The sequence below is a fragment of the Oryza glaberrima genome, chromosome 5 (assembly GCF_000147395.1).
Source record: "Oryza glaberrima chromosome 5, OglaRS2, whole genome shotgun sequence".
Taxonomy (NCBI): domain Eukaryota; kingdom Viridiplantae; phylum Streptophyta; class Magnoliopsida; order Poales; family Poaceae; genus Oryza; species Oryza glaberrima.
Genome location: NC_068330.1, coordinates 20,339,766 through 20,480,725, shown reverse-complemented (window position 1 = coordinate 20,480,725; position 140,960 = coordinate 20,339,766). Strand labels below are relative to the sequence as shown.

General features: G+C 43.9%; 14 protein-coding genes and 1 long non-coding RNA gene across 25 annotated transcripts; 6 read left to right on the top strand and 9 right to left on the bottom strand.

The window, feature by feature from the left end:
* Positions 1–8,950: 8,950 nt before the first annotated feature.
* On the bottom strand, positions 8,951–11,422 carry LOC127772922 (protein NUCLEAR FUSION DEFECTIVE 4-like). The gene is made up of 2 exons (XM_052298912.1): positions 10,088–11,422; positions 8,951–9,942 (listed from the first exon to the last, which is right to left on the bottom strand). The coding sequence occupies exons 1-2, from the start codon at positions 11,245–11,247 to the stop codon at positions 9,417–9,419; spliced, it is 1,686 nt and encodes a 561-aa protein (XP_052154872.1). The 5' UTR covers positions 11,248–11,422; the 3' UTR covers positions 8,951–9,416.
* Positions 11,423–22,413: 10,991 nt separating this feature from the next.
* LOC127774928 (uncharacterized) lies at positions 22,414–26,206 on the bottom strand. Of its 2 annotated transcripts, none has more exons than XR_008017847.1 (2): positions 25,735–26,206; positions 22,414–22,676 (listed from the first exon to the last, which is right to left on the bottom strand). It is a non-coding gene; the product is annotated as an uncharacterized LOC127774928 (long non-coding RNA). The 2 variants fall into 2 exon arrangements; XR_008017848.1 differs by having other exon boundaries at positions 22,414–22,673.
* Positions 26,207–34,493: 8,287 nt separating this feature from the next.
* On the top strand, positions 34,494–38,365 carry LOC127773271 (alanine--glyoxylate aminotransferase 2 homolog 2, mitochondrial-like). The gene is made up of 9 exons (XM_052299311.1): positions 34,494–34,783; positions 36,062–36,292; positions 36,406–36,576; positions 36,732–36,875; positions 36,985–37,164; positions 37,275–37,500; positions 37,607–37,720; positions 37,807–37,893; positions 38,001–38,365. Exons 1-9 carry the CDS (start codon positions 34,538–34,540, stop codon positions 38,042–38,044), a joined length of 1,443 nt encoding a protein of 480 aa, XP_052155271.1. The 5' UTR covers positions 34,494–34,537; the 3' UTR covers positions 38,045–38,365.
* Positions 38,366–38,402: 37 nt separating this feature from the next.
* On the bottom strand, positions 38,403–42,722 carry LOC127773270 (TOM1-like protein 6). Its single transcript, XM_052299310.1, has 9 exons — positions 42,400–42,722; positions 41,456–41,534; positions 41,173–41,271; positions 40,718–40,831; positions 40,482–40,630; positions 40,301–40,382; positions 40,137–40,222; positions 39,642–39,872; positions 38,403–39,562 (listed from the first exon to the last, which is right to left on the bottom strand). Exons 1-9 carry the CDS (start codon positions 42,537–42,539, stop codon positions 38,659–38,661), a joined length of 1,884 nt encoding a protein of 627 aa, XP_052155270.1. The 5' UTR covers positions 42,540–42,722; the 3' UTR covers positions 38,403–38,658.
* Positions 42,723–59,956: 17,234 nt separating this feature from the next.
* LOC127774874 (uncharacterized) lies at positions 59,957–62,774 on the top strand. The gene is made up of 2 exons (XM_052301167.1): positions 59,957–60,189; positions 60,740–62,774. The coding sequence occupies exon 2, from the start codon at positions 60,882–60,884 to the stop codon at positions 62,544–62,546; it is 1,665 nt and encodes a 554-aa protein (XP_052157127.1). The 5' UTR covers positions 59,957–60,189; positions 60,740–60,881; the 3' UTR covers positions 62,547–62,774.
* A 3,818-nt stretch (positions 62,775–66,592) lies between these two features.
* Positions 66,593–69,448, top strand: LOC127773005 (WRKY transcription factor WRKY24-like). Its single transcript, XM_052299015.1, has 4 exons — positions 66,593–66,912; positions 67,016–67,252; positions 67,756–68,537; positions 68,634–69,448. Exons 1-4 carry the CDS (start codon positions 66,688–66,690, stop codon positions 69,115–69,117), a joined length of 1,728 nt encoding a protein of 575 aa, XP_052154975.1. The 5' UTR covers positions 66,593–66,687; the 3' UTR covers positions 69,118–69,448.
* A 2,191-nt stretch (positions 69,449–71,639) lies between these two features.
* LOC127775049 (uncharacterized) lies at positions 71,640–72,488 on the bottom strand. Its single transcript, XM_052301362.1, has one exon. The coding sequence runs from the start codon at positions 72,446–72,448 to the stop codon at positions 71,933–71,935; it is 516 nt and encodes a 171-aa protein (XP_052157322.1). The 5' UTR covers positions 72,449–72,488; the 3' UTR covers positions 71,640–71,932.
* Positions 72,489–79,939: 7,451 nt separating this feature from the next.
* LOC127774251 (aldose reductase) lies at positions 79,940–82,615 on the bottom strand. Its single transcript, XM_052300500.1, has 9 exons — positions 82,478–82,615; positions 81,912–81,962; positions 81,764–81,837; positions 81,561–81,648; positions 81,266–81,463; positions 81,109–81,180; positions 80,911–80,970; positions 80,634–80,810; positions 79,940–80,029 (listed from the first exon to the last, which is right to left on the bottom strand). The coding sequence occupies exons 1-9, from the start codon at positions 82,613–82,615 to the stop codon at positions 79,940–79,942; spliced, it is 948 nt and encodes a 315-aa protein (XP_052156460.1).
* Positions 82,616–82,620: 5 nt separating this feature from the next.
* On the bottom strand, positions 82,621–92,389 carry LOC127772544 (protein RETICULATA-RELATED 5, chloroplastic-like). The gene is made up of 13 exons (XM_052298479.1): positions 91,342–92,389; positions 90,189–90,398; positions 89,813–90,079; positions 88,676–88,762; positions 88,499–88,557; positions 87,269–87,478; positions 86,845–86,974; positions 85,937–86,467; positions 85,294–85,401; positions 84,581–85,126; positions 83,927–84,049; positions 82,946–83,512; positions 82,621–82,857 (listed from the first exon to the last, which is right to left on the bottom strand). The coding sequence occupies exons 1-12, from the start codon at positions 92,227–92,229 to the stop codon at positions 83,297–83,299; spliced, it is 3,375 nt and encodes a 1,124-aa protein (XP_052154439.1). The 5' UTR covers positions 92,230–92,389; the 3' UTR covers positions 82,621–82,857; positions 82,946–83,296.
* A 2,075-nt stretch (positions 92,390–94,464) lies between these two features.
* On the bottom strand, positions 94,465–95,588 carry LOC127772543 (PRA1 family protein B2-like). The gene has a single exon (XM_052298478.1). The coding sequence runs from the start codon at positions 95,468–95,470 to the stop codon at positions 94,808–94,810; it is 663 nt and encodes a 220-aa protein (XP_052154438.1). The 5' UTR covers positions 95,471–95,588; the 3' UTR covers positions 94,465–94,807.
* A 3,727-nt stretch (positions 95,589–99,315) lies between these two features.
* On the top strand, positions 99,316–106,786 carry LOC127773730 (phytanoyl-CoA dioxygenase 2). 9 transcript variants are annotated; one of them, XM_052299892.1, is made up of 13 exons: positions 99,318–99,635; positions 100,146–100,194; positions 101,024–101,082; positions 101,858–101,947; positions 103,625–103,787; positions 103,943–104,061; positions 104,235–104,295; positions 104,553–104,621; positions 105,226–105,344; positions 105,426–105,573; positions 105,667–105,811; positions 105,894–105,980; positions 106,608–106,786. In XM_052299892.1, exons 5-13 carry the CDS (start codon positions 103,733–103,735, stop codon positions 106,648–106,650), a joined length of 846 nt encoding a protein of 281 aa, XP_052155852.1. In that variant the 5' UTR covers positions 99,318–99,635; positions 100,146–100,194; positions 101,024–101,082; positions 101,858–101,947; positions 103,625–103,732; the 3' UTR covers positions 106,651–106,786. The 9 variants fall into 9 exon arrangements, with proteins under 9 accessions (XP_052155855.1, XP_052155852.1, XP_052155850.1 ...); XM_052299890.1 differs by having other exon boundaries at positions 101,847–101,947; XM_052299897.1 differs by having other exon boundaries at positions 100,141–100,194; positions 103,750–103,787.
* Positions 106,787–114,725: 7,939 nt separating this feature from the next.
* Positions 114,726–117,303, top strand: LOC127773903 (exocyst complex component EXO70B1-like). 2 transcript variants are annotated; one of them, XM_052300135.1, is made up of 2 exons: positions 114,727–114,934; positions 115,023–117,303. In XM_052300135.1, the coding sequence occupies exon 2, from the start codon at positions 115,074–115,076 to the stop codon at positions 116,982–116,984; it is 1,911 nt and encodes a 636-aa protein (XP_052156095.1). In that variant the 5' UTR covers positions 114,727–114,934; positions 115,023–115,073; the 3' UTR covers positions 116,985–117,303. The 2 variants fall into 2 exon arrangements, with proteins under 2 accessions (XP_052156094.1, XP_052156095.1); XM_052300134.1 differs by having other exon boundaries at positions 114,726–117,303.
* A 188-nt stretch (positions 117,304–117,491) lies between these two features.
* Positions 117,492–121,154, bottom strand: LOC127773902 (cation/H(+) antiporter 15-like). Its single transcript, XM_052300133.1, has 3 exons — positions 120,780–121,154; positions 119,538–120,530; positions 117,492–119,442 (listed from the first exon to the last, which is right to left on the bottom strand). The coding sequence occupies exons 1-3, from the start codon at positions 120,969–120,971 to the stop codon at positions 118,123–118,125; spliced, it is 2,505 nt and encodes an 834-aa protein (XP_052156093.1). The 5' UTR covers positions 120,972–121,154; the 3' UTR covers positions 117,492–118,122.
* A 1,085-nt stretch (positions 121,155–122,239) lies between these two features.
* Positions 122,240–124,413, bottom strand: LOC127774961 (dehydration-responsive element-binding protein 2D). The gene is made up of 2 exons (XM_052301255.1): positions 124,258–124,413; positions 122,240–123,185 (listed from the first exon to the last, which is right to left on the bottom strand). The coding sequence occupies exons 1-2, from the start codon at positions 124,338–124,340 to the stop codon at positions 122,483–122,485; spliced, it is 786 nt and encodes a 261-aa protein (XP_052157215.1). The 5' UTR covers positions 124,341–124,413; the 3' UTR covers positions 122,240–122,482.
* Positions 124,414–131,242: 6,829 nt separating this feature from the next.
* On the top strand, positions 131,243–132,602 carry LOC127774033 (abscisic acid receptor PYL4-like). The gene has a single exon (XM_052300303.1). It carries the CDS (start codon positions 131,671–131,673, stop codon positions 132,322–132,324), a length of 654 nt encoding a protein of 217 aa, XP_052156263.1. The 5' UTR covers positions 131,243–131,670; the 3' UTR covers positions 132,325–132,602.
* The last annotated feature ends 8,358 nt before the right edge of the window (positions 132,603–140,960 follow it).

The window sequence follows — 140,960 nt, the reverse complement described above, 5'->3', positions numbered from 1 at the left end:
GCAGCCGCATCCTCCCCCGTCCACGGTCCTCTCTCGTCCACGGTCCACATCGAAGCTCGTCGCCGGCGACCACGTCCTCCGTCAGGAGCTCGTCACCGGCGGCTGCGTCCGTCGTCCACACCTCAGCCGGTGGCCGCGTCCTCCACGCCGGAGCTCATCACCAGCGCCGTCACCATCACCACGCAGGATCCTCCGTTATCCACGCCCTACACCGGAGCTTGTCGTCGGCGCCGTCTCTATCACCACGCAGGATCCTCCGCCGTCCATGCGACCATGTCCCACGCCAGAGCTCGCCGGCGGCCGCGTCCTCCACGCCGGAGCTCATCGTCGGCACTGCTTCCATCACTACGTTGCGATATCTTGCTACATCGAACGAGCAAGTTGTGGGAAAGAGGAGCATCCCGTTGGAGGGACGGTATACCGTTCCCTAGCATTCCTGTAAAATTTAGGTGGGGATCTCTCCCCTCCGGTGAATAAAAACTTTTTCTCATGTCTTACACTCTTAGGGCAAGTTCTAAGACCGCCTAAGCTGCATCACCAAATCTTTTTCCTGATGTGCTTCTGGGAATTTTGGAACCATCGTCACGATATTGTCTTCAGAAACGCGCCAACATCGATACCGAGTGTCCTTAGAAGATGTATCGAGGATGCCAACCTTTGGGCCGAAAGGTTGTTAGAAAGGACACAGTAGTACTCCCAGTGTGGAACCAAATATTTTCTTCCCCTCTCCAATCCCTAAACCCAGTGTAAAACTTTGTATTACTTCCCTAAGTTTGGTAACGAAATTTAGGTGGGAAACTCTCCCCTCCGGTGAATAAAAAAAAATTCACATGTCTTACGGCATGTTCTAAAAAGCTAATTGAAGTTAGCTACTCTTTGCTTTCGTAAACATGCTTTTCAAATCACTAAAATGTTTGTTCCGTACTAAAGTTTTCTACATAGAACATGCTTTTAAAGAATTAAATAAATTTATTTTAAAAGGTTTTAATAATTAACCAATTAATTACTCTCTTCATTTCTTCATTTTATAATATAAGAGAATTCATCCCTTCTAGTTGTCTCACAGTAAAAGAGATTTTGGTGTACTATTTGTCGCACATGTTAACTCCAAATCAAATTTCTACCTATTTTAACCCCTAACTACCCACTTGACCACTATGCTTAACCTTAAAAAAAGAAACAATCCCTTATATTATAGTTATAAGATAGAGGAAGTATATGCTAATCACGTTTCTTGTTTAGTGTATAATCACCCGAAATCTATAGGCTGAAAAGAATGCGCCCTTAGGCTTCATTCAGTGGTTCAGATCCTTATATCGTGGACTTAGGCTAAATTTTGAAAATAAAAATCAGATTTATGGCCGAGAAAAATGGCAGGAGATGGGCTGATAATCTGCAAGTGCTCGATCGAGCTAGCTGGCAACTTCGTCACCAGATCTATCTCACCATCGGCGTGTTTAGTTCCAAAATAATTCTTCAAACTTCCAACTTTTTCATCACATCAAAACTTTCCTACACGCACAACTTACAATTTTTCTGTCACGTCGTTCTAATTCCAACCAAACTTTCAATTTTGGTGTGAACTAAGGTGGTGTTTGGGCCCTCCCACCCAAACACCACCTAAACACAGTCCATATCTATTAGTAGTAGACCATTACTAGAAGTAACTAGGGCTATTACCTGATAAGGGGTCTGGACCAGTATAATCCTCGTCTTTTGTCTGTTTTGATGTCGTATTATGTAGATCCCTGTTCCAACGTACCCCAATACCATATTCTTCCGGTCCGCGAGTACCACTCGTCGACAGTGGGCCTAAGGGCATTTTTGACATTTCACGTGATTTCTCTCTCCTCCTCAACCGGAAATCATTATTTTAATCGGTGCGGTGTCCATTGGCAAATTAGCACGTTTATGAAGTGTTTTCCCCTAAAAGTGAGTTTGGTAGTGTCCCACAGCTAAAACCACACAATAGCAGTGTCCTGTAGCAAAATTTACCTAAACAAAAGGATCAGAGGCGCATATACGTGCTTTCAATGTCATATGTACGTGCGCATCCCACACGAAGGTGGGACGGAGGGATTTTTTTAATGGAGCTCTTTCTATTTTAGATAATGGGTCCACCTATTTAAATTTAAATAAAATAATATTGATATGTTTAAGTGAGCAATATTGATCTTAAATTTTTGGTTTATTATAAATTAAATAATATAATTTCCATTTAATTTTTAGGCAATATTTACATCTAGCTTTTTAAATAGGAAGATGTGAGAAGGGGAGAGATAGAGGGAAGATGTGCGTATAGTGACTGTACGTACATGACTTTGGAGTATGTATGTACGGACGTAGGGGAGGGAGGTGGAGGTAGGATGGCATTTGTTTTTCCTTTTAAGGATTATTAATCTAATGGTTAAAAATAAAAGATAATGATGGATCCACCAAATTAAATGAAAATTAACTGTTAGATGTTTTGTTTGTCATGTGGCATCACATGAGTGTTTATAGGATGCCATATGACGGCTTAGGAACGTTTGTAGAAAGTTTAATGGACTTTTAGTATATAATAGATACATAGATAGAAGATTTGATCTCTCATTAATACACAATAGCAGCGGTAGGTGTCAGGTTTAGTGGATGTACTAGCCTACTGTAGCTAGTAATGTCATCTCTACCTCCGACACTCAAAGACGTACAGAAAGGCTATACGCAGATGTAAATTAATAATGGAGATTGGTTCGAGTTGGGCAGTAGGTGACCATATTTGTACCTCTGTTGCTACTAAATTTTCTTTGCAGATCATTTGCCTGCCTTTCAGAATCTAGGCTGTGTTTAAATCTAAAGTTTGGATCCAAACTTAAGTCTTTTTCATCATATCAACCTGTCATACACACACAACTTTTCAGTCACATCATCTCCAATTTCAATCAAAATCCAAACTTTACGCTGAAGTAAACACAACCATAGCTCAAAGCTGCAGGTCCAAGTATATGTGGAGTATAGCAAAGTTCGACTATTAATATTGTAGCCTATTTACCGGGCAGCAAAATCTGCGATTTATCAGAAACTATTCAAAACTCTCAAGAGAACATCCTCCCGTTGTTCGCATGTTACGTAAATGATTATGAAAAAATTAACAAGATAGATAAAATATGTGATATAGACTACTCTACAAACATGCAATATTGAAATTTAGCTTTGACCAGTTGCAAAAAAAAACAAATTTAACTATAGATATACGTTAGCTAGCTATAGTTTATTTATTTATTTTTTCAACTTGTACAAATTGAATTTTAATTTACATGTTTATGAGTGATATATCACATGTTAATATATCTTTATTTTTTAAAAATTTTATAGCTAATTGAATAATATAAAAACAACCAGGGAATGTTCGTTCGAGAGATATCAGCAAAACTCAGAAAAGAGGCAACATGTCCTGGCTGAGCTGTGTTCGTGAGTTGGGCCTCAGCTTCTGTCTGACGAAGCTTCCCAAGTTGTATATTTATACTGGGCCAGCCTCATGCAACAAAGTTGAAGGCAGCAAGGAATCCAGGGCCTATTCCAGTGGGCCGGGCTAACATGTTCAGCCGAACGACGTGTCGACGCAACTGCACCGCACGCCCTACGCTCCATTTCCGAATCCGAATTCGCGCAACGAGCCAGCTCACGCTCACCGGCACGAAGCACAAGTTAGCGGCCACACTCCTCTCCTCTACCTCTGTCGCGTGCAAAAGCAGAAAAAGGAAATTACGTGTGATCTGCCGCCGATCGAGCCCCCGGTCGCACCACGTACGCAGGGGGTGCATGTGCTGCGCATCAGACCATGTCCGGCTCTTTCCGAGACCGTCTCCGACACGTCGCGCGACTGTACCGGATGCGCCGCCGAAAAATCTCAGGTCGGCTCACGCTCGCTTTCGATCACATCATCTCATCAGAAAGCGTATATCGCATACTACACATCATTGATCGCATATATATGCATATCCTCTTGCTCCCCTTCACTACTGCAAATACCTACCTTTTCTTTTATTTGAAAAGTTCATGGTATGGCCAAACCAGACCTACGATACCCAGCTCTTTTCTTAATTAACTGTTGCCTGACAATGCGTTTTTCTAGAATCGAAAGGCCTAATTAGGTTAGTATACCACTGAGCAGGGCAAGCAAGGCCACTTTTACAATAGCCGAATAAAGCAGCTCCTCTTACACACACGGTGACAATGTAAAGTAACAAGCACACATGCATCGATCGAAGCAGCATGGCATCACTGCCTGCATCAGCGTGATGCGCAATACGACATCCAGTCATCCGCCCTTTCATTCCAAAAATATCATCAAATATCCAATGCCGCAAAAACGCTACAAGCTACTAGGAGAGCGAGATGATCCGAGCTCTCCGCGGCGCCGCGCGTAGCTCCGATATAATCCAGAAGTGTTCCGATCGGGGGCTGCATCGTGTGCATATGCGTGCGTGCATGACGCTCATGTCTCGATCGGATTTGTATCGCGTACCTGCAATTTGCCCCCGTATGGCCGTATCGCTCGTGGACAAGAGGACCACAGCGAAGGCACACAGCCAGAATTAAGACGTGGAATAATAATGCTGAAAACTGATCGGCGATGTGATTATAAATTCCCCCGTGTGGTTTATGGCATCAGGGCAGCGTCACCGTGACGCTCCCACACTAGAATACCACGAGCACTTGGGGGTGGGCAGTGTGCTAAGCGTGTATATGCAAAATCCTGCAGTGGTGGCGATCAGTTGGCGGTTTAATGGACTGTCAGCGTCAGCTTTTCTCCTCGTAACCGGAAAATGATTATGCACCCTGCTAGTGCACGTAGTAGTTTTGTGCAATTGTGCCCTGATCTGCTCGTTAGAATCTTCGCTTTCCGATCGCTTTGGCGAAAATTCATGTCAAAAAAGTAAAGATAATAAAGTTTAATTTTCTACTGCGCCCCAGTTCCCTACGAACGGTAGAATCCACCCATTGGCACGGCACGGCCGGCGGACGCACGCAAGCACAAGCGCGTGGGGGGGGCGGCGTCCACCGCGGGATCTGATCGCTCGGCGTTTTCAAGCCTCCCCACCACGGCGAGGCCCCCGCGCGCGCGTTCCGTCTCGGCGGCCGTAGCGATCAGCGCGCGCGCTCGTCTCTTCCGGGGTCGGTAGTGGCCGCGGGCGCGCGCGGGGTGCCCTCACGCGCACGTCGCATATCGCTTTCACAGGATTCAGCTCCCCCGGCCGACCGGGCGGTACACTGCCCCCCTGTCCGTGGTGCAGCTGCTGAATTGAGCCGAAGGAGGTGTGAATCGTGTTCGTGTTTTGTGTGTGAACGAGCGAGCGATGATGCTATTATAGCTTTTTCTTTTGCTTTGTGCAATTGTGCTAGCGCTAGTGATCATGATCACCATCTCTTTCATCCTGCGCCCCCCTATCACGCGTGCGCGCGGTGCGGGTGCTAATAGGAGGTTTGCTTAATTAGCTTAGCCCCTTTCGATCCGTTTCCTCCAATAATACTCCTAAAAGGAGTATTGTTTGGACGTCCTAAGAAAGAATCGCTCGCTGTGCACACTGCACTGCATAGTGCCCTGCTTCTGAACGAACCTGATCTCGCACTTGTAGTAAAGCACAGGCATGTACTAGCACAGTAGTAGCAGTAGTAGCGTAAAGAAAGCGGCACTTTGGTTATTAGTTACTTTCTCCTTTCCTTGACCCTTTCTACTCGCATGCAAAAACATTTCGCGGACGTATGTGCGACGTGTGGTCGTCAAGTAACCCCGGCCCCGAAACTAATAACAAAAGTTACCATCCGTTTCGATCGATCGATCGGGGCTCGCAGCAGCAGCAACAACGAGCCAAAGGATTCGCCCGTCGTCACGCTCCAACTCGTGGCGTGCCGTCACTTTCCCAGCATGCATGCCGACGGTTGCCATCTTTTTGGACCTGACGCGACAGATATCGTCGATTTGTCGTCATCGTTGCCCCTCTCCTCCTCTTCATTCTTGGTTCCGTCGTCACTCTTGTGGAGGAGAGGAAATCATGCCAGGATTGGAAGGCCATGGTGCCTGCTCGCTTGGCTCACGTGTACTTGGCCCCATTCGGACCGGCCATCGTCCATGCATGCACGCAACGAGAGTTTTATGGTTTTATCATGCCAAGCTTTCGCTGATAGAAAGTAAGCAGGGCATGCGTGCATGTTCGCGTTGAAGGATTAGACGAGACATGGGGGATGGATATATGGATTGATCATGTAGATGCTGCGCTTATTATATTCACGGTAGACCGATCTGGCTAAGCAACCACATAAGTACTAAACCAGCTCACCGGAAAGAGACCGAAGTTGCTGAATCGATCGAGAGCATTGCTGATGGAAACGCTTGTAATCCTCCCTGTCGATCAGCAGAGGATTTGACCGGCCGTCCGGGCCATATCATCTCAGCCGAACTGCCTCGTGTTTATCACATCTACCCCAGGTAGAGCACACAATTTCCACCTGCCTCTCATTTGCCTTTTGATTATCAGTTTCATAGCCAAAAGTAAATATCAAAGACTTAATTTTAAATTGATTTTGATGTTTTTATAGTAGTTTATTTTTTAGCATCTATCTATTATATATATTAAAAAAATCCGTAAAGCATATTATAAACGCTCCTAAGCCGCCACACAACACTCATACAAATGCTTGTAAGCCGCAACATGGCACTTTAATAATTAGTAAAATCTCGTATAATTTTTAAACAATTATATAAAATATATCATATATTTTATTATTCCAATAATTATTAGTTTTTCTAGTTGACTTTAAAATGTCTAAGAAACACATATATAAAAATTTTATCCATAAATTATTTTCGGTTTCTTCATTATTTTCACAAGTTATCAGCCGTCGAGGAGAAACAATTCTACAGAGTTATGATTTTTCTTAATAAAAAACAATAAGATAGATTAATATGTGATAGATTATTTCACAAACATGCAAATTCAAATTTAACTTTTATCAGTTAAAATAGGAAAACAAATTTAAATGTGAATTTAACTAGCTATAACTTTTTTTGCAACTTGTAGAAGGTGGTTTTTTTTTTGCATGTTTATGAAGTGATGTATATGTATTAATCTATTATTTTAGAAAAAAATATAACTATATGAATAACATGCATACACATCTTCGAGAGTTTAAAATTCATTCTTGCCATGGAGAAATTGATGAAGTATATGCCAAAATGTTAGGCCAAAGTACGACTAGCGATAAACTTGTATGCACGTTTTACCGACCATAAATTCGAAAGCATGCAGCATTGTTTTTCTTCGGAGTATTGTCACGGTTGGAAAGGCATCTAATTAAGCAGGTCAATATGACTCTGAAACATCAAACACTTGGCTCCCAGAATTAATGACCGAGTAAAAATAGCAGTTCCTCTGTTCCAAGACGGCAAGACCCTCAGAAACAGAGACGGCTAGCCGGACAGGAGATGCATCTCGACGTGTCCACTGCCGCAGCTGAGAGAATCTGGCGCAAGAACGTCTTCTTTCTTCCGCTGGATCTATCAAGCATGGGCCATGGTGTAACTGTCAACGGTTGATGTCTCGTCAATATTAACTGCATCATCGCCGATCGACTGAGGAATGTGAGACGAGCGTTTTGATCACCATAGATCACGGCAACTCTTCTCAGTAAGTGGCTCTGTCAAGAGCCACGACAGAAGCTTGGCCTTTTGGTTTTAATTTTTTGACAGTGGTCTCGGCGAATAGACCAGAGTAATTCTCTTTTGAAGACACATTTTCCCTGACCGTGATGCACACGGTTAATTTGGACCGTGTCTTCTCCGATCATTCCTTGGCTAGTCTTCGTTGTCTCAGGATTGCTTTGGACCGTACATTGAATCTTACTTAACCTGCGCAACACTGCAGTGACATATACAGACAGGTAAGTTGATCGCTTATGAGGAAATCCAGAAAAGCGACATGTGTGTTCAGCAATCAGCACACAATAATATAAAGTTATAAACATATGTTGATATATGTCATTTGACCACATACTAACCCTGTTGTGATGATATCTCTCTGTCTAGACAGTGTATATATTGTCTTCAGCCTCCAGCCAGACATATTCAGTCTCACAGACGAAGTGATGGAGATAGAGGACCTAGAGGAGAGAGAACTCATTGGCGATGATGGGTCATGATGAATCATGACAACTTTAGGTGATTAGGGAGAGGACTGATTAAGTGATTTGACTAGTGCACGCATCGTGAAGAATTTTGGCCGTTCGAAAATAACGGGATTTATGACAGGCAAATGGGGGTAATATATATGCCCATATCTGTTGTCTAAAGTATTATTGCCTCTTATGATATTAGATTTTTTTTTTCTTGGTTACATAGAACGATTGAAGACATGTACACACTACGGTCATGTTTGGATAATGAGTTATGATGGATTGAATTAGAAAATGGAAATGAACGAATGGGTAAGATGAAATGACGTGAGATGAATGGATGGTTAGGAGTTAAAAATATCCTAACCATCAGTAAGTGATGGATGTCGGCGATAGTTCCGTAGCATCAGTAATACCATGACATTCTTATTTTCTTTTTAGAGCTCCTTCAAGGTTCCCCATAGAAAATAATACTTCTTCCTTCAAAATTATAACGCCTATATTTTTACATGATTTTTAATAGCATAATTTGTTCAATAAGTTATTCGTTATTATATTCCTAACGAATATAAAATTAGTATCATATGAAGTATTTAAAAATACAAATATAATAATATAATATATATAATACTTAGCATAGATATAGCTAGTATGATCATTAGTCAAAAGCTACCAAATTTATTTTTTTTTAAAAAATGAAAGCATCCTGTAATTTGAGACGGATAGAGTATGTTGGATTTTTTTTCTTCTATAAAACAATCCCACAAACTGTCTCAAAATCCATTGGCCACAAGAAAACAATTCATAGATACATTCTATACATTTGATCTTAAATACACCCGAAAAGGGACAATATTATCCTATACTGAGTAGAAAAGTTTTTCCTGCCAACTTTCCCTAAAATGGTCAGCCTGTAAGTTGCCTTTCTTGGTGGTACATCCACTAAAAGTTTGCTGGATATATTAAAACCGTCCATGTAAAAAAAAAAAAAAGCTTTGTCCAGTCACAGTGATTTGCAGCGCATCTAGTACTAAAGTGAGCTGTGTATTATCCTTTCCTTTTTGGCCATATACGTATATACGTACACACAAGTTGAGCTTCTCAATCCACCATGGGATTACTCAAAAAGATTAGAAAAAGAAACTAATGAAACAAAATATTTTTCCCAGAGGAAAAAAAAAGGCAAATCATCAAATCCTACTCCACATCACTAGCTGTAGATTTTTTTCTCCACTTAATTAATTACGTGGCACCTAATTAATTTGTTAAACTGCTGTACTAGAAACTTCTGGTTCTGGTCCCTTGTTATCATCTCCTAAGTTAGTCGCTGGCCGCTGGCCGGCGCATGGCATCGTCGTCGACCTCGCCGGCGGCGGTAGCCTCCCGGCGAAGCCGCGCGACCTCGCGTACAGCACGGTGCAGAGCGCCGTCCCGACGGCGCACGTGGCGCCCCAGACGAGGAAGGTGCCCCGGTAGCAGGCGGCGCCGGCGCAGCGGCTGGCGCCGCGGGCCTCCCGCTGGTAGAGGAACGCGGCGAGGTAGCCGAAGCAGAGCGAGCCGACGGGGATGTTGGCGACGAGCACGTTGTGGTTCACCCCGAAGTTCTTCCTCCCGAACAGCTCCCCCGTCGCCGACACCGCCACCGACGTGATGGCGCCGGTGCAGGTCCCGACCACCGCCGTGCTGGTGTACAGGAACATGTCCCTCGGGTCCAGCAGCAGGAAGAACGCCCCCGCCATCGGCGCCATCAGCGCCGCCATGGACGCCGTCCTTGACAGCGAGTAGCCACTCCTGCGCATAGTCAAAACCCAAACCAAAAATTCATCCCCTCGTCAGGACATGCATAAACAAAGACTCCAACATTTAAACAAGTAAAAAACACGAGTGATTTGATTTGATCGGCACATGCATGCATGCATGCAGCTTGGTTGCTTACTTTGCGGTGTAGTAATCCAAGAAGGCGGGAAGGAGGCGGCCGAAGAATCCGAAGGAGGACGACAGGGAGACGAGAGTGGACGGGTCGCTGAGCCCGCGGGACTCGGCGATCTGCCCCAGGTTGTTGAGGAAGACCAACCCCAGCGTGCCACTGAACATGTAGCTCAGGAAGTAGAGCCAGAAGTCGAGCCGCCGCAGCAGCCGGATGCCGCCGACCTCGTCTTGGCCGCCGCTCTCGCCGGCGGCGGCGTCGTCCTCCTCCTTGTTCTCCGCCGCCTCGGCCACCTCGAGCACCGACACGGCCGTCTCCGGCACGTCGGTGGCGGCGGCGACGTCGTGCACTCTGTTCTCCCGCTTCGCCTCCCGTAGCTTGTCCATGCTCTCCCGCACCTTGAGCGCCGCCGGGATGAGCACCGGGAGGGCGAGCAGGATGTAGAGGCTGATCATGTGCTCGCTGGTCGAGAGCCCGATGGACTTGGAGCCGATGCTGCCGACGACGGCGCAGGCTCCGGTGGCGAGGGTGATCGCGAACATGGCGAGGAACGCCGGGTCGGTCCGGCGGTGGCTGGTGAGCTCCACCACCCGGAGCGACGGCGCCGCCACGAGGGTGACGAGCATCGGCACGACGGCATTGAGGAGGAGGTACACCTTCTCCTTGGAGTACCTCGCCGTGGCGCCCCGGGGCATCTTCTCGGCCATGGTGGTGTAGAGCTTGGCGCTCAGGCCGAGGTAGCTCGTCGCGAGGCTCACCGCGACGCGGCTGTCCGACGGGAAGTTCTTGATGCAGAGGAGGTAGCACACCGTGTTGATCCAGCAGATGCCGTTGCCGGCGAGGGAGGTGAGCAGGAACAGGTGCCAGTACGCGAGCCCGGGCCTCTCCAAGAAGAGGAACTGGACGCCATACCCGACAAGCCCGAACGACGCGCCGACGACGGCGACGAGCCACAGGGGCAGGTACAGGGCGGCGACGCCGGCGAACCAGCCGAAGAGCTTCCCGGCGTCGGAGGCGAAGGCGAGGAAGTTGAGCTGCACCTGGGAGATGCCCTTCACCTCCTTGAGCTGCGACGAGTACACCGGGAAGTCGGCGTTCGGGCCGTTGATGGTCTGGAGCCAGACGCTTCCGACCAAGCTCAGCCAATGAGCTGAGGAAGGAGAAGGCATAGCTAGCGTGGATTTTTCCTCTCTAGCTACCTACAGCCTCTGCCTCCCTCTCACCGGCGCCGCTGTACTTATGCGAGATCTCGGTGACCCGGCGATAAATGCAGGGGACGACGGCGACGGCGACGGCGATGGCTGTGGCTGCCTCCGAGCAATACGCTCTATTATGTGTGGTTTCTTGTTGGCCATTATGGCTCATGGCGAGCAGCTTATATAGTGCGAGCTCCGCTATGATGTTCTGACCAAAGGAGTGTACGTGACAGGCACCTGACCTAACAGCAGTGGTCGGTCAGGGTTGGCAGCGAAGAGGAGATGCAAACTTTCTTGAACATCTCTGCAATTAATCTCAGGAGGGGCTCGAGACTGCAATTCAGCCGTTGTCAATCGGAAGCAGCTGCTGGGTGCTGTATCTTTCGTCAGAAACTGGATCGAAGAGAGATGTCAGGTTTCTGGTACAGTAACGTGCAGCGTGTGCTGCTAACCTGTAGACGCTCGTGCAGTTCATGGCCGAGAAATTCAGATGCGTCAGAGAGAAGCGGCTCTGCAAGCCACGAGGTTCAGACGCCGGCCTAGCTGAGATCGTAAAACTACGATTTTACTACGTGTTGGCCGTCGGAAATCTGATCAAGGAACGTGTTAGGCTGCAAGATCGCAACGTAGCTTGTCATGTCACATTGTCAAAACAGGCCTCATGTGTTGAAGAGACCAGCAAGAGGCGGCGGCAAAATCTTCAGTAAATGCAGGGCACATCATACCAAGGATATTTTTTTTCAGTAAATACCAGGTTAATCCTCGTGCGTGGCAGATTTTTCATGGTCTCTGAAGTACTGCGTCTGAAGATTTTTCAGTTTGTACCGGACGGCTTACCATTTGATGCTTCTGATGCGAAAGGTTGGACACAATGCGAGCATATATACAGGTTCAGATTTTTGGTGCAGATTTTTATCAGCCTGCGTGTTTACATACGTAGGCCGATCGAACTTATCTAATTCTCCAATCTTCGTATGCAACTTCTACAGATAAAACTCAGTTGCTGATGATCTGGATAAAGGATACGTATTGGGAGTTCCGTGTTTAAATCCATTTGATCACCTATTGTTTCAGTAATCACAACACAGAATCAGTCACTCGATCAAAAACATTTCTTACTTGGGTTCTGTACTTCTGTTGTTGCTCCAGTTGGCAATTAGGCAGCAATTCTGTGTTAGCTGGTTAGGCTGGCATGTGTACAATCATATTCAGATAAGGAAAAAAATATATCAGAGCGGGTTAGGTAAGCGTCTGTACAATATTATGTGCACGCGTTCAGGGTGCTCTGTTTATAATCCCTGATCCAGAGTGGTTACATTTCCTTCATTGACATGGTAACTTCTTCATGGTGATACACTGATACGACAAAATAAACATGTGAAACCCGTTTGCTTGTTCATGGCCACATTTGCGGGTTACCTTAGTTTTGGTGTTCAAATTGGAAACCCATCATACTCGGAAGAGTCAAAATACGTCAATCATAAAAGGGTAAATCTATCTATCTATCTATCTATCTATCTGTCTATCTATCTATTATCTATTATTATTATATTATTAAAAAAGCTTTGAAAGGAGGCACCACGTTCGCTGTGGGGGCTAGAAATTCCCATATTAATCGGAGAAAAAGAAAAAAAAAAGAAAAGGAGAGTCCGAGTAGAAGTACAATCTAAAAATAACTGAAATTCGGAATTAAAAATAAGTAATATTGAAAGAAGTTTCCATATAAAAACCCAATACGAGATTAATCAAAATTCGAAATAAAAATAAAATAAAATCTAAAATCTAAAATTAGAAAAGGAAAGGAGAGTCCAAGTATAAATACAATATAAAAATAGCTGAAATTCGGAATTAAAATAAGCAATATTGAAAGAAGTTTCCATATAAGAACCCGATACGAGATTAATCAAAATTCGAAATAAAAATAAAATAAAATCTAAAATCTAAAATTAGAAAAGGAAAGGAGAGTCCAAGTAGAAATACAATATAAAATAGCTGAAATTCGGAATTAAAATAAGCAATATTGAAAGAAGTTTCCATATAAGAACCTGATACGAGATTAATCAAAATTCAAAATAAAAATAAAATAAAATCCAAAATTAGGAAAGGAAATGAGAGTCCAAGTAGAAATACAATATAAAAATAGTTGAAATTCGGAATTAAAAATAAGCAATATTGAAAGAAGTTTCCATATAAGAACCCAATACGAGATTAATTAAAATTCAAAATAAAAATAAAATGAAATCCAAAATTAGGAAAGGAAATGAGAGTCCAAGTAGAAATACAATATAAAAATAGCTGAAATTCGGAATTAAAAATAAGCAATATTGAAAGAAGAGTCCACGTAAGAACCCAATACGAGATTAATTAAAATTCAGAATAAAAATAAATAAATCCGAAATTAGCAAAAGAAAATAAAAGAAGAGTTCAAATAGGAATATAATTTAAAATTAGCTAAAATTCGGAATTAAAAATAAGCAATATTGAAAGAAGAATCCATATAAGAACCCAATACGAGATTAATTAAAATTTAGAATAAAAAAAATAATATCCAAAATTAGAAAAATTAAAAGAGAGTTCAAGTAGGAATACAATTTTGAAACAACTGAAATTGAAAATAAAAAAATAAAAACATTAAAAGAACACAATACGGTATTAACTAATTTTTTTTTAAAAAAACTGAAATTAGAAAAAAAAGATTTCAATTTGGAATACAATTTATAAATAACTAAAATTTGTGATAAAAATAAAGATTATTGAAAGAAAAGAATATCTAAAATATATGACAAGATAAATTAAGTAACGTACCTATAAAGGAGTATAGTGGTGGCGGTTGATACGACATATAAAAATTATTAATAGAACATCAAATAGAATCCTAATGACGATTAAAAGGAGGGACGTCAGGCAGGCCATAAAGCAAACGAGTAAGGCGGTTGCCGGGACTTCTAGAAAGTAAAAAAAAACATTGATAATCATATTTGATTTTTAAAATCTCAGTGACAATAAAAAGGAGAAGCAGCAAGCGGGGTGTATAAGAGTATAGTTGCAAAGCCGCCGACGGTTCGCGGGTCTTCTAGAAAATAAAAAAATGAATTCTAACGATAGTTATGTTCGATTTTTAGAATCACAATGACAATAAATAGTAGGCGGCGGACGGGCTGTAGAGGGGCATAGTGGCATCGTTTGATGGGACTTCTTAAAAAATATAAAAAAATAAAACTACAAGTCCAATTTTTAAAGGTTCGGATCTTCTAAAAAGTAATAAAAAAACAATGAGAATCATGTTCGATTTTAAAATCTCAATGACAATAAAGAAGGGAGGCAGCGGGCGAGCCGTAGAGGAATACAATGGCAAAGCCGCTGACGGTTTGGCGGGACTTCTAGAAAGTAAAAAATGAATCCAAACGATAATTATGTTCGATTTTTAAAATCTCAATGACAATAAAGAAAAGATACAGTGGACGGGCCGTAGAGGAGTATAATGGCAATGCTTGACGGGACATCTAGAAATTATAAAAATAAAACCCAACATGACAATAAACTCTAAAAACTATAAAATCTAATTTTTAAAGGTTCTAAGAAGAATGAATAGAAATAGTAGTAGATCGAGCAAGCAAATAAAGAAGGAGATGACATAAGGGGTAGCAACTGGCATGACTTTTAAAAACTATATAATTAGAAACACGAGGATGATAAGGTTTGGTCTTTCAAAGTCTTAAGACAAAGAGATAGCTATTTAATAACTTTTAAGTAAAATTATACTAGAAAAATATATGATTTTGTATGGGTGCTAGCCGCGCAATTACGCGGGCCACCCAGCTAGTTATATTATTAAAACAACCTTGAAAGGAGGCACCACGTTCGCTGTGGGGACTAGAAATTCCCACATTAATCGGAGAAAAAGAAAAGAAGAGTCCAAATAGAAATACAATCTAAAAAAAAGCTGAAATTCGGAATTAAAAATAAGCAATATTGAAAGAGGAGTTCGTATAGGAACCCAATACAAGATTAATCAAATTCGGAATAAAAATAAAATAAAATCCGAAATTAGCAAAAAAAAAGGAGAAGAGTTCGAGTAGGAATACAATTTAAAAATAACTGAAATTCGGAATTAAAAATAAGGAATATTGAGAGAAGAGTCCATATAAGAACCCTATATGAGATTAGTTAATATACGGTATAAAAATATAAATAAAATCCGAAATTAGCAAAAAGAAAAGAAGAGTTCAAGTAGGAATACATTTTAAAAACAACTGAAATTCAGAATTAAAAATAAGCAATATTGAAAGAAGAATCCATATAAGAACCCAATACGAGATTAATTAAAATTCAGAATAAAATAATAAAATAATATCCAAAATTAAAAAAATTAAAAGAGTTAAGTAGTAATACAATTTTGAAACAACTGAAATTCAAAAAATAAAAAATAAAAATATTAAAAGAACACTATATGGTATTTATTACAATGAAAAAAATAAATTCAGAAAGTATAAAAATAAAAAAATTCAATTAGGAATACAATTTATAAATAACAAAAATTGATGATAAAAATAAATACTATTAAAAAAAGACCATCTAAAACACATGACGATATAAATTAAGTAAAAGGACTATAAAAAAGTAGAGTATTGGCGGTTGATACGACATATAAAAGCTGTTAGTAAAACATCAAATAGAATCCTAATGATGATTAAAAGGAGGGACGACAAGCAGGTAGTGAAGCAAACGAGTAAGGCGGTTGCCAGGACTTCTAGAAAGTAAGAAAAACAAACCCCATTGATAATCATATTCGATTTTTAAAATCTCAATGACAATAAAAAGGAGAAGCAGCGTGCGGGGTGTATAGGAGTACAGTTGCAGAGCCGCCGACGGTTGGCAGGACTTCTAGAAAATAAGAAATGAATTCCAACGATAGTTATGTTCGATTTTTAGAATCCCAATGATAATAAAGAATAGGCGGTGGATGGGCCGTAGAGGAGTATAGTAGCATCGTTTGACGGGACTTCTAAAAAATATAAAAAAAAGAAACCCAACAAGACAATAAACTCTAAAAACTACAAGATCCAATTTTTAAAGGTTCAGAACTTCTAAAAAGTAAAAAAAAATAATGATAATCATGTTCGATTTTAAAATCTCAATGACAATAAAGAAGGGAGGCAGCGGTCAAGCCATAAAGAAGTATAATGGCAAAGCCGCTGACGGTTTGGCGGGACTTCATTTGTAAAAAATAATTATGTTCGATTTGTAAAATCCCAATGACAATAAAGAGAAAAAACAGTGGATGGGTCGTAGAGGAATATAATGGCAGCATTTGAGGGGACTTCTAGAAATTATAAAAATAAAACCCAACGAGATAATAAACTTAAAAAGCTATAAGATCCAATTTTTAAAGATTTCAAGGAGAATGAATAGAAATAGTGGTAGACCGAGCAAACAAATAAAGAAGAATATGACAGAAGTAAGGGGTAGCAGCTGGTGTGACTTTTAAAACTATATAACTAGAAATACGGGGATAGCTATTTAATAAATCTTAAGTAAAATCATACTAAAAAATATATGATTTTGTTTAGATGCTAGCCACGCAATTGCGCGGGCCACCCAGCTAGTTGTTTTGATCTTAGCTGCAAAAAGAGATGAAGTTCAGGTTGCTCTGTACTGCATGGACATGACTCATTATAATGTAGGGGAATTGTGGATATAGCGAGATTTATTAGGTTTGTATCACAGTATGAAAAGCAGAAAACTACTTACACGTGCTTGAGTAGTATTCGAAGATACTCATAGGGGTAGAGTTTGCGTGTGTGTGCATTCATAGGGGTGAGTGTGCGTGCGTTGTGAGTGTCTGTGTTGTATTGTGTAATTCTCAAAAAAAAAAGTTTTACTCAAGCTCTTTTATACCTTTGAATTTTGTTTCATAGGTTTTCACATTTATCCCTATATACCCACATGGCCACGTTTCATTAGATATCCGTTATGTTTCTCTAAAATAATTATATTACCCCTCTCTCATATATACTAATGTGCTACTTAACAAATATCAATGTTATTTTTTTAAAAAAATATAATAAATCAATAGGGCATAATTATTTTACACCAAATTTGAAAAAAAAAATTTAAATTTTGAAACAAATATTTCAAAAGATGGTTACAGCCATAAACGAGTTTCACTGTGAATGAAAACCCCTTTTTTTTGTTTTGGGTTTAAATTTTGGTGAAAATGTTGTATGAGTTTCATCAAATTTTTCTAAAATTTATTTAAAATGTATTTTTGGTTAATTTGTGGTCATATAATAATGGAAAATTTTGCTTCCGACACTCAAATTATGTAATTTGTTGGTGAACATCACAAAAAACTTACTACAGGTGAAGGACACCACAACCGTTACCATATTATTTCATACATAATGGGAGACAGTGCGTTGAAATGACAAATTTGTCCTTGAAGCAGCACATATTACTCGGCTTGATTTGGACCAAACCAGGCCATATCTCCCTTAGAACATCCCCAACAGCTCATCCAAATTTAATCCTTCATATGCCTATATAGATGGCCATCCAAAAAGATTCCTCCTCTATATGTTAGATTTAATTGGGTAATTGATCCATTTAAATCAATTAAATCAAATAAATTCCAAGGCTCGTTATGCTAGGAATTCATGTGTATTCATTCTTTTATGGGATATCAATGGGATGAAGAGTTTTGAGAATTAATCCATTTGATTAGGGAATTGGTAACTTATATCAATTAGTCCTAATTGATGGATGGTTGATGGTTGTGTAGTGGAGGATGGTTCATGGCTAGTTGATGACAATTAGTTGCTCTATTCCTCTTCCTATTCTATTGGTAACTTACATCAATTACTCCTAATTGATTGTTGGTTGATGGTTGTATAGTTGAGGATGGTTCATGGCTAGTTGATGACAATTAGTTGCTCTATTCCTCTTCCTATTCCATGACTCTTACTCTTCATCTTCCATTCCTCTTATAAAATGAGAATGGATTTGATCTCCCGCGAGAATAGTGAGACACATTTTCATCCATTTTCCAACGCTGTTGCTGCTACGGTAATCCCATCCCGACGAGTGTGTGCACACGCGTTGGGAGAGTAGGCCTCCGAAACCACGCGTTGCTGCGACGTTTGCACAGACGGGCGGGCGATCAGGTTTTTGGTGAGCGCAAGGCGCGACTACTCACTGTTTGTCAACATCTACTTCACCTTCACCAATATGTCGAACACTGGAGACAACGGCAACACTGGATACAAGGAGAAGGAGGCTCCCGTTAACACCAACGGAGGCAATACTGCCTCAAACTCCAGCGGAGGACCATTCTTGGGGTATAACCTTCTTACATTATTTCAATTAGAAGTTTTACTGTTAATGTCCATCGCAATGTCAACATTGTGTTATTATGTGATTGTTGATGCTTATTCTACATTAAGCATGCTCATGTTGATTACATTCACCACTATCACTGGATCAAATCCCATTGTAAATATCATGTTTATTTTCTTGTTATTTTGGACTAAAATATGCCGAATTATGACCAAATTTCCAACACTATATCCCTACTCACTCCAACAGATCATCCATATTACATCCTCCATATTACACCCTCCCTATATTTTAATAATATTTTCCAACTACCCTACATTTATATTATATTTTAAAGCCTATATTTCGTCTTTATCTCTCTTTTTCTCGATTCTTCTCTATACTTCTCTGCTTCTCTGTCCTCTCCTGCTCTTTTCTATCCCCGAGCCATGCAAGCGACGGGCGGCGGAGGGAGAGGCAGCTTGGCGGCGTGGGCGGTGAGGGCAGCAGGGCGACGAGGGAAGGGGCGCCGCGAGCGGCGGGCTGCTCAGAGACGGCGCTGGGCGAGCTGGTGAGGGGCGCCGCCGGCTAGCAGGCGCAGGGTGACGACGGCTGGCGGGCGCAGGGCGACGGTGGCAAGCGAGGGGCGGCGGCCACGCGTGGGGAGACGGCGGCGGACAAAAGGCCCCGCGCACGCCCCCAGATCTGGTAAGGCTTGCTCCACAAATCGCTGAAAAAAAAGCAAAAAAACGGGCACGGGGAACTCATCTACGCCGGTTGGGGACGACGGCGAGGGGAAGGCGCACCGGAGGGGTGGTGGTTGCGGAAGTCTGGATGGGGGCGGGTGCGAAAAGGGGTGAGGAGAGAGATACGCTATTTTTGCCTCTTCTCTCTCCTACTATGGCGCATCCGCCAATTTTGGAGTGTGGGGGTAGCGCATCTGCTGGAGGGCATTTTTTCACCCATATACGCCAATACCGGGATGGAGGATTGGTTAGAGTATCTGCTGGGCATGCTCTTAACCCCATCCAAAACCCTAGAGCAGCAGCAACTGGTACATTTTGCAACTTTTCCAAAATAAAAAATAAAAAATCTGAATTTTTTAAAAATAATTTCAAGATTTTCAGAAAAATCTAAATTTTCATATACATTTTTTGGTAGATTTTCAAACTACACATCATGCAACTCTCAATCTATCGTCCCCCAAAGTACACTGCTACCATACATCATATTCTTTTTCTTTCTCCAGCGTAGCTTATAATTTTGTGGCCTGAGGGGAATTCTTGTCTTTTTGAAAAAAAATCCTTTCGATTGGATCTAAAATATTAAAACAATGAGTGTGGTGTCGTTCAGTAAATTACCATTCTATAGGTGTCCTCTAGTCATCACACGTTTTTGGATGTCCACAAGTAAATTAAATAAACATTGACTATCATGTAGCAACATTTGCCTATAATTATATCCCATCAATTGTTGGAAATGAACTTTTTATGTTGAGCATTCTGTTTTTCTTACCATGATGTCTCACTCTCTTGTGTACCTCTATTTTGGTTTGATCCCTTCTAAATTTGTGGAGTATATTGTTGGATGTGTTGCAGTTTGTTGTATGAGACAGTTATATTTACGAGTGTCATTATGTGAGGTATTATCACGACAAAATTTATTTTAGACGATAGAAAAATATATTTCTATTTATTAAAAAGCATATGTATCATATTTTTGTGACAGTAGCACAAAAGATTTGACACATTTTGTATATATTATCTAAAAATGCTACTATGCAAGACGAATTGTCATGTTTATCCTTTCAAAAAATGCTAAATATATTTCTTTAAATATATGTTAGATTTTCTGCATTTAATACTTCCTCACACAATAAACTTATGAATATTATAGTTATGCAATAAATTACTTACTTCCAACGGTAGATTTCATAAATAACTTAGGCTATTCCCAACCCAAGACACTAGACATAGTTTCTATAAACTCCACATTATCAAGAAACTAGTACTAGACACTACTCTTCCAATGCAAACACCACTATTTCATACTTAAATTTAATGCTACTTATCTGATATGATGTCTTGGATGTTGTGTAGAAACCATGTCTCATACAAGACATGGTTTCCTTCTCTTTCCTCATGTATTCACTTGCCACATCATTTTTCATTCTAGTTGGCATATTATTTAATGTTGTAGACACCATCCTAATCATTGGGTTGGGAATGGCCTTACATGCCCAATGGTAAAACTAACTTTTCTTACACATTAAATGGTCAACTGATGAAATGAGCATGGAAGGAATTAAATTAAGATTTAAGGGGCATGGTACTAAGGGAGTAAATAAAACTCAAGGACATAGAAGGGATTGGCTAAATTGTTAGGGGCATACAAGAAATTATCTACAAAAAATGATCAAAATAAAGGGGATAAAAAAAGTAAAATTTAAGTACATAGAAGGGTTTACCGCGTAAGGAATTTTTTCGATAAATATGATGGGTCGACTGATTGGTTAACTTACCTGTCCTTGGATGAGTGGTCTGCTGATACAGTGCGGTTCAATAACATAATAAATAAGTTATAGGTTTATGAAATACAACCCACGTATCAAAATAAAAAGTTATTAGCATTGGCACCCATATAGGCCTCAACATCTAAATATATAAGTACTATTTTTGTATTTAAATATATAAAATTGTTGACTTTACTCTATCTTTTATTGTTTGAAGGGGAGACTTTACTTTGTCTTTGATGCGCAAGTTTAAGCACTATTTTTTATTAGAATATAGTGATAGTATCCAACAAAATTATAATATTGCAAACGTACTTAAAACGAAAAATCTATAAAACCTACTCATATTATTTTTATGTTTTCAAACTAAAGAGGGCTATTGATGAGGGGAATTTCAGAAGTTTAACCAAATAAGTTAACATAATCATATATTTAATATGGAGGGAGTATGCCACTATATGTATACAACATCATATATTATGTCTTCAGTAACCTATACCAACAGATTAATGACATGTCAACAGCTGCATGCTCTAGCTATAATTAATCGATGTAATGACCACGCATGCAAAATATTGCTCCTGTAAATTAAAAGGGTGTAAACGAGTTATAAAATTAGCCGGTAGAGAAGGAGCCATCACATCAATGACCCCAAACAATGATCACCAGGCTGGATCTCCTGGTTATTAGAAACGCACCAGCACACCGCCATCAACAACTTTACCTCCGAACGTAATACTCCCTCCGTATTTTAATATATGACGCTGTTTACTTTTTAACAAAGAATCTTTCGTTTTATTTAAAAAATTTATGTAATTATCATTTATTTATTTGTAACTTGATTTATCATCAAATATTCTTTAAGCATGACATAAGTATTTTTATATTTGCATAAAAAATTTAAATAAGACGAACGATCAAACATTGATTAAAAAGTCAACGACGTCATAAATTAAAATAGGGAGGGAGTACGTTTTTATTCACCGGGTAGGTAAACATTATTGCATTTCTGCCATGCATGGAAGTTCAGGACGGTGTGTTTCGTGAGCCGGGTGTTTCCTCTGCCCAAAGTAGAGGGCCCTGCAATGCAAAGCAAGAGTCAACGCGGCGCACTGCTCGCTGGGGATGCGGCTTCCCTGTCCCGATACATGTTCCCTTCCCTGTTCCTGGCGACGTGTCATCTTCTTATTCGCTGGGTTTTTTTCTGGTGGGTCAGTACGCATGCGCTCCTCTTTCACTTAAACGGCGTCATCGTCCCATGTTGTAATATCACAATTAAATTGGAAACAACGCAATTTAAACGCTAACAAAAATATGGCGCCAAGCAAATAAAATTAGTGGCGGGAAAAAGGATTAGAGCGGTACATAAGTACAAATACACAGTTGTTTTATTTTCATCTACACAGATTGCGTCTCCACACTAACCAGAACTCTCCCAAATCTTGGCACCATGATGAACTCCCGATTCCTGAACCAATGCCATCACAATTGCAGAATGCAGGAACATGCGGTACGTTCGCATTCTTGGATGATACTTCTGCCCCATCATCATCATCATCATCATCATCAAATCCTGCTGAGTTCACAGATCCCTCAGATGGCTTGGGAAGAAATCAATTAGAAGCTGTAAGATCCCTATCTATTCTCCTTTACATTTTGTTAAATTAGTTGCATCTAAACTGTAAGATCCGGACATGTGCACGTGCATATGAACAACTATATTCATCGTTCCTTTTTTTTTTTGCAATTTTTTGATGGAAACTATTACCACGGATAAAATTAGGATGAAGGAACAAATGAAGCTACTCATACAACAAAATATCTGGAAGACTTGGTGCCAAAGATTGGCATGAAATTTAGCTCTGAACAAGAAGCTTATGATTTCTACAATGCTTATGCTCTTAAGAAAGGTTTCAGCATTAGAAGAAGCAGCTATCATTACATGGGAAATACTAAAATTATAAAAAACAGGACATTTTGTTGTTCTCGTCAAGGTAAATTCTTTGTTTCTTTTTATAGTTACATTAACTTTCAATTAGAGACATTTTGTTTCAATTAGTGCACTGTATTAACAGGAAGTAGAGGTATTGACAAAAGAGCAGAAGCTTCAGGCTATGGCGATAGTTTTAGTAAGCCAGAAACTCGATACAAATGCCAAGCATATATGAAGATAAGTCTCATAGATGGATTCTATTCTATCTATCACTTTGTGCCTGAACATAACCATAATCTTGCCACTAGAAGTCAGGCTCATCAGTTAAGATCACAAAGGAAGATAAATGAAGCTCAAGTTGCAAGCATTGAAGTCGCAAAATCCATAGGGATTTCTACTAAAGTAGCTATTGATTTGATGGCAAAACAAGCTTGTGGATTTGAGAATCTCGGGTTTACTCGTGTTGACATGAAGAATAAATTATACTCCAAGAGGTCACTACAAACCAAACAAGGTGATACTGGAGGAGTGTTAGAATATATGGAGAAGAAAGCATTAGAAGATGTCTAAGTTTTTTTATTCTATTCAGGTTGATGAGGATGACTTAATTACAAACATTTTCTGGGCTGACTCTAAAATGGTTGCCGACTATGAAGATTTTGGTGATGTTGTATGCTTTGACACAACATATAGAAAGTTGGATGATGGACGCCCTTTTGGTTTGCTTGTAGGAGTGAATAATCATAAGAAGACTACTGTTTTTGGTGCTGCTCTTCTATATGATGAGACCGCTAATAGTTTTGTCTGGTTATTTAAAACTTTTCTAAATGTCATGTCAGGAAAGAAGCCAAAAACAATTTTGACAGATGAAGATGCAGCTATGGCTAAAGCAATTAAAATAGTTCTTCCAGAAACTCATCATCGGATATGTGTATGGCACATGAATCAGAATGCCTGCAAGCACCTTGCTGGGTGTGTTAAGGACTATAAGAAATTTAATGCTGACTTTCAGAACTGCATATATGATCAGGAAGAGGAAGAAGAATTTTTACGTGCATGGGGCCAATTGCTTGAAAAATATGAGCTCCAGCAAAATACATGGTTGCAACGGATTTTTAAGAAAAGGGAGCAATGGGCATTAGTATATGGCCGGAACACGTTTTCTGCGGATATGAGTACCACCCAAAGAAATGAAAGCCTGAATAATGAATTAAAGGGTTATATTAGTGTGAAGTATGACATGCTTACTTTTTTTGAGCACTTTGACAGATTGGTGGGAAATAAAAGATATGAAGAGGTAAAGTGTGACTTTAGAGCAACACAAAGTACACCGAAGCTAAAGGCGGAGTTGAGAATTTTGAGATATGTAGCAGAAGTTTATACTCCAGCAGTTTATAAGATATTTGAGGAAGAGGTAATGCAGACTTTGAATTGTGACATATTCTACTATGGTGAGGTTGATGCAGAAAAGGTGTACAAAATAAAGGCCAACGGTAAGCATCTTGAACATGTTGTTAGATACTCTCCGTTGGAATCCAATGTTAAATGCAGTTGCAAGAAGTTTGAATTTGCTGGCATCTTGTGCTCTCATGCACTGAAGATACTTGACGTCAACAATATTAAATCAGTTCCTCAACAATATATATTAAAAAGATGGACAATTGATGCAAAAGCACTGCATATAAGTGGCAACAACAATATGCATGATGACCCTAGAATAAAGATATCAGATTGATACTCCTCATTGTGTAGAATGTTTGTTCGAATAGCTTCTACAGCTGCAAAATCTGAAGAAACATACTCCATGTCTACTAATTGTGCTGAAAAATTGGCAGAAGATATAGAGAAGTTCTTGAGAATCAGAAGTGATCCAGATTTAGACAAGTCGCCTTCCCCACAAGGTTCGTATCAAAGTTCTATATGTTAATTATAAGTCATATTATAGTCTGACCGATACAATTCTAAACATATTATTTCCAGTTGGGAAACAAAATCAGATGCCCAAAAAGCCAAGAGGCATTAAGCTCAAGGAAAAGGGCATCCGTGGTTTAGCTAGACCTATTGGTGGCTTAGAGAAAGCATCATCGCAGAGGAAGAGAAAGAAGAAGGATGACGATGTTCCGGACCATGTGCTAGAACCACAACCTGAGATGCAGTCACAGCCACCTGCTACAGTAATGGTATATTTCTCACATAATTAATCTCCAAAATCGCATGCTCTTGTTATCATCCCTGACCTTTCCTCTGTTTTTTTTTGTTATGTTAGGGCCATCTGGAGGTTCCCAGCAACCAAACTTTTTTACATGTATCACGGTACTATGCTGCTCTGGAAGCATCAACACACCCTTTATTTCATACTCCTATCTCAGTGACTCCAGAAAGTCAGGGGCTGCACCAAGGGAGGCCAATTCAACAATTTGACACTGATTTCCACAATATGTTCCCCTGACCTACTTGCAATATTAATTTCTTTTAGTGCAACAACATTTCGTATTTTTAATTTACTGAACACTGCAATGAAGTTTACTTATTAGTAGTAATATGTGTTTTTGGTCAGATTTTGAATAAACGATGTGCAAACTATACAGCAATCCTCTTCAGGCCACAAAATACTATCTAAATCATGCATAGCATTCAGAAGTTGTCAAAAATTGAACAGATCTGAAAAACAAAGGCAACAACATTGGGATTGGGATCTTACTGAACAAAATCAAGTCACAGGGGCTGGATTGGATCCACAGGTTGGCGTAATACTTGACGATGTTAGCATCGATCACATCATGGATCTTCTAGATCCAAGCTCATGCACTTTGATGCAGCTGGACATTGATTAATTTGCACGAGCTGAACCATGCATCAGCTCCAACTCAGCGGCAAAGGCGCTTGATCAGTGGTGGCGAGCTCGAGACAATCGACTGCTCGGGCAAGCGGTGCTCGAGCTCACCCGTAAAGCGGCGGAATCTGGCGGAGTTCATCTAGGTCAAGGTGGGGAATTTTTATTTTGTTGTAGTAATAGTAGATCAGCAGCATGGAGAGAGACGATGCCTTCTGTTGGGGGAGGGAAGGGATCAAGGGATTACGCCGTTGTGTGAAAAAGAACGGAGACGTTGACGGCCATTTAAGTGAAAGAGAAGCGCATGCGTACTGGCCCACCAGAAAAAACTCGGCAAATAAGAAGATGACACGTCGCCAGGAACAGGAAAGGAACAGCGTATCGGGACAGGGAAGCCGCATCCGCTCGCTGGAGGCATGTTAACTGATATCCTACAAGTGGAATGTTGATTGAGATTTGAGCATATCTGAATGAATATGTCCCAGGAGAATTGTACCAACTAACACTGCAGCACCATGTTGGATTTACTCCCACATTTCTATTTCCAATGTGCAAAAACCTTGCAAGTCAATATATTAGCAAAAGAAAAGATGTTTATAACTGCAATGTGCTGACGTAGTTAGGGAGGATTAAAGGGAAGGGGAAAAAACACTGGATTAAGTAGAAGAAAATCGAGCCCTAACCAGCAAGTGGAAAAGTGAAAAAGACAAGCTAGGGTCTATAATAGTGGGGAGCACAACTTATGGGGATAGCACTCACCCAAAAGATTAGTGTGTGTGCAAACTAGGACTTAAAAGTTGTAGCTATAGTTAGGCCTGTGTGGTAAAAGACCCAATGTGATCTAGATGACCCACGGTTAGTGGGTCGAACTACGCACTCTAATAAGTGGTATTAGAACCCATGTTTAGTAATCCAAAACAATTTCTATGGATCACATAGGAGGAGCTATGATAACAAGTTTATAGGGTCACATGGGCATAGCACACATTGTTAGGCTTGGCTCGAAACAAGTGTCTATAGTTATATGGGTTGATGTGATAGGGGAGGTTGTTAATAGTTTTATATTGAAAATTATTTTTGGGGGGAAGGCGATATTCTGTATTTTAAAAACTAATATTTTAGGTTGTGTAGTCTTATGACTTCAAATTATGATTTATGTTGGACCTATAGCAGGTCCAACGTAATCTGGGGCCACAGTTGGAGCCACTCTTCCTGGAGGTTTGGATGGGCTGATTACCCGCACGTAAAATGAGAAATGTGATTAGCACATGATTAATCCAGTATTAGTTTATAACATTTTGATGAATAAATTTGTTGGATTTTTTAAGCAACTTCTTTATATAAAGTTTTTTTTGCATGAAACACACCGTCTAGCAGTTTGATCGAAAAGCGTACTAACGGAAAACAAGTAATAGCTAATCCAAACTACTCCTTCCGTTCCAAAATAAATCAACTCCTAGAGTTTGAAATTTGTCTAAAAATAAACCAATTTCTACCTTCTTACCTACCACTAATCCACAAATCGAGAAATTTTATTACTTCAGTACCCATCACCTACCTACCAATCAATACAAGTTTTACATTAATTAAGGGTACTATGGTGTTTTGTTTCTTTCATTAATAGTTTCTTGGGATACTAGGTTTGTTTTTTTTTTACAGAGAGAGTAGCTAAAAGAACGCAGCCTTAACACAGTATATGGGCCTCAAGTGTCCTCTGTCTTTGCCATATCCAGTGCTCTGCAGTTGTAAACAACAGTATAACACCGTTGAAATCATGTCACCGGGACCGGGACGTCGGCTAGCTGCAAGGGTTGGGAAACCGAGCCAACCGAAGTGGGTCGCCTTTGCCCGTTTCGCCATGGCGTCGCGTGTGTTCCCAACCGCCGGTGCATGCATGGGGCATATGCCCTTTTCCAGTTAGCTCGCGTTACTAGACACACCCATGAGTGAACGCACGCACGCACCCACGAGGTGCGCGTGCTGATTGCGCCGTGGACTGCACGCCTGCACGGAGGAATCTACTCCGTCCAAGTCCAATCCAATCCGCCGGGAGGAATCAGGAATGGAGTACGTGATCAATAGTGGTCTGTGCTGTGCCGTGCGTGCACCGGTGGTGGTGGCGCAACGGACGTCAGGAGGAGGGACGCGACGACCGTGGTTGCGGCAAAGGTGAATTCACCGTCACCCTAGTCCCCATCACCGTGGTGAAAAAATTTCACCGTCCCCGTCCCCGTCAACCATGACGGGGCTACAATTTCTCCAGCCCCGATCACCACATGGTGAATTTTTCCCCGTGGTGAACCCGGTTAAACAACAAATTCATCAACAAATCATATAAATGCAATGGAACACAAATCAGCAGTACATCACATTGATATTTTTCCAAAATAATATACTCAACAAACTGCTGGTCATATCGACGGCGACGAACGGCGGAGGAATCCATGGCGGCGGATGGCGTGCTGGCCGGAGGCGGTGGGTGCCGCGACCATGGTCTGAGGCGGCGAGCGCGCGGCGACGACGGCCGGAGGCGCCGGTCAGCGCGATGACGACCGGACGTGGCGAGCGCGCATCGACGACGGCCGGAGGTGACGAGTATGTGTCGACGACGACCGGAGGCGCCGGTCGGTGCGACGATGGCAGGAGGCAATGGGCGGCGCAACGACGGCCGGCGGCGGCACACGTGCGTCGACGGCTGGGGGGAGGATCGCGCTCGCGCGAGGGGAGACGGCGGCCGGCGGCGCTATGCGCGGTGCCGTGGTGGCTGGGGAGAAATTTGGAGATGGGGAGGGTTGATTAGGGTTAGAAGATATATACATGGTTACTAGGCTTCATTTTTATGGGCCAAAACAACTGTAAAGTCTAGAGCTGGTCCCTAGCTACATTACATGCGGGTCACCACGGGGGACAGGGATGGTGAATGGTGCACCGTCCCCGCCCCCACCATCCCCGATGGTGATGAGTTTTGGACCATTAGATTCACCATGGGTGGTAGATATCAACCATCTCCATCCTCTAATATATGAATTCATCGTGAGGAATCGGTGATCGGGTCCCCATTGTCGTGATTCTTTGGGGGAGGTGCGAGACATGCCGGCCCAGTCGAAACGATGAGAGGCTCTCGGGCTCTCGGCACGGCGACGGCCCAGCTAATAGTCGTCTGGTCGGTCCGGCGCGGGGGACACGAGCACGGGGCCGGGAGCCTGCTCTTCTGCTCAACCGCGCGCGTGCCGAGTCGCGCGTGGCCTGCCTTGGTGAGCGGCCCACGCGGACAATGGGAGGCGTCAGCGCGGCCCGTGCACCTGCCGTGTGCGTGTGTGAGTGTCGCGGATCGCCAAGGAGACGTGAGAGGCGGCTTTGATTTGAGGCCCACGAGAGGGCAAATGTCTTGGCCGGACTAATGAGATATACACCGCTACACGCGACTACGCCGTTGGTTCGTAGCCGCACAGCTGGTTCGGGTAGTTCGCTGCTCCCAGCCTCCAGCCAGCCAGCGTGTCATCGGCCGCATCGGGTCCAGACAAACGAGCGAGCCATCAATCTCCATCGAGAGATTCCTCGCACAAGTCATGCATGACATCAGCTAATCTGTCTCCCTTTCCACCCCCCTCTGCTCGTGTGTCAGTGCCAGATCGCCGGCTGGCAGTACATTCAGTAGGACGCGACTTGATCGCACGATTGGCCCTTTCCTTCCAAACAAGAGAGTGTACGAAGCGGTTTTCCAACACAAGAAGAGATTTCACGCATCATCCGGTGAAGCTCCGGTTACTCCCCAGTTCACGACTTCAAGATTTCCAAAAGTTTGGTACTATATCTAATTTTGAGGAAACATGATGCATGTCTCGTAAAGAATTCATATGGATCGGTGCCTCTTCATATTTTGGCGCACATTTATCACTTTCAAAACTTGAATAATTAAAGATTAACTGATGATCAAAACTTAACCCTATTGATTGCATGTATTCTAAAACATCGCTTATTTATGGTAGGCGAAGTATAAAAACGTAACCCATCTAAGATGGCCGACAGATCGACTGACCTGCTGAGCAAACTTAAGCTGAGTTCATAAGCAAGGATTGGGAATCCTCCTTCCCAACATGTAAAATGGAGCAGTAGATTAACGTATGATTAATGAAGTATTAGCTAAAAAACTTCAAAATGGATTAATATGATTTTTTTTTAAAAAACAACTTTTCTATAGACTTTTTTTTCAAAATACGCACCGCTTAACAGCTTAAAAATCATGTACACATAAAACGAGGGATAGAAGTTGGGAAAGTGTAAAAAAACACAACCTTAGGCTGAGTTCGTTCCTTATGCTCCCAACTCCACTCTGTTGATTCCCGTGCGCATGCTTTCCTAACTAATACTGAATTAATTATGGGCTAATATGCCATTTTGTTTTTCTTGCGTGGGGGATTAGTTCTTAGCCCACAATAAAGAAACCTTAACCTATCTATGGGAGGTCGACCATCTTTTCTTGTGGTCCACCACCTACCCCAAGCAGCCGGCTTGCCATCGTTGTTGATGCACCAGATCTGCCACCTCTCTTTTTCCCCGAGCTTGCTCCATCTCCCCTTGTGTCATCTAGTAGCACGTCTGTCACTGTCTCCTCCTCTGTGCACCTCCTCCTTAACTTGCTTCGCCATTCGCTGTTGAGCTCCCTCAAATGCCTCCTTTCGGTGGCGTTAAGCAACATGGCCACCAATGTAAACTCCCGATGTAGTCATGCTCACTCTAACACTTGCTAGTGAGCTCTCTCAGCCACCTCCACCTTGTGCCGAGGCTTTCTCATACTTGGCCAAGCTTCGTCAACCACCCACACCACACACCACCTCACATGACATAGCCAGTGGTATGGGCAATGGATGGGGTAGATGGATAGGGGAGATCATAAGAGTGGGTAAAGAAGAAGGGAAAGAGAGGATGGCATGTGGGACCCATTGGAGAAGCAGTAGGAGTCAGAAGGAAATATGGATATCGACTTTTTCTAGCCATATGAATATTTGGAGTGCCAAAAATAGTCAGAATGCTCTTAGACAAGAAATGATGAAATATATGCATTGGGGGTACTATGACGATGTTCAAAACAAGAAAGTACTACATCAGTTTCGAAATGTAGCTTTTTCTAGCACAACAGTATGTCGAAAATGAAGTTATTTCTCCACTCACATTTCATATAAACCATTCACAACCATTCTTCATTTAATTTATCTATTTACTTTTTCTTCTCAATCAATCCCAAATTTCCCCAATCATTTCTACCTATTTTTTTTAACATATATGTCCGATTTAAGAAAATTCTTATATTTTGAGACGGATTTATTAAAAAAGAACGGGGTAGTATTTTGAAAGGTTTATGACCTAAAAACTCTGCCAAACAAACATATTGTTTTCACTGCATAGAATTTTACAACTAAGAATTTAGTATTCCCATGCATCGGAATGCTGATCAGTACTGAAGAAGAAGTTGAGAAGTTCCAACGCCCAACTGTCTTGTGAAGTTGAGTAATTTCTGCTGACATTGAAATGGATACGCTGGACGGCTGGAGGTGTTCAGGTTCACCAACCTCACTCTAAGAACAGGTACAATAGCAAGCTATAAGCCAGTTATAAATATATTTTAAAGAAATAAAGGAAGAGATAAAAGAGCAGTGGGCTACAGATCTATAGCCAGCTGCAGCACGGACTCCAAGACGTAATATGTGTATGACATGTGGGACCAGATATTAATAGTATAGTAAGCAACTATTGTATGAATTAGCTATTACATCGGCTATAAATTATTTGGAGCTAGTGGGCTATACTATTAAACTTGCTCTAAACCAACGGTAGAAGAGCCAGTGGCAAAGCACGGGACAACCGGACAATTAAGTTGTTGGTTATCGATGCCTCGCATAAAAAATCACAATACACATCATCACTTACGTTTCACGCACGACCAACATGGCTGTAGCAAGCTACTCCTTGCTAGGACAAGCGGACACATCAGCTCGATTGGATCGGGAGGGTGACTCAGCACCAGTTTTGCCTCTGGACAAGCCAAGCACGCCGTCTCTGATCGCTATCTGCTAATTTAGTCACTACAGCAAGCAAGCTAGTGACTGACGAAACGCAGAAAACCTTATCAAAATTATCTCCCAAAGCTAATGTACATGCAGAGGTGAACTGAGCTATCTTGAGCAAGAGATCCCCGCCGTGCAGTCGTGATCTATCAACATGTAAATATTTGGAACTGAATAAAATAAGATTCGGAGAGGAGAAATGGAGGGAGAAATGCAGGAGAGGTAGATAGAAGTTCAGTTTAATTTGGTAACGATCATCGCGTCGCCATCTCGACATCGTACAAGCTCAATCAGTGATTTAAGATCGTCGAAATACTCGAATGCATCAACCAACCAACCAACAACAATACCAGCTGGTTAGTAGTACTTCACTAGTACTAGCATTGATAAATATATAATTAAGGTTCATATCAGATGATTAAGCAGCGTAGTGTTTCCCTTAAAAATGATTACTGAAGTGAGTTCTTTAACATCTTCTTCAGAAGGTGCTTACAGAGAACCAACAACCTTGACTGCAGGAGACAACACCATCGCCGGCCGTCGTAGTCAGGATTGCCCCACGACGAGGTGTCCGGGGACCTCAATCAGTCGATCCATCAATCTCCATGATAAGGCAATAGGATAAGCAGCCAATAGACGTTTCCAGAAAGGAGCAAATGGCACACTCAGCCAATGTTTAAGTACTGAAACTCTCAAAGCTTACATAAATGAAAAGGCAGTTTTTTTTTTTGGTGAAAAGAGGATAAATGAAAAGGCAGTACTATCTGACGATGAATCGATGATAACTCCCTGAACTGAAAAGTTAACTCAGTGATTAATTTAGTTGTGTTTTCCTATCAGACATGAAAAGATGGCGACCTACTATGCTATAAAGAACATCGTTACTACATGATACCTACATGATACAGCACATCTCACTTGCAAAGGTAAACAAGTTGTCTTTTCGTCATGAACAGCAATGGGTTGTTCATTCGACTGATCGGACTTCGTTGGGAGCAGTTTCTTGACCTGCGACACAGTTAGCCAGTTTTGTAGCTAGCTGGAGCAGAAGTTCAGAACAGTTCATTTTGTTTCCTTTTTTCCCCCCTTCTTCTTCATTTGCGATTAAGCAGAGCCGTTCATTCACGAGGGCCCGTGAACAACTTTGCTAGTGCGTTAGTTTTGTCCATACTGTGTGCTGTGCTAGGGACGCTAATTGGCAGCTATTGAAGCTGAAATTTACTACTCCTACCAAACCAGTAAGAAACCTTGGATCAACTGATTATTACTAGGTTGTACTGATCTTCTTTTGAAAGAAAATGGCAGGAGGTTACTAACCAGTAAGAAAACGGTAGGATTACCAGGCTTTAGTGATCGTGTTTGTTGATAGGATTACCAGGTTGTAGTGATCTTTTTTTTTTTTGTAGAAAGAAAATGGCAGGAGGTTACTAACCAGTAAGAAAATGGTATATAATTACCAGGTTGTAGTGATCTTTTTTGTTGATAGGATTACCAGGTTGTAATGATCTTTTTTGTTGAAAGAAAATGGTAGGAGATTACTAACCAGTAAGAAAATGGAAGGTTTACCTGGTTTAGTTTTTTTTTTTTTGAAAGAAACTGGCAGGATTACCAGGTGGTAGTGATCTATCAATATACAAGGATTTGAGGGGGTGTGAATGCGTGACATGCAACATGGTACAAATTGGATATAATCAGACATGCTTTTGTAAAAGCTCAGCGAGAGCGATTTTACCGATTTATCACTGGACTTCATCTCTTTGAACGTACCTCCAGTAATATGTACCCATAAATATGTAAATGGGCGTTATCAAATGAAAAAGAAAAACACTCCCTCCGTCTCATAATATAAGAGATTTTGGTGGGCGCCCCATAATATAAGTGATTTTACTCACCAAAATCTCTTATATTATGGGACATAGTGTATAGCCGAGAGAACTTGTAGGTGAGCCTCTCGACACTGAGACCCTACCACGTCTCACACTAGCCTGGTTGAGTAGGTGATGAGAATATGGCCCTGTTTGGTGCAGCTTGCTGCAGTAGTAGCTGTAACTACACCAACAATACCAGTGTGTAGAAACAATATAGTCACCGTAGCAGCTGCAGCTGCGCAGCTGCACAAAAGTTACAACGAACAAACCCTACGAAAAAACTAAGTTTTCTAATTTCTGACTTATACGCATTCGTTTTAAAATATAGAAATCTAGTACCGGATTAAATATATCTTTATCCTAATATTAGATTTGAGACAGAGATAGTAGTTTATTTTCTAAATTTTATAGCTACAAATTTTGAGAATATGAACTATTTTGAAGCAGATTCTTCAACTGCTGTCTCATTCTCACGAGGCATTTAGATTTACCACTCTGAGTCTATCATATGTGGGCCTCGTGTGAGTCCAGGATAACAAATCCTTAATTTCATTAATTATTCCCATTCTGACACGCGCCCAAAGGAGGGAAGGGCAAGCTCGTCATTTCACCCTTTCTTCCTCCCTGCCACCCTGCCACCCCCCGTCTATTTATAGGCGCAGCCATGGCCTCCGGTGGCATCAACCACTTCACACGCGCGCGCCGCCCACCGGGAAGGAAGCCAACGCCGACGCCGACATGCAGCGCCTCGCCTCCTCCCGGAGGCTCCTCCAGGCGGCGCTCGCCCCTGTCCGTGCCCAGTCCAGCCTCTCCGCCGCGGCGGCCGCCGCCGCGCCCGCGCCGGAGAATGCCTTCGCCGCCGCCCCGAAGATGCCGCCGTTCGACTACACGCCGCCGCCGTACGACGGGCCGCGGGCGGAGGAGATCTCCCGGAAGCGGGCCGAGTTCCTCAGCCCCTCCCTCTTCCACTTCTACGACCGCCCTGTACGTTACGCCACGATCTTTTCACCGCTCCCATTTCTTTGGAACGATTTGGGGGGAAAACACTGTAGTATTACAGATCGGATTCTTGATTGTTTATACCTTAAATTAGAAAGAAATACTGCAATTTTGTCTCTATAACAAGACGCATTTTTCCATTTTACATTCAAATGCTGCCACAAATGCATCGGCGTTCGGCGATGTTCAGAGATGATCAGGCTCGTAGCTTAAACAAATCTCCTTAATTTGTTTGCAAAGGCTGTTGTTTTCTCTGTTTTTTTATGATCTCTTGCTGGTGGCTTATTAGTGTATCTTGTTACAAGAAAAGGCAGCCCTTTTGGAAGTGCAACGTCTTTTTCTGTCGCTATTGGATAGGTTTGGTTGGAATGCCATTTTACCTGTTCTTACTTCTTACTCTGAGCATTTCTTACTTCTTACCGTTTGGAGTGGGCTTACCGCCACCCGCGGTTTGGCAGTTATCGCGATTATCACAAGGTATCCCTTGGTTTTAAAAACTGAAAAGATTACCGTATACTGTTTGGTAAACCTCACAAGATGCTCTGCAGAATCTCCAAGATAGTCGTACTACTAGTTGTAGTATGGGGAATTGTGAATCTAGTACAAAAATGTAGTTGTCTTTTCTCTTTCCCATAACATAGATGTTCTGTTCTGCTTAGTAAAAACGGCAGCCTCTATGTTCTTGTCTGCAAATATGCATAGTTAAGAAGAAATAATATTTTTTTTATCTTGTGAATAGTAGTAGGTCAGTTTGCTCAACTACGTCTTGTGCTAGTAGTCTGCTAGATCTCAAACATATGTGGCTGCGCCAATAACATATGCATATGTCTCTCTCTAAAATAGCTTCATAACTGACACCTTTCCATTTTAAAATTGCACATGCATTGCCAAGTACTCTATAAACAATGTTAAAGATTGGATTCCTGAAGGAGGATATAGCACCAACCAAACTGTGCACCTAACATTGTGTCTTGCTGACTCCTCTCATCACTGGAGATCATGCACATTGCTAAACTCCTCGTGAACCATGTGAAAAATACTTTTTGACAGGGACGTTTATCTGGTTGATAAAATTGGTAGGAAGAAAAAGAAAACAACAATAGCTCTTTGAGATCACCTTGAATTCTTTAGAAGAGGGTTATTAAAAATTTTCTAAAAAGGGAAAATTCTCGTTCTAAAACATATCAATATGTGAGAAAGATATGGTTTTTGGAGATTTCAAGTTCCGAAAACTGACCATTTAGTATGTAACAAACATTTCAGTTGAACATAGTCGATGGGAAAATGCAGTACCTGTTCGACGAGGATGGCTGCCGTTACCTGGATGCTTTTGGTGGCATTGCAACCGTTTGTTGCGGGCACTGCCATCCGGATGTTGTTGAGGCGATGGTCAACCAAGCAAAGAGGATACAACACTCCACAGTTCTTTACCTGAATCATGCTATTGCAGATTTTGCCGAGGCATTGGCAGCCAAAATGCCTGGTGATCTGAAGGTAGCTTGAGAAAACTGGACTTTCTCTATCCGAATATTGCTAATTGTTTAGAAATACATGAAGATTTTTTTGCCTGTTGAAAGCTTTACCTGAATCTGTTCCTTTCTTTTCAGGTTGTTTTCTTCACAAATTCTGGCACGGAGGCGAACGAGCTTGCACTGATGATTGCCCGGCTTTACACTGGTTGCCATGACATTATTTCGCTCAGGAATGGATACCACGGGAATGCGGCTGGAACAATGGGTGCTACCGCTCAATGCAACTGGAAATTTAATGTTGTTCAGGCAAGTGTTGGTCCTGTTTTCGCTTACAGCATTAGGTATTGAGTAAACACGCAGGACTTAAAACTGCGACTTTTGTTGTTTCAAAAAAAAAAAAAACTGCGACTATTACATGTAAATCACTGAAACTAATGATTATTCATTTATAATTTGTTCAGACGGGAGTGCACCATGCACTTAATCCAGACCCATATAGAGGTGCTTTCGGTTCTGATGGCGAAAAGTATGCCCGAGATGTTCAGGAAATCATTGATTTTGGAACTACAGGAAGGGTCGGTGGTTTCATTTCGGAAGCCATACAGGTACATATATCAATCTCAATGCATTATCATACAATGGCCATCTTATTTGTCATTTCGATCAACAGTGATTTCTTATCATTCTGAAAACGAGTTCTTTTTCCTCCTCCAGGGAGTGGGTGGAATAGTGGAACTGGCACCAGGATACTTGCCTGCTGTGTACAATATGGTAAGGAAAGCTGGCGGCCTCTGCATCGCCGACGAAGTTCAGGCGGGAGTCGCACGAACTGGAAGCCACTTCTGGGGATTTGAATCGCACGGCGTCATCCCAGACATAGTTACAATGGCAAAGGTGAATCTTGAGGATCCTTCCATAACATTCAGAGTTTCAGACTCAATTCATCCCTCCTTTGACGAATACAATCTTTGGGAAACTCACATGTTCCTTCTCTTCATCTTCAGGGTATAGGCAATGGCATACCGATCGGAGCAGTCGTCACAACCCCTGAGATCGCTCAGGTGTTAACCCGCAGGAGCTACTTCAACACCTTCGGTGGCAACCCCGTCAGCACAGCCGGTGGCCATGCTGTTCTCAAGGTTCTGGAGAAGGAGAAGCTCCAGGAGAACGCATTTGTGGTTGGCTCCTACCTGAAGGAACGGCTCAACAAGCTGAAAGAGAAGCATGACAGTGAGTATCAGTAACTAAGATAAAATCAGTAAAATCACGTTGCAACCACATGGATCCAGGGTAGATTTGTTCCTTACATTTTGGCTTGTATGGATGGATTTTCCAGTCATTGGTGATGTTAGAGGGAAAGGCTTCCTTCTTGGGGTTGAGCTGGTGACGGATCGCCAGAAGAAGACACCGGCCAAAGTTGAGATCGGTCATGTCATGAACCACATGAAAGGTACTACTGATCCTCTCAGCCTCTTCCAGTTGTGTTACTGAAAGATCTCACCATGAGTGATTTCTGAACTTTCTTCTTTGACACAGACATGGGTGTGCTGGTTGGGAAAGGTGGTTTCTACGGGAACGTGTTCAGAGTAACACCTCCACTATGCTTCACCAAAGAGGACTCCGGTAAGACCTGCTACTCTGCTGCTGATAAATTGTCAATACATGTTTCAGTAATTTCTGATCCATGACTGTAACATGGTTTGATGAACAACGTATCTTGCTGCATGCAGATTTCTTCATTGAGGCGATGGACATTTCACTATCGAAGCTGTGAGTCGGAGAGGGACTGGCAGGATCAACCTGTCCGCATGTGATCCGTATCCATAAATAATGTTGGGGATTGGTGAGATAGCACCTCGTTGTCTCGTAATCTGTCCTGCAAACCCACCATGCGCTGCTCAACACATGGTCCAATAGGCGCTCCTCCGGTCTCTAATCAGATGTGTTGTGACTTGTGACCAATAAGCGCATGTCAATGTCAGATGTATTGTTATAGTTATTGTTTACATGCTGAACGACAAAACGAACCAATCACAATGCCCAGGCGATGTAAATGTTGAAACAATTATATTGGCAAATGTCAGTGATTTCGCAATGATGTTGTGCAAAAGTTGTTTCAGCTTGGCAATATATGAGAGAATGTCTGCACATCAGCTGAATATTATATACACATACTTCACAAACCAAAGCGGTGAAGTTAAACGAGCAAGAAGCCACCCTCGGATGAATGTCATCGATCATTTACAAGCAATGATGCTCTACTCTTTTAAAATACAAGCGGCAACCACGAAATTAACCAATGTAACCAACGCGAAACCTTAACAGATATACAACAGCAAATATAGACACGTGTGGAACAACCGTAGTAGCTAGCTTGGAACTCTAGAACTATTTCTTCCCACCCAGCAAAGGTTGGCCACTGCCATTTGGACTAGGCATGCTCGCCGTTCTACTCATCTTGCCTCCACCATAACTCTTCACATCAATCAAATCACCAAACAAATTGTCTGGCATGTAGTATGGTTTGGCCGCAGCCGCTGTAGTTTCTGATGGCCGTGGATTACCATTCATTCTAACATCTTGAGCCATTGCCGGACCACTTCTTGTTTGAGAAACAAAGGAGTTGTACTGTTGCATCGGTTTGGTTGCAGTTGCAGGAGATGGCACTTGTTGCCTTGGCGGAGCAGCATACGGCGATGAAGGAGCTGGATAGGTATTTGTGGGGGCAACAGAAGCAACAGGAGGGTTCTGCATCTGGTATGTTGCAGGCTGAAAAGGATTGGTTGAGTTGACACTTGCTGGCATCGCCCATGGTGGTGCTGGGTAGCTAGATCCATATTGTTGCATGGGCTGAGTTTGATATGCTCCTCCAGCCTGTGTGCCCTGTCCAGCTTGGGCCCAAGGTACAACATAATTGTTGTATGGGGTGTAAGCTTGATTCGTTGGATATGCCTGCTGGTTAGAAGAGTAATGTGATCCATTTGATGCAGCAGGCTGATAGTTTGGTGGTAATTCTGGCCCATTTGACGTGACAGACTGCTGCGTGCCATTTTGGGTCTGTGAAGAAGAATCTGTAGATGCTTCAGGGGGGCTGTACAGGGTGAGGCTTAGAAGGTCGATCATGTCCTGCTCTCTTGTCCGAGTACCACTGGCAGGAGACGAGTCAACAGGCACCACTGCATTGCTTGCAACAGAAGATGAGGCTTCAGAAGTTACTGGGTCAACGGGTACAAGGGCCTGATCACCAGCACTGGATGATGCCTCATCACTACTTATCACAGACTTGTTTTTTCTGCAGATATAAAAAGCATTAAGACTAAATTTCTGATAATGAATGAATAGATTGCCTGTTAAAGGATACTTTTAAGTACCTCCTTGCTATCTGAGCGAACTCGTCATCTTCATCCTCTTCAACTGGAGGTGCGGATGGAGGTGCAATCGGAGGTGCAGATGGCTTTATTTTTGGATCTTCTCTAGGTATCTCGTCTTTCCTTGGTGTTTCGACCGGCAAAGGAGCTCCAGAAGCAATGGCATCATGTTTTGCAAGTACGCTCTGTAAGCGATCATTGATTTCTAGGCCTTGCTTCAGTAGCTCCTCATTTCTAAACAACAGAAACCACAAAAACATAGATATTAATTTCTGCAGTCTGGATTATAGCACCAATTATATGGCATAAAATTAGCAGAATGCTTATGCATGTGCTAGTGAAAAACAGCAAACTTTGAAGTCACTTCAGGGAAACACCAAGTGGTGATTGGAAAAAGGAATTATATCTTTGTACAGTTTGAGAGACCGAGTCTTCAGACCTTTTTTGACATTATTCATAAGCAGGAAGGAACACAAACTAGAAATCCAAGGAGCTTACCCTGTGGAACTGACAAATCGCATGAGCTTTTGTTGATTTGATCGGCATTGGGTGACAAGCTCTGAAATAATTTCATCTTTAACAGCCTGGGGTCACCAAAATGTTAATAGATCATTTGCGTGAACTTCAACAAAACTAGTTTTGTGTTGAGAATTTCACCCTACCATGCGATCAGAAGGATTCAAAGCATTCACCATATCACACAGAAGTTCTGTTGTATCTCTAATATTATTTAAGTCCCCTAAACTGATGACAAAAGCAATAAAAGGTTATAATCATAAAGTAAGATAACAAAAAGGACAGCTGGAATGAGAAGAGCTGATAAGTAGTAGATTGTAATGCAACCTCAGAGTTTCAACATCGGATGTCATTCTCTCATTTAGACTTCCAGCAGGATATGTAGGTGAACCATAGGACTGAGTATGATGTGTTGCAGGGGGAGTAAATATTGGAGGAGCATCTACAGGGCGCCTGGGAAACATTATTCCTGACCTCTGTAACAGATTTTGACATCAGCTATTATGGTAAATGAGATTTATGTCCTAAGTAGATTATAAGTAAACTAAAAGGTTGATGCATACCTTAAGTTCAATGTATGACCAGTAATACTGTGGATATTTGCCTCCAGGTCCACCAAATGCTTCTTGCCATGAGTCCAGAAGTATCAATACTTTATCCCTCACTTGAGTATCATGCTGCATGGACATTCAGAAAATGAATATTCTCAGAAAAACAGCATCATTCTAAATATCCTGACACAATTATATACACCTCAATCTTACTGGTTACTCAATTAAAATTCAGAAATTAAAGCTTCCATAAATTCTTAACACAGAAAGAACTTCCACTGTTTGGGTGAGGTAACTTCTTTTTAGACTGTTTATTTAGTTCAAATTCCTAAGGATTTAGATACAAGTTCCCAGTATCCAAACAGGCCTAGTGCCAAAAAAAAAAGTATTTTTACTTTTCTTTGCTAATTAAAACAACATGAGAGCAGTAACGAGAGTAGTGGCTATAACCAAAGCAGGGAGATTACCTTCTTCTGGACAATTCTAACCATTTCTTGCAAAATATGTTGTTCAACAACTTCAAAATGGACATATTCACCACAGTTCTTCATCATTGTCTCCAACAACTGAAAAGATTTTGCAGCCAACGTCAGACAAGAAAAATCATAATCATGAAGTAGTGTTGACAGAAGAATAATTTGATATGCTCCCTTACCATGTGGATAGTCAGGAGCAGATAAATAAAACAATATATGTGTAAATGTTCATTCAATTGAACAAATTGACGTTTGTCAAAAAACATCCACATACCGTCAAAGTGAAAAACTGAACTCTTGGATCTTTATGTTGCAACCGCTTCTTCACAGCTTTTACCACATCCTTTGTTTGCCTGATTCAAAGTGGAAATACTTTAGTAATCACTAATCATTGTCCAAATTCAACATAGTTAAACAATATCTGACAGGGAGCATCAAATGCGTTTTTACCATGAACAACAACTTTGATAGAAAATAGTAAACTACCTTCACACCTTTTCTTTTTCATTGACGAAAATTGCAAGCATATGCACTTAAACTAACCAGTAACCACTAAAACTACATCAATCCATATTTTTAGGGACATTGGTGCAAGTACCTTGTACCCTTTTGAAAAATAAACCATGTACTACAACCCTCCAGAAATTCTGTCATAATCAATCGAGATGTCTCAATGGGAGCTAAGACATAACTACATCTGATCTCAAATCACGATTCCTTGACTGGCTAAAAGTTAACTGAAACATACGGACATGCCACCCTAAGCTGAGGTTAACATGCAAAAGTCGTCCGGTTGGCGCCTTACACCCCCTTCTAGTTCTCATAATATGTAATCGCTACCGGAGGCGGAAAACAATCCATGGCTACATACTGGAGGCTACTTCCCAAAATCCATCTCAATTTAACCTCAATCAGGTAGCAACAGCGCGAAATCGATCGAAACATTGACCAGCACACGCCGAACCAATCGAGTCAACGCTCCCTCCTAAAACCAATTTCGACGAGGACAGCAGAGCCGCGACAGAAATCAGAAAAGCTAAACAGACAAAATTCCCCGTTCCCCACCGCAAAAGCTCAGCTCCAAGCCCCCGCAGCACAACAATCCATCCCCGCACAAACCACGGCGGCGGCGGCGGCGGCGGCGCGAGCTAGCACGGCGAGAGGAGAGGAGAGGGGGGAAGGAGGAGGAGGCGAGCGAGCGAGCGAGCGATCGGTCACCAGCGGTCGGCGTTGAGGGTGTCGCATATCTCGAGGTTGATGGCCCAGTCGGGGCCCTGCAGCAGGTGGCTCGTCGCCTTGTCCACCCGCGTCGACGCCGGCAGCCTCGCCGGCGGCGGCCCCGTCACCACCGGGTACATCCCGCTCGCCTCCGCCGCCGCAGCCGCCGCCGCCTCGGGTTGGGGGGGGGGTTCGGCTCGGGTGTCGTACGCGATACGGAGCTCGAGAAATTCTTCGATTTTTCGCCTTCCTTTTACGAGGAGGGCAGGTGGACTCCGGAATCGCGAGGAGCAAAGCGAGGAGGAGACGGGATTGGTTCGTTCGGTTCTGGTGCGTTTAATGCACATCGGATTATTGGGAATCAGGTAGATGACGGGTGGGGCCGGGGCCCACCTGGCGGCGGGCCATGTTTAGACGGTAGGGGGGAGGAATCGGGGGATGGTGTTGTGTGGATTGTTTTGGGTTTAAGCGGTTTTGGTCCAAGGGGTTTATCTATCCATTGACGACAGTTTAGTAGTCGTACTTGCAAGTTGCAAATCCTGTTTTCTCGGCTTGTCTCGCAGAGGCTGATTTTGTCATTTTTGGAAGGAGGAGGCGTCTAGATTGTTTCAGATGATGAACAATAGAAAAAATGTGTTATTGTTGATCTTTTTATGGTTTATTTATTACAGGAGAATGGTATGGAATAGTAGTATACACGTTTCTCGAGCTTTTAAATAATAATATGTATTTTTAATAAAAACTTTCTACATATGATTTTTCTTTATATTTATTTTTGAGCATTATAATATCAAATTATTTTGTTTAGACCCTCAAATGGAGTAATTATTTAAAAATCATTATAATTATTCAACGTAAAAGAGGACAACCATATACTCACTCCGTCCCGTAAAAAATCAATCTATTACCGGATGCGATACGTTCTAATATTATAAATCTGGACATATCTTTGTCCAAATTATAGTGCTAGATATATGTCACATCCTATTTTAGATTCGTATTTTTAGGGACGGAGGAAATATGTGCTTATGATTGAACAAAGGAATTATATAATACCATGACATTATAATTTTTTTTATTTAACATTCTTATGGTTAAAAGGGAGTTTAGCTTTATGCAAATGGTTTTCAAGTTTTAGATTAAATAAATATAGTTTTGAAGTTTATCATTAATTTTCAGTTTTTCCACAAAGCCATTTTTTGTAGCAAAATAGATTAATTTCGTCCATGGAAATAATCCCCTTACATATATTCCTAACCTCCTTACGTTTGCACGTACCTGTACTGTATACGCGTCATTATTATTTATTACATAGTAATATAAAGAAAGGGAAACTTATTCTGGCCTTAATCTATTTGGGCGGCACGTAACCAGACCTTTCGAGCTTTCCGACAGCAAGGGCCAGCTAGAAGGATTCGCCAAGTATTCATGTCCCATCGCCGCTAATCAACTAGGCTTTTTAGCTTTGATCATACTATAAGTATAACATAAAGAGATTAAATTCCACATAACTGGAAACCAAAGCGTCGTAACAGTTAAATTAAGAACTACACGTATAGAACGATTTTTGCTTATCATGTTGCGTGTCTAGGCCAAAACTGTGACCCAGCAACACAAGAAAAAATAATAATAATAAGTTATTGTAGGTTTAAAATTTTAGATAGAAATATTAAAGAAAAACAAAATGAAATGCATGGTAGTTAGTATTTTTTTTTAAAAAAATGGTAGTCAGTAGTATGATTAAACTCGTAGCTTCCTAAAGTTTTACTTTTGAAAAATGGCGCGAAGCATCTGCCGTCACGCCTTATCCTTTCCAACTGATTATCAATTTAACTAATAACTACTAGTAAACTACTATCGCATATTTGACTAATCCAATAAATAATCAAATCGGATTGGCGGCTTGTCCCCGTTGGTTGCTTGGTGAGGAGAGCGAGGCGCATGGGAGAAGAGAACAAAAACGTTGACTTGAAAATGCGAGTCTCGCGAGTCGCGAGTAAGAAAGCGAAATTTACACGAGCTAGATGCATGGATCCACGTCATCGATCCGGACATGTATTTTCCACCTGTGCCGTGTCTCGCCGCCAAAGCTGAACGAACGATATATGAAAAATATGCATCGTGTTCTACTTCCGATCGCACTTTCCAGGTCAGTCATGATCATGGACAGCATCTCCTGGGTGGGAACTAATCTCGGTAGCATATAAAACGGAACAACTCATTAACACATAATTAGTTAAGAGTCAGTTTAGATCCTTCAAAATGATAAAAGTTTTACCATTTTAAAATACTTTTTGCCATTTTGGATAACACTAGTAGCAAAAGTTGGCAATTTAGTATTTGCCATTTGCTAGTCCATGGTAGCAAAATGTGTCAAAAAGTGCTCCAGAACCACGCGCATGCTCTCTATCTCCACCAAAAAGTGCTAAAAAGCAAAACTGTATGATACATCTAAACACCAACTCCATGTCAAATCTTTTACCATCAAAACTTTTACCATTTGCCATTACAAATGGATATAAACAGACCAGTATTAGCTATTCTTTTGAAAAATAAATTAATATGATTTTTAAAATAACTTTCGTATATATATTTTTTTTGAAAAAAATGTATCGTTTATTAGTTTGGAAAGTATACGCACGAAAAAAAAGAAGAGTTGAGCTGGAAAAGCCAACGAAAGAATACAACCTTAATGAGACTCCACTCTACTTTAAAAGATAATTTTTACATACGATCCTTCAATTTTCTACGGGGAGCTTTAAAAAAAGGAAAAAGTAGGAATTACACTCTAAACTATCGTGGTCATCCGAATTACCCCCTGAACCACAAAATCGGACATTCTTCACCCTCCAACTGTGTAAACCGGATGAATTACCCCCCCTCGATCTAATCCGCGGTGGTTTTGGTCTACGTGGCGTACGCGTGGCAATCCAATCAGCATTCTATTTATAAAAAAATGTGGGACCCACCTGTCTTCCTCTCTTTCTCACACTTTCTCTCTCTTCTCTCTCTCACTCTGTCTCACTCTTCCTCTCTCTCACACAGGTCGGCGGCGGCGGGTGACGAGCCTCGTCCTGGAGCGCTACTGCGTGCTGCCGCACGCGCCGCAAGCGCGGATGTGGGGTCGGTGGAGCAGAGCAAGGAGACGAGCCGAGGGAACTCGCTTCGCGCGTCTGCGTCGGCTTCGACCTGAACATGCCTTAAATATTACTCCAGCTCTGTTTCACCTGCTTGCTTGGAAGCAATCCCTGCACCCTGCTTCTGCATCAGATCACCGACTGTTCACGCAGCTAACTGATGCTGAGTGCTGCTGCTGCTTGTGTCGTCCTCGGACAGGAAGCAATGCGACCTTGCCGCCGGAGCAGGGAAAGGAGAAGGCGTTGGCTCCAGCTCCAGGCAGAGCATCTCGGACTGGAGCACGGCGCAGTAGTGGCCGAACGTCTCCGGCGGCACGTTCAGGTCGAAACCGATGCCGAGCGGGCTGCGGATGGCGGCCACGAGCCCATTCAGCGCGCGCAGCGGCGCCGGCGAGGCGGACGCGGACGCGACCAGCGCGCCGACGGCGCGCCCCATCAGCACCGGCCCGACGAGCACGTCCTCGTTGAAGCGGACCAGCGCTAGCACCGCCGCCAGCGCGCCCGACTACCTCCCCCGCACCCGCCTCCGCCGCGAGGTCCGCTCGGCGCGCTACGACGCTGGCCGCGCGCGGTGGCTCGTCGACGCCGTCGACCTCGCCACGGGACGCACGGAGCGGTACGCGGCGAGGCACCTCGTCGCCGGCGCGGGCGAAAACGACGAGAGGGTGGTGGCCGGGATGGACACGTTCCCCGGGAAGGTCGTCCACTCCGCCGACTACCGTTCAGCCGGCGCGTTCAAGGGGAAGTTCGTGCTCGTCGTCGGCCCGTCCGTTCCACGCGCGCCGCCGCCGCCCGCACGCCGACCGCCGTGCGCGCTTTGTGCCTGAGAGAGAGAGAGAGAGAGAGAGAGAGAGGGAGGAGGGGAGGAGGAGGTATGACCGCCTCTCCGCCATGGCCGCCGCCGCAGCCTGAGCGTCGTCCTCATCGTCGTCCACCACTCCTTCGTCAACATCCTCGTCGTCGTGCTCCTCATCCCCCGCCGCCGCCTCCGCGTCACCCACTGCCGCCGCCGCCGCCGCTCCGTGTCCCCCGCCGCCGCCGACCTGTGAGTGAGAGAGAGGGGGAAGAGTGAGACAGAGAGTGAGAGAGAGAAGAGAGAGGAAGAGTGAGAGAGAGAGAGGAAGACATGTGGGTCCTACAGTTTTTTAATAAATAGAATACTGATTGGACTGCCACACGTACGCCACGTAGACTAAAACCACCGCGGATTGAGTTAAGGGGAGTAATTCATCCAGTTTGCATAGTTGGGGGTGAAGAATGTCCGGCTTTGTGGTTCAGGGGGGTAATTCGGACGACCGCGATAGTTCGGAGGTGTAATTCGTACTTTTTTCTTAAAAAAATCTGCAAGTAAAAAATGTATCCTTTTATCAGTAAAGGTTCATTAGTGATTTTTTTTTGATAGATCCATCTGCAAAACAATATTATTTTTTATAGGCAGGTCTATTAAGAGATTTTTTTTTAACATTCTATTAAGAGATCTGCACATGAATTTTCGCAGCCTCCTGACTACACATCAAACGTAAAGCTCTCAATACTCCCCTCCCTAATCTTCCTCTCCTCGCTCTCCCTCTCTAACATAAGACGAGCGCTTCCCTGTCCGACGACCGGTGACTGGAGTCCACCGCCGGAGGCCTCCGGATCGAGGAGCGCGTGGCCGGCGGGCGACGGGTGGATCTTTTTTACCCGTTACTCCTTCTACTGTTTGAGAGAAAAAAAATGGAGTAATAATCAAAATCAAGCAGGGGCGCCGAGATCCATCCATCCATGTCTACCCGAAATGTATTAATCGCACAGTTGCAGTGTCATCGTCGTGAAAGCCATAGTACGTCGATCGCACTGTACACGGCCGGAGCGCACGTACGTAACTACAGTATGTACGGTTTTCTTGTCCTTTTTTCTACTACGACAAGATCGCGAGCTGACGCGAGTGCGTGACATGTGCAGTACGTGTGCGCCAGCAGAGCGCTGCATCGCGCGGGCAGAGCAAGCGCATGTGTTCATGTCTAGCATCGGCCGGCACGCAGCAGAGACGTACGTACGTCGTTCGGTACGCGTATGTACTCCCTCCGGAAAAAAATAACTCTATCAAATACTCTCTCCGTATTTTAATGTAAGACGCCGTTAACTTTTTAACCAATGTTTGACTACTCGTTTTATTCAAATTTTTTGTGCAAATATAAAAATATTTATGTCATGCTTAAAGAACATTTAATGATGAATCAAGTGACAATAAAAGAAATAATAATTACATAAATTTTTTTAATAAGACGAATGGTCAAACGTTGAATAAAAAGTTAACGGCGTCATACATTAAAATATAGAAGTAGTACAACGAACTTAACATACTTTATCTGTAAACTCGTTTTTTTTATGGAGGAATTACTCTATCTACTCCCTTAGCTAGGGTCACGGCTCACGAATACGTGAGGTTAACTTAGAACAAGATTTGATCTCAGATTTTTTTTTAAGTTTTGATCATTGGTTATTTCATGCGTGTTGTATGTGTTTCAATACAAATTAATGATAAAAATCTAAAATTGATCAAACTTACCCTAAACGTTGAATATTTATTGGAGAGTGTGGTCCATGAGTAGTGGCGGTGGTTCTGCCACCACTCCGACCAACTTCCTATTTTGTTAAGAGGAAAATAGATAGGTGAGGCTAGAGGGCCTTCATGTAAACCATCCCCATCAACTCTTTACTTTCTGTGAGAAGGTAAAATAACAGTGTGACTAAAGGATTCACATGTCAGTAAAAAAAAATCTAGCAATTAAAAATAGTATATCGGGTTAATGATATTCTTTTAATTAAAATTCGGTTGCAAACGCATGGGGAATTAATATGCTAGTTGTGCAAACATGTATATACTCTCTCTATCCCCTAAAAAAACAATCTATGATAGAATGTGACGTTTCTTAGTACAATAAATCTGAACATGCCCTTGTTTAGATTTATTGTACTAGAAAATGTCATATCCCATTCTAAGTTAGTTTAAAATATGAATCTAGTGATATAACATGCATAATATTTAGCATAGATATCTTAGTATGATTATTAGTTAAATAAGGGTGGCCTATAATTTAGGACAGAGGGAGTACTTTATATGTATATTACATTTTGATAACATTAATAATAGCACTTTTATAAGGTATAATTATAATTGAAATGTGTGATGGTAAAGTGGTACACATCATTTTTTTTTCATGGGAATTTTGCTCGGATTCAAGCGTGGAATTATAAATTTTCACTCACCTAGAATTGCACATTGCAAAGCCTAAAATGTAACATGCAATTTTAGTTCATTGTTACTTCATTTTTGTTGTTATATATGTGGTTTTAATTTTATTTTTATCTAAGCTCGATTTTTTTGCATGCAAGTTTATAATTTTTATGAGCTACAAACTTATTTCATGTAATTTTGTAGATTTTTTGTATGTGAGATATTTCATTGTAGAAGCATTGGAGAGTGGTAATCAATAAGTAGGGGGATGGCGAGAACCGTAGAATTACCATTGATTCAATGGTTAGAAAAGGTGACTTAAATTTTCAAAAACTTCAAGCTAGCGTCTTATTAAATCTAGAAACTCTCTTTAACATGTCATCACAATAAACAAATGGTCAACATTAAGTAACACTGGTACGCTTGCTAAATTTAGAATGAAATATTTTAAATACCAATAAATATCACCTACTATTAACTTTAGATCTTACCACTATAGTATTACAAATTTACAATCAGTAGTTGAAGGTATCAACGTTAAAACGCTCTTTTGGTGTGTATATATATGCGCCGTGCTTTTAAATACCACTGTCAGCTAGTAGTATATAGGAGTATAGTGTATTGGTGTTGCTCTTTTGGTTTCGCACAATCATGCATACATCTTCAGTGCCAGACACGTTCTTTGTGCTTTTCACCAGAGAAAGACAAGAGAGCATCATAAGAAAGATTTACTACTTGTAGTTAGCTTACGCATTATTGCATGCGTACGGTCAAAAGGCGTGTGTCCAAGGAACTTGTCATTTCTAGCTATCTCAGCAAGTACAGAAGCTCTAGCTCGCATATGCATTTCAGCGATGCTACTCATCTGGCGACTGAACAAGCCAAAAGAGAACCCCAATGCAAACAACTTATTAGATTAATTACTCACATCCATCTGCCAGGTCCAAATTCAGAAGTTTGTGTACATACATGTGTCAAGGACATATATTGCATAAAGTATAATTTGAAAAGGTGTACTCCAAGCGTTGTACACAACAATTTAACTAGCTTATATTTAGCTTATTACGCTTTGTAATTTTGCTTTATTATAGTTTTTTTGTAATGCAAAAAATTTGTCCGAAGTTAAGTAGAGGGACGATGGAAGAATAACACACATTCATCATCCTTATTGACCGCGCTCAACTAATCGAAGGCAAAACAAATAGTATTAATTAATTAATTTGCTTTCGAAAATTAAAGATCCAAAATCCTATTATGTGCGTACATGTAGCCATGTACTAGTTGAAGGCTCACAGTACTGCAAATGAGGTTCTCTAACTCTACCAAATTAAGATGCCTGTAGATATATATAGGTCAAGAGAACTTGATTAATCATGGCATAGAATCATCAATCTTTCGAAATAGAAAACACAAGGGAAGATCGAAACGATGAGAATGGCATGGCCATCAATCCAGTATAGTATGACCAACATACCTGCACATATCTGCATGCCCCTGCCTGTCTTCTTCTCCCCAAAAAAAAAACCGTGGCCGGAGGTTGCAATCTTGGAAAATTTGCGAAACGGCCATGCAAAGCTGCAGCTGGCAGCTCTTGCTACCTTAGTGATCAGGGACTCAATCCCATGCAGTGCTGAGCTAGCCCATGTGCTCGAGGTCTCCTTGCTGCAGGCGAGGCGTGCACGGTGGAGAAGAAGGGCACATGCATCCGTGCATGCATCTCAGCCGGCCGGAGCCAGCCAGCCGTGCGCGCGCCGGCGGCGGCGGCGGCGGCGGCGGAGTGAGCTAGCTAGCCCGCCGGGGAGCTGGACGGAAGCTCTAGGAATGCACGTGCCCTGCTTCTCCACCTCGCGCGCCTCGCCATCCTCAACAATGACGACATAGCCGGCGACATGGAGCAAGCTACTAGCCGACGGCGCCGTGTCAATCAAGGCCGGCTTTATACCTCTCCTACTACTTACTCATCTCATCCTCCTCCTCCTACCTGTAATCACACAAGGCTTTGAAGACTAATTAAGGAGACCGGTTAGCCGCTCTGCTGTGCTTCTAGGTAGTAGTAACTACTGTACTGCTACGGCTACATATATACGCACTAGCTAGCCGGAGTTATGGCTGTCTCGTTTCATCACTGCAAGCTTAAGCAATCAATCTTAGCCAAGAAGGGGAAGAAGAAGAAGAAGGAGGAAGAGAGGCCACCAGCGAGGCACCAACAACCCGGCCGGGGTAGGGTCCAGTACAGCATGCAAGCAATGGCTGAATTCTACTCAAAGGGGACCATGAATTGACAGCCGAGTGACCGAGTGAGTGAGATATATACACATGGGAGGACGACGACGAGTGATGCTAGCGTGCTACTGGCCTTTTAGGGTGTATTTAGTTCACGCCAAAATTAAAAGTTTGGTTGAAATTAGAACGATGTGATGGAAAAGTTGGAAGTTTATATGTGTAGGAAAGTTTTGTTGTGATGGAAAATTTGGAAGTTTGAAGAAAAAGTTTGCAATTAAACAAGGCCTTAATTTGCCTTTCGATAAAATTAACAGGGCATCCTCCGGTATCCATACATGTTGCCTTCAGTCTTGTTTAGATAAAAAAATTTAGCCAAAGACGCCACATCAAATGTTTAGATACATGTAATGTTTGGACACATGTATAGAGCATTAAATATGGAAAAAAATTAATTGCACAGTTTGCATGTAAATTGCCTAATTATGCCATGATTTGACAATTTGATACTACGTACATTAAACATTTGCTAATGACGGATTAATTAGACTTGATAAATTCGTCTCGCAGTTTATAGGCGAAATCTGTAATTTGTTTTGTTATTAGTCTATATTTAATATTTTAAATGTGCATCCGTATTTTTTAAAAATTTTACACCCAAAAAACTAAATACACCCAACGTGAAATCTCCCTGAACCATGCAGCTAATAAGCTACTCCTAGGTACTACTAGTAGCTGGCTATAGCGCTGCTACCGTTTGTGTGACCTCAGAAAGCGTCATGGAGCCTGCAGCGCCATGTGTCGTGGATGCATAGGGCGACGTCCCTCGTGGGACTGTTCGGTTTTGAAGGATTTTCACGAAAATTTTAGAGAGATTATTGAACTGTTTCTTATCAATACTCCTGTAAATTATATTCTTTCGTTTCGAATAAGCCCTAAAGCAATGCAAGCGAAAGGGTTAAAGGCAGCTCACTGCTGGCACTATATATTGAGAGCTTCTCCTTTTGGAATCCGTTTGGTGCACGATCGATCGAGCTCTCCATGCTTTTGCTTTCGATGTTCCTTCCGAGGCGAGCTTTAAGTGCGAGTGTGGCTGTAAAGGTTCTGTACATAGTACATGCAAGTCCAACGTTGTTTTGTTCCTGTTGCAACTTCTGTTTAAGATATTTGCTCCACTAGCTCTTAAACGGGTGGTCATGGTTTGATATCAACGTTCAACATGCCAGGCACATAATTCTCGGGAAGTCCTATTGCAAGGTCAACTGAAAGTTAATTATTAGCTCACGGTCACATCATTCCATGCCATGGCCCCATATATATGCCCGACAACCTAGCCAGCCGATTTGGATTATATATGCTCACCGTTGTGAGGGCCTGTTTGGTTGGAGGGACCCTCCACTTTAGCCTTCTTTAATGCTAAAGTTCTAGACAGGGGTGACTAGAAGAGACTAAAAATATGTTAGTCCATTAATCCCTATGGAAGAAGCTTATATAGACTAAAATGTTTTTCTTCCACCTCTTGCCCCGCTGCCATGGGCTCTCTTTGCATGGCTTTAGAGGTAACATAGTCTTTGTACAGTGTAATTAATGACCTTTAGTCCCTACATCCAAACAAGTATGGACTAAAGTTTTTAGTCCTATTTTAGTTCTAGAACCAAGGGATCCAAACACCCTCTGAATTACCTCTGAATTATGAGCACTATGCCACCTGCTTTATGTGCATATATATCTTTCCATCTTGGCCCTGAAAATTTCTGAGTTATAAAATCACCGTTGTGACTTGTGAATTAGGAGTACTATATGCCACCAGCTTTATGTGCACAAAATCTGTGTATTTTTAATAGATGACACCATTATTTTTTAAACACATGTTTAACCATTCGTCTTATTTAAAAAATATATACAAATATATACAATATAAAGCATGCTTAAAGAGTTCACCGCGTACTATACTACTCATGGGAAGATCGGAGAAGTGAGATAGCTTGTGGTTATATGAAACTAGGGTTCACCAAACCGTTTTGGGTGGGGTTATCATTGCCCCACCATTTAGCGGTAACCACACGGTTATCGTGAAAACCATGCGGTTACCGCGAGGTATACTATGGTTTTAAAAACTGAGAAGGTTACAACACGTGACCATGATAACCGCACGGTTTTGTAAACCCTACATGACACCCGCTCGTTTGCACCGGGGTGGCAATTAGTTCCTCCATTATTTTTTTTAAAAAAGATAGAGTGATATAACTTATTCCTAACTTTACTTTATGAAAACTACAACCAATTATGAACAAGATTGCAGGTCAAATAATTGAGGTGTGGTTAAATCACATATTAATCCCGCGGAGAAGCACCAAATGAAATGGTGGTAGAATCGTGAGTGTATTACTACACCCACCAAAATTAAAATTTTGATGTCCATGAATATTACGTACATGTAGGTGGACTTTCAACAGGAATTTAGTGAGATCAAGAATGTGTCGTCGATTTCCGTCTCTTAGAGCATGTGTTAGAGGACATACTCGTAGAGTGTGAGTGTGCTGTTGCATGTATAAAGATGTATGTGCGTATATATGCATGTTATGTACAATTGCAAAAAGAAAAAGCAATTAATCCTGCATATTCTCCCTTGCTTGCAAGCTACACTTCGATCACGTACGGACGAGTTGGTTATGAATGCACCTTAATTTTTCGTAAATGTAAAAAAGATTGCATGTCAATATATTAGAAGAAAATAGAGTTTTAGTTACATCAAGCAAAAAGGTCGGAAAAGGTCATTGTCAGGAGATAAAAGGAAAGAAAAGACTGATTTATAAAACTGTGGAAAAGAAAACACTGCTCCTATATTGAACCCTACTATCGCCATGTTTAGTTCCAAATTTTCTTTTCAAACTTTCAACTTTTCCATCACATCAAAACTTTTCTACACACATAAACTTTCAACTTTTCCGTCACATCGTTCCAATTTCAACCAACTTCCAATTTCAGTGTGAACTAAACACACCCTATAGTCCTAACAGACAAAAAAAATATAACACCAGCAGATGATCTCAGACAATCTTCTGTAGGATGGACGGCGCCTTATATAATTTCCTATCAGTAATTTGCAACGTGCAACAAACGTCGATGCATGTGTAACAAACTGTGCGGATGCTCGCCGCCGTACATAGGCAGCACATACTACGAATTGAAGCACCGGTATTGAATACTGCGTACTGCTGCTTGCAGTCTTGCAGAGAGCAGAGCTCGATTGGTACGAGGGCGCGCCATTGAAGCGAAAGCTAGCGTACCGGTTGCTTTGAAGCGGAGCAACCTACGCACGTACTAGTACGACTCGATCCTTACGCGGATGGGCATGCAAGCACACACACAATATATATATGCACGAACAGAAACGTACGTGCAGTGCGTACAATACGCGGTACACCGATAAATTTGTTGTCTCCAGCAAGGACTAGTAGTAGCAACAAATTGAATGGTCTGGACGCCGTTTGATTGATAATCGATCGACCGACCGACAGATGGCCGGTGACACCGGCCCGTGCGTCGACAGATTGATGGATTATGGGGCTATATGTTTGTTTCCTTCTCCGAAAGGGATTGCCAATGCACTGGTTGCTCAGCTTCCATAGATGTATACGTGCCACACATCTCTCACTCTCACGTTCGGATCGACGAACCCGTGCTGGCTTATTAACCCTGACCATGAAACAAAGAAGATTGACGAAGAGAGAAAGATATTTACATTTACAGTGCATTTGTGGACGAGGGATGTTAGGTTCCGATCTTCCGATAGGTATTGATAAACAGTTGATTTGGACGGAGTCGCGACACAACTCGATCCGGCTTCTGAATGAATACGTTACTGAGCCCCGCAATCGCAGCACCACGTCTCCTCTGGTTATCGACCGTGCCGAAACCCGGTTGACCTCGCCGAGAAGGCTAATCCCTACATACGAATCGAAGAACACAAGCGAGAATAAGATAGATTGCGATTAAGCACTCGAATTTGGGGTTCCACAAACCGATCTAGCGGCGAAACTGTTCTTGACAGATTAATCTAAGCAAAACCCGACTTAAAACGATGACGTCTACTGAATAAATATAATTATGGACGTCCTAGGGTTGCCCTAGGGCGCACACCCCCTTGGGCTAAGCCCACGACGCAATTACAAGGTACAAAACACAAATCAGATTCGGACTAGATGATATATGTGGCTTGTTTTGCATATTCCGGGCAGCTCGGTAGGAATTTTGATGTAGGACCAAAACCATCTGAAAGTAGACTCCATAAGCTTTCCAACAAGTACTCATGGGCCTCAAAATTCTTTCTAGATCAGTGGCTAGGTCCGTTTGAAGTTGATGCTGTCAGGAGGCCCGAATCCGAATCCAAAACGTGTAGAACTTTATCTCTTGTCTTCTATAGACCAAAAGTGACGTGGTGAGATGAAAAAAGACTTGGAAAAGGTCTTGGTTTGATCCCCAATCAAATTTTTCAATCATCCATGCATTCCTTACGCTCGGTCTCTTTTCTTTCGCCCAAGCAAGTACTTCTGCAAGCAAAAACACACAAAACTTATTGTGTAGCAACGTTTGTTCAAATATATAACAAGTAAATCTAATATAGAACATATACACCTTTGGTTGATTAATACATAAGGTAGTTATTGTTATATTCGAGCTAGTTGTGTTCTCATCATTTGTTTTGTTATTAGTCTACGTTTAATACTTTAAATGTGTATCCGTATACGTTAAATTTTTTTTACCAAAACAACTAAACACGGCCGAAGTTAAATTTGTCTCTCCAACGGTATGTGTGCCCACGTGATGCATGTGAGTATGTGACCACTGACCAGCAACACTGAGTCACTGACAATCCCACGGAGGTACCCCTTCGTCCTATCAATCCTAAATACTACATCGTCTCAAAATAGCTTAATCTATAAATATGACTTGTTCTAACACAACGAATTTAAACATCATTTTATTTATATTCGTCGTATTAGGATATATTATGGTATATCCTAGCTTAAGTTATTTTGGGACGGAGAGAGCACAAATTTGTTAGATAGGTCTCTTTTTTCTTAATGAGCAAACAAATGATCGTGCATACTCCAGCGTCATATATATCGACTTGTACGCGCACTCGCCTCCGGTTTTTGCCCCCTTTTTGTGGCGATGCCGACGCCGCGGCCGGCACGAGGACCACTCAGAAATTCTGGGGAGTGGGCCGAGGATTCCAAGGTTCTCGCAACTGAAGGTACCCACCTCGCTGGTGCGCACACAGCGATAAAAAGCTACTAGTATTCCACTTAATCATGTTTCTTTCCAAACATGGAAGGATATATTAAAGATCTTTCCAATAATATGCAATAGAAAATCTCACCTATATATATATATATATATTCTTTTCTTTTTAATTATTGGATGGATTGATTTTAAGATTCACTTAAGCACACTAATGCCAAACTCCTCTTCTTCTGTTCCCCCTGGCTGCCCTTCCTCTTTTTGTTCGATTGACTCTTCCTCTATTCGATCTCCCGCTGCCATCGTCCCAATACGTAGCCGCCTGATCTTGCTGGTTGGTAGGAAGATATCAACGATGTCAGTGAGGCCCGTTGGACCAGCCTCCTCATCTGCTTATCCTCTTCGCCAAGCTAGCATAACGAGTGCTCCCGTCACCGTCTTTCCTGTCTCCGGTGACTCTCTGTCATTGTATTTGTCATCGTCAGCCGCCGTTTCCTAACCAAAAGTTCCACTTTACCTCCACCATCCTTCTCCATTCATGTGGCAACTAGTGATGTCCTCCTCTTCCCTCTCCTCTTATCCCCTCCCTAACCCAGAATGGTAAGCCTTAATTCATCGGGTCATTGGCGGTCATCGAAGCTGAAGAAGGAATGTAGCATGAATCGTGGAGTGGATCTAATGGTGGATTTCTTTCTACCATAAAATTTCTGTCATATGAAACTTAGGCGATTCCGTATTTTAAATAAGAAAACCCAATGTTGTCATCGACGTAGTGCAACAGATGCCTCGCAGAATCCAAAACCATAGCCACTACAGGATCACAAGAAAAACCATGCTCTAGGGGGTTATTTGGTTTGTGGCTATCTTTGCCAAACCACAATTAAGATAAGTTGTGGCTTGTCACAAAAGTTGTGGCTCATAAATTCTTAGGAACACCTTAGACAAGCTTAGTTAAAAAATTGGGTCAATGATACGTAGGACCATATGGTTGAAAAGTGTGGCGAGTCACAGATGTGGCAATGAACTAAACGATTGTCTAGGAAGTTATGGCATAGCTAACCTTAGACATCGTAAATTGAAGATAGCAACCAAACGGCCCCTAGATATCTTGTTGATGGTGATTTCAGTGATTTGTTGTGAGGGCAACTCCACGCAGCTCAAGTGGCAGAAGTGTCCAGTCCCCAGTTGCTATGCTCATATAGAGTTGCACAATGTCAAAGCTAGCCAGGCTCCATCGATTGGGTCATGTCGTTGTTTTTTCTCTCTTCAGGACGAGCACACATACGGTGATCGATGTCTTGTCAGATATCATTCGGATCGCAACCTGATCCATCGATAGATTCGGATTTAATTTGCAGGCTACTCGTTGTCCTTTCTACACTAATTACTCGGTGATTAGTCCGCAACTAGCCATTAGCTAGCCTTGATCAGTCTTGGACGATATATTGCACCTTTACGCATGATGACGAAAACACTGTTCGGCTAATAACTACTCCTTTCATTCCTAAATATTTGACGCCGTAGATTTTTTAAACATATTTAACCGTTCGTCTTATTTAAAAAAATTAATTAATTAATAATTATTTTTATTATCATTTGATTCATTGTTAAATATGCTTTTATTTTACATATTTTATAAAAAATTTTGAATAAGACAAACGGTTAAATATGTTTAAAAATATTAACGATGTTAAATATTTAGAGACGGAGGAAGTCCTCCGTACCATGAGCTGATGAAGTGATTAGCAGGTGTTGTCGGATAGTCCTGGATCTGGAACCATACACGTGACGTGTAGTAGAAAAACATCTTCAAGCCCTACCTTTCGCTCTAGTTAGGAGGTTGTGTTTCTTTTTTTTTAAAGTCAACCTTTCCCTCTTGACGCGTAAAACAGATGATGAATTAACACATGATTCCGTTAATTGAGTGCGCAGTGCTTCTATCAGCTAACAAAAACTTTTTAAGAAAAGATCGAAATTGATTTTCTTGAACCAACTTGAAAGAATGAGAAAACGTGTGCGTGAAAAATGAGAAGAGGAGAAGTTGGTAGACCACCACGGCCCACGCTGGTGAGGACGCTAGCTCCATTTTGGTCTGATCGGAACTGGATTGCGGCATACGTGTAGCCCATTTTAGTTGGGCCGGAACGGGGTCGCGGGTGGTGCGGGCCATGATTAAGGCTGGCTGAGTGAGTGGGCCGTTACATGGGGTGTATGGGCCCAAAAGGCCTACGTACGCGACATGCACTGGTCTTCTTGTACTCTGCCAGGGCGACACGAACACAAAGCCGCAGTTATCTAGCCGACAATTTTGGCTGGTAATTCTAGAAGATAATTTACTAGAAACAGCAATAAATAAAATAAAGGGCTTGTTTAGATCCATTTGGAATGTTAAATGGCAAATGACAAAAGTTTTGATGGTAAAAGTTTTGGCATTGCAAAAGTACTAGTTGGTGTTTAGATGCATGTGAAAGTTTTGCCATTCTAGCACTAAAGTGAAAGAGAGAAAGAGAGAGGGAGTGATCCCAAAGCACTTTTTGACACAATTTGCTAATATGGACTAGCAAATACGAAATGTCAAATTGTCAACTTTTGCTACTAGTGTTTAGATCCAAAATGATAAAAGGTGCTACAAAATGACAACTTTTACTATTTTGGAGGATCTAAACAGGGCCAAAAACAACTTTTTCCCCGTTTTTTTAAGACACCTTTCCCCCAAGGATGCCATATGAAATAAATATGACTCATAGCTCCCTGGTTAGCATAAAAAGTTTATAAACAAATTGTGGTGGCAGTTGAACATGAAAAGGGATTTTGTACGCAATAATTATTGTCAAACTCCGTGGTAGCAGCGAAAAAATATAAATAAACTGTAGACGCACTTGATCATTCAAATATTTAATACCAAAAGACCTAATAATTTGCAACTGGCTAAAGATTAAGTATACTCAAATGTGCACGCCATTATACCCAATGTTCTTCTGTGCACTATCCGCACGTAATATACACCTTCGTACCATAATATAATAACTTTTAATTTAGATTAAAAAAATACTGTACTACCTCCATCAAAAATAATTGTGACACTATATTGTTTAGTATCTATTGAGAAAAAAAGACTATGACACCCCTCATTAAATTGTGTTTATGTGAGAGTGAGAAGATGATTGAGAGTAAAATAGGAAGAAATTTAAACAAGAGATGATTTATGGGGGCAATTAGTGCTCTAGAGTGATAATTGTTTAGGGATGAATCTTCAATAAAAAAATACAATTATTTTGGAACGAAAGGGAGTATATTTTTGAGCTGTACTTAACAAATTGCAACTGCCACCGAAGCTTAACTGCCACCTTAATGATTATTCTACTTTCCAATCGCCATTCCGGGAAAGCTCCCAATGCTCGCCCCTCTGAATCCCCCCTCCCATATCCCTCTGTACGCAAAAGCCGTTGAAAAAAATATATTATTCGGACAAAAAGGCGTAAAATCCCGCGTGTCGCCGGGTCACCCAACGCCACGCGCCGTTCAACCGCTTGGCGGAGAAGCTCCCCCTTTTCTCACGTGGAAACCACCGTTCGCTTCGTTAACCTCCGTTTCGTACGACGGAGGAGCGGAGGAAAAAGAGGCATGCATTTCGTGCGTGTGGTCCGTAACGGGGAAAACGAGACGGAGGAATCTGACTTTCCCGCACGGCCATGTTGACTCCGCCGCCCCACATCGTCGAGAAGGAGAAGAAAAAAAAAAAGGAAAAAAGAAGTCCTCGTTACGCCTTTCCCTGTCTCCTCCTCCTCCTCCTCGGTTCTTCCTCCGCCCCACTCCACCTAATCCTGAATCCCCCCCCCCCCCCCCCCCCCGAAGCAGCGGCGGCGGCGGCTGGCGGGAGGAGGAAGGCAAGGATCCGGCGGGGAGAGGCCGCCTCTCTTTCCCTTCCTTCGCGTCAGTCGTCCTGCTTGCTGCGGCCTGCAGCTGGTGAGTGAACCGCTTCTCTCTCGTTCATCTCTAGTAACGGTTAGCTACTGGATCTGTTCTTGCTTCTGTGCTCGCTTTGATGGAGTGCGCTGTAGGTTGCCTCGCTCGCTTGCCTTCACTTGTCTTCGGATAATATATCAAAAAAATTTAAAAAATAAAACATAAAGTTGGAATCATGGTTTTCCTCAATCAAAAAATAATAATAAGAAGAAGTTAGAATCGGTCATGGCTGTGTGTTGGGATAGATGGGGGTTTATTCACTTTATTGGCTCAAATTACAAACGTTTCGGTGCCCAATTTGGTGGTATTTCAACCTTCAGGCGCCAGACATACAATGGATAATCTTAGTACGAATGAGGCGTGCACAGTAGCTAATGCTTGCATGGATGATAAATTTTGCTCTTTCTGCTGGCTATTCTCCATTGGCAGCTAATTTAGCAACAAACATTAGCATGTAAAATTACGCATTACATTCCAGTTATCCGTCCAAAAAATTGATACCAATATGGCGCGCTTTGCTTAATTATGGGTCTCTTTCTGTTTGGCGCAGAGCTTGGCGGACAATAATACATATGCTTGTCCTTGCAAACCTATAGTACAGCGATCCTTTCTGTGGAACATTGCATCAGTCTAGAAATAGAGTGGAAAGGGGTTTAGCTTGCGTATACTATCTGAGACTCTGGCTCGACAGAATGGTCTCCAATGGTAATGAAGATCTTAAAGCGGATGTTGAACTAGTAGAGTCGACAACAGTGGACAATGATACTGGAGCCCCAGGTGCCAGTACTCTTCCTACTCAAGGTGTTCCACGACAAGGGAAGCAGCGGAATGGGTTTCTGAATTTCTGTAATCGCTTTTCCAGTGGTGACAGGTTTAAGAAGTTGGGTCCTTCGCCTTCATTCAAGTTTCGACAGCTTGCACTTGAGCGAGATGAGTTCTCACGTTCCATCCACTCTGACAGCCATGATAATCATGAGCACTTCCAGTTTATCAGGAAAATTAACTGGGGCCATCTGTGGGTAATGTGCAAGGATTGGATAAAAGAGCCTCTTAATATGGCCCTTTTTGCTTGGATTGCTTGTGTTACTGTATCTGGTGCAATACTATTCCTTGTCATGACTGGAATGCTCAATCGTGCATTGCCTAGCAAATCACAAAGAGATGCCTGGTTTGAAGTAAACAACCAGATTTTGAATGCATTATTCACACTCATGTGCCTTTATCAACACCCAAAGCGGATATATTACTTTGTGCTGTTGTGTCGATGGGAGCAAAAGGATGTTTTGGTCCTTAGAAAAACATATTGCAAAAATGGAACATACAAGCCCAATGAATGGATGCACATGATGGTGGTTGTGGTCCTCCTTAATTTGAACTGCTTTGCTCAGTATGCCTTATGTGGTCTCAACCTAGGATACCGCAGATCTGAACGACCTCCTATCGGTGTTGGCCTGACCATTTCCGTTGCTATCGGGGCAGCGGCATTTGCTGGATTGTATAACATTATCAGTCCTCTTGGGAAGGATTATGACACAGAACTGACTGAAGTTGACCAAGAAGCACAAACTGAACTCACCAGGCCAGCAACCTCACGAACATCACTTGAAAAGAGATACTCTTTCATTCAAAGTGAAGAGCGCCGTTTTGTGGAGAGTAGGCCTGAGTGGGTTGGTGGACTAATGGATTTCTGGGACAATATATCTCTTGCCTACCTGTCAATTTTCTGCAGTTGCTGTGTGTTTGGATGGAATATGCAGAGGCTTGGATTTGGTAACATGTATGTCCATATTGCTACATTTATGCTCTTTTGCCTTGCTCCGTTTTTCATCTTCAACCTGGCCGCTGTCAATATTAACAATGAAAACCTTCGAGAAGCATTAGGGCTTACCGGTCTCGCACTTTGCTTTTTCGGCTTACTGTATGGTGGCTTTTGGAGAATACAGATGAGGAAGAGATTTAACCTACCTGCGAACAACTTCTGCTGCCGCAGTGCAGAAGCCACAGATTGCTTCCAGTGGTTGTGCTGCTCCTCATGCTCCCTTGCCCAGGAGGTGAGAACTGCTGATTATTATGATATTGCTGAAGATAGGTCATATACAGAGCAGATTACTGCGAGAAGCCAGCATGTAATGACCCCATTGTCGCGCGAAGATGGTTTGCCTCTTTTTAGGTCAAATCCAGGTTCGCCATACAGGAGCAGCACTGCTAGTCCATCGATCTTCATTATGGAGAGTCCATCAGCTCCACGGAGATCACCTGGACCTAGCCCTCTGGGGGGTTCGCCGACAATGGGCGACAGGACAATGAAGGCGCCTACTCCATCTGTTCTCCACAGAGACGGTGAGCCCGAATTGTAGTACCGGGAAATGCAATGAAGCATTAGTTATCCTGAGTCTATTTTGTATATTTGATGTAAAGAAAACTACCATACACCTTTTTTTTTCATCTGCAGCTTCTATGCAACTGCCATTGCTTATGAAATGTATAGACTAGACCATCATTTCAGTTCAGTTCTGTACTACTCTGTAAGATTTCTTTTTGAGGTGAAGTGAATGGTAAGCGAGAGTTGTCAACTTACTATCCAATTTTGTGCTGGGAAATTCATGGCTAACAAGAAGATGTCCGTGAATTTTTTAATATGCTCTCATGCCATCTGTAGATCATTCAGTTCTCCCCTGACCAGCCTGTTTACTTCTTCATCAATCACAAAACCGTGACGCAATGGACATTTTGCTTCAGGATTCGACATCAACCTTTTCATTATTGGTACTGAACCTATGTTTGACAGCTTCAGCGCCGTCAGTCCGTTCCATCATCTGAAATCATCTGATGTGATACGTTGATACAACTAAAAACTCTACTATCTCTGTAACCTGCTAGGTCAATGAATGGCACAGCTTCTGTATATAACATGCGTTATCGCGAGCAGCGGTACGTGCAGACGAAGGCTCCCTGAGGACTGGTTCTTGGTTCAACCCTTCTAACAAGAAAACATATGTCATTCTTTTTATTTTTGCCCCTTTGTTCACTTTGTGAAGCAATAGACAATTTCATATTTATAAATATCTGCTTCTATCTGGGAGGCAATTTCTGAGAATGTTCTTACTTCTGACCACTCCTTAAACATTAGCTGGCATAAACGGTGAGCATATTCATGCGCATATGAAAACACACACAAACTGTTTTGTGTGTGGTTGTAAAAGTGTAAAATTACATGAGCAGTATCCAGTACTCGCAGCTTTTGCACTACGAGGCAATGACTTGTCCACGCTGACCAGTCAATTGTCATGCACTGTTTTCCCCCCCCCCCCCCCAAATTAGCTAGTGTCATGCACTGTTTAAATGCTTGCTTCTGTAGCTAGCAAGTAGCACCATCTTTAGAAATAAAGGACATTACCACTACTAGTAACTGGAGTTAACTTAGGCCACGTATGCTTGCGCCTTCAGGCTTCAATCCAGCGGGGGACAACTCAGTTACAAGTTGTGGGCAGCTGACCCTTACAACTTATTTAAAAAATACCCCTGTAAATCTTGGATGTTATCTGTAAATCTAGAACAATTAAGAGAGATGCCCCTCAAGGAATAGAGTGATCTTAAGGCCAGCAAGAGGTACTCCCTTCGTAAAAAGAAATTATAGTGCATATAATATTTTGAAAAAACAAATCAAACTTTGTAATTTTTTATTAACGTTTTCTCAAGTCCAAATTATAAGTATATTTAGTGACAAATATTCTTGCAATGGCCCAGGTCGTAGCGATACCTGTGATGTTTCTGCTTGGGATGTGTTTTATTTGGCATTTTTTAGATATAAGATACCATCGAATGATCGACTTACTTTTTATTGGTATTCCAAACACATAACATATTATGGCTAGGTTTCATAAATTAGGAGTGTTTGAAATGTACAATTGGATGGATTATGGATATTTTGTTTTGAGATATTATACTTTTAGAAGTGTGGCATAAATAATCCGCACATAACCTGCATCCTATAATTTAAAACTATCGAGATCTTAATGAATTCACTTATTTCATGGGATGGTTGAATGATTACCTATGGTTAAACTCCTCACCACTTATCAATGGATGTACAATAAAATTTATTACATCGATCCGTCCCAAAATATAATAGTTTCTGGCTCTGTATCTAAATGAGGTTACGTCTAAATAATAAAAGTTGAATACAAGTTGCTATTTATATTTCAGAACAGAAGTAGTACAAGATTTTGTGGTTTAAAAAAGTGATGATATCCTCCTAGTAGTTCCTTCAATTCGTAGGGACTATATGGACTAAACAGTGCGCTAGTGCGTATACACGCTATAATCCTCATTAGAGTGAACGCACATGTTTGGCACGGGTAAGATATTCGAGGAGGCCTGTCTATAGAACAAGGAAAAATTTTCCATTTCTCCACGTGACCAAGTGACTTCTGCATCCAAAAGAACTTGTTTCATTTACTTCTCAGGTGTACACGTCCACACGGTACTCGAGATCGACCATGCATGTACAACACGCCAATCGTATGGATGCACACGTTGCTTGTTATACAAGTCTCACCTCGTCTCTATACTTCACACAAGTGTACTTCTATATATGGTGATTTGCTCATAACCTTATTAGCTTCTCTGTGGATATATAGACCTGAAATATGTCTGTACAAGTTCAATCTGCAATTTCTTTTTGAAGAACGAAAACAAACTGCAAAGTTTCATAACCTGATAAACTTAAGCGAATTAATTTTGCCCTTGATAAAAACCTATATGAGAGTCACAATTCCTATGTGTAAACTGTTTGAGCTCTTCTTTTACTATTTCTTTGTAGCATAGTGGTTGCAGTGACCTGAGTAGTACCCCAAGGTTCTAAGTTCAAATCTTCATAGGAGTAGATTTCAGATTGGGTTGTTTGCGGGGCTAAGTTTCTAATTTAAATGTACCCCAAGATCCTGAGTTCAAGCCTCCATAGAAAGTGAATTTCAGATTGGGTTGTTTACGGGGCTAGGTTACTAATTTAAATGGCCGTATATATCTGGTTGGATATAGAGGCCGGGTAAAAAATACGCTTCTCTTAAAAAAAAAGAAATGTACTATCTCCGTTCTCTCAAAAGGATGCATGACGTCCTGCAATGGTTACAGTCAAATCTCAAAATCTTAAATTATTAATGGATAAAAATATCACTATTTAAAATATGGAAATTAGATTAGTAGTTTTGTCAATAAAAACTCTTGCATATATTTTCTTTTTTATATTTTTATAATAAATATATAGTTTGAGAAAGTAATGATAAAACATATGCAATGGAAGGTATGTCGATGTCCAAAACATTACCCTTTTGAAAATTGAGGTAGTACTATCTCATCTTCGATAATTTATAATCTAAGAAGCGGTCAATCTGCTAATTTGATGATCACCAGTTCACCACCATGGCACCATGCTGCACTTAACAACAAAAAGAAATCCACGTAGAACAATCTCTTGTGACTACAACTGTCACTGACATACAGTCCGAGCAGACACCTGAAATGCAAATTTCAACAGTAGAATCAGTCAGCTGATTTAAATATAAACAGGGGTAAGAATTTAAGCAGCTAAAAAGCGATACAAACCCTAATTAACTATACTCTGCTAATTAAGCTACCCAACCATCTGACATGGTTTACTACTTCAGAAGGCAGCTCCCCAATTCATTAAAAAAAACCACTAGTAATTTAATTATAGCAAATTTTGCTACGCTACTTCGTGGTTATATATGTAAGACACCGCACGAAGTAAATTTTAAGAAAAAAATACTCTATAAATATGATTATTTACTAGATGTACAATATCGTTTAGTGTTACCATAAAAATGTCAGGAGCTATTTGGTCACACCATGTTATAAAGCGGGTCCCATCTTGCATCCCAGAAACACTAAATTAATATATGCAATGTCCGTTGGTAAATAACTTAGAGTATATTCTCCTAAAAATTACTCTATGTTGTGTTTTGAAGTTAAACCCACGAAGTCTAGATGTACCGTAACAGAATTTGCATTTAATTAATCAAATGAAACGAGAACATTGTGATTCTTTTTTTGTTTTTTTTGCCTGTAATAGTATACGGGTATACGGTACGCCCGGAACTAGTCAGACAAACGATTCGCGACCGTCACTCCGCACGCTCCGAACCCCCGCGACCAGAAACCGTACCCACCTTCTCCCGCACCGGCCCCGTGGTGGGCCCCACCATAGTCCACGTCACCTGCTCAGTGCTCTCCCATTGGTGGGTGCGAATAGTCCACAGCAGCATGCGGGGTCGCAGCCCGCCAGTCAAACCTCGAGGGAGCTTTGACCGGTCAACGGTCAAACGTTCAAAGGTCTATATAATGATCACCGGAGGCGTCGTCGTTGGAAGAAGCAGTAGCCACACCCACACGCACACCCGATCGATCCTGGCATCCTACGCTGCTCGATCGAATCGCTAGCTTTCTTCTTCTTCTTCTTCTTCTTCTCCTCCGTCTCCGATGACCGCCGCGCCGGGGAGCCTCCCGCTGGTGAACTCGAGGCCCGTCGCCCTCTCCTTGGCGGCGAGCAGGTCGTCCTTCTCCAGCCTGCTCAGTGGCGGCGCCGGCTCGTCGTTGAACCTCATGACGCCGCCGTCTTCTCTCCCGCCGTCGTCGCCGTCGTCCTACTTCGGCGGCGTCTCGTCCTCCGGGTTTCTCGACTCGCCGATCCTCCTCACGCCCAGTGTAAGCAAGCACGGCCGCCGTAGCCGATCGAGCATCCCATTTCCTTTGCCAAATTGCACCGGCATGTGTGGCTGATTATTGAGCTCCATCGTGTTTGTTTCAGTTATTCCCATCGCCGACGACGACGGGCGCATTGTTCAGCTGGATGACGACGGCGAAGGCGACGGCGGCGACAGCGCCGGAGAGCCAGGTGCAAGGAGGGGTCAAGGACGAGCAGCAGCAGTACTCGGACTTCACGTTCCTGCCGACGGCGTCCACGGCGCCGGCGACGACGATGGCCGGAGCCACCGCGACGACGTCCAACTCCTTCATGCAGGACTCCATGCTAATGGCTCCATTGGTAAGACGAACATCAAGCTCAACTTCTAAATTATTAGTGCAGAGCTAAGAAATTACGAACAGGGACTGACATGTGGGCCAGTAGTCGCTTGGTAGTGAGTGATTTATCACAAACTTTTTTACTAAAAAAAGTAATGATAAGCTTATCCGGATCAACGACGTCCTTGCATTATTACGAATTTCTTGTGGATTGGGAGGTTCTCTTTTGACTTTTATGCCAAAGCATACATATATGATGAAATGCATTAATATCTCGCGGCCAAGATATCTTAATCAACATGTTTTTTTAATGATAAGGGACACTCAGGCTAGATTTGCAAAAGCAAACTTCATTTTCACGTTCTCCATGAAAACCTAAGCACATACCATTAGTCAAGCTTGCTACAGTTCTAAACTAGATCAATTAGTCAAAACTCCCTTGGAAAAAATAATTACCCTGCATGTGATGCACTCCAAAAAAAAGATGCATGTATCATTGATATTGTTGTGTTTGCAATATTGTAGGGAGGGGACCCGTACAATGGCGAGCAGCAGCAGCCATGGAGCTACCAAGAACCGACCATGGACGCTGACACTAGGCCAGCGGAATTCACCTCGTCGGCGGCGGCGGGTGACGTGGCCGGGAACGGCAGCTACAGCCAGGTGGCGGCGCCGGCGGCGGCCGGCGGCTTCCGTCAGCAGAGCCGGCGGTCGTCGGACGACGGCTACAACTGGCGCAAGTACGGGCAGAAGCAGATGAAGGGGAGCGAGAACCCGCGCAGCTACTACAAGTGCACCTTCCCTGGCTGCCCGACCAAGAAGAAGGTGGAGCAGTCGCCGGACGGCCAGGTCACCGAGATCGTCTACAAGGGCGCGCACAGCCACCCCAAGCCGCCGCAGAACGGCCGCGGCCGCGGCGGCTCCGGCTACGCGCTGCATGGCGGCGCCGCCAGCGACGCATACTCCTCCGCCGACGCGCTCTCCGGCACGCCGGTGGCGACGCCCGAGAACTCGTCGGCGTCGTTCGGGGACGACGAGGCGGTCAACGGCGTCAGCTCGTCGCTGCGGGTCGCCTCTAGCGTCGGCGGCGGCGGCGGCGGCGAGGATCTCGAGGACGACGAGCCTGATTCCAAGAGGTGGAGGAGAGACGGCGGCGACGGCGAGGGCGTCTCGCTGGTGGCCGGCAACCGGACGGTGCGTGAGCCGAGGGTGGTCGTGCAGACGATGAGCGACATCGACATCCTCGACGACGGCTACCGGTGGCGCAAGTACGGGCAGAAGGTGGTCAAGGGCAACCCAAACCCAAGGTACGTTGCATGCGTGCGTAAACATATATCGATCTGTCACGTAGGTGTTCGACGCGTGTACGTGTGGGCTGACATGCATCTGTGCTCTATCTGCAGGAGCTACTACAAGTGCACGACGGCCGGGTGCCCCGTGCGGAAGCACGTGGAGCGCGCGTCCAACGACCTGCGCGCGGTGATCACCACGTACGAGGGCAAGCATAACCACGACGTGCCCGCGGCGCGCGGGAGCGCCGCCGCCGCGCTCTACCGCGCCACGCCGCCGCCGCAGGCGAGCAACGCCGGCATGATGCCCACCACGGCGCAGCCCTCGAGCTACCTGCAGGGCGGCGGCGGCGTCCTTCCGGCCGGCGGGTACGGCGCGTCTTACGGCGGCGCGCCGACGACGACGCAGCCCGCGAACGGCGGTGGCTTCGCCGCCCTGTCCGGCCGGTTCGACGACGACGCGACGGGAGCGTCTTACTCTTACACGAGCCAGCAGCAGCAGCAGCCGAACGACGCGGTGTACTACGCGTCGAGAGCCAAGGATGAGCCGAGAGACGACGGCATCATGTCGTTCTTTGAGCAGCCGCTGCTGTTTTGATCATCTAATCGGGCCGTCAATTTGATCAGCATGCATGATCCATGGATGTTGTGTACATGTGTATGTGGAGTGAGTTAGCTTAGCTCCGGTAAGGTTTGTGACTTTGTTTCATTTGTTTCGGAGGCCCGGGCCATGCAGCTGATGTCTGCAGAAAGCAGGGTGACCTTCGTTTTAACGCGTTGCAATTGCACAGAGGGCGTATAGGGAGAACGAGAAAATAATTAAGATCAGTTTTTAGCTGCTTAACTTTTTTTTTTCAAATGAAAAATTTGTTGTAGTATTCAAATGTAAACTGTAAACACAATTTGGATATATTGTATTAAATTATTCATATGTCCCCATTGTGGTAGATTTAACATTTCGTTCTATGGCTTTGCTATGTATGAATTGTCAGGCGTTAATTTGTTGAAGTACAATGAATGGTGAATTGTTGGCTCTTTCTCGTCAATTTAAATCTTGGGTGAATAGCCAGTTCAGTCCTTTAACTTTTGCTCAGAGGTCCAATTAGTCCTTAATGTTTTATACTGTCCAAATAAGTCCCTAAAGATTATCATGTGGTTTAATATAAGTCATTGGACCCAATTAAAATGCCATGTCATTTGTGCATGTAGTAAAGTTAACATTTAAATGTCCATTTTAACCTTACATTTTTTATTAAAAAAAGAAAAGAAAAACAAAGGGAAAAATAAGAATAAGCAATAAAACAAAAGAAAATGCCAATGGCCAAAACTTTTTTTTTGTTTTTTCTCAATAGTTTTTCCTTATTTTCTATGAAAGTGTAAGGGTAGAATGGGCATTTAAATATTGAATTTGCATGCATAGATGATGTGGCATGTACACATGACATTTTTAGAGGGTCCAAGAACTATATTAAATCACACAATAAACTTTAGGGACTTGTTTGGACAATACTAAATGCTAGGGACTAAATTGATCCTTAAGCACAAGTTCAAGGACCATGTTGGTTATTCACTCTTAAATTTTTGATAAATTGTTGTCATATAGTATAACTCAATATAGTATCAGAACTGATTGGTACATATAATAGGATCTTTCTTCAATCTTAATAAACCAATATTTGGTAGTGTTCTTCGAGCTCCAAACAAGTGTGTGAGGGGAGAAGATAAAAGGTGGGGAATTTGGGCAAGGGAGGGGGGGGGGGGATATAGAAGAATAAGAAGAATATGAGCCAATCTCCAAATATAAGGAAATGCTAAATTATATCAAATCATAGGTTCATAAATTGATTCTAATTCACCTCTTGTGATGTAAATCCCATATGCTCTAAAGGGAAAGGGGGGACTGGGGGAGGGGGGGGGGAGGTCAACTATGAATGTGATATGGGCAGGAAAGCTATAAGCTAGTTGGCGTGTGAGGTGCTAGTGCTAAGAAAATGGCGTAGACATTGAAGATAAGAGAGGCGTAATGATGATGAAGAGTAGTAAGAAGAGAAAACATGTATGTTTACTATGTACCATAGATGTGGTAGCTAGGCCGATATGTCTTAGTAAGTCAATGTTAATAGATCACATAGGTGAGTGAGGGTTTGCCGATGGCGCCTCTAGAGAAAGACATTTGAAGCAATCATAACCATCCAAAATAACTTCTTTACTTTCAAACCTTTCTTATTATGTTAATTAGTAAGCCCTATCATAGTATCATTTTTGGATATGAACCTTTTATCCAAACTATCCTCACTATTGTCCCGAGTAAAAAAAAAATATGTTGAATGATAATAACTTGACATGCTATTAAGAATTATGCTCTTGTGCCACTCACGAGACCATGACCATTTATTTCTAAAAATATATATGTTAGGAGAGCCTTATTTTAGATTTTAAGTAGAAAATGTTTTTAAGACTTGGATACATGGCGCCTTTTATTTACTATTTGACTTTTAGCGTTATGCCCTGCTTGGTAGAGCTCCAATTCCTAAATTTAGCTCTAGGAGTTCAGTCTGAAGTGGAGTTCTGTAGCAGCCTAAACCCAGCTCTACATCTCTAGTTTATTTTGAAGAGCACTCTACCAAGTTCTGCTCCAGAAGAGATGAAGCTGAAGTTAGAGCTAAGTTGTTGACGTCTTGACGTAGTGAGTTTGCGCAAGTTAACACCGAGCAGGCGATTCTTGACAACTGGCCGGGCACAAAACCGGTCGGGCAGCCGCGAGACAAGGTGGTCGCCGATTTCGGATCCGGCGCTGCCGTCGTCGACACGTCGCGCGCCTGGAGCACTCTGCTACACTACTGGCGGTATCTATGACTTGACCGGCAAATTAATCCGGTGCAGTGAACGTACACCGTCTCAGCCGCAGAATCTTCATCGGATTATGCATTCCAGCTGTCCGACGCCAACTGTTACCTGGATCAAGTAAAGAAAAAAAACTAATTAAAGTCGTTTTTTAACAGTAAACCCTCGTAAATTTTGCATGGCAAATGGTTTGAATTTGGTATAATTCATCGCTCAGAGTCACAATACCAGCAAACAAAAATGAGCAGAACAATTTACAGCAGCAACTTGGAAATAAACAAATCAATGCACTGCACTCCATCTAAAATTCTGTTTGTACATCTTGGATCTTACTTTTTTTTTTCTCCAAATTTTCCCTCGACTTCCGAGACACACACACAGCGTTCGAACCCTGAAGATTTTTACAGCTCGTCAGGGGATCGAACGCACGAGAGACCCCAAAATTGGAAGGGTCCTCATCATCCACCGTTCATATTCACAGCGGAAGATCGAGAGGAGAAGAAACGAAGAGAAAAAAAAAAAGAAGGAAAAAAAATGGTCAAAAGGTGGTTCACTAGCTAGCTGCCTAGCTAGTCTGATGGCTCCTCCGCTATGCTCTCCAGCTGCGGCCGCCACACACCGGCGCGGGCGCCGCTGCGCCGCCGGCGGTGGCTCGTCCCCCGCTTCTCGGACAGCAGCTCCATCAGGTAGTTGTCCTGCTCCGCGGTGCTCGCCGCGGCGGCGGAGCCGCCCTTGCCATTGCCGTTGCCGTGGCAGCGCTTCTTCTTCTTCCGGCGGGTCATCATCTTGTCGGCGGCGGGCGCGGAGCACGCGGAGGGGATGAGGAAGTAGATGCGGCCGCGCTTGAGCTCGGAGTCCGGGGACACGATGACGATCTTCCTGCAGGGCGCGCCGCCGGCGCCGGCGCCGCCCGGCGACCAGGCGGCGGTGAGCGCGTGGTTGGGGTGCGCGGCGAGGACGTCGGCCGCGGTGAGCGGGCAGCTGGTGAACTCGTCGACGCGGCCGCTGAGGTGCACGACGCGGACGACGTCGAGGGCGCCGCAGGGGAGCATGCAGGCCAGGCAGCAGCGCAGGCTGTTCCCCATGGCTGGCTGGCTAGCTTCTTCTCCTTCTCGCCGGCCGGCGGCTGAGCTGCGTACGTACAGGTGGATCAGATGGAAGGAGGAGGAGACCGTGGCTGAGTGAAGCTATGATGAGGGTGGCACGGGCAGTGTATATATAGAGCTATTTTCGAGGGTGTTGCTTCTATTTTGGTGCATGGTGCGCTCAAGTGAGTAGCATTGCATTATGCAATGGGTACACGACCAGTCGACCCACCACGTACAATGTCTCCGATAAGGGTAGTATCTAAAAAAACTGCCGCAAGTTTTTCTGAGTCCAAAACTTTCAGATGTAACTATAATATAATTAAAGCGTAATTACATTCATAATTGCAATGTAACTATATTATAATTATTGTAACTTATATAAATTTGCATTCAACTATGATTTAGTTAGTTAGTGCTAGAATCCTATGCGTGACATGTGTGAAAATTTCTTTCTAGCAATTTTTTTTCTTCATGCACAAATCTCGAGACGATTCAATGGTTACAAATCTGAAATTTTAGGGGAAAAAAACTTGCGGAAGTTTTCTAGCAAAGTGTCACGTTAACATGTTAGTAGTATACGCAATGAGTATATAGCTATTTATAGATAAATTTAGGCCATGTTTAGAGGAGATGGAGATTCTGAAAGCAGTTGGTGAAATCCAGAAAAGCTAGGGGGTTTTTCCATTTTCTGAATTATATAGCTTCTTTTTTTTTCTCAGACACAGTTCTATAGCTTCCGAATTCCTAGAAACTAGGTGAAAAAAACTTACTATTTGGAAGTATTGAAGATTCTTAGAGAAGCTATAACTGTCAGAAGCTACTTAGAGCAGGTTCAATAGGGGTAGAAAAGCTGGCGATAAGCAAGCCACGTAAATTCTGTTGATGACTTGGCCGGGAGCACAGATGAGAGAGAGTACGGGCCGGCGACTAAATAGTCGCCCGCCGATACGTGTACTCCAAGAAAAAAGTGCGTCCGTTTTGCGCGGGAGAGGAGATGCTTGGCGCAGCGCAATTAAATATCATTTGCTACAGTAAAAGGAGGATAAATACAGAGCTGACCCTATTGTATATATTAGTATGTATGTTGGCTACAGATGTCATGGAAAGAAATTGCAGCTAACAGCGGGTGATATTATTAAACTTGCTCTTAAAAAAGGATGTTTTGGTCAATCGATATGCATTTACGTTTTTTAACGCTCCACCCAAGAAGCAAGCAGTATTCGTTAAGGCAATAATCAAGTTACTATCTAGTTAAAAATAAACATTGAGCAACTTTAGAGAAATTATGGTAAGTTGATCAACATTAAGTAATTACTACCTTTGCATTATTTTGCAAAGACGGCATTGATTATTTTTATTTCTTTTTTTCATCTGCATTACATATTTATCTGATGTCATGATTGACTGTAAGTGCAAACTAGCGCCGTTTGATATGTACTGGAGTTACTTATATCATTATTCTTGATTTGCGTTGGAGGTGTACTACTTCTAGAAAACTAAAATGTCGTGCTGTTCTGCTGCATAAAATCAGTCGATTGGAAATTTGGAATCAACCAAAAAGAGCAAAATAAATCTCCCTTTGAAATAACCTTCCCCTGCAAAGTTGCAACGTTGAGGTTGCCCACGCCCTTGCTTGTGAGTGCACGTAGCATTGCCAATTTGCCATCGTGTTGAAACCAAGACATTTTTGTCCTCAACCATATCTAGCAGAGGCAAGACAAAAAGGGGCACCGTGCATCATGTTCCGTTGGACTTGCAGGCTTCGGTAAACCCTTTTTGTTTAGTACCCCTGCTCCACTGTCCATCTGTCTCTTCTCCCCCTTTCTGAGATGCCTTTGGTATCTCTCACTATTTTTACCACGAGATTCAGAGGCCAAGACGGCAACCAAGTGCTTGATTAGTGGGTCAGATAACACCCCTCATTTCGTGCAGGAAGCTGCTAGGAAACTCTCGCGGTACACACAAAACTATATCAGGGAGAAAACAAACTTGAGCTGATCAGCTCTTAGGCTGTTACGATATGATTCTCGGGGAGAACATTCCTCCCAGCTTACTCGCGAGAAGAAAGAATGTTGCCACATGAACTTTATTGACGTTCCACCTTGATGATGATGAGCCTTGACGGACGGCATGTTGGCAAACCAGTTTGGAATTCCTGTTGATCCGTTTAAAAACGTGCGCAAAACGTTGCTATTTCGTCTTCATCATTCTAACATCTTTTTCCCCAAGCAAGATTAATTGGTTCCAGAAAAGATAGAGGAATCTCTATCAAGAGGAGGCAGCAAACCCATATTGTTACTTAAAAGAGGAATTTATTATTCCACCCGTTCCAAAATAAGTTTATTTTTAGCTTCTCTTATTTATCTAAAAAAAAGTTTACTTTTAAGTAATCATTGTATCGGTTGTTTATGAAGAAATATGATAAATGCATTGGAAGAGAGAACTAATTATATTAAAATTTGATAAATGAAGATATGAAAAACGAACTAAGGGTGTGTTTAGTTCACGCCAAAATTGGAAGTTTGATTGAAATTAGAATGATATGATAGAAAAGTTGGAAGTTTGTGTATGTAGGAAAGTTTTGATGTGATGGAAAAGTTGAAAGTTTGAAGAAAAAGTTGGGAACTAAACCAGGCCTAATTTAGGCTGTGTTCAGATCCAAAGTTTGGATCCAAACTTCAGTCCTTTTCCATCGCATCAACCTGTCATACACACACAACTTTTCAGTCACATCATCTCCAATTTCAACCAAAATCTAAACTTTGCGCTGAACTAAACACAGCCTTAGATAATTTAGATGATGGGAGTAAATGAAGAGGAGGCAGCAAATCCATACTCCAATGTTTAAGGTGGTGTTTGGATCCAGGGACTTAACTTTAGTCTCTGTATTTAGATACTAATTTAGAGTATTAAATATAGACTACTTACAAAACTAATTACATAAATAAAAGCTAATTTGCGAGTCAAAATTTTTAAGCCTAATTAATCCATAATTAGAGAATGTTTACTATAGCATCACATAAGCTAATCATGGATTAATTAAGCTCAATAGATTCGTCGCGCGAATTAGTTCAAGATTATAAATGGGTTTTATTAATAGTTTATGTTTAATATTTATAATTAACGGAATTGCTATATCTTTGTCGACAGTTTTTTTCCCAAAAAACTGTCACTTTTCTATCCGTTCGATTTGACGCTAAGTTTCGGTTTTGTATGTCCTGTGGCTGCATGGAATTGGACTCCAATGTCTGACCATTAACGTGTTCACACCATAAGACCCTTCTGTTACTCTTTTTACCGTTATTTAACGTGAAGCTCCTCACAGAATATCCGATATCGTATGATCCCACGCGTACTAATTACATCGTACTTACACTATAATTACATATGTAATTTTAGTGTATTTACGATGTAAGTCTAAAAATTACATATGTAGTTTTAGGGTATTTACGATGTAAGTCTGAAATCTACTTGAGCCCATTTGAGCCCACGTGAGCTTCAGATTGTTCATGTGGCCCGTTTGTTTGTTTTTTTATTTTGTTTGTGTATATTAATGTCATCCATTAGATGTTGATCTAAAGGATAAGAAATATGCATGATAGGAGGCTAAAAAATCTGTCACATGAGATATAGCCAGTCCCGATAATTAATGTCAAAACATTTAATGTGGTAGAAATTTTAGTCCCATCTAAACACGGTCTAACGTAGTCCAGGTTGAAAGCAGGCATCATATGTCTCCATGTCACGTCAAGCCACAGAGAACAGGCTAAAAAGGCAGACGGGTCCAATAGTAACGTCGTCAAAAAGGTTGGGCCAGGAAGCTGCCTGCCTGCGGGGCGACACACCAGTACTGTACCGGGAAAGCCTGCCTGCTGCCAATTCTGCCAAGTGCCGAGTGCCAACCTGGGCACGTCCCTCCCCGGCCGCCAAACCGCCGAGAATCCCTCGAAAATCCACGCAGAATTATCGTTGACGCGCACGCCATCGTACGCCCGCACCGCCCCCGCCCACCCATCAGCCGCCCGCAAATCGCAAGCAGCACGGCGTATCAAACGCGTGCGTGACACGAGCGTGCAACCCACGTCGCGCTCGCGGCTAGAGACTAGTACTAGCTGGTTCGCTACTAGTCTGTGCGCGCGGGCGGCGGCCACTTGGGGAGGCACAGGTGCGCGCGCGAGGGGGGCAAGCGGGCAAGGGGAACTGTGGCGTGCGAGCGCTTTTGGGCGCAGCCGCACCGGGCTCCGGGTGGGAAAAGGTGGCCGTGCGCCCCCGGGAGGTCTCACGCGCGGCCTCGTGCCGGACGCTGCGAGCCAGCGAGCCAGCCTGCGACGACGGGCGGTTGCAGGTGCAGGGGGTGCATGCCGTTGCGGTTGTCGGGGGTCGGCTGCGGCTGTACGAGTGGCACACGGACAGTACCGTACCAAGTGAGTGCGGTTTTTTTTTTTTTTCTGGAGGGCGGAGGCCCCTGTACAGCACTACTGCTGCTGTACGCACAACGGTGGTAGAGACGTGCGCAGAGTAGAGCGTCAGCAAATCGACGGCGATCTAGACTCTAGAGTACTGCGCCTCCGAGACGTCTCGCGGTGATTTTTGCATGTTGCTGCCCCAAAAAGAGGCAGGTAGTGATTTGTCCCTCCGGCTGGTTTGTTTGCTTGGATTAGGCGAAGGTTAATTATTTGAGCAAATCGTTTGATGGGATTTGATCTAGGATAGCTTAAAACTGATGCAATTTTGTTAAGCCTCACTAGTGTGTACGGTGGCTAATATAGTTATATACTCTCTCCGTCCAAAAAAAATTTAAACTAGTATTGGATTAAACGTTTCCTAGTACAACGTATCTAGATATACTCTTGTCCAAATTCATTGTACTAGAAAACATCCCATCCAATGCTAGATTGGTTTTTTTTGGACGAAGAGAGTAACTCTAACTTAAAAATGAAAATATGTACCAAAAGCACCACGCATGAACGAGTAAATTGCATTGACAATACACGAACTTGCGAAACGCTTGTTTAGATAGATGAACTAGCTAGTATGCACCGCATACGAACCAAGGTCAAATAAAGCACTATAGCTAAACTTGTTAAGTTGAACTCTAATTAGGATATCACGCGTGAGGGCATGAGAAATGTTATAATTGAAAATTACCCTTATAATTTACCTTACCTCTGTTTTTATCACTATAACTCCCTTCTTTTTATACATCTTTCTCTATACAGTTAGCATGCATTATTTCTAGATTCTATACATATTTACGTACATGGTGTCATCCTCATGTGTATGCTGGCATCACTATAACTTCCTTCTTTTTATACATCTTTTTCTATACAGTCAGCATGCATTATTTCTAGATTCTATACATATCTACATGGTGTCATTCTCGTGTGTATGCTGGCGTCATAAATCTCTAAGTCAGAAAGATTAGCTATGGTTTATAATTTTAGTCCTGATTCACACACACCACACATGTTTGTGTACTAGGATGAGCGGCTTACAATTTTGTGTATATATGTGTCATATATTATCAGTGCAATTTACTTATTTACTCCTATACTAGATCAAGTGCCATCAAACGATCAATCAATTCTTCTACTGCTGAGATTCAAAGTTGAAATGACGTAATAAATGTTATTATTCTTTGAAAAGCCTTCAACAAGGAAATACTCCTTCCATCCCATTTCAATCATCACCTAAGTAAAGAGCACATATACCAAGAACAATAAAACATTCATCATTCTGTAATTAATTCTCATCAGTTAAGGTGCTACGTCGCTTCGTGTTTCGTGGAGCATCAAGTTTTAAATATTGCATATAGTTGGACCAATATAAATTACTCATGGTTGGTTGCATGCAGTGCATTCAATGATGCTCATTTACTTTTGGCGCAAAAAAAGATTTACTTGTTAGATGATGATCATTTTGAGAAGATCTTAAATATCTTATGTAATGATCAAATTGGGATAAGAGGGAGTACTACTTTTTATTGAATGCTTTTCAAAGAATACATAAGAGCACCCGCAATGGTAAAGTAAGGTGCTCTCTATAAAAACATGTACATCTCAGCAATAGACTCGATTAATAGTAAAACACCTTAATAGTATGTCTACATTGGTATCTATAGCTCTCTCATGCATTGTCTTGTTTTTCTCTATAGACTATCTCTACGTTAGTAGATAGCTTTGCTCTCTCTCTTCATTTAATACCTTCTAAGTAGAAAAATATGCTGACATAGATCTCTTGTAGAGTCTATAGATAACCATTGTGGGTATCCTAATGTTGCGTTATTGTTACTCCATCAGTCTCATAAATAACAAATCTAGAATATGATGTGACATATTCTAGTGGTCGGAATATGAACGGAGGACTGTTCATAGTATTATGAATCTAATAGCCACCCGTCCAGATTTATAGTACTGGGAAATAGGTTATAGAGAGCATGTTATGTCTAAGATATCGTATGACCTTTTCTTTTCCTTCTTTCTTTTAGGTACTTGCATTTTGATAGGTGTAAAGACTTGATGTACTTTTGTTTCTTAACTAAAACATTCATTATCTTAATAAAAAAAAACGCCATCGGCAGTGAGGCTGATTTGCTGTGGTTTGCCATAACACCGCCCACACATCCAGATTCCATCAGGTAGAGCATATGGCAGGTGACGCACAGCGAGTCTCGAAGCCGCGAGGAAGCTTCATCGGCCCGGAGCCGGAGGCGTCCAGCCAGCCTGGCGGCCACGGCGCCGCCACACCGGCCACCTTGGCATCCGTCCTCAAGATCCAATCTACTGTATCTTTTGGAGCTTTGAGCCCAGCCCAGCAAAAAATATTCGAAGAGCTCGCTGCTGGGCCCACGCGGCACTCTTTTGTGCCGCTGAGCACCGGGACCCACCTTGATCTGGCCGGATGGGACCACCCATACAAAATTCTCTCCCGTACTTTGAACTCGATTTTGGGACAGGATAGGTGGCCGTGCATACGGTCCCCGTCCTTTGGGCATCTGTACCGTACGGCTCTCACGCTGCTCCTGATGTTCATTAAGGCACTGATCTACTGCAATTTCTGCAGAAGATTAGTACAGTACTATTACCTGTTTCAGCTTAAGATAATGATTTTTGTAAACATGTTTGTTCAGTGGTCCATTGAACGGCTGGTGAGCTTGACAGGCAGGCAGCACATTTCGATTTCTATGAAGAAAGAGTAAACTCAACCATAATGCTAAGCAGGCAAAGCATGTAGTAGCAAGTGCAACGGCAAAGCCATGATACTTTTATTTATCTTACAGCACTGGCTGTACATCTTGTGCTGAGAAGCTGGTTACACAAAGCTTGAAGAAGAGCACACATAGAACAACACTAGTTTTACACATAGTAGTACATCTTGTGCTGAGTTAGCTGGTTTCGTCACAGTGCTTGGAGAACATCACATAACTCCTTCGTGCATGACCAACATCATAACCATTATTTGCCATATCTTTGGGTGAAACATGGCAGCTTAGTCCTCGTTATCCCAGACCTCAGATGCACTCTTGTATGGCCCATGGGTCTTGTTCACGAAGAGCTCCTCTCCTGTCAGGACTCGCTTCTGCAATACCAAGGTCCAATCACATTATATCAGAGAAAAAGATTAGTTGTAGCTAAGTAGACGGGGCTTAGTTAGTAGTTTATTATGTGTAGCATATGTGTTTAGTTAAGTCCAGTATTTAAAATTAGATGTCACACCGAACAGATCAAATGATGCTCTATCTGAAGTTCTGAACACCGAAATTTTCTGTGTGAGATGTCTTCCTGGCTAGCCTGGAAGATACCCTGAAGAAACTACTTAAAACATGTAGTAAAGCTGTACAAACTGACGGAATCTTAATACTACATTGTCACTATGGAGTGGATTATTCTATTGCAGTATATATAGGAATATAGATCCAGATTCCGGCCGTGCAGTGCTGAATTGCCATGCAATGTCGTTGGGTCAAAACTAGCAAGTGATGTTTCACACCTCTAATATACCAAGTTTTCATTTTCTAAGCAGTCTACCATATCAAGAACAATAACATCCACATCAAGCCATCTTTAACAGTAATTTCATTAAACATATTCTCTTTGCACTCAACCTCTGAGCTCTTAGGACAGCTGAGCTACAGTCTACAAGCCCACACGCTACAAACGGGATGCACAAGGTCAATCCTCACCTCATCTTTGATGCCGCACAAGACCTGGAAGTCCTCTTCAGGGATCTCCCATCCAAACACCTGCATATTCTCCTTAATCCTTTCATCTTTAGTTGATTTTGGAATAACGCTTGTTCCCCTTTGGAGAGCCCACTTGATGAGCACTTGACCTGGAGTCTTGTTCAGCTTGTTGGCTATCTGCATTTATATGGTTGTATTTAGCTATCGAGTACACGTAATTGAAGAGCATGCTAACTTTTCATATTGTTTATTCTATCTGAACATTTGTGGATGCTACCTTCTCGACAACTGGATCATGCGCAAGGTTCTTTTCAGAAGAACCCAGTGGGGAGTAGGCCTGCAAAAGTGACATAAATAATTAAATATACAAGAAAAATGTTAAAGAGCGTTTGTTTTTATAACAAAAACATGCACGGAAATTGCATCAGTGAGGTTAGCTTATTGTATCTGATTTTCATAAGAAATTATATCTTACAGTAACATGAATTCCATGTTTTTTGCAGGCCTCGAAAATCTTATTGTTCTTCCAACCAGGGTGCATTTCCATCTGTGAGAAATTCAGTAAGTAAAGGAGCAATCCAGTTATTTCAATATGTTGGAACTTAAATCTGATAGTCCACAACCTGGCATACTGCAGGTGGAATATTAGCTGATTGCAGCAGCCTGTTGAGCTTGGTAACTGAGAAATTGCAGACACCAATGTCCTTAACCAGTCCATCTGTCACAAGTCTCTCCATTTCCCTCCATACTCCCTCCATGTCAAACTCCAAGACTTCCCCAGCCTCAGGAGGCTGGTGTGCTCCATCTTTTAGACGGAAGGGCCAATGAATCTGCATCCATTTTATTTTATCACTCTAGGTAAAATTTCTGATTTCCAGTATGCAGTCGAGTAATGAAGTTCTGTTCAAAAGAATTTTCGTTTCTTACAAGGTAAAGGTCGATATAATCCAACTGGAGATCCTTCAGCGTGTTCTTTAATGCTGGTCGAACTCTCTCAGGAGCCAAGTTTGTGCACCTGCAGTAACCAAGTATTGATCAAAATTCACATATAGGAAACACACTACAAGTTACTGCATTTATATTTAATTTTACACCAAAGGACAAGTTATTATGATTGTAAATATAATTACCATATTTTTGACGTCACAAACAAATCTTTCCTGTTGATTCCAGCTTCCATCGCAGCTTTAAGCCCTTTGCCGACCTGAATTGCAGAGAATGCTTAACGAAACATCACGCAATAGACTACCAGATAAACATAATATTGTTTTGGTGTACCTCCTGTTCTATTCCATATTGAGCAGCCGTATCTACATGCCTGTATCCAGCCTGCAGTAACCAGATATTCAGATTACATTCTTAGATCAGAAACAGGTTCCGCAGCTGTCTATACATCAGATGAACTTGGAAAGTTTAGCGATATGCGAGCTTAGTGCTATATCAGTGAAGGTCCCATTAGATAGCTTTCAGAAAAGAATAGAGGTTCAAGCCTCAGTTTCAGCTCCAAGACAAGATTGCAATATTCAAGCAGTGTACCATTCTCTCGACCGATCATAGGTAGTATGTTGACGAACATCTCTATGACATGGGCAAATACAGAGCAGTCTATCACACAGAAGATGCGCAGTTACTAGCCCAAGATACTACTGTAGTCTTTTTCGAGATGGTATTAATATGATACTGTACCAAACTACAAATGCATATCCTCGTACCTGGAGATGGTTTACTATTAAGTTGTTTGCAAATACAGACAGAATTGGTTTGCTGGCCATTGCTACTTGGTTAGTATGCTGGACACTTCTACGCATGTAGATAGCCAGATAGGGGAGATATGCAGAATATACCTCAGTGATGGCTGTCTGAACGGAGTGAGCAGTATCTGAGCCGGCCCTCCAAGTGCCTAACCCAACTGCAGGGATGGCATGACCACTCTTCAGAACAAAGTGATGCTCATCCTGCGCCATCGCCTTGGCACTCGCCATGATCGCGCCTTTCTATTACCTTGCTTGGCACACCGTTTAGCTATCTTCACCTTTCTAGACTGCTTTCTTCGCAACTAAAGATGAGATGGATGCAAAACTTCCATATATAGGAAGAGAGTTCAAGGAAGAGATGCCACGTACATTAGTATCCAGGGACACCTGGCGAGGGGTCACAGCCTAAAGAAATCTGTCCCATGCACCGAGCACAGTTGCACTGAAGAACTTGCTAGAACCCACCGTAGCTGGCCAGCAACGTATTTAAAGAGAAAAAGAATTAGTTGTTAATAGATAAACATACCAGAAATGGACTTGCTTGCCTACCATCTTTACCAGGGCGATGTCGGACGATAAAATCTGCAAACACTGAAACATCTGGCTCCATAGCAGGCGGAAAGATTTTATTGCAACAGGCAAACCTGCCAAACTTTCTACAGTATGCGATCCTACTAAATTACAACCTGTTTTGAATTACAGAGAAGAAAACGGTTGTTGCTGCAATCCTCAGAAGACTGCAAGTGTCCCCCCTTCCAATTTTTACTCTAAAATCACAAGCAGTACATGCATGTACTGTGTTGGGGGTTAACAAGTGATGTACTCCCTAACTCTTAAGGAATTGTGATACAAACCTAGCTATATCGTTATGTACTTTGAAGGCATTGTGAAGTAACCAAATCACTAGGTTCAACCACTTGATTGGTTGCTGTTGTCATCCAAATTTTGTACTTTTGTTCTACCATCCTCTAACTGTGATGTTTCAGCGGGTGGTGTGGCTAACTGTGATGTTTCAGCGGGCGGTGTGGCTAACTGTGACGTTTCAGCAGGTGGTGCTGTGGCCTCAACAGGAGGAACTTCCTTGGTTTTTTGTAGTCCAGTATATCTCGCAAGATCAACCCATTGCTGCACCAAACAGAATAACCAGTAAGGAGAGAAGGGATAGGTTTACTGTAAGCTCCTATCTTGTGTAAAATATAAGCTTCAAAACCATAAAAGCACTATGAATATATTAAGGAGTTTAAATGCGTAAATTATCATAGGAAAGCTGCTTGAAGCCTCCGAGGTAAAGCTCAACTAAAATATTCCTTTAATAGCAGTAAAGCTTTAATGGATGTATGTGAATGTTAAGGTTCCTGTGACCATTGATTGAATTAAATAAACAATATAAATCGGGATGTAGGATGGGAAAGTGCAATGCCATTACTCATAGCCAGATTCCCTGAAGAGTTCTTTAGTCTAAAGTGATCTAAACATCTTGAGTCTGCACTATGCTACCAACACAAACATATAACTAGAAATGTGCAGAGAATGCTCAACCTGTGTTCCCCAGTATGAGTTCACTGTCCTTGCCACAAAGGACAACAAACTAGCAAGAAGTGGCTGATTGTAGCTAGTAGCTAGACTCTCTCCTAGCCGATGCTCCACTAAACCAGCAATGATCTGAAACACAATTGTTAGAGAAACTCAGATAATCTGTACCAAAGAAAAAAAAAAGAAATGCTAAAAAAGAATTGAGTAAATAGTTCCCTAGGTTAAAAGGTTGCTGCATTAGGCCATGTTATGGATTGTGAATATTTCAGTGAACTATGGTTGCAGTGGAAAAAGATAAGAATACATAGGGGAAATTGTATTCTCTGTGTTAAAAGACAAATCGACAACCCTGTGCTCTAATAAAAACAGGCTATATGGCACCATCGTGTAACCAAAAGGAAGTTTTCCTTACACTGGCACCATCAGTCTTTTGGGGAATTTCTGAGGATTCCCTCCTAAAGAACAATCGAAGATGTGTAAGGCAAAATAATTGTACTACGAATTTCTGAAGAGAGAGAGAGAGAGAGAGAGAGAGAGAGAGAGAGAGAGAGAGAGAGCGCTTGCTACTAGTTATGCTTGGTAACACAGTACCATACAGTTGCTCATGCAACTTAGCAACAAAAACCGTCAAGTCCCTCGATTGAAAATAGGAAAAGTTACCTGATACCGCAAGTTTGCTGACGTTCCAAGAAAGCAACTATAAACAGCTGCTGACTTCCAAATAGGAGATCTCTTCCGTCCTGCTTCTGCATTCACTGAAGATTTCAGCACACCTCGAGCAGCATACAGGAGATCCGAGGAAGCTCCAGCCCCCACACTAGAAATAAACCCAACGCTAGCAAGTTTCAAACCACCAACTAACACTGCTGCAACTCTCTGCTTCATATTCCAATTTTGACCCAATACATTCTTTTGGAATGCATTATCTGGCAATGATCCTAAAAGGCCTTTGACGAACTCCAAACTCTCACCAGAACCATCATCAGCATAAGAAAGGACTGAAATAGTAGGAGCAGGAAGCCACACTGTAAAGAAATCAACCACAGAGCCTCTAATTGTATCGGTGAGTACATAATCAATTTCTTCGAAAAATCGCCCTTTCCGTCTTTCGTACTGTGCTAATAGAGTGGTCGTTATTGATATAGCTTCTTCAATAGCCAACCTTTGAAGGAATTTGGGGTCTGCCAGCAATCTTTCACGGAAACCCTGAGGAATTTATTTTATTTATTTACATGGAGTCCCATATGCAGAAATCATGTACAGATATTAAGTTAATGCAAGCATATGTTTCAAGGAGAATTATTCAGAAGCATAGATTAAATGAACTGATAAGGTCTAAGGAGTAAAACGAAAATAATAGAGCAGTTTCTTACTTGGAATCTGTGAATCAGTTCAGACATAACAGGGTATTTCTCAAGGTCGAAAAAGTTCTGCAGTATCTCAGGAGAAACTACACCAAGATCTATTCCTTTCTGAAGATCCTGCAATTTCCAGCAAAACGCAAGAGTTCCATTAGCCAGACTTCTAGTACTAAAAAATGATGCTTACCATTGTATAGAAACATTTTGGCCACAGAAGAAAGCTCCTGCTCTATGACTTACAAGAATTTTTTGGGTCATGTGAAAAAGATGTTACTGCACTGGGCATATTGACTAATGTGATGCATTTTATTAGCTAATCTGTGTCACAGCCAGGGTTCAGAAAATGCTAGAGGCTTAGGTTTTATTGTGCTACCTGTACTACTCTGGGACACATTTCTGGAACTCGAAAACCAGAATAAAAAGCTTAATACAAATCAACACAAGATATTTAGGTAATCTGAAGGTTTCTTGTCAAATCTTGCTCAGTATTACTCATTCAATATTTCTTCTCCTGAAGATAGTAGGGCAGCAATATCTAGAAGAGCCTGTTCATGGTTACCTTCACTAAATACACGATTTTACAGATTTTTCTCAAAGGTCTATCACGACATGAAGTTAACAAGCAATGGACTAAAACGAAGATCAAGCAGCAAACCTGAGGCAAAGCTTCAGGTCTCCTACCAGCAGCATTCATAACTCGTGCAATTTCAGCACGGTCAAAGCAGTTTCTACTGCAAGGTTTAGCTGCTGAATACCATAAGAAGTCAGCAACCGGGATTTCACCTTCCCTCCTTATGCTTTGTCTCTCAGGATCAAGTAGTACAACAACTTGGTCTTTCTTTGGCATCTTTTTAGATACTCTGGCAGGAACACCGATTCCTCGTGACCCATAAATAACATGGCTTGCACCCGTTATAACAATTAGCATCCTTGAAGTATCCCCGCCATTAAGCTCTTTCAGAATAATTTGTGACATGGTATAATCATCAACTACTCTTGCCTGTGCTGATAAATATGAGGTAGGACCAAAAGGAGAATCACGAGCTGATGAAATTTTGTCTATCAATGACCGGCCTGAGATAGATGAAAAGCCAGAGATGAAGCCAGAGCCTGCTGGAGGGGCATATTCTTGTCTTTCTGCCTTTGAAAGGCCTCTAATCCCATCTGCTTGGACAGTTCTTTTCACCTGCTCAAGAAAGAAGCATAATATTGTACAAGTATGCTGTGATAGAACTTGGAGGTATACAAATAATAAGCCTAAAATTCAATAGAATGCAGCATTAAGAAAGTTGTATCTTGATTCTGCAGAGTGAGATTGTTCCATTAGTTCATACCACACTATAACTAATCATGAAAAGCAATTATATGTAACAAGCTGCAAAGAGATTTTCTTGTGCGTGGCAGGAAAATTGATATGTGAACCACCAAAATCTAATTTCAACTTCCAAGATACATGTATTGAGGGAAATACTTTGCAGGCATCAAGCATTCAACAACTTAAATCACTGGTAAAGCATGGCATTGAATATCTAAGTTCATCAACTAGTAGAAGCTATCAATCACCTCAAGTGGAGTTCCGCAAGCAATAAGCTTAATTCCATTATCACGGCAATAATTCAGAAGAGGTTCATACTCCTCCCACCGGTCTTGTGGCCAGTGCAACGTGTACAACTTTAGGATGCTACCATCAATCCTGGATAAAGCATAAGCTTGTCAAAATCTGTTGAAAGGAAATCTTTGTTACTGAACAAATGCATTTACGACATCAAACATGGAATCGCTATTAGGCTCGAACTAAACATGGTCTGCATTGAAATCCAATGTGCCGCCTATGATAGTATTTTATTCCATAAAATGACATATCGAGTTATCAATGCGTCACAACTCACAACATGGATTCATCTACAGAAAGTAAACAGGAAAATTTTGTTCTCCCAAGCAAGTGTTCGGATAACTGAAGTGAAACAACACAGAGGAGAGGGAGAACCTTCCGTCCATGAACTGGTCGAGCTGCTGCTGGAGGTCGCAGGGGAACGCCTCGAGCGCGACCGCCACGCCCCGCTCGGCCTCCGCGCACCGGGTCGCGAGCCCCTTCATGATCTCGAGCTCGAGCACGCGGTCGTCGGGGTCGGGCACGAGCTCGGCCTCGCCGAGGTACACCACCCTCGCGGCCGTCAGCTTCTCCCAGACCCGCCCCCTTGCGTCCTTCCCCACAGCCTCCGGCTCCCCGATGACCGTGGCATCGTACACCCTCGACAGCGCCGACTCGTCGACCTCCTCCACCACCGCCCCCGCCTCCTCCGCAGACGGCGGCGAGGGGGAGGATGAATCCGTGGGAGGCGCCTCGCCATCGGCGGCGGAGGAAGGGAGCGGCCGGAGGATGGCGGAGGCGGCGGCGAGCGAGGGGATGAGGAGGAGGAAGTCGCGGCGGGACTGGGAGGAGGCGGCGGAGGCGGACACGTTGCGGCGTGGGGAGGAGGAGATGCCGGCGAGGGGCTTGGCCCGGAGGCGGGAGGGGAGGAGCGGTTTGAAGGAGGCGGCGTTTCGGCACGGCGCGTGTGACATTTTCGCGGCCGAGAGTTCGAGCTTTCTGAAGGGCAGCAAAGGGTTATTACAGACGAGGATGTTGGATAAACACGTTTATTTTGTAGCGAGATCGAATTTGAAGTTTGGTCTAAATCGACCAGATTATGTAGCTCCCAGTGTGGTAATACATCGATAAGATTGAGATTTCGATTGCATATGCATAGCAGCATACAACGAGACAACAGGTAGACTGAAGAAACAATGCTTACGTGTGTGGATAAGCAAAGATACCAGCCACTGGATCTTCAGGCCTCAGCCTTGACAGTCAGAAACGTGTGAAAAAGTGCCTGTTGTATATACCATGGATTGCGTCCATGGCAAAATTCAAACCAGATACATCAGTTTCACGAGGTAGGACCGTAAAATGCACAAGAGATTTCTAGAAGAGGGAAATGGATTTTTGAGAAAAAAAATAAGGGGAAAAATATGCCGTGTATGTCAATTGTCACCGAGAAGCCCATTCGCCCAAACTCTCTCTAACTCAAATGTAGCAATACAATGAACCGCATGGTGGCAAAACTGGGGAGAATCAAGTGTTATAGTCAGCAAATCAAAATAAACCAAGATCCTACTAGCTACTACGGAGTACTATACTATACACAAGCCGCATCAGTTGCTCCTTTTTGCATACACTTTAGTTTCGTCTGCTACCTTTGCCCACATATTAGCATAATGGTCTGAATATGAAACCTGCACACAGTAATATATACCAATGTTATTGACATGTATACACCTCTTCTTTCACTACGGATAAATACAGTGTAATAATCATGGTGTCTCGCCAAATACTAGTGGAGCATTCTTATACCTGATTTACAATAAATCCCTTCAGCATCTGCACAAAATCTCGACGCCTATCCTTATCGAATCTTTTAATTTCAATCATATTGTTCTCCTGAAATCATAAAAAAAAAAGGATTTGTATGGTAATTTGCACAGCCTGGAAAAAGTACAGGTTGGAAATCCAAAAGGGAGCATAAATATATAATGCTATACTATAAAGAATATGGCCCAAGAAGACGAAGGCCATGTCGCATCCAGGATTTGTAAAGGTTGTACTGCCAGTACAAAACCTAGTAACTAGTATGCATATGCGCTGCATACCTGAATTGCCACTTAAATTTGAGAAAGCTCTTGAAAATTTGGAGGTAAATTTGTATTTGCATATGCTCTATATTGAATTTAACTTGTGTTCTACTAAATTAAACACATTCCATCTTTGTATATTTCCAGTTTAAGCTAATGTTTTCTTCATGGGAATATAAAACTGCATTAACAAGTACAGTACAAAGAAGCTATAAAAGCCAAAAAAAAAAAGTCCTTGTGAGCAAATGAATTAGTTACTAAACTGCAAGTTAGCTACAATTGACACCATAATAACAACAATCTTAACCTGATTTCCTAGAAAATAAAAATAGAAGAACATTGAATTCACTATCTCAGTATTTCCCTTCTAGTAATTTAAGTTGGTATTTATCAGGCAGCAAAAATATTGCAGGATCCTAAGCTACATAAATGCAGGTCATGGTGCCATACTGCATGACTCATACTGATCTTCTCTGCCAGCAGACTAGCTTAAGTAACATCGGGTATAAAAATGACAAGGATACTAGACAGTACTAAAATTAAATGTGATATCATATTTATATTAAGCTTCAAAAATATGTTTCTTCTAACTAGCAAGACTATCTGACCATGTTTTTGAAATATTCACAAGAATAACCTTTAGCATGATTTATATTGCTAGATGTATTAACCATAGCATATGCGGTTAAATCAAATAGAAGCTATAACTTTACTAAGTACAGTATGAGTAAACTTTCAGTAGTAAACCACAAGATGCAAACCGCATGCCCTTCTGCTTCTACATCTAAAACAACTTATATTTACGCTTTTAGGTGATTTTATTTGATATCAATTCACTTCAAGCTCTCAGGTGATTTACCTTAATATTTTCATATTCTTTAAGTGCGTGGCTTTTCGCTGCTTCTGTTGCACTTATTGTTTCTTTCAATCCCCCTAATTTCTGGTGCCTTGTCCACTCCTGGTCTATACTTCTACTCCTAGATGATACTGATTCAAGTTTTTCTGCCCTGGTGTGCAAGAAAAATAGATCTGCTGACAGACTTTGCACATGGTGTAAAGCATTAGAACGATCAGTAAACGCATGATGAACAGATATCATCATCTCCAAGTATTCATGGATACTACCCTGAAAAAGAATAAATAATATCTTGTTATAATCTAAGACAAAAGCAATTTCAAGGAATGGTACCAAATAACTGCTTGCTCTGTTTGAGTCTGCAGAAATTTTCACATACCAAGTGCTTCACAATTTCAGAATTTAGTTTCGCCTGTGATCTGCTGAACTTGACAACAGAACTTCCAAAATTATTGATATCAGCAGCTCTTCTTCTCTGTGGACTACATGTTGCCTGCTCTCTTTCAAATTTTGCTAGCTTAATTAATGTCATTCCCAAATGAGCTGTAGTTGTTCTAAGATCATCCCGAGCTTTAACTAATGCTTCCGCCTACAGAAAATGGAAATACAGAATTTCAACAACAATAGCTTCATGAACCAATCTGAGGCTCACTGTGCAGAAGATTAAAAGAATCCAAAAGGAGAAAGTAATGCAATGCTACTTCTAACTAGGACATCCATTCACCGTAAAATAACACAACTTCATCCTAATAATACTTTTGGAATGTAAAAGAAATATTTTATGTTATTTGCTACGGAACATGACTTCCACAATCCACATCCATGAGACGAAGACAATAATAGTAGCCTTCTGATAAGACAGTTTGGTAACACCATGAAAAACAGTCACTCGACTTTCACTACTTTGCAAAAGGAGAAAAAATAAACATACCTTGAGATCAATCAGGTAAATTACAGGCTAGAGTAAAATATATTGCAAATATGAAGTTAAGATGCCCACACAAGAAAATATAAATGTGTTTGTTTGATGAATATGTGTTCAGGTTTTTTGGCCCATGGCCTCTGAATCTGACTTCGACTTGAATAAAACGGATGCTAAAGTTTTGAGGGGGTTTGGAAATCAGCATGAGTTCTGGACTTCTGGTAATATTACAACTACTCCTGTAGTCCTCCCACAAAATGGGTTCTGGAGTACTAATTAGTGATTTAAAGGGCTTAACTCCTCTAGTCCTTCCACAAAAAGTTCTTCAGATAAAACAGTACACTTGGTACAGAGTTATAACTATGCTGGCAATTCATAAAAACTGCATAAAGAAACATAAATCGCAGAGATGGTCGCATGACACATATTGGCATACAAGTTTCTGTGGTATTGTGGTGGTTATGTAGTTAAAGCATCAGAGGCACAGGGAGTTGGTTCACATGCATTAACATGTAGCTTGAAATCTTTGCGGTGCCATACAACAAATTGTTTGGATTGCCCACACAAAAATGTGCTGCCCCTCACGGAGGTAAAGTAAAATTGCACGAACCTGTTGAGATGTTGTGGTGAGCTGCTGCTGTAAATCCTGAAACCTAGCCTTGTGTGCTAGGAATTCAGTGTCAGTCTCCTCCTCCACCGGTGGGGGCTTTGTTGCAACCATCCCGTTCACCACCGTCTGTTTCAGACCCTTAAACATCCCAAACAAGTCTCTCCCAGCTTTTGCCGGAGTCGATGGAGCCGCAGAACTCAGCGTGGTGGTCCAGTACCGGGGCTGCTCGCCCTCAAAGGCAGGGATGGCGCCAGGCTCGGTGAGGAACGTGCGGAGATCGGGGCTGTGGCCGACGACGGGGTGCGCGGCGAGGCGGCGGAGGTAGCGCTGGAGCGCGCTGCACCGCTGGTTCACGAAGTCGTGGCGCTGCATGACCTGCCCCTCGACGACGCTCTTGTCGGGGCGTGCCGGGATGAAGAGCCCGCGGTGGGCCGCGGCGAGGCGGTCCGCGAGGGCCACCACGTCGCGGAAGCGCCGCCGCACGCGGACCTCCGCCTCCCCGACGCGGGTGGTGATGAGGTAGGAGAAGTAGCTCCCGGAGCCTGGGATCACGCCGGCGGCCCCCGACGTGGGCTCCGCGTGCTTCTTCGGATCGGACACGGCGATCCGCGCGAACTCCGGGGCCCGCGCCGCCGCGGCCACCAGCGGGATGGCGGTGGGCGCAGGGGGCCCGACGTCGTCGTCATCCTCCTCGTCGACGAGGAAGTCGTCGTCGATGACGAAGGGGTCGTGGTCCCCACCAGCGGCGGCGGAGGCGGCGGACGGGGAAGCAGGCGGGCGGAGGAGTGGATCAGTGGCGGGGGCGGAGGAGTAGGAAGAGTCTAGGGGGAGAGTTTCGAGGTCTTCAACGGCGGAGGCTGCCGCCGGCGAGGGCTCCGCGGCCATCATGGCGAGGTAGTAGTCAGGTAGGGTCTAGGCCTCTATGGCTATGGGGATTTTTGCGAGAGATCTGAAAACGGAGAGGCGGAGACGGGAGAAGAATCGATCAATCGAACGAACAACGATCGATGGGCGGAAGGTGGACACCGTGCCGTGGTCCGGTGGGTGACTGCGTGGCAGCGTGGGGGTGTCGTAAGCAGGAGGGGGCAGGATTAACACTCAATGACATGTGGGACCAGATCACCAGAGTCCATACAGTCCTGCTCTGATCGCAAAGTGAAGTAGTACTCGTGCTAAACAAGATTTCTGATGCCTTTCCATCAGCTCTCCGCAGCGTCATCCTTCTCGTCGATGCTCTCCTCATCGATGAACACTTTTGCAAATTGCAATGGGTATTGTTTGCAGTTGTAGACGGTAGATAGTGTGATTTAGGCTTCGGACACAGTATTTGACGTGTTTTATTGTGAAAATGAGAAATTGCTGCGGATCTATGGTTTGAAGGAACGTAGGATTGCAACTTGCAGATAGGCAGGTCCTGGAATTGCAAATGTTCCGAAATTATTTGTCACGATCAGCGTTACCACTTACTAATAGTCAACTTCGAATTTCACTTACTAATAGTCAACTTCGAATTTCAGGAATCATAACATGCTTCAAACGATCAAAAGATGACATGTTCTATCATCTGCAAGGGTAGGAAAGTATTGTGATTCACGGAATATTGCATGAACAATTATGTTGGCAAACTTTTTTTGCCATAGAAAAGCATGACATTCAGTCGTTTACCACTAGCAAGTTGATCCCCCCCCCCCCCCCCCCCTTCTTAAAATATCCTCTGTAACTTTCTTTGTAAAACGAACCTCAGAAACGAACACAGTTGGTGATTGCATCACATATGCCATTGCGAGAGTGACAACGATTTTAGGCGCAAGTCCACCCTCTAAAAAGATTATAGAGGATATTCTTCAATACATGCAAGTTATTGTTATCAGCCATGGTATAGTATTGTGATATTCAGCAAGCAAAATCTGCATGCTGTCACACATGATCCATAACATTCTAATTTTTGTGCAAAGCTCTTTCAGACATTTCAGGCATAGTTCAATAAAGGAATTGACAGTTTAGACACAGGTGATCAAACATTAACAGAAATTCATTGCCATTAGGAAGTTTAGCATCCCTTGAGCCATTTACTCCTACTGTTTCTGAACACATATGGGGCTATCACAACAAAACACAAAATATCGATGCTCACTCATCTCTGTTATCCTCAAAACAAAAGGAGAGACCCAGAAAAGCCAAGCACAGAGCTCCACTGGAAGACAACTCAGGAAGAAAATAGCAACATTATAACGCAATCACAAAATGTTATTTAGACTGCTGATTCTACTAGCATGACAAACTTCAAAGTTAGAAATTAATAGATGGTCACATAGATGGCGGGCATTATTATCCCACCGCTCCACGAGAATTGGTGTTGTTTGGAATGATTTTAAGTACAAGTCCACCCTCAAAGTATTGAATAAGAAATTCTTCAATAGATGCAAGTTATTATCAGTTATGGTATATTGTGATATTCAGCAAACAAAATTTGCAGAGTTATATGTAACCCATAACATTCTAATTTATGTGCAAGCTTTCAGACATTTCAGGCATAGTTCACTAAAGGCACTGACAATTTAGACACAGGTGATCAAACATTAACAGAAATTCATTGCCATTAGGAAGTTTAGCATACTTGAACAAATTTACTACAACTGTTCTTCAATTCATATGGTCTATCACAAAGCACAAAATATTGATGCTCACTCATTTGTGGCCCTCAAAAACAAAAGGAGAGACCAAGAAAAGCCAAGTACAGAGCTCCCCCTGGAATGCAACTCAGGAAGAAAATAGCCAACATTGTAAAGCAATCACAAAATGTTAGACAATGCTGATTCTATTAGCATGGCAAGCTTCAAAATTAGAAATTAAAATAGATGGTCACATAGATGGCAGACATTATTATCCCATGGCTCCACGAGAATTGGAATGGTAGAATTTAGAAGGATTGAGCTATCTTGTGATTTTTTATATATATAAAACTACTGTGTTTGAAAGGAGCCCCACATAAACAACAAAATATCAGGAAATCCTCAAATATTCCGCATGATTCCACCGCATTTAGCCTTTGCTTAGACAAAAGGAACCATTCATCCACATGATAAATTTCCACAGGCACATCATTTTAATGAAAAGTGACAATGCACAGCTGAACCATCATATATTCTTCTCTACTATTTAAACAGTGATAAGTCGATATACTCTTCATACATTCATGCTAAATTAATTCAAAACAATATAAGGTAGTAATTTTAACACTAAATCTCGTCAAGAGACTCAATATATTCAGCACAACTTCGCAAAGTGATACATCGATCCAAAATATAGGTAAACAAGTAGTAGATCTGTAGCTACGGATTGCAGAATGATGAATTAGAGAACAAATGTGATATAGATCCAACGAGATCAGATCCAGATCAATTACAGAGTAACGCGAAACACTCGAGCCAAAGAAGCCTACCAGATCTCGTCGCCCGCCGCCGCCTCAAACCCTAGATCCGGGCGCCCCGAGGAAGGACAGGAGACCCTGGGCCGCGCTGTTGCCGCTGGCGGCGTCAGCGTCGTCGAGGAAGAGGTCCTCGGGCATGCGGCACGCGCCGTGGACGGCGACGATGGCCCCGCCGACGAGCAGCCCGGAGATGATGAGCGACGCGACGGAGGTGAAGAAGAAGGCCACGAACGACGCGACGACGAGGCCGAGCAGCGTCTCGCGGTCGGAGAAGGTGCGGCCGAAGAGGACGACGGGCTGGTCGGAGCCGCGGAAGAGGTAGAGGAAGCACCAGGCGGCGAGGAGGCCGAGGAGGACGAGGAGCGAGAAGGGGTGCGCGAGGAGGGACGCCCCGAGCGCGAAGGCCACCACGGCGGCGTAGTTGACGCGGAAGTAGGCGAGGTTGCGGCGGAGGCGGGAGGTGGCGTCGGAGAGGGAGTCCGGCCGCGAGAACGCCGAGCGGTCGACCAGCTCCGTCCACGGCCGCCGGTCGGACAGCGAGCGCCGCGCCGAGTCGGAGAGCTTGCTCAGGAAGAGCCGGAACGCCGGGGTTGCGATCGGCGCGTCAGATCCCACGGCGGTGGCGGCCGGGGACGACCCCGCGGCTGCCGGGTTGGTCACCGGGAGGAGCGGCGGCGGCGTCGGTGCTGAGGAGGCCATGGCGATGCGGAGCGGAGAGAAGGGAATCGATCGGGGAAAAAGGCTTCTCTCTCGGCTCTCGCGGTTGCGGTTGCGGTACGGTGGTTGCTTTGCTTTCTCTTCTTCTCTCCGCGTTGAGTTGCCTGCTCTTATGCTGGGGCTGTTTGGTTGGTGGCCTCAATTTGCCACTCCAAATTTTAGGCATGCCACAATTTTTTAGGCTAGTGTTTAGTTGCGTGCCGCAGTTGAGTCAAAGCCACACTTTACTAGCACATTCGCCCACACGTCATACTCTCATTTGCTAGCCAAAGTTTGCCATAGTTGTGGCCACACTTTGTGTGGCTTGCCACAGTTATGGCAAATCGAGCTATGGCAAAGTTAGCCTCCATCCAAACAGTCCCGCAGTCTTGGGTTTTTCCTCTGTCGTGTACTTGTGTCAATGACGGTGGGCACAAGGTAAACACCGGGTCCACATGTCATAGGTAGACCCCTCTTCTTCATGTTCTGTTGATGAGGCGTCGGGGTTGTTGGGATGAACGCTTCTTTGCTGGTGGACCGTGGAACTGGTCCATATGTAGCTGTCCGTGACGGCCATGTGAACATTTGTTGGGTCGGCCCGGCCCGGCCTGGCCTGAATTTTCCTAAGCTTGGGCCTTGACTTTTTGTGTAAGGAATAACTTGTCAACGAATCTAATTCTCATCCTTCAACAGAAAAACCAGATACAACTAGATACAACAGGTCCCTCAACTATTAAAAACCAGTGCAAATGAGGTCCCTCGCTGATTTGGACAGCGGTTTTGACTGACGTGGTGACTACGTAGCTAATTTGACTCGGTCTTCATCTAACGTGGCATTGACGTGGCGCTTACGTGGCAATTCGATCCAGAAAAATAATAAAGCCGTGGGACTCACATATCAATTTCACATGCAAATTAATAAAAAAATGGTGGGGTCCACGTGGGCCCCACCGTCTATCCGCAGGGTGGCGTTACTTGTCGCGCCGAAGTCACAGTGGCCAAGGGAGAGTAGCTGCATCATGTTGCAGCTGCCGAAGAGACCAGCAATCGCGTCCTCCTCGAAGCCGAAGGTTTTGCAAGGTGAGGCTGGTGAGGCACCTGAACGGGGCCGGGTAAGCGTCGAAGAGTGACTGGAAGCGTTGTCCGAAGAGGCGCCTCTGTTCGAGGGTCGCGGCGCCAGCAGCGACGCGGTCGGTCCACATGTCCATCTCAAGGCTCTCCAGGCTGTTGTTGTTGCCGTCAAGGAGGAGGTCATCGACGGCGCGGGCGACGGCATGCAGCAGGTAAGGCTCCGCGATGAGGAAGCTGAGGGACACGCTCTTGATGGCTCTCTCCGCGCTTGGAGCCAACAACCACCTTGTCGCGTTAGCATACGCCGACATGATCCGGTGTTTGTCGTCCGACGAGGAGGAGTCGCCATGGTCATGCGGCATGAAGTCTGCGACATCGATGTCGAGCCTATGGGAGAGCAGATGAGGGACGCGCCTCTACCGCCGGGAGAGGACGCTCGCTCTGACAACGTCCCGCAGGCCTAGGCCTCCGACAATGACGTCGTCTGGGAGCGCGCTAAGCCCATCTTGACCACCATCTTTGCCGCTTTCGAGAAATGCCGTCGTCATCTCCCGATCGATCCGGAATTGAGGAGGGCTTGAACTGAGTGATTATCCGCCCATCTGCCCTATAATAATTCACCGTTTCAATTTACTCATCTCTCATCCTACACTTTTACATCTTACAAATCTAACATCCTACACTTTTACATCTTACAAATCTAACGACACGTATTCATCTATCCTATACCAATGATCTAAATTTTCTCCACTCGCTCTTCGCGTCGCACCTTCCCGTTCCCCGTTCCCCGTTCCCCTCTGCCTGCGTCCCTCTCCCGTCTCGCTCTCCTCTCTCTCTGAGGTTTTTCCTTGCATTAAAAAAGATAGTGTCTGCCTCTGTGCCACTAAAAAGTTTGAGCCTCCCTCTCTGTCATCGTCGAACTTTATCGTGTCCTCCACACCATTCCGTATGTTTTTGGTCGTAACGGTGGGTAACGGCGTAGCCAAATGACTTAGTTGCCCTTAGGCTTGAGAGGCCATTTGGTCCAATATGCTCTCTCCTAGCACTCTCCTCTCTCTCCCCTCAGATGCAGCAGCAACAAAGGAGTGGGAGGGGAGAAGACGGCGGTGGCAGCATCGCTGCGACGACAACGATTACGGCGGCGACGACAGTGCTGGGCGACTCCGCTGCTCTCATCGCTCCCGTCCATGGCGTCACCGGGTGTGTCCCCACCCGTGCAGGCCCGGAAGGTGGATGACGACGAGGCGCTCCTTCGCGTGCCCCCTCCTCCTCCTCTCCGCCCCAACCCCGCCGCTGTCCTTTCGCCGCGGGCCCAGCTCCGCGTCTCTCATCGCCGCGAGCGCCGACGCTGCCTCGTCGAATGCCTCCTCCCTCCCGCCTACACCACCGACCGTTACGACGGCCATGAGACGGTGCAGGCGGAGGCGCAGCGCCGCCGCCGTGGGGGTCGACTTGGCCATGGGGCTAGCTGCTGGTGGTGGTCGCGGTCAGGCCGCTGCGAGGATCGGAGGGTATGGGCGTAGTGGTCGCCTTGGCATCACGGGGAGGAGGGGGAAAGAGTGGTGGTGGTGGGGAGGAGAGGAGAGGAGAGGAGGAAGAGGATTGAAGAGAAGGGGTTAACGATGATCGGCGAGCAGCCGCGTGGTGAGGGCGACAGCGAGCAGCGAGCTACGAGGCACGGTGAGACGGCGGCACGACGCTAATATCTTGACGGAGAGAGGGGGATCGAGGGAGAAGAGAGAGAGAGAGAGAGTGATTGAAAGGGCACGAGCGATATTTTTCCTGTCTGAACCCACATGTAAGAGCTGCTAAACGGTTAAACCCAAAAAGAACAGTGACAGGATGGTGTGGAGGGCATGATAATGGCACAATGGCAGACACCATCTTTTAATGGCACACATGTCAGAGCTGCTAAATGGTTAAACCCAAACAGAACAGTGACAGGATGGTGTGGAGGGCATGATAATGGCACAGTGGCAGACACTATTTTTTAGGGTGTGTTTGGTTCTTGGTCAAGATTGGATGGGATACGGTGGTCCATATTTTGCTGGATATGGCGGTCCAGTTTTTTGTTTAGTTGTGTGAATATGGCGATCTAATTTTTTGTTTGGTTATAGGGACAAAGGTGGATTTGGTGATCTAATTTTTTGTTTGGTTGGAGGAAGTATGGTGGATTTGTAGGTGTGGTCACCTCTCACTTGAGATGGTGAATATACCTCATCAAATTAATACATAATACACATTCCATTATAAATACACACTCCATTATAAATACACATTCCATTATAAATACACATAAAAAAAAGAAAAAAGAAAAAAAAAAGCAGCGCCAGATCTAGGCTCGCCGACGCCGCTGGCAGCCTCCTCTTGCCGGCTTCCTCCCGCCGCCGGCCGCCTCCTCCCACCGCCGTGGCTCGCCTCCTCCCGCCGCCGCCTTCCTCTCTCGTCACCTGTGCCGGCTGCCGAGCTCGTCGCCTCTCTCGCCGGCCGCCACGCTTGTCGCCCGTGCCGGCCCTCTCGCCGGCCGCCGAGCTCGTCGCCTCGCTCGCGTCGTGGTGGTGAGGGGTGACGCGAGTCACGCAACTCGCTTGCCCGGCTCGCCCGAGCCTCGGGCGGTTGCATCCGGCCAAATCGGCCAGATCCCTCTATCCAGCATCTGGAGAGAATATTCCTCTCTGGACCGCCCTATTCCACTCTCGCCCAGCATCCAAACACCCTCTAAAAAGTGGCGGCTATGTCCTATGCGGGTATATCCCACCAACCAAACACACACATGTGAAAAAACCTCTCTCCCTCTCGCACGCCCTCTCCTCTCGGTCGCCGCCACAGCAGCCCCGATCCACGCCGCTGCCGCCAGACGCGCCCTTCTCCTCCCTCGCACGCCGCACGCCTCACCCTCACCGCCACCCCCGCCGCCGCCGATCTACACACTCGCCGCCCCCGCCTCCGCTCCCACACGCCCTTCTCGCCCCTCGCGCACCGATCTCCGCTGTAGTTCTCCGCGCCGCCCCCGCTCTCCACCGCCCGAACACAGTCGCTCGCCTCGCCGGTCTCCACTCCGCCTCGTCATCCACTTCCACTCGCCCACCGCCGAAAGGTACCGTACAGATATCATCCTCCTCCCCAATCAACCAAAATCATATAGGCATCATTTATGTTTTTCCATTTCCCCTTTTTCTTCACAAGACAATAAAAAAAATGTTAAGTTCAGATTACATCTTATTTCCATTTTGTGATATAGGTTAGATGACTTGCACTACAGCTACATAAATTATTTCTGAACAAGTAATTTGTGATTACATCTAATTTCTGATACATATGATTCAGTTTCTTGAACCATTGATTTTTATTCTTGTCATCTCGAATTCTCCATCGATTATTTGATCTGCATGCAGTTATATATGTGCATCGATATGTAAATCAATATATGGCAGGATCGATGCGTACACTCGATCGACTAGCTAGCCATGGCCTGCAGAGACGTGTTTGCCTCGCACACAAGCATCCCAATGCAAATTAACTCAGCTTATCATTTTGATCTAACTATGCATTGATTATTTGGGGATTCCTGTTTTTCCTCATGATGTTGATGTTAAAAATAGGTCAGCGTCACTGGAATTTAGGCTTTCAATAAAGATCTCCTAAGGCATATCAAGGTGACTCTATAAACTGCATCTGTAGGTCCTCGATAAAATGCTGCCTACTCTATCTCCTGCTCTTTATTCCTCCTATTGATGTCAACAGGATGTGAGGACTACCATGTCAACAATGTTTCCATTTTGCGCATAAGATAGCATGTGAATTGTGCTTACATACGAGCTAAGATTTGACCTGTGATTTGTGTGAATGAACGCCAATTCATCTTTGAGAAACATTAAAGTGTACCTACAAAATCCTTCAATGCCTGACTTTGTGTTTATACAACTTGGACTGAAACAACACTTTTTTAAAAAACTGAAATGTCAAACGTTTCCTTGAGCTATGCCGTTTCTTGATAATGTAATTCTGCCATATGAAGCCGTGCACTTTTGCCATATGAGGTTAACAAAATGATATCAGTGATTGCCTCCATCCAAATTCCTCTTTTGCTCGATTGGCTCATGTGATGTTAAGGATGAATTGGACATATTGTGGTCTACTGATCAGTTTGGATAAAAATATGTTGGCCTACTGTTTAGTTTGAAAAAAAAATGTTCTTCTGATAATTTATTATTGAAACCTAATGATATTATATATTGTACAACAAGCTGATTCTGATATCTACTGTTTGAATTATTATTGGTCATTCTGAGTACAGGAGTAGATCTTCTGAATTCCAAGAGGGATCTTTGTAGCTCTCATTTTCTTTGTACTTTTATTTTGCAAGAGCTAACCTATGATCTATTACTGGGTTCATACTGAATCTCATCTTATCATTACGGCACTGTTGTTCATTTCCAATTCTTAAACTTGCTAATTTCTTTTCAAACTTTGGCGACATAATAGGCTCACGGGCAAGGAATCTCCCTCACAGATTCTTCAAGGAGGAGGGACTGCATACTCAGGTACACCATACATATAAGCAAACTAACTGAAATCTACACAAAAAATTAATTTTCTAACATCTGGTCGTCTGGGGTAGCAGCAAATTAAGAGCCATGTGAAATTAGTTGTCTCCTGCCGTTGTTGGTATCCAGGTCAAAAGACATAGTACAGGTTCACTCACGGGCTGCACTTCTCTCTCTCTCTCTCTCTCTCTTTTGGGGGCACTCATGCGATGGCTCAGTAGCCATAGCCACTCTTTTTTTAGGAAGAAGAAATTTTGTGTCTTGCTCCTTGTCACAAGGTAAACACAACATTACAAGATAACAGGATGTTTAATAGCCTTGGGTGCTTGCTTGGTTTTATTATTTTCAAATTTTAGTAGATTCATCAACTCCCCAAAAATTCTGAAAATCCCCACTATTTCTTGGATCCAAGTACTTGGATCAAGAGAGTGACTGAACTTTTCCCTAAGCTGGCTGTAAAATGCAGTACAAACTGCACACACTTTTGTTGGCATCTTGGCTTCTACCAATGCTTCTTGTTGGAAGTGTTTGATGCAGAACTAGAGAATTTTTTCTTTGGCATTGTTGCAGATTATAATCAGCAAATATGAATTTCTTTTACTGGAAATCAGCAAATTTGAATTTAAGGTTTGGTTTTTCAAAAAAACAGTTGTCACTGTCATTCCTTTTAATTCTACGTGTGAATCTTAAATATATCGTATTATATGAGTGATCGTTCATACATATATCTTATCTTCTCTTTCTTTTTTTCCATTATTGAGTATTGCCGTAGCGTGGTGCCGCCGCCCATCCTTGAGTATCCACCGTCACCGACTACCCTTCTCTGAGCGGGTGCAAATCCTGCCAATTGACCCCATCTCAGGTATTCACCCCCAACCCATCTAAATTTCATCTTTTCTGCCGCTAGGGCTTGCCCGTACAGGGAATTATGGGTTTCCTTCAATAAGTGAACAAGAATATGGTTTCAGTAAAAAAATGTTATCTTGCAAAGTTATTTCTTTGCAGCTAGCAGAGTAAATTCATGCAGTCATTTTTGTTTTCTCTAGCAGAAGAATAAAATCCTACAAACTGTAAAATAATTTATAGGATGTAAGGCATTTAATACAAAGGAAATTCAGGTACACATATATGGAATTGTAGATTAATGGATCGATCTACCGTGCATATCTCTTATTTATTAACTTCCGCACATTTCTACCCATCATATATATCTTGTACATTAACTAATGTTATTGGTGCTCACATTTTTTTCCGCCAATGTGGCTTACATGTTTAGGTTCAAAGTTCATTTATATTACAAGAAAGAGAGCTCTGGTACAAATTAAATTCTTGTAGACCTCTCATGCTGGGATATGCCTAAACAGATCAATGATAGTAAATACCCCCTCCCCCACAAAACCCTGTTAGGCTTAATTATATTTCCTCAAATGCTTATCATTCAATTTCTGACTTCTGAAGGGCTGATCCTGACAGATGGCTACCTGGTAGCTGTAGCAGTACTTAAGTACAAAATGTTAAGAGTATAATCTATTTATATATATCTATTAATTTTTACGCCGTGAGCTCTTCAATCTGGATATTTCTGAGTTTCATCTATTTCTAATATTCAAATGACTGTAGTGGGCATCCGTAGCAAAGTATGATAACTAAGTCTGCCCGACACAACAACGTGATTCTGAGATTGACAAGGCTAACCCCATAGTCTTCTACACTATTTTTTTTTTGGTGTGTTGTTTGTCAAAAAATAACTATGTGATCTGGTAGATGCACTTAATCTGAAGTTATGTGAACTTAATCTGAAGTTGTGCCCAAATACTGTGCAATAGTGCCGATACAGGAAACTCTTTTAGTAAATAGAACCATTAGCTGCTTCAATTTGGAGGAGTACATGTACTTTCCTATTATATGCTATCTAGCTTGACAAAAGACTAGACCTGCTATCTAAATTACTGGAACATATGCAGATAACAACTTTTTCCCCACACATCCGCATAATAATTTGTGCACCTTGCAGGTTGTCCAAAAAAAAAAGAGTTGGAGAAACATATAGATCGAGTCTTGAATAAGAGAAACATTAACTAGGGAATTCATTTAGTTTTCTGACTGATGTATTCTTCGGTGGGAGGGAATAAAATTAAACAAGTATATATTGACGTACACACATATTAGCCATTGATATTGGGGTATGCACATACACACATAATGGCCATTGATATTGGTTTATGCACATACACACATAATAGCCATGACAGTATCACTCACTATCAACTGCATTTGAAGTTTAATTTCAGAATTATCTCATCTTATCATTACGGCGATGTTGGTCATTTCCAACTCTTAAGCTTGCTAAATAAAATGAAAAAAAAAACTTATCGGTACGGATCAAAGGTCTCCAATATAAGGCCCAGCTTCTTGCTAGGCCGCTTGGCCTGGCCTATACAAAACAAAAGCCTAAGACGCTCCCACCCTAAAAAGCCGCGTTCCCTTCAAGAAAGCGTAAAAGTTTGCGGCTGAAAATCCATGCTCGCTTTTGCTTCAGGAGAACGTAGAGCCATGCGGTTCCGTGTAGTATTCCTGTAGTCCACTCCTGCAATCCACCCGCCCTCTGTTTTGTCAAACTTCTCATCTCCCCTTCCCTTCCGCCGCCATGCCGCCGGCCGGTAGCCTCACCGACAAGCAGCTCCACTTCTTCGACGCCAATGGTAAGCGCCACCCACCGCTCATTCCCCTTCCCTCCTTCTCCGCACCATCTGGTCAGTGTCGCTCCCAGCAATCGGAGGCAGCGAATTGCCCAGCTAGAACTATGTACGAGGTGACCTAAATCCTTGTCGCGTGTGGGGGCTCTCGTTGGTCGCAGGGTACCTTGTGCTGGGGTCGTTCTCGAGCGCGGAGGAGGTGAAGGCAATGAGGGACCGCATGGCGGTGCTCATCGACGGCTTCGACGGCGCTGGCGACGTCTTCTCCACAAAGGATCATGTATGTCTCGATGGGGGAAGATATTATTTTCCCCTTTACTGAATAGCTTTCTCTGTATGCTTGTCGTATGTACATTATCCACAGGAGTAATTTCTAATCTCACTTCTAGATTTGATTGCCAGTGGCACACGCATCACGGTTTGAACTTAGTGTTACATTGTTTCCCAATGCAGCGGCAGGTGAAGAATGACTTTTTCTTCAAGAGTGCGGAGAATATCTCTTTCTTCTTTGAGGGTAAGTGGATTTCATCTCTTGGAGTTGTGGAGTTAATATTCAGTAACATTCATCAGTTATGCTATCTGAACAAGGAACTGGTTGGTAGTTAAAAAAAAAAAACAAGAAGATAATGTGTAGTTAGTAGTTACAGACCTATTATTGTCGAACTGTTCTTCTGGTTCTGTTGTTGATTTACAATGGCAGCATGTGGAGGTTTACTTGGATTTGGATAGTGATTTATATTTTATATATTTTCCTGTTTCAATTACTCACAGAAAAGGCATTTGGAGATGATGGATGCTTGAAACAGGCAAAGGAACTTTCAATTAATAAAGTTGGGCACGGTCAGTATGCCAAGTAGAAATTGGTTATACATGTGTGTAGTTTGTAGAATGATTGATTGAGTCTTGCAAGATTATTGTGTTGTTCATGTTGCATGGGTTGGAACCAGATGCCACTTGCTATACAAGTTGTAAATTGTCTAGCAGGATGAGTTGTTGTGAGAAACAGTCGGGGATTTTCTTACTTAAATATAGAAGTCGAAAATTGTAATAGACTTCTCTGATTGCTCAAACAAATATTTACATTACATCTAGGCCAAAAGATAACAAAGCTACATCCTAAACAAGATTGCATTCGATCCAGAGGTGCTGGTGGAATAGTCTTATAACCACTCATGTAGCACTTTTGTGGATAATACTGTTCTTCTGAACATAAATTTTATTGTTCAACCTTGCTATTTCTGCTGTTTGTATTTCCATTAATCTGGGTTAAGACAAATTTTCTTGAGTTTGGTTTATTTTTGAATTTGCCTGTTTGGTTGCTATTTTCTAGTTAACGTTAGTTAGTATTTTCCATGCTTTGAAAAGCTTATATTGTTTGTATACTTGTATATTTATAACAATATATCTTGAGGTATTGCCATTCACTGCTCAGTAATTTTTGCAGCATTACATGAACTTGACCCTGTGTTCAAAAAGTTCTCTTTTGGAGAGAATGTTTCCAGCCTATTCTCTTCTTTACGCTACAAAAGACCTGCAGTTATTCAATCTATGTACATCTTTAAGGTATCTTGATCAGTCTCTAGTTTCTTGTTGGCATTGACTACAACTTTTATTCCTTATTGGGTTAATTTATCCACAACTCAGCAACCAGGCATTGGTGGCGAGGTGGTGCCACACCAGGATAATACATTCCTATATACAAACCCTCCATCATGCACAGGGTTGTGGCTTGCACTCGAAGATGCGACAAAAACGAATGGTTGCCTATGGGCAATTCCTGGATCACATAAAAGTAGATTTTCGTACCAAATTATTTCATGTCAAGAATCCTCTTGTGGTTATCTGAGCTTCTGATTTGATTATCATTTGCAATGCTTTGCACCAGATGGTCTGAAAAGGCGAATGATCAGAGATGAAAATGATACTCATTTTGATCATCCTTCGCCAACCTATGATCTGAAAGAATTTGTGCCATTAGAAGTAAAGTCAGGTGATTTGGTGGTTATTCATGGAGATCTTGTACACCAGAGGTGAAGTTACCCTGTTATATTGCATAGCTTGCAATCAACTGCTTCATTTTTTTTACTAATATGTTTTAACTTTTTTTGACAGCTTTGAAAATCTTTCTCTGGTGTCAAGACATGCACTGAGCTTACATGTAATTGATACCGAAGGATGTGAATGGTCCAAACAAAACTGGTTAGTTTATTTTAACACTTTTGGAGAATTCAAAAGTTAAAATTCTTATTTGCTCTAGGTGGTCTTTGCATCACTTACTGTCCACAGTAGAAATCTAGAATTGCCTAGAAACAAGCTATTCTACTTCCAAGCTTGTCCTAAATTGCTCAAACCAAGCTACTTGCTTTAGACTGTATAATCTTATACTGCATAATCTTGTACTTGATACTGTATGATATTTTTGGCGTAGCCTGTAACACAGGACACATATTGGTTACCTGTACCTGTATATGTTGAAACAAGGTATTGTGCCGCTGTTTGTATTTTTACGAATGGGAATGATGTTTTACTTTATCTTTCCTGTCAATCACTTACGAATGGGAATGATGTTTTGCTTTATCTTTCCTGTCAATCACTTAGAAACTCCGAAGACAGAAATTTATTGGTGTCCTTGTTTACGTCACTGTTAGCAGAAATATTGTCGATAACAAGAACTCCATCTTAAACTTACCTGCTTGCTCGCAATTTTGAAGTGGATACTACACCAGTACACCTCATAAAACATCGTAAAATTATAGCTATCGATGTTTCATAAACTTTTCCACCTTTATTTAAATTTTGCTAACATGCTTTTTTATGCTTGCTCAGGTTACAAAGGAAAATCCCACCTCAGCCACTTTATGAAAATTAGTTCAAGCAGTTACCTATGTGTCAAATAAACGAGTGATGACCTAGAAGCAATGGTCAGACAATGTAAATACCTTGCTACTCTGTTTTCATGGATGTTTTTTATGGCAATAAATTTGGTGTACGATGTTGAGTAGCTATGCTTTTTTCCCCGTCTTCAGACACCAAGTCACACAACTACGTTGCTACTCTGTTTCCAGGGGTGATATTTATGCCTAATAAAATCTATCTCCAGTTCTTAATGTTACCAAATGGCGACAGCAAATCAGCAATGCTCGTCATATTTCCAAACAGACACTGATTGTCTGATTAGCCCATTGTTCGGTGAATCGTGGAAGCGGAGCAACATTTCTTTAGATTTGTTTCCACTGCTGTTCTTGCCTGATTTTTACCATGTCGTCTGTAGCTGATCCTAGGAGCAAGCGGTCCAACTCCGGGAGTATCTGCCGTATGGTTGTTACAGTTCAACGGGACTAATAAACAGTATTGCAAGTTAGGCTGTTAACTAATCACATGGTCATAACATGTACTTCCTCCGTCAAAAAAAAAAATGCAAACCCTGGGTTTCCGTATACTTGTATGAAATTTTTTTATAATTCGTATTTTTATTGTTGTTAGATGATAAAACATGATTAATACTTTGTGTGTGACTTGTTTTTTTTAATTTTTTTTATAATTTTTTCAAATAAGACGGACGGTTAAACGTTGGGCACGGAAACCAGGGTTTGTCTTTTTTTTTTTTTGGGACGGATGGAGTATTATTGCATTCTCCTTAATAAACACAGCTCTCAACGACTCTGTTTAAGAACATCATGCATAGTTTAAATACTGTGCATCAGGATATCCTCAATGTTTATGCAAAAATAAAGAGTAAGGTGAGCTCGTGTCAGATGCTACAGGACACTCAAAAAACGTGTAATTAGCTGGTAGACACCGCAAGAACACGAATTTGCTGTCGGACACAAAAAAAAACTAGTAGTAATTAGCTATCGGACACTCGCTGCCTTGTTTTATTATTTCCAAAGGAATTGGAGAGAGATACTCATTAAAGACAAGTTTGCCCTTGGTCGACACACTGCAATGGCGAAGGTGGCCGGAGAAGGTGCAGAGCGAAGCGACAGCAGGCAGAGCCGACCGGCGGAGTGGTGGCGGGCGAAGTAGGCCGATGAAGCTTCTCGAGTTTGCGGTGGACGCGCTTGCGCTTCTCCTCCTCAGATTTGGTCGGTGCCTCGGTGGCGGCCCAACTCTGCAGCTCCTCGGTCTCCTTGAGCTGACGTGCCATCTCCGCCTCCCACACCCTCTGCGCCTCGTCCTTCCCATGGCTCCCCGGCCTCCTCGCCGCCTGCCCCATGCACTCGAGCACCTCCATCTCCTTGGCCTCCTTGAGCCACCGCACCATCTCCGCCTCCCACTCCCTTTGCTGCGGCGGTAGAGGAGGGGATGTAGTGGCGCGGGGAGAAGTCGCAGTGACACCTTCGCAGGCGGTGGCATTCCTGGGTGGCCGCGGAGTGGTCCCCGTTGCCCCCGGTGTAACGCCCCGATTTTCGTTAGGGATTAAAAATCATTAAATAATGTATTTTCTAGATATTAAATAAAAGTTAAATCAATTTAATCAAGTGAAATAATGGGAGAATTAAAATTTTCCCTTAAAAATCATTGGCCGGGAATTTTCCCTAAAAAATTTCCCGCGAATTTTTGGAGCTCAATAAATAATTATAACAATACAAAGTTCATATAATCAAATTAAATAAAAAGAAAAGCAAATAAATTCCCCTTCCCTCCTTCCGGGCTCGGCCCAAGTCCTCCCCTCAATCATCTCGCTCGGCCCCCTTTCCCTCTAAAGTCTATTGGTCCTCCCCCAACCGGCCTCCTCTCTCCCTCTCGCCGACAGGTGGGACCCACGGGCTGGCAACCGCCGTGGCCGTCCGAGCCACCCACGTCGCCGCCTCCTTCGGTAGCCCGCGGCCTCTCCCGTGTGGGCCCGGACCGTGCCGCCCCCCTCCTCCACCTCACCGCTCGCGTCGCCCCACTCTCCTCCCCCACTCCCCCGCGGAATCTGGAGCCTCTCACTCTCTCTCTCTTCCCCATGTCGCCGTCGGTTGCCGCCCCAAATCGGCCACGATCCCGTCGCCCCGAGCCCATAAAAAGGATGCTCAGACCTCCCTCTCCATTTTCCCCTCTCTCCCGAGACTTCCCGTGCTCGAAATCCTCCGCGCCACCGCGCTCCCTCTCTCCGCCGCCCGCCGGCGATCTTCAGCCGCCAACCGCCGCCACCCTAGCCACCGCCAAGCTGCGCCGCCGTCGTCGTTGCCGTCGGCATCGCCGTGCCGAGATCCACCCGGTCTCCACTCCTTTTTCCTCTTCCACCCCCCGCAGCGCCATTCTCACTGCGAGGCCGAGCCATCGTCTCATTTGTTGTCTCCAACCACGTCGCGCCGCCTCCTCGATTGACGCTGCACTGCGTCGTTGCCTTCCCCGGCATCGCAGCCCTCGTGTGTAGCTCGGCCACTCCTCTGTCTCCGCGAATCGTCGCCGGACTCATCTCCCCGCACCTCCCTTTTCTTCCCCAGGAAACCCCGGTTGCCGTCCTTTGTCGGAGCGCCGCCGCCCGAGCTCCACCGGCCACCTTCCGTCGTCGTCTTGCCGTCGGGCGCTCGGTGAGCATCCCCCTCCCCTCCTCCCATCCCTTCCGCCGCTTCCCGCGTCGCCGCTCGCCGTCGATGGCCAGTGGCCGTGCGCCACCGCCTCTCAGCCGCTGGCCGTGTGCCGCCGCCGCTGCCTTGTCGGGTTGGCCGGCGAGCCAGCCCCCCTTTTTGCCGATCTGGGCCGCCGCCCGTGGACCCGTGGTGGTCCTGGTCCACGGTGCCGCCCCGGCCACGGTGGACCGTGTCCACCGTGCACCAACCCCTTGTGTGTCGCTGACTCGTGGGACCCGCCTGTCAGAGCCGGCCCCTTTGATGATGTTAGCAGCAGGCCTTTCCTTTGAGAAATTATTTAATAATTGCGCAATAAATTATTAATAATTCTAAAAATTCATTAAAATGGCTCAAAACTTCTAAAATTCATATCTAATTCATTCGAACTCCAAATTGGGCCATTCAACTTGCAAAATTCATCTAAAATTGAGATCTACATGTTTGTTTACTTTTTATGTACTGTTTACTTGGTTTTTATTAGAGTTTTTCCTCGTTTTGCGTGCCAGCGAGTAGATTCCGTCGTTTCGGAAGATCGTGGTTGCGAAGATAAGAGTTCGGAAGATTGTTTGAAGAAGCAAGGCAAGTCATACATTCCCCTTGAGCATTTTGATCCTAATTTACAAATGTTTTATCGTTTGCAAATAAAATTGCATGTCTTGCTAATTACATGGGAATAGGGTTTACCTATCTTCTCGCTTGTGCCATGTTTAGTTGATATCTGTCCTTTGTTAACATTGGGTAATAAATCGACTAGCTCATGTTACTTATGTGACCTAGCTAGAACTATATGCTTAGCCATGCTTAATTACCACTAGCTCAGTTGATGGGATAATTACAGTATTAGACCTTTTTAGTATCAGAATGAGCTGCGTGCTCGCGACATCTGGCCATGCTTCATGGTCGTAATTATCCAACTAAAATGCGATTGAATGGTGGGCTGTGGATGCATGGTATTGCTAGTCGCACCCATGGCAATTAAGGACCGGTTCGCGGGATGCCCTGGAATAACTTATTGTACTTACCACAAGCCAGTGTAGGCAACGGCTGGGCTTGTAGTGTAGCTTTCCTCTAGCCGACGTACCCAGGTGTCGGAGATATAGGCCCGGGGGTATGTGAAGTAGAGGGGAATTACTTTCCCTCCGGCCACATGACTCTGCAGGTTGGCCCCACTCGCGCGTCACGCGAGTCATGAAAGCGGCCGAGGGGGGGGGGGGGGCCTCGGGGCATGATGTCACCCCCTCGGGCTCTCCCGCGGCTTCGCCCCGAGGCCCTCACCCGGCCGCCACGCGGCAGAGGGAGAGGGCAAGAGGGGAGCATAGGCTGAACAGCCATAAATGTGCGACGCCCCAACTGTCCCTCACCGCATTTAATGCGGTAAGGGCAGACGTGCGGCGCGCCTAGCTAACCCCTGTCCATCGGATGTGACCGGTCTGTGACCGGCCCGTCTCCGTTACATCCGATGGATAGGGCAATCATGTCCTCACGTCGCCCTTGTCCCCGGCGGAGTGGGGGTGGGTATGACCCGTCTCATCCTAGCGTCACTCGAGGAAGGGCTGTTGCATGTCATCGTTCATTTATGAGGGAATGACAGGGCTGTCCCCCGTGTCAGGCGGGGGGCGGCGCCGGGTTCCACTCGAGAATCGGTTATTGCTTAGCTTCCGGGAGAAGGCCCGGTTTAAAGCCCAAAAAGTGGAGTGGGGTCCCCCCTATGGAGGGTAGGTAGAGGCGGCACATGTGGTATCCCCTTAAGCTATAAAAGGAGGACCCTGCCCACTGAGATGAGGGGACGACTCCCAGAAAATCTGAACTCAAGAAGAGAGGAAGCAAGTGCGCTCTCTGGAGTGAAGAAACCCTTGTAAAACTCATCCATAATCCCAAACACAGGAGTAGGGTGTTGCGCTCCATAGCGGCCCGAACCTGTATAATCCGACTACGTGCAAGCTTGCCGGTAATCTTAGGGACGAGCGAGTGATTTTCGAGAGGCGGGCCTCCGCCCCCGGCCGAACTCACGAAAGCGGGGTCCCATGACTCCCCGCTATTGAGGATCTTCCCTCGACACGAGGCAAGGGTGGGCGTGATGGAGTTGGGTCGGCCGGGGTGTCCGGTTGATCGGCTTCCGGATTCACCGTGGCACGAGAGGGGACTGCCCGCTGCCTTGCGAGGAGTGGGGGTGAAACCTGAAGTGTGGTGCGATTGGTTAGATTTAATGTTACTTTAATTACTCAACAGTTTTACTGTTTTGCTCAATAAAATGTTTTACAACCGCCTTTATGCAAATAGCCACAAACCGTCCTTGTATCCCCTTGCACGTCTACATCGTTGGTGTGGCTTGCTGAGTACGGTAGTTGTACTCAGCCTTGCTATTGTTTCCCCTTTTCAGAAGTGTAGTGCTTTTGAGCTGAAGACGAAGTTAGAGGATCAAGGCTCAGACCCCAGTTGAGTTTTGCCTGTGGAGTGGAGCTGAAGCCCCGCTAGGATCGCCTTTTTCCGTTGCTGCTGCTTTCGTTTCGGTGTGAGGACTAACTGCCTCTTATGTAAGTATTTTACGCTTTATTTACATTTGGATCTGTATATTAATTTGTCGTTTTGTGTACCTTGGCTGATGCGTGGACATGGATTTAATACACAAAATAGTCTAGAAATTTGGGCTAAATTTCTGGGCGTGACACCCGGCATATTGATGCCGACGCTAGCCATCACCATCTCTGATCATGTGAGAGCAGTAGCAGTCGCCATGGGAAGAGAAGGGAGCGAGGTGGATGCAAAGGAGGAGGCGAGAGGAAGAAGAAGAGGTGGCCGTGTGGGCTTGGCGTAGGGGACGACCGGCGAAGAGAAGAGAAGAAAGAAAAGAAAGAAGGGCCGCGACGACACCGGATCCGCGGCGGCAACACCGGCGGCGTGGCGATAAGAGAGAGAGAGAGAGAGAGAGAGAGGTGACGACGACGACGGATCCGCGATGGCGACGATGATCGGATCCGGCGGAGCAGCGACCGCGCTGCGGTGGCGCCGCCATCGCCACCGCTTGAGGAGCACGAGGACAACGTCGTGGTGGCGGTCGCCGCTGTCGGCCACCGCACGGAGACGGGCGACGGCGGGCGTCCGTTGCGACCTCCTCCACCTCCGCCTTGGCCTCCTCCCCCGGCACCGCGCCCGCCACCGCCGGTGCCGCCACTACCTCCTCCTCGATCTGGCGGCAGGGAAGGGGGCAGATTCGACGGCGGCGGCGCGAGGCGTGAGGTGGTCGCGACAGACAGACGATGGTGGCAGCGAGAGAGATGAGAGAGAGGCGAGGGGCGGTGGCGGAGACCGAGCACGAGGCAGAATAGATGAGGGGGATGGCGATGACGCTTTTTGGGAGAAAGAAGCGAGAGAAGAGAGAGAGAGGGGGTAGTATAGGAAAATAACTACCGTGGGCTTGAGTATCTTTATCCAGTTGCCTCATATTTTGGGGAGCCCATCTAGGTGTCCTCCATTGTGAGGGGAGTTCCCCAGAGAGTGCCCTCAGTTAGTGAGGGCACCCATGGAGTGTCCCTGATTATAGATACCGTAAAGCTCAACATGCAAACATGTCACCTTATCATCCAATAGCAATAACTACCTATTAAATAGCTCATGCAAACATGTAATATCATCCATAATTTATTTTGTTCTACAAATCAAAATGCAAATAGATCCAACCATCACCTCTCTCATTATTTCCATAATATTTCAACAAATATATCCATCATTTTTTATAATACTTAACATACATTCATCCATATATTATGTATCAAAGCGAAGATATTATTTAGTTTGTTTCATGTTTACTACTAATAAATTCTAGCTTTTCATTTCTTTTTTTTCTTCTGCTTCTTGCGATACAAATCTTGGCCAACAACATAAATTTCATCTATAATCCTCTACAAAGTCTAATAAATTTCATCTATTAAATTTCATCTATATTACTCCCTCCGTTTCATAATGTAAGACTTTCTAGCACTATCCACATTCATATAGATGTTAATGGATTCATTAACATCTATATGAATGTGGATAGTGCTAGAAAGTCTTACATTATGAAACTGAGGGAGTAGAAATTACTTAGTAATTCCCACAGCAAAACGTAGGGCATCACCTAGTTTGTATTTTGTTTGTTCTCCGAACAGTCCAACACTCCAACCGAACGGACCCTAAGAGCAAGTACAATAGCAGATTATAAGCTAGCTATAACCACATATCGAGAAGAAAAGAGAAGAGAGAAGAAAGCGGGCTATAAATTTGTAACCAGTTGCAACACGGACTCAAAGATATTATTTGTGTAGATATTAATGTTGTAGTATGAATGGGCTATTAGAACAGGTACAATAGCAGACTATTAGCAGCTATAAACATATTTTAATGAGATAAATGATGAGAGAGAAGGGCAGCGGGCTACAGATCTGTAGTCAGCTGCAGCACGGACTCCAAGACACACTGTGTGTATGACATGTGGGATCATATATTAATAGTATAATAAGCAACTATTGTATGTATTGGCTATTAGATTGGCTATAGATGAATTGAAGCTAGTAGTGGGCTGTACTATTAAACTTGCTCTTAGATTAGTTATAGATGATTTGAAGCTAGTAGTTAGCTATGCTATTAAACTTGCTCTAAGTTCATTTATCGGGCTCTCAAAGGACAGCAGAGTGCGATGTGCTATGCTATTAAACTTGCTCCAAGTTTATTAATCGGGCTCTAAAAGTACAGCAGAGTGCGATGTGCAATGTCGCGGTGCTACGGCCTCGATCCGTGGCAGTTCACCATCGAGCTCATGGTTTGGACGTTTGGTCACCACCAAACCAAAGCCAACGAATCATCCATGTGGACGGAGAACGAACCATCCACCAACCCAACCTGGTGAGCTGGCTTTTCCACACTTCTAATTTCCTAAACTCACAAGTCACAAGTCAACAACTACTGGCCTAATAAGAACTCTCACAAGTAAAAGCTGGGCGTAAAGTCTCTTGTAAAAAATTAAAAAAAAACTACGGGGCGTACACCGGGTCACTGCCTACGGCCTACGGCTATTCCGCAACGCGTGTGAGGCGTGTGACCCGTATTTTTCTCCCTACTGCAAAACGCACCGTGGACGCGACGCGCGCCACATCGTCCGCCACGCCGACGGTCAGCCTCCACACCCCGGCTTCTCTCCCGCGTCAAACCCACCGATCGTCTGGTCCCACCGCTCCACTGACACTAGTTCCCGGGGCCCCACCTCGTCAGAAAAGCGGTTTCTTCTGTCACGCGCGTCCTCCGCTCCGCCTTTCGCTTCCCCCGAGGCCACGCATCCGACCGTCCGTGCCGCCGCATCCGACGGCCGCCTCGAACCAACCCCGACGCGGCGGCCACAACTTGCGCGCCGCTGTGCGGTAAAGCGTCCGGTCCACGCGCTGTCGCCCTCGCCCAGACGCCACCGCCGCAACGCGTTGCTGCGTGGAAGGAAGCCCTCCTCCTCCTCATCCCCTTCTCCGCCGCGCCCAACCACCACCCCGAAGCGAAGCCGCGTGGAGGTGGAGGCCGTGCAGATCGGGGCTGTGCCGCTCGCCGTGGGATGCCGTTCCAGCCCCGGAGGTGAGGTAGCTCGACGTCTGCTTGTGTTTTTTTTTTTCTTTCCCCGGCGCGGATTACTGAGGCGATGGCGGAGGACGGGGAGGAGAAGCTGCTCGCGACGGTGCAGCACATCGTGCAGACGCTGGGGAGCAGCGACACCATGACGGAGGACATCCTCAGGGTCTTCTCCAACTACGACGGCCGCCTCTCGCTCGACAAGCTCTACGCCGCGCGGGCCGCGGCGGCCTCGGCCGCTGGCGGCGGCGGCGGCGGCGGCTTAGGGGGAGGAGGGGAGCACTCGATGCCGGAGTCTCCGACGCTGCCGCTGCCACCGCCGCCAGCGGCTGCGGTGTCGGCGGCGGCGGCCGCGGGGAGGCCGCCGCCCGTGACGTCGATGGAGCGGACCGTCCGCACCCTCGACCGCCAGATCTCGCAGTTCGTGGCGATGGACAGGCTGATATGGGCGGACTCCGCGGACGCCGACGCGTTCCTTGAGGCGGTCGACGACCTCATCGGCACCGTGCAGGAGCTGGAAGCCGCGGGGACCAACCGCGGCCTGTTCGACCGCGCGGAGGAGCTGCTCAGCAGGTGCATGGCGCGCCTGGAGGAGGAGTTCCGGGCGCTCATCGAGCGCCCCGACGACGCGGCCCCCGCGGCGCCCGGCGGGTTCCGGTCGGACGGGAGCGACGACGAGGAGGACTTCGGCGGCGGGGACGGCTACGGCGACGAGCCGATCCCAATCGCCAAGCCGGTGACGGACTACGACGTGGTGATCGACGCGCTCTCGCCGGGGTCGGTGGCGAATGTGCACCAGATCGCGCGGAGGATGGTGGATGCCGGCTTCGGCCGCGAGTGCGCCGAGGTCTATGCCGCCGCGCGTCGCGGCTTCGTCGACGAGAGCGTTGCTCGCCTCGGCGTCCGCCCACGAACTGCTGAAGAGGTCCATGCCTCCTCCTGGGAGGAGCTCGAATTCGACATCGCCCGCTGGATCCCGGCCTTCAACATGGTGTTCCGTATTCTGATTCCCAGTGAGCGCCGGCTATGTGACCGCGTCTTCGACGGCCTCGCCCCCTTTGGGGACCTTGCCTTTGTCGCCGCCGTGCGCACACAAGCCTTGCAGCTCATATCATTCGGCGATGCTATCTCTTCCTCCAGCCGCGCTCCGGAGCGCCTCTTCCGAGTGGTGGACATGTACGAGGCTGTGCGGGACCTTCTCCCTGACCTTGATCCTGTGTTCGCCGACCCGTACTCTGCTGCGCTCCGTGCAGAGGTCACGGCGGTGTGCAACACCCTCGGCTCATCGATCAAAGGCATATTCATGGAGTTGGAAAATCTCATCCGCCGTGATCCTGCTCGAGTTGCAGCCCAAGGTGGAGGCATACATCCCATCACTCGGTATGTCATGAACTATCTCCGTGCTGCTTGTGGGTCGCGGCAGACATTGGAAGAGGTGATGGAAGGTGACTTCGGCGCTGTTGGTGGAGCGGCTGCTGCAGTTGACCCTGATCGTCCCACCTCGTCGCTTGCTGTGCACATAGCATGGATCATGGATGTCTTGCACAAGAATTTAGATATAAAGTCGAAGATATATCGAGATCCATCACTCGCTTGCGTCTTCTTGATGAACAATGGCAAGTACATCATTCAGAAGGTGAATGATAGTGAACTTGGTGTTTTGCTTGGTGACGAGTGGATCAAGCAAATGACAAACAGAGTGCGGCGATGGAGCATGGATTACCAGCGGGTAACATGGGGCAAGGTCACAACAGTATTGCAGACTGGCGGTCCTGGAGTAGGTGGACTCCCTGCCACGGCAATGAAGCAGAAACTCCGGATGTTTAATACCTACTTTCAGGAGATCTATGAAGTACAATCAGAATGGGTGATAGCAGATGAACAGCTGCGGGTGGATGTTAGGGCAGCAGTGGCGGAAGCTGTAATGCCAGTATATACAGCCTTGATTTCTAGATTGAAATCATCCCCCGAAGCCAGGCATGACTTGTACATCAAATACACCCCAGAAGATGTTGAGGCATGCATCCAGCACTTGTTTGAAGGAGCAGCTAAGTGATCAGTTGATCAGTACGTTATGGTACTGGCGTGCTGCAGCCTGCAGCTTCTACTACAGGGTTTGTGGAGTTCTATCATGGATCCTGGTGAATATCTGCGTCCCATTATTGGTGATTTTCATAGCTTAACTTTTCATCCTCATTGTTTGTATTTTGTCCTCCATGAAGAAATCATGAGGTAAGACAAATGGTGTACAACTGTACATGACTACTGTAGGTGTATCTGTACCAATTAGTAAGGTGATTATTTTGTAACAATCAGGACTATTTTTCCATTTGTTTCAACTATTTCAGATTAACAGCTAAGTGTTTATGTGTGAATTTCTGTTATTTACTTTAGGAAGTTTCATGAAGTGCTTAAACAATCGAAAAATTGGTTGGAAGTTCTATCTATCATGACTTTGCATATGATCTAATTCTATGATCAGATTGTCGGTAGCTTAAGATGGATGCCAAATCACGAAATCCATTGGTGGAATATGATATTCATTGCAGAGGAATATGATAATTTAAACAATATGATACTACTGAGTTGGCTGGCAGCACTTTTGAGTTTGGAGTGCTGCATTCTGTATCATTCTTTTCAGAATGTCGACTGGTTTTACCTTCTGTCAGGTGTTTTTGCTGAAATGAACTGGCGAATTTCTGCTTACTAACTTTTGTTTTGCATCCGACATAGTATGTCTGGAACTAATCTTGATGTTTAAGTACATGCGCCTTCCATCTCAAAGGAAAAAAGAAAGGTAAATGTAATATGTTATTTAGGTGTATTAAACTATCAATACAGTACCAACGCTGCTTTTGGATGAGTTACCTGTGAATTGTGACGGGCATTGCATGAACCATCTGCAAATTCAGGTACGGCGCACAAAATTTGCAGAGGCTTTGTTGATATTGGAATTTGGACCTTACTCATTGACTGAATTGTCAAATTAACATTGGATGCATTTGTTCCATTGCTGCTATACACAATGCTGTTTCCTTGAAATAATCTTAAGATCTCATCTCAGTTTAAGGATTGATGCTAATCCTGATAGCTATACATCACAACATACTTGGACGCAAAAAGGGAATCTGAAAGTCTACATTGAACCAGGTCCTAGAGGCTAGAACAGAATAATCGCCTACTGCCTGAACCTGCTAAGATCCGGCGGTTGACATGTTTCTTGGCGGCGCTGGCGCGTCCTCGGCGCCGCCGTCGTTCACGTGCCACACGTCCTGGGCGCCCGGCACGGCGGCGTTCAGCCCGCCCTGGTCCTGCTGCTTCATGATGAGCACCGAGTACGGCGTGTCGAAGTCCGACGAGGCGAGGAGGTCGCCGATGACGCCGAGCTCCGGGCACTCGCTCCAATCCGACATCCCGTTCGCCGGCATCACCGGGTACCACCTGTGCCGCATCCCGACGAGCACGAGGTCGTAGCCCGCCTCGTCGAGCCCCCGCAGCACCTGGACGATCCTCTCCATGTCGCCGACGAGCTCCTCCTGGACCTTGATGTTCCTGCTCCTCGCCGCGAGCGCCTTCACCTCCTCGATGGCGCGGTTGTCGATCCGGCGGTCGGACGGCTCGTCCTTGATGCCCCGCGCCGGCAAGAACCGGATCACGCCCACCGCCACGCCCTCGTGGCGCGCCATGCGCGTCGCGTAGGCCAGCGCCTCGCGGTCGTCGCCGCCGCCGAAGAAGAGCGACGCGACGGCCGCCTTGAAGCCTTGGCCGCTGCCGCTGGCCGCGTGCCCGCCGCTCCTGCTCCTGGAGGACGTCGATTGGTCTTGCACCGGGCCCGGGATGAAGGCGCAGAGGCCGACGCTCCCGGCGTTGCGGTCGACGAACACCGCGACGGAGCACGGCGCGACCTCCAGCACCTTGCGGTTGACGACGCGGAGCCCCACGGCGGCGCGCACGCCGCCGGCGAGCATGTGGCGCTTGTGGTAGTGGAGGAGGATGAGCGACGTGCGCTTCTCGACGGCCAGGCGGCACACCTCGTCGTGCATGGAGGAGTAGGGGGAGATGGTGGTGAAGGGGTGCACGGACACGGCGCCCTCCGGGTGCTTCAGCTCGTACTGGAAGAAGGCGTTGATGATGCGGTCGGAGTCGGTGGGCGGCGCCGCGCTGGCCGCCGCGGCGCCGGCTCGGGAGGCGCTGTGGCGGAGCTTGTGCGGGATGAACACCGGCGCGGAGCGGCCGGCGATCTCGACGAGCTGGAGGAGGTAGAGGCTGAGCGGCGTCTGTGGCGTCGCGTTCGACGCCTCGAGCACGGCGAGCGTGCCGGGGACGTGCGACTGGTCGTGGACGCACGCGAGGATCCGCAGGTCGGCGTCCGCCTTGAGATGCTGCACCGTGCGCCGCTTGTACACGGCGTAGCGCCGCGCCGGATCGTACAGCCAACCGGCCACCGGCACCGACACCGCTGTGATCGCCACCGACAAGCAGATCAGGATGCTGAACGTGTTCTTGCCGATGAGCTGCAACGAAACCAAACCTCACACTCGTCAACGCGCATGCATGGCTCCATTATCGATTCGAATATCTTGCCGCCATTGGGAAGATTAAAATTCACCTTGTTGGTCAAGAAGAAGTTGAAGGTGATGACCTCGACGATGCCCTTGGAGTTCATGAAGAGGCTGAGCGAGACAGCGTCGCGGAGTGGGATCTCAAGGTACAGCGACGACACCATGACGCCGACGAGCTTCCCGACCCAGGCGAGGAACATGACGACCTGCAGCCTGCCCCAGTGCATGCGCCACACGTCGGTGCTGAGCCCGGTCATGGCGTAGTAGAGCGGCAGGATCAGGCCGGACACCATCGCCTCGATCTTCTCGCCGAGCGCCGTGCCGAGCGGCGGGCCGTCGGGGATGGCCAGCCCCAGCATCAGCGCGCCGTGGAACGAGTTCGTCCCGATGACGTCGCTGTAGAAGCCGACGAGGAGGACGACGAGGAGGAAGACGAACACGTAGGCCTCCTCCACCGGCTTGCCCGGCGGCGTGCGCTCGATCACCCGCAGCGCGACGGGGCGCACCACGAACAGTATGAACGCGGCGAGCACCGCCAGCGAGAGGAACGCCCAGATCGACGTGGCGGGCGACACGAGGAACGCCTCGGCGAGGATGTACACCACCATGATGATCCACGCGATGCCGTCCGTGGTCATCGACGCCGACATGGCGATGCGGCCGAGGTCCGAGTTGAGGAGGCTCAGCTCGGACAGGATCGGCGACAGCACCGCGAACGACGTGACCGACAGCGAGGTGGCGAGCGCGAACAAGAACGTGGACCGCCTCGACACGTCCGGCTCCGTCGCCATGGCCTCGCCGGAGGAGCCCGCGCCGGTCATGGCCAGCGGGAGGAGGAAGCCCGAGAGGCCGATGACCACGCCCTTCCTCCCGGAGCGGACGACGAGCCTCGGGTCCATCCGCACGCCGATGAGGAAGATGACGTACATGAGCCCGAACGTCGCCACCGTGTTCAGCACCGGCTCGCCCCTCGCCGGGAACACCACCTCCCTGAACGCCGCGTGCCGCGACAGCACGGACGGCCCAAGTATGATCCCGCCCTGAAAATCACGCGCCAGAAGCTTCGATCATGTCGATGTCACTGTGGGCAAACAAAGGATCGGGGAAACGAAAGCATATATGCAAACGAAAAGTAATATGTGAATAAAACTTTTATATACATGTTCTTAGCGATATAAAAACAAAGGATAAAAAAACTTTGATAAAAAACCTCAAAATATTGGAAGTATAAAATTTGGCTGGTAAACGTAAGCATAAGAGAAAAGATGAGGCTCGAGGGGTGGACGTGCCATGATCTCGGACACGACGCGGGGCTGCTTCAGCGGCTTGAGGAGGAAGTAGAGGACGCGGGTGACGGCGACGATGAGGACGAGCTGCACGCCGAGCAGCGGCAGCGACGCCGAGAGCGGGCTGCCGCCCTGGAAGATGTTCCGGCCGGTGCCCGTGGTCTGCGGCACGACGTAGCAGTCGATCTTATCCATTCCCAACGATTCCTCGGCGTCTGCCTCCTCTGCATCCGCGCCCCACTGCGCGCGCCGGCAATGGCGCGGTCGCCGCGCCGCTGGCTCTTCTTGCCCCCCGCGGCCCGCCCGCCTCGTCAGGCTGCTTTGGCCATGGCGGTTTGCTGCAACGTGGAGGGGATGAGTGGTCGGAGGGCGAGAAGAGAGGAGAAATCAATGACATGTCAAAAAGGTTCAGAACTTGGTATCCTCGAGAATATATTAAACTCAGTTTGTTTAGCTCCATTTTTGTGGCTGTAAATTGCTGATGCTGTAGAGAGTTCCTGCAGGAGAATCTATGTTGTTAATAATAGTAAATCTAAAATTGGTGTAGTGTACTTTTACTGTGGCTTATACAGATATGAATCAATGAACATATCCATAGAAATATGGAATTAACACAAAACAGTCTATGCTTGATGAAGATAATAACTGGATAAATTACACTTTGAACTACCTCTAGCTCACTTTACATTTGTTGTACTTTGAAACACTTCTCTCTTCTCTAGCTAATCATATTTATGGTATCCACCTGAATATTCTCTGGCCATATTTATCATATATCCTCCCGTAAATGTACAGTCTGTTTATAGGTTGACAGTATCCCGATTTGTATCCTAGCATCTTAGAATACTACGATTCTACCAAGTCGAAATGGTACCGATCCCACCTAGTATCCTAATTTTCATAGTATCTCAATTCTACTATTCATTACTATACAATCCTACGAAATCTTTGGTGGTATCCGGATTCTACGATCCTTACGATATTACAAAATATTATTTAAAATAAGATGGTTTAAAAATAATGTAAATAAATATGCTTAAGTTTATATAAAAGTCTGTTAAATATATCAAAACCAACGTGGTTTCTCTTGATAAATGTATCTATTTGCATGACATATATTATTACTCAATTTTTTTTTATATATAATGGCTATATGTAATTAATATAAATATTAATTAAACTTAAGAAAAGAAGAAAATCTTATAGTATTCCAATACTACGATACGATACTACTTTAAGTAAAATGATACTACCTAGGATCCTGATACTAACAACCTACTTCATAGGTGAGGGGAGTTTGTTGGCTTCTTGGATCTGATGTGCTCAAGTTTATTGATATGCTGAAGAAGTGATATGGGGTAATCCAGATCGCAACAAAGACAAATTTAGTTAGCCTAAAGTAAAAATGATTTGATTAAAGGTGATTCGATGTAAAACTCTTTAAGAGTAAAAGTAGTCCAAAGTGCAATTCTCTCCGGATAAATATAGTAGTATTTTGGTTTCAGTTCTACTATTTACATTTGAATGCTATCAGTTATACTTTTTCCTAATGCAAAATGAAGACTAATAATATATTAGTAAACTACATATAAGCGTTGTTAACGGTCTACATGGCTATCAGCTAAGCAAAACGAAAGCTAACTCATCTACTGGAAAATCTATCTCACCAAAAGAAACCTGTCTAGATGGCTGCCACATTTGCCATTTCAGTCCGACAGTGTCCACAGCAGCGAGTCGACGATGTCGGCGTCGAGCTCCTCAACCTTGCAATCCCGAGTCGTCATCACAGCGTCGACGTCGAGGTACATGGCGATGTCATCTAGACACTCGAACATCTCCAGCTCAGGCCAAGACGCGTCCCACTCCCAATCCCAATGCTGCGCCATTGCCTCCGTGCCGCCGCCACCCTGGAGTATGGCCGGCAACGGCAACGGCAACACCACCGGCTTCACGTCACTCTCCTCGAACACTGCGCCGCCGCCGCTGCCGGCGACGGCTGCAGGAGAACAGCCCGGGGTTTGGCGTTGCTCCGGCGCAGTGGCGGCGGCGGTGGTGGCAGGAGAACAGAACGGGGGTTCGCGTTGCTCCGGCGCGGCGATGGCGGCGGCAGGAGGGCTGAATGCCGGGAAGTTGAGGACCGCGCGGGGACCGAGGATGGACGCGGCGGCCTTGTCGTAGGCGAGGGCGGCGTCGACGGCGCTGCCGAAGGTGCCCAGCCAGTGCCGCTTCCCGCGGTTGGGCTCGCGGATCTCCGAGACCCACTTGCCCCACCGGCGCTGCCGCACGCCGCGGTAGCTGCCCGGTCCCCGTTTCGCTCGCCGAGACGCCCGGGCACGGGCACCGCCGGCGGCGTCAGGCTCAGGCGTGTCGCCGTTCTTCGCGCGAGCTTGCTTCTTCTTCCTGGCCGCGCTGCACGTGAACAAGACGATGATGAACATGTCAACCACACCAAAAAAAAAAAAAGCAAAAAAAGAAAGCAAAACGACGCACTCACAGCACGAAATGGATTTTCTAAGTTTTGTTTGCAGCAATTTGTATCATGCTGATTGTTCTGTCTGGAATTTACTCAACGTCGACTCTGCTTTGCCCAGCTAAAACCTTTGATGGTTCTGTCTGCCTTGCAAATTTGCAACAGAGAACAAACTCCTAAAATTTAACGCTTTGTTTGAGCTTTGGAACTATTCAGGCCAATCCCTGTTCCATTTCTTAGTGATCAATCTTCAGTTCCTCACCTATCTCTACGGTGGAAATTTATCTAGAAATGTAACGGACATAATAGCAATTACTCCATCCGTTCTAAAATATAAACATTTTTAGCACAGTCACATGTCAAACATTTTTAACTTTGATCATTAATAACAAAAAAATTAAAAAGATCAATCATATAAAATTGATGTTACCGGATCTATCATCAAACAAACTATCTTAATATACAACTCTTTTTATTTAAAACATCTTACTTTTATAAATATTGTTGGTCAAAGTAGTATATCTAAGACCGTGCTAGAGTCCAAAAATACTTCTATTTTAGGATGGAGGGAGTAGCAAATATGAAATAGAAAATTAATCTGCGATTATTTTTTTCAGAACCAAAGTTGTAATAACGCACAATCTCAACATGTTTCCCCTCCTACGAACACATCTATAGTTCCAAAAGAAACGGTCAAAATTCTTTAACTTCTAAAAAAAAAACCTATCCCCTCTAATTTCTCCACAAAACGTTCAAAAAAACTCTTTGCAGGTACACTCTCCTATCCTACGAAACACCGTTATCCAATTCCAATCCTTGGTTTACACTAAAAATCCTGCACCATTGCACCATCACATCGCAAGCATCCACACATTTCAGACATTCAGTTAGGACCAAATGTCTGACGCTACCTGCGATGATATTTCTGCCTGCACAATAGCGGCTAAACCACCCGTATTTCTGAACGCGCAAACAAAGTACTGAATCACGCCGCCAAAATTAAGGTCTTACCTCGACGACGCCGGCGGCGGCGGCGGCATCGCTGGCGCCTTCGTCTCCACCTCCATCCCCACGTCTCCTTCCCCCGCCGCCATCGATCCTCGCGACCGACCAACACAAAAAACCACACCGGCCGCGGCTCTTCTCCTGCTCAATCTAACTCCTCAAGAAAAAAAACCTGAGACACAACGAGATCGAGAAACATGTGACTACGCAACCCACATTGCCAGCGACGAGAAGATCGAGAGGGTACCCCCAATATCCATACTTGGTGCGCAAGGCAAAGAGGGGAAAGGTTCGAGCGGATGGCGGCGCGCTCCAGAACGAACGGCTTCTTCAGTTCTTCTTCTTCTCCACTCCACTCTCCGGAGACACGGGTAAGGCGCGCCTCTGTGACATGGCAGGTGGGCCCACCAGAACAGCATTTATGGAGGCTCGCGGAGGCGTGGGGCCCACATGAGGGATCGCTTTCTTCGCCGCCAAGTTCCTGACCTATTGACATTTGACGCGGCGTTTGACCTGGTCTCCCTTTCCTTGTCTTCGACGCCTCACGGGCTTAAAGCCGAATAGCCATAAAGAAAAAAAGTACGCCGAAGTTCTCTCAACTTGTCAGCTATAAAACCAGATAATGCGGGGTCCCTTAACTATACAAAATCGGTCACAATAGATCTCTCGGCAGTTTTGATTCCGGTTTTATCCTACATGGCGCTTTGATTGAATCAGCGTGGGACCCACGTGGACCTCATGTGTTAGCCTGTCCAGGTCAGCCTACCCTCTCTTTCCCCTCTTCTCTCCCTTTCTCCTATCTCTCTCTCTCTCTTCTCTCTAGGGCTCTGGGCAGGCTGGCGCCGCCAATCGACGAGAGGGGAGGAGAGCAAAGCAGTGGCGGCGGCGGCGGCGACGACGACACGAGAGTAAAGGAGGGGCGTCGACGCCGTCGTCGTCACCGAGCACCACCACACGCTTGGCGCTTCCGCCGTTGTGGTGGTCGTCGCCGCCACCACCACAACCTACAGGGGGGCATGGACATCGCGTCGCGGATGAGCGGTGGTAAAAGAGGGAGATGGAATTCGAGAGACGAGGGGCGCGCGCGCACCGAGGTGGTTCTTCCGCTTCCTGGTCTCGTGACGGCAATCCCTCGCCGCGATCTCCTCAATCTCCAGCCGGAAGCTGCCATCGCTGTCTCCCGCGGCCTCCGCTCTAGACGCCGCCGCCGCCGCTCTTCCTCGAGGAGGAAGAGGAGGAGCCCACCGACGAGAACGCACTCGCCTTCTCTTGCCAGATCTCCCGCTTCAGTGGTTGCGGCGGCGAGATCGGCTTCACTTCCTCATCAACAACTTTAAGGATCCAAGAGCAAATGTAAGAAGCGTAAAGAATAGGGAAAAAATTTGGGGATAATCTGAATTCGATGTGGCTTCTCTCCCTACTTGGATTTGAAGAGGAAAGATTCAAGGTGGCTAGCATCTTCTATGGCGCCGCCGGCCGCCGGACCTCCTCCTCTCCCACCTCTCCCCACCGGCCTCTGTCGGGGAGCTCGACGTCGCGACGCTCGGTTGGAGCTCTCTTTCCCTCTCTCTGCGCCGTCGCAAGCGGGGTGGAGCTCGACGCCGCGATGCTCGGTCCGCCCCCGGGCTCGACCCCATCCTCATCGGCGCTGACCCCATCCTCGTCGGCGCCACACCAAGTCGCCGCCGCATCGCCTGTCATTGGCCACCAGACGAGGAGCAAAGTGAGAGAGAGAAGAAGGGAGAGAAGAGGGGAAAGAGATTGTCCTACGTGGCATCCTGACATGTGGGACCCACGTGGGTCCAACACTGACTCAGCCGCTACATAGGATAAATCCGGCGTCAATATTGCCCTGGGACCTCGGTTGATCGGTTTTGTATTGTTAAGAGACCCCACATATCTCTTTTTACGGTTGGAGGACGATTTTGTAACTCGATGACAAGTTGAGGGACCTTCGGTGTACTTTTTCCTAGGCATAAATGGGGGAAGCGCCAAATAGGTCTAATGGGCCGGCCTGGCTTATCACGGCCCATTTGACACGCGACTGCACTCTTAAACTAGTTTGCATGTTTAGCATAGTGGAAACTTGAAGGTCTTAATTTATTTATTTTTTATTTGTGTTGACGTGATGGCAGGTAAACTTGAACCATGCACGTTTTGATATTCTTTTAGTTATCCAAGATCCGCAATCTGATTGTGGTTAGTTCTTCCAATGGAGCAGGGACGGCCTAGATAATGACGTCATGCAGGAACGACTCAAATCAATCAGGTTGGGCGATCATGGTTGCGTGCAACATGTCTCAACTTTCAGCTATGGCAAGTATTGCAACAGATTAGTATATATAATAATATAAACCCTTCTGTTATCACCTGCTATTATATTAAAGTGTTCATATGACACTTTCTGACTTTCTGGTGTTCATCAGACATAAAAGAAAGGCAAAAGAAACCCGATTCAGCAGAAACCGCCGAGGTTACAGATTATTTTAACTAGATTATTAACTGGGCTGATATTGTAATAGCATTGTTTTCTCGACCAAGATATTATAGTTTGCATCGGGCGTTTTTCATCTGATATGCCCTTTAGTGCTTAGCATGCATTGAATCTGTACCAGATGTCCAGATTGGACTCCTATACTTTTCTCCCAAATGGAGTGAAAGAAACTGGGCAGTAGCTGTTTGATTATTCGAGATCTTCTTTTTTAGTTTTTTACCATGTCAATGCTACAATTGACCTGTTTGAGTATTTAGATTTAGGAAACAACCTCGTTGGTGAGTCGTGGGACCATTAACTCCATTAACAAACGAATTTGCAACGAAATTTTCAGTTAACTCCATTAAAAATTCAAACTAGATGGTATTACAACTGTCAGTCCGCCACTACCATTCTTTGAGACCACAATTGCAGGTCTAAAAAAAAATGCTGTTATACTTTCTCTCTTCTTAAATATAAGAGCCCTATTGAGTGGATAATAGTTGATTATATGACAAATGGTTTATTCGTGATAAACATTAATTTATAGATAAGACGTTTATATGTGTTCTTAACAACCTAAAAGCCAATTTTTAAAAAAGTACGTTAAGATTTTTCTAAAACCATCTCCAAAACCAAAATTTGAAACTTAAATTTTAACAATAGCTGAATTGGCCAAACCATGAGGCTCCAAGTATTTTTAGGATTTAAGTTCACACACAAAATTTAAGTCCTGGAAATGATTATCCTACTTGGGAATTGATGGAGTTCTGCGTTTTGCAGCGGTAATCAGTTGCAAATTTTTTTACTACTTTTGTCTAGAATACAATACTTTCTCCGATTTCCATATATTGATTTTTTAAAAAATATGTTTGATCATTTATCTTATCTTATTATAAAATATATAATTATTGTTTATTTCGTTGTTACTTGATTTATTGTTAAATGTTATTTAACCCTGATTTAAAACTTTTTTATATTTGCATAAAATTTTATATAAAACAAATGATCAAATGTTTATTAAAAAATCAATGACAACACATAATAAAAAAGGTAGAGATATTAACTTTTAACTATGTATCTATAAACTAGATATACTTTTGTTTAGATAGGTGGCAGAAGTCTCACTAAGCCTTGTTTAGTTCTAAATTTTTTTTTTCAAACTTCTAACTTTTCTATCACATCAAAACTTTCCTACACACAAAAACTTTCAAGTTTTCCATCACATCGTTATGATTTCAATCAAACTTTCATTTTAGCATGAACTAAACACACCCTAATTTAATTTTTAAGACCAAGGTAGTTTGCAGGTCGTCGGCGCGTGGAGGTGGAACCCCCGGTCGCGCGGTGGCGTTTGCGAAACGGACGAATTCCACCGCGGGCGTGCAGCATCATGCATGTCTCTGTTTATCGTACGTACTACTACTACTATCAGAGAGAGGTATGCGGTCGTTCGGCCGGGTGGAAAACCGGAACGTCTCTAGCCGGCGTTTCCGCGGCGAGAGCCGAGAGCTTGGGACCCGTGCACCTGTACAGTGGCCAAGCGCTACGTTTTTTCTTTCTTTCTTTTTTCTTTTTAATTACTATATCAGAGAGACCAACGCCTGACGGGCAGGTTCTCAGCAAGTTACGGCAAACACGACGAGTAGGCGTCAAAGGTGGTGGTTTGGTTAGCTCGCCTCTGAGGGTGTGTTTAGTCGGGGAAAAAAAAATTTTAAGTGTTATATCGGACGTTTAACCGGATATCGGAAGGGATTTTCGGACACGAATGAAAAATTAATTTCAGAACTCGCCGGGAAACCACGAGACGAATCTTTTAAGCCTAATTAAGCCGTCATTAGCACATGTGAGTTACTATAGCACTTATGGCTAATTACGGACTAATTAGGCTCAAAAGGTTCGTCTCACTATTTCCCCCTGTAACTGTGCAATTAGTTTTTCTTTTTATTTATATTTAATACTCCATGCATGTGTCTAAAGATTCGATATGATGTTTTTGGAAAAAAATTTTTGGGAACTAAACGGGGCCCTGAATTGGCTGTTGCCTTTGGCCACTGCACATCTCTGTGGCACGAAGAGATGTGCAGTGGCTAACTGGTTATGTACTTCTCAGGTCTCGCCAGGAAGAATATCTGTACACGATATTGATAGACCGATCTTGAGTAGTATTCCCTCTGTCCTATAATATAGCAACCTAATACTAGATAGGATATCTTATAGTATAACGAATTTAGACAGCCCATCCGATACTAGGTTGCTATATTATAGGATGGAGGGAGTATATAAGTACGGAGTAGAGAACATCCTCAACACTTGAAGTAAGTTTTTTTTATTCAGAACAAGAGGGCAGGAGTTATAGGATGAAAGTGTTATATGAGCAGAGTTTAATTTGAGCATTGGCGGTAGAGACATCCTATTGGCTGGTTTATATAGGTCCATTTATTTAATGCAAAACCTCAGTTTTCGTTAGCATGTTTTTAAATTGCTAAATGGTATGTTTCGTGTGAAAACTTTTTATATGGCAATTGCTCTAAAATATAAAATAAATCCAGTTTTCTAATTTGAATAATTAAAAATCAATTAATTACATGATGAGTAATATTTTTATTTTGCGTGCCCTTATTTAATACCCACCTTAATTAGGTCAAACAGGCCATAGTGGTTTGAATAGGGCCATAGTGTAGGTTTCATAGAATTGCATATAACTTTTTTTATTGCCAAAATTGTCTTAGTATATGGTAAAATTCTGGCATTTGCTTTGAGAGAGCTCTGAGTTCTTGACATCAGTTTTGTTTTTTCCGTACTTGTTAGTGGCCATACAACCTCACATTTCTCATTGACGATGATACGTTTTACACGAAACATTCCACACTCTGCTAAACTAAAATTTACTCCTTTCCTATGGTGATGTGAATGAGGATGTTAACTTTTTTCCCACCTAACCAGGTTCAATTTCTATATTTGGCTTAGTATGTCTCGTTTAATATGCATGCACCTGCATGGGCGGAAAAATCTATAGTGCAAATCACATACGTAGTATAAACTTGGAAACTATTATATGATCGAAAAATAAACGTTTGATATCTGTCCACATCACTATGAGTAAAAATTTTACTCCTCATTAAAACTAATAGTAAATTTTGTATTTAGTGTGACATGGATGAATCTCACACATACGGTAGTTTACAAGTTTGTACTATATATGTGTGGTTTGCATCATATATTTTCCCTGCATGGGTTGGGGTTTTGCACCTCTAGCATGCATTTGGTTCAAAGGGTTGGGTAGGGTTGAATTTACTTTTTAAGATGTTTGGTTTGGGGACAGATAATGGTATAGTTTCTAATAGGGAATATTCTCCTAAGGTCCGGGTTAACATGGTCCCTTAAAAACTGGCAGACCAATCTAACCTATTTTTTTCACTCGTTGACATGTGAGCCATCTCTTAAAAAGTAGCATTATTCCATCCAAAAACAGAGATGATTCTTACCCATCCCACCTCGTCTCCAAACCAACCACATGTCTAATTTCATTTCTCTTGCAAATCTTTTTTTTTAAAAAAAAGCCCTAACGACTTGAATATAATTTTCCTTTATATCATAGTTTTTTTCGGACAAAAAAACGTGAATCAATGTATTAGAAGAAAGCAAAGTATTTACAACGGGCCTCCTACTAGCAGAGACCAACAAACAAGAAATTTGCCGTAGACTTGTTTATGCAAAATCTGGGTGAACCTAAAATGGTTTCTGGAAACAAATGGCCGGAAGATATTTGCTCAATAACAACAAAGTAGCATTGCCAACACGGACAATCAACTAATACAATCACCAAGGAGGCAAGGATCACTCTCAGTGGCCCATCGTGCAAACACCACCCAAGGCACCCAACAAGTAAATAACAATGACGAGCAACAAGTGGCCTAATTGATCTACCAAACAAGCCTGTCATTCCAGATACACCCCTCACCTTTAGATCAATCTTTCTACCCATTTTCTTTTGGCACGAGTCTTCAGAAGAACCCCTTTGGCTCCACATTAACAAATAACAACAATCTCCTTTCTTACATCCACTGATCTACCCCCCCCCCCCCCCCCAACAAGTTGGCACATAAACAAGAGCAAAAACCTTGACAAAAACACCCTCATTACTATATTATTAATTATTGTTCCTCAATGGTACATCACTTTCCCAGAATTCTACTTTGACCCTTCTTGGTGCCCCTTGCTGCAACCAACCAGCCAGGCATTGTTAGGTGGTGTTTGATCTAGGGATCCCTGTCACATCGAATGTTTGGATACTAATTTAGAGTATTAAACATAAACTAATAATAAAAGTAATTGCATAAATAAGAGCTAATTCGCGAGATGAATTTTTTTAGCCTAATTAATCCATAATTAGCAAATGTTTATTGTAGCATCACATAGACTAATCATGGATTAATTAGGCTCAATATATTCATCTTGCGAATTAGTCCAAAGTTATAAAATGGGTTTTATAATTAGTCTAAGTTTAATACTCCAAATTAACGTCAAACATCCGATGTGACAGGGACTTAAAACAATTTTAGCCCCATCCAAACAGGCCTCAGCTACACCCCTCTTTCCTCTATTCCACCCATTGGAAAACAAGCTGCAGAGCCCAAAACCACTACACTTTTTTTTTGTCCTTGATGCTAGAAAAAACACCATCCCAAAGGACCCCAACTCTCACAAGTGACCCTAAACCACTTGCTCCAAGTTGCAAAAACCACCGTTACAAATGGCAAGTGTAATTGAGTAAGTTGTCAACTTGTGTGATGACCATCTCAGTATTGGTTTAGCTTGATTGGTGATTTGCTGTTTTGCTCCAAGGTATATAAGTAGCCAGACCGTGTCTAGTGCTCTCTCTCTTTCTTGTGTGAAAAAAATATAAAAACCAAGAAACCTGTGTGAGATAAGAGCGTGGTGGGATGATGCCGTACACCGCTCCACGGCCGTCGCCGCCGCAGCACAGCCGGATCGGGGGCTGTGGCGGTGGGGGAGTGTTGAAGGCGGCGGGGGCGGCGGGGCACGCGGCGTCGTGCGTGGCGGTGCCGGCGGAGGTGGCGAGGCACCACGAGCACGCGGCGGGCGTGGGGCAGTGCTGCTCGGCGGTGGTGCAGGCGATCGCGGCGCCGGTGGACGCGGTGTGGTCGGTGGTGCGGCGGTTCGACCGGCCGCAGGCGTACAAGCACTTCATCCGGAGCTGCCGCCTCCTGGACGGCGACGGCGACGGCGGCGCGGTGGCGGTGGGGTCGGTGCGGGAGGTGCGGGTGGTGTCGGGCCTCCCCGCCACCAGCAGCCGCGAGCGGCTGGAGATCCTCGACGACGAGCGCCGCGTGCTCAGCTTCCGCGTCGTCGGCGGCGAGCACCGCCTCTCCAACTACCGGTCGGTCACCACCGTGCACGAGACGGCGGCCGGCGCCGCCGCCGCCGTCGTCGTGGAGTCCTACGTGGTGGACGTGCCCCACGGCAACACCGCCGACGAGACCCGCATGTTCGTCGACACCATCGTCCGGTGCAACCTCCAGTCGCTGGCACGCACCGCCGAGCAGCTCGCCCTCGCCGCGCCGCGCGCCGCCTAGATCATAGCTAGCTCTCCCTCTCCCTCTCCCTCCTGCCTGACCTAACCTGATCGCCGGCGACCACCGGCTCGCGCCGCCGCCGTTTTTCTCTTTTCCCCGGGAGGTTGATGCTTATCGCTTCTTGACTTCTTCTCGTGTTTGGCTCTTTGGGTGTAGATTGATCAGCGTTTGGTTTCTAGTTTGTTTGTTTTTTTTCCTCTTTTTTTTTCGCTTGTAGACAACACAGAGTACAAATCATTTGTGTGGGTGCTGCCTGATATTAACTATTGTTCATAGTTCATACACATGTAGTACAACTCTTAGTATCTATCTGTATCTCGTGGCCTAGATAATTAATTACTTGATCAGAGTTAATTAATTAGTGCACTAGAAATGCAATTTCCATGCAGCCAAATTTGCTGAAATTTGATGTAAGAGTAGGTGGTTTGATTTAGTGGACTTAATTAGGAACAGTTGTGCAAAAGGAATGCACATGGAGGTGTGGTTAATTGCAGTTGCAGGGGTAGTGACCAAACATTTTCATCGACACTTGTTTATGTTGGAATAGTGAGGGTGCATGATAGCTAATCGTGATCTGGCTGCTAATTAAAGTATCTAATCCTCCTTATACTTCTGCTACTCACCACTGAATCATGCACGAACGGTATGTTAAAGATCGAACTAATATGGTCCATTGTCAATTTAATCATGGTACTGTGTACTATATATCAGCTCTGCAACACACATAATCCAATACGAATCAGAATTCAGTTTCAGACCTCGTGGTTTTCAGGCTCAGTTGCTGTTCTGAAATATATATATAGTTAAACAATTAATCCACCTGTATATGTATGTATGCTCCACTGTCGCGATCTAATATCATATTATCATAATCGTCTGACTTTGTGTGTATATATATACACTTCTTCCCCTAAGACTTTGAGAGTTTCAGACATTTAGAGATCTCAGGTGCCACCCGTGCAATGCTCAGGTCTACTGCTCAGCTATACATTTGTAGATCTCGATGCTAACCTCACTACTAAGAAAATACCCCATCCTGCTGCTCACACTGCACATATATTGGCCATACAAATACAGAGCTACACACTGTCAGAATGAGGAAGTAAAGTGGAACGATGCTTCATCCATCCATCATCAATGATCCATCAACTGGGCAAAAGAACTAGCTTGACAGCGATCAGCTAGGAGACCGTGCGGGTATCGGTGTATGCATGCGTTCGCTTAGGATTCTTTCTGCTCGACAGGTCGAGGTGGTCTGTGCCACCTGACGCGAGTGCATGCAAGCTAATATCGCAGCGAAAGCTTGGAGCTTGCTCTGATGCCAGCCATGGCGGCAGGAAATGCAAACATGGAGCCAGCCAAGCCGCGTACATTGTGATTCTTGGGTATAGCTTAGTAATTACTCACTCCGTCTCTAAATATTTGACGCCATTAACTTTTTTAAATATATTTGACCGTCGTCTTATAAAAAAAATTAAGTAATTATTAATTATTTTTCTATCATTTAATTTATTGTTAAATATATTACTACTACTCAAGTTTTTTAATAATATTCACAAAAGTTTTTGAATATGACGAATAGTCAAATATGTTTAAAGAAATCAACGACATCAAATATTTAGGAACGGACTAGCTAGTTACAGTAGTAGTGATGACATGCTCAACTACTGGTGTTTCACTGTATCAATGCTGGCTGATACGGCGAAATTAAGATATTCACAGCTCACAGATCGAGCCCTTTTGTACCCGTTGCCAAAGAAAATGGTACACATGCCTGACCAAATTGTACGACGTCATGCTAGCTAGCCCTGTACCGTGATGTTAAAAATCTGCAACTGGCAGTATGGTTGTGAACATTTACTTCAGTTTTTTTTTTTTTGGCCCCTTCTTGTTTTGTAAGGACCACTTGGCATTAACAAACTGAAAGCTTGCGACATATGGAGAGGAAAAACAGTAGTAGCATAGGAGTTTATATATTTGGGCACTTGGCCAAGTTGTTCAACTGGCATTTTTCCCGCCATCTCTCTTTGCTCGTTCCCGCGGTCAAGCTTGCTACACAGGAAAGATCGATCAGCTAGCTATCTAGAGCAACTCGACCGTCGTGTTCGCGAAAAGAAAAGAAAAGGAGGAACAAAAATTAAAGAATAACTCGGCCGTTCGCCTGATTTATTTGGCCTCCATGCTTTGTTATTATCCTCTCCTTCTCCTCTTGTTTTTTTGCTAAGTTAGATGAGCTTGCGGCATCGCACATGCAAGTTGCCATGCAAGTTGGGCGCGCCGTGCTTTGCTTGCTTTGCACAGGGGGAGAGAAGCTTCGCCGGCGTGCTAATCCTTTTCTAGGGTTCTTTCTTTTTTTCCCTCTCCAACTGCTTCATTCTATCTATCTCTTCCTCGTAAAACGAGATGCATTGAAAAAACGGAGGAATAGAAAAATGTAGGATTTTGATAGGAATATAAGTATAAAACAGAGGATTGCAAAACACAGGAAAAACACATGAATGAGCGTTTGATTGGACCGTAGGAAAAACGCAGGAATTAGAGAGAGATAAAGACTCAAAGGAAAGTTTCCATGAGGTTCTACCTCATGTTAGAATTCCTCCAAAATTTGCATGGCATTAGACATTCCATACGAATTTCATAGGATTCCATAAGATCCATTCCTTTGATTCAAAGGGCTATATAGGAAAAATTCCTATAGAAATAAAATCCTCTAAAATTCCTATAAATTTCCTTTGAATCAAAGGGGGCCTTAGTGGTTGTAGTGATCTGAGTAGTGGCGCAAATCTTGAGTTCAAATTTTTAGAATTTCAGATTGGGTTGTTTGATGGGCTAAGTTCCTAATTTAAAATGGCTGCATATACCCAGTTGGATGTAGAAGCCAAAAAAAAAATAATATTTTTTTTTAAAAAAAAATCGACCTCTTCGTCGCCGCTTGCAGGTATACGCTTGGGCTCTAAACGGCGACGACCACATCGACTTTCCGGAGGATTTGACGATGGCAAAGCGATTGGTCGGTCGATTGCAAGAGAGCATCGGTGGTTTCAAAAGGAATTGAAAAACGGCTGCTTTCGAGATGCGCCGGCAGCCGGCCGGCTTCTTTCCTTCAGTTGAAGTTTCGAATTTTAATTGCTTCGTTTCGTTTGTCTTTGGGAAAGGTGAAATGTTGCATTCATCAATTTGATAGGTAAAGACGGGAGAGATATCTCTATATTTTCCTCACGCTTAATTAAGGCACCTAATGTTTCGTCTATGCATAATCAGTAGTTGTCAAATTTTAAATTTTGAAACTTAATTTTAAAGTTTTTCTATTGAAGTTTATTTTTAAGTATTGACATTTAAATCGCTGATATCCGCGGTGCCCTCACTGTCCCGGTCATCTCCCAGTTTCTTCTTATCTGGGATGCGGTGCTTCACGTACAGCTCTCGCTGGTGTCGAGGATCGTCTCGTTTGCTGTTGGACGGCTGACCAGCACTACTCTGCGCGTTCGGCATAACAGGTTTTCTTCTATGGCCAGCATTGCTTTGCATGTGCTGATCTTCTCTGGCAAGCAAAGGGTCCTGCCAAATGCAGGTTCTTTCTTTGGTCCGCTTTCCAGCAGTGCTGCTGGACGGCTGATCTTCTCCAAAAGCGTGGTATCGATAGTCACTCGGCTTGTCCCTTTTGCGCTCAAGATCTTGAGACGGCGAACCACATCCTCCTCGACCGCGTATTCGCTCGGCAGGTCTGGCTCCGGGTGTTGTTGCCTTCTAGCCTGTCTGCCCTCTCTCCACTCCATGGCAGTTGGTTCCAGGACTGGTGGCCGTCTTCCAGGGCCTGCTTACCTGAGCACCTCCGCAACAGCTTCGACTCCCTAGTGCTCCTGGTCTCTTGGTGTCTATGGAAGGAGCGGAACTCTAGGGTTTTCGACTCCGCTCTCTCTTCGGTCCCAGTGGTTTTGGAGTCCGTCCATGTGGAGGGCCATCTGTGGTCTTTAGCTGGCGTCGCCGCTTTTGGGGATTTGTTGGAAGTTTAGCGTGGCTTAGCCCCTTCCCGCTGCTTGGAGTCTGTTTTAGCCGCCGTAATTTCTATAAGCTTCAGTTTTTTTTTTCTTCTTTTGCTTTTTCTTCCTTCCCTTAGCATAAGCCAGTCTGGCTGATTGCGTTTGTTTAACTAAAACTCTTTCCTTCTAATATACTAGCAAAAATGCCCGTGCGTTGCAACGGGTGAAAAAAATTCTAATGATAATATACGTTTTTCATGCATAATCATGTCAATGACAATGTTTGTATTTTAATGAGCGACCTGCTTTTTTATAAACGATGTTTTTTTTCTCTTGTGCGATTTTCTCAAACCATTTTTCAAAAATGGCGCATTTCTTTCTAACATTTTTTCCTAGCATGTTATTTTTGCTTTTTTACTGACGACGAAATCCATATTTTTCTCTTTTTTTGCTTTTCTTTTCTCGTGTGTTTTTTGCATGTTTTTTCTGACAATTATTTTCTCGCGTGTTTTTTTTGCTTGTTTTTTCAAATGTTCTTTTTTGCTTCCAATACAGGAGAATATATGACGAAATAAAAGCAGTGTAGTAGATGACAAAAAATCGATGGATCCTATCCGGCTCAAACGTCCATCAATTTAACGTTTTTTCTGACAGTTTTTTCGGATCGATTTGATTTTTTAATAGGCGATGTTTTTTACATCGTTTTTTCAAACCATTTTTTAAAAATGGCGCGTTTTTTCTGATAGTTTTTCCCTCGCATGTTTTTTAAAATTTTTTTACCGATGATGGAAATATTTTTTCTCGCGCGTTTTTTTATTTTTTATGGAAGATGGAAAACCTTTTTAGCGTGTTTTTTTTGCGCTTTTTTTTATTTTTCTCACACGTTTCTTTGAACCGTTTTTATTTTGTCGTGTATTTTCTCTTTTTAAATAGTTAGATTAGATTATACGTAGCGAAGAGATATATATTGGTTAGAAATCGGAATATGTTTCGCCCCTTCTATTTTTTCCTCACGCGTATTTTTTTATTTTATACAAACCATTTTTTTCTTCTTAGAGAACCGGACGAACTTTTTAGATGTTTTTTCGAAATTTTTTTCGCCTTTATAGGAATCAAACTTTTTTTTTCTGTTTTTAAATGAATTAGATCTAGCATTTTTTTCACTTTTTTTTTGCTTTTTATAGGATCGGATCTACGGTTATTTTCGCCACTTAGGAGAAACGGAGTTTTGTTGTTGTTTTTTTCTTTTTCTTTTTTTTCTTTTTTTTTCGGTTTTTCTTTTTCTTTTTATGCAGCTTTCTGCCTTTGTTCTTTCCCTTTTATTATTTTTTAATCAAAAACGACCTCAAGTATCTTATCGCAAGATTATAGGGACTCAAATGTAAATATAAAAATTACAGGGACTCAAATGCAAAAGTACAGATAAAAAAATTAAAACCATATAAAAATGGAATGCTCTCAACCGATAGATTCCATTTTTGCAAACAGATCTTCAATCCGGCATATCAATTTTATTTTTCGTTTTTAAGGGTGAATCCGATCTAGAGTAGGACTTTTTTTCCCTTTATGAGAAGGAATCGGTAGGATTCGGACTTTTTTTCCGCTACTTTTTTGTTTTGACGGATGGAGGAAACATCTCTTATTTTTTATTTTTTTTATAAGTAGAAGAGATAGAGATTGACATGCAATCCTTTTGCGCGTTCGTAAAAAAAGACATTTAAATCGCTGAAGACATATATGATTTCTTTAATACGTTGTATGGTATGTTACGAGCATTTAGCTAGCCAAAAGATGGGACCTAAGTTCTTTTCAAGCCATATTTCCTTTTTTTTTTCATTCTATTTTGGATTACATTGCAGAAACATACTGACATATATTACTCTCTCCGTCCCAAAAAAAAAAGACAAACCCTAGATTTCCGTGTCCAACGTTTGATTGTCCGTCTTATATGAAATTTTTTTATGTTAGTATTTTCATTGTTGTTAGATGATAAAACATGATTAATACTTTATGCGTGACTTGTCTTTTTAATTTTTTTATATTTTTTTTAAATAAGACGGACGGTCAAACGTTGGACACAGAAACCCAGGGTTTGTCCTTTTTGGACGGAGGGAGTACTTCATACGCAATACCAAATTGACACCATATTAGACGCCCCACTAACACATGCTCTAAGATTAAAAAACCAACAACACATTAATGATCTCATCAAAATCTCGTTGAAAGTTCATCTACATGTGCATAATATTTGTGTGCACCAAGATTTAACCCCTGATGGGTTTACACTCACTTACCAAATGATTCTACTAAAATATTGATAGGACAAAAATTGGTAACAATCCAAATAAGTCTTTATTTATTTTAGATAATGGAATGTATCCTGGCCTTTACTTCAGTGAAGCTACAACCACTTATTACACAATTCGCTCAATAGAGAGCAGGTACAATCCAGGAATGATGCTAAGACTAATACTCCATCACTAAAGGAGATATACATTTATTCAAGTTTGTTTGTAAATCTCCACTCGAGCTTGGTAAAAATATGTATAGCCGTTGACTCTAGGATTCGATATGCAATATGTATTAGTTCCTTGTTCTCGTCACACCTTAGTAGTTGTGCCCAGGACCGAAGTCAGTATACATATTGCTCTGAAAAGTATTTGCATATAAGATTTCATTGGGGATTTATAAAAACCATATCATTTCTACGTACTAGGTCATATATAAAGCCCATACGCATCAGAATCCAATCCATAATCAACTTTTAAGGGCGTGAATAATGTCACTATTGAGAGAATATGTCACGTAGGATTTATTGTACGACGAAGAATGAAGAGAAAGAGAAGAAAGAAGGATGTCATCCGTTGATCGACAAATGGTCTAAGTGCATGTACAATGGTTGTTAATAGTGGTCTCTTAGCGTTACTAGTTAGGAATACTTGTTGACATGGAGGAAAGAGAAAGAGGAGAGACAAAACATCGTTCTTATGCATGACAACGGCTTAATAACGACTCTTAGTCATTATAATATGGAATGGTTGCATGAGGATAAAAATATGGAAAGAATATTAACAAAAGGAATATTTTTTGAGTTAATGATTAGAGTCTTTGTCGTCTCAACTATTATAAAGACATGGTCTCTAAATAATTTTGTATTGTTTAAGAGACCATACTCGTCTTTACCATTGAACATGTCCTACATTGCTTAATTCCTTCCTAATCATTATGTATACCATCAATATAGTCACACCATTAATTAAGAGACCTATTATCGATAACTAGACAGTTATGGTACTAATTGTTTATAGTGCTCCCATATCTTTTTCTCTGCAGCTTATAAGTCGTTGCATAATTTAAATTTTAAAACTTGATTGATTTTAAAGATCTTTCCATCGAAGTTTGCATTAGTATTCAAATCGCTAATAACACATATATAATAGTTTTACCTATAAATTATTTATTTTTTCTAATAAACCATACGGCTTATAATAAGCATATGGCTTAAAATCACCATTCATACCATTCATGCTCTAATAATCCATCTTCTAAAAGTCACAATATATAAGCATGATTGTGAGATTGAAAATAAAAAAGAAACACGTCCGTATGGATCAAAAATGGAGTTAGTTCAAGTCGGGTTTAATATCCATTATTGAAAAGTATTGCAAGTTTAAGACTTAATTAATCATATGCTAGTTATTTTCTTCAACTCCAAACTTTAAATTTCTCGTTTTTTGTTAGGACGCTTTTCAAACTATTAATTTGTGTGTGTTTTTTTTAAAAAAATTCTATATAAAAATTGTTTTAAAAATTCAAATAAATAATGTTTAAGTATATAATTATTAATACTTAATTAATCATATGCTAATGACTTTTCTCGTTTTGCGTGAGCCAAAAACTCTCTCCAAGTTGAGAGAAAGAACGCAGCCTAAGCTATAAATTAAATAGTTCTCCGTGAGACGTACCGTGATGGATGAATATAAATTTGTCATAACCACTTGCATAGATGTTGCACATTGATCAAACACGAAACACTACCGTATGTCAGACGGTCCATAATCCCATTTATACCAGAGTAGGAGTAGTTGTCTGGGTGCATCTTAAAACGATGCGTCGTACGTGCCGTGCCCCCGGTTGAGCGCTACTCCTGGTGACCCGACCCCCCCCCACCTGATGTGAACGGGTCAGCCGGCTGCTAGTGCAGCTAGCCCCGTTTTGTCGTGAGCCCGTGAGCCCGCGACAAAGCCTCTGGCCGTCGTTAGTTGTGGCGTGCATATGGACTGCCGGATTGGAGAGGCCCCGGCTTGACTGCCCCGCGGCCGCACGCACCCGCCCGCCGTCCCCGCCGCGCCGCGCCGCGACGCGACGCCTTCCAAGTTCCAATCCTGCGCCAGCGGAGCGGAGAGCGCGGCTGTCCACCGTATCCGAAAGAATCCCACCGCCCGCCCCGAGCAAGCCTAATAATATAATATAGCGAGCTGTTTACTGAATAGATCTTTACATTAGTACGTACCTCTCAGTTAACTTGTATAGTGGTTAGCTTTTTATGGTTAATATATGGTCTAACTATATCTCTTACAGATTTTTTTTCCTACGGCTGTGAGCTTACCACCCACTTCCCCTCTCTCTCCTCTCCTCTCTCATCCACTTCAGCAT

Coding starts and splice junctions, on each gene's coding strand:
- LOC127772922 (XM_052298912.1), bottom strand. CDS start 11,247: ATGCCTTCTCCTTCCTCAGCTCATTGGCTGAGCTTGGTCGGAAGCGTC. Junction 9,943..10,087: donor TTGGATTACTACACCGCAAA/GTAAGCAACCAA, acceptor GACTATGCGCAG/GAGTGGCTACTCGCTGTCAA.
- LOC127773271 (XM_052299311.1), top strand. CDS start 34,538: ATGCAGCGCCTCGCCTCCTCCCGGAGGCTCCTCCAGGCGGCGCTCGCC. Junction 34,784..36,061: donor TCCACTTCTACGACCGCCCT/GTACGTTACGCC, acceptor CAAACATTTCAG/TTGAACATAGTCGATGGGAA. Junction 36,577..36,731: donor GGAAATTTAATGTTGTTCAG/GCAAGTGTTGGT, acceptor TAATTTGTTCAG/ACGGGAGTGCACCATGCACT.
- LOC127773270 (XM_052299310.1), bottom strand. CDS start 42,539: ATGTACCCGGTGGTGACGGGGCCGCCGCCGGCGAGGCTGCCGGCGTCG. Junction 41,272..41,455: donor TTCAGTTTTTCACTTTGACG/GTATGTGGATGT, acceptor AAATCTTTTCAG/TTGTTGGAGACAATGATGAA. Junction 40,223..40,300: donor TGAATCCTTCTGATCGCATG/GTAGGGTGAAAT, acceptor TGGTGACCCCAG/GCTGTTAAAGATGAAATTAT.
- LOC127774874 (XM_052301167.1), top strand. CDS start 60,882: ATGGTCTCCAATGGTAATGAAGATCTTAAAGCGGATGTTGAACTAGTA.
- LOC127773005 (XM_052299015.1), top strand. CDS start 66,688: ATGACCGCCGCGCCGGGGAGCCTCCCGCTGGTGAACTCGAGGCCCGTC. Junction 66,913..67,015: donor CGATCCTCCTCACGCCCAGT/GTAAGCAAGCAC, acceptor TGTTTGTTTCAG/TTATTCCCATCGCCGACGAC. Junction 67,253..67,755: donor CCATGCTAATGGCTCCATTG/GTAAGACGAACA, acceptor GCAATATTGTAG/GGAGGGGACCCGTACAATGG.
- LOC127775049 (XM_052301362.1), bottom strand. CDS start 72,448: ATGGGGAACAGCCTGCGCTGCTGCCTGGCCTGCATGCTCCCCTGCGGC.
- LOC127774251 (XM_052300500.1), bottom strand. CDS start 82,615: ATGGCGAGTGCCAAGGCGATGGCGCAGGATGAGCATCACTTTGTTCTG. Junction 81,963..82,477: donor TTCAGACAGCCATCACTGAG/GTATATTCTGCA, acceptor TGGTTACTGCAG/GCTGGATACAGGCATGTAGA. Junction 81,649..81,763: donor TTTGTGACGTCAAAAATATG/GTAATTATATTT, acceptor TGGTTACTGCAG/GTGCACAAACTTGGCTCCTG.
- LOC127772544 (XM_052298479.1), bottom strand. CDS start 92,229: ATGATGGCCGCGGAGCCCTCGCCGGCGGCAGCCTCCGCCGTTGAAGAC. Junction 87,479..88,498: donor GTAGCAGACGAAACTAAAGT/GTATGCAAAAAG, acceptor GAAGGACGCAAG/GGGGCGGGTCTGGGAGAAGC. Junction 85,402..85,936: donor GACCTGAAGCTTTGCCTCAG/GTTTGCTGCTTG, acceptor TGGAAATTGCAG/GATCTTCAGAAAGGAATAGA.
- LOC127772543 (XM_052298478.1), bottom strand. CDS start 95,470: ATGGCCTCCTCAGCACCGACGCCGCCGCCGCTCCTCCCGGTGACCAAC.
- LOC127773730 (XM_052299894.1), top strand. CDS start 103,733: ATGCCGCCGGCCGGTAGCCTCACCGACAAGCAGCTCCACTTCTTCGAC. Junction 103,788..103,942: donor CCACTTCTTCGACGCCAATG/GTAAGCGCCACC, acceptor CGTTGGTCGCAG/GGTACCTTGTGCTGGGGTCG. Junction 104,062..104,234: donor TCTTCTCCACAAAGGATCAT/GTATGTCTCGAT, acceptor TTCCCAATGCAG/CGGCAGGTGAAGAATGACTT.
- LOC127773903 (XM_052300134.1), top strand. CDS start 114,999: ATGGCGGAGGACGGGGAGGAGAAGCTGCTCGCGACGGTGCAGCACATC.
- LOC127773902 (XM_052300133.1), bottom strand. CDS start 120,971: ATGGATAAGATCGACTGCTACGTCGTGCCGCAGACCACGGGCACCGGC. Junction 120,531..120,779: donor GCGTCGTGTCCGAGATCATG/GCACGTCCACCC, acceptor CGTGATTTTCAG/GGCGGGATCATACTTGGGCC. Junction 119,443..119,537: donor ACTTCTTCTTGACCAACAAG/GTGAATTTTAAT, acceptor GTTTCGTTGCAG/CTCATCGGCAAGAACACGTT.
- LOC127774961 (XM_052301255.1), bottom strand. CDS start 124,340: ATGGCGGCGGGGGAAGGAGACGTGGGGATGGAGGTGGAGACGAAGGCG. Junction 123,186..124,257: donor CCGCCGCCGGCGTCGTCGAG/GTAAGACCTTAA, acceptor GTTCACGTGCAG/CGCGGCCAGGAAGAAGAAGC.
- LOC127774033 (XM_052300303.1), top strand. CDS start 131,671: ATGATGCCGTACACCGCTCCACGGCCGTCGCCGCCGCAGCACAGCCGG.